The 144,179-nt window shown below is 32.8% G+C and overlaps 11 protein-coding genes across 14 annotated transcripts; 8 read left to right on the top strand and 3 right to left on the bottom strand.

The window, feature by feature from the left end:
* The first annotated feature begins 17,110 nt into the window (after window positions 1-17,110).
* On the top strand, window positions 17,111-18,301 carry ZFP8 (zinc finger protein 8). The gene has a single exon (XM_078301883.1). It carries the CDS (start codon window positions 17,380-17,382, stop codon window positions 18,151-18,153), a length of 774 nt encoding a protein of 257 aa, XP_078158009.1. The 5' UTR covers window positions 17,111-17,379; the 3' UTR covers window positions 18,154-18,301.
* A 46,721-nt stretch (window positions 18,302-65,022) lies between these two features.
* Window positions 65,023-71,992, top strand: LOC144553352 (P-loop containing nucleoside triphosphate hydrolases superfamily protein). 2 transcript variants are annotated; one of them, XM_078301475.1, is made up of 22 exons: window positions 65,023-65,555; window positions 65,873-65,970; window positions 66,149-66,238; window positions 66,358-66,410; window positions 66,500-66,565; window positions 66,668-66,781; window positions 66,885-66,963; window positions 67,071-67,138; window positions 67,229-67,288; window positions 67,377-67,481; window positions 67,578-67,682; window positions 67,801-67,908; window positions 68,018-68,164; window positions 68,250-68,432; window positions 68,517-68,672; window positions 69,004-69,228; window positions 69,403-69,543; window positions 69,625-69,750; window positions 69,842-69,892; window positions 70,752-70,799; window positions 70,894-71,064; window positions 71,201-71,992. In XM_078301475.1, the coding sequence occupies exons 1-22, from the start codon at window positions 65,302-65,304 to the stop codon at window positions 71,723-71,725; spliced, it is 2,973 nt and encodes a 990-aa protein (XP_078157601.1). In that variant the 5' UTR covers window positions 65,023-65,301; the 3' UTR covers window positions 71,726-71,992. The 2 variants fall into 2 exon arrangements, with proteins under 2 accessions (XP_078157601.1, XP_078157598.1); XM_078301472.1 differs by having other exon boundaries at window positions 69,004-69,231.
* A 5,604-nt stretch (window positions 71,993-77,596) lies between these two features.
* On the top strand, window positions 77,597-78,373 carry LOC144552580 (uncharacterized). Its single transcript, XM_078300561.1, has one exon. It carries the CDS (start codon window positions 77,669-77,671, stop codon window positions 78,068-78,070), a length of 402 nt encoding a protein of 133 aa, XP_078156687.1. The 5' UTR covers window positions 77,597-77,668; the 3' UTR covers window positions 78,071-78,373.
* Window positions 78,374-86,739: 8,366 nt separating this feature from the next.
* LOC144553351 (replication factor C subunit 3) lies at window positions 86,740-91,103 on the top strand. The gene is made up of 9 exons (XM_078301471.1): window positions 86,740-87,001; window positions 87,300-87,516; window positions 88,065-88,144; window positions 88,696-88,855; window positions 89,248-89,329; window positions 89,450-89,579; window positions 89,668-89,731; window positions 89,907-89,975; window positions 90,704-91,103. Exons 1-9 carry the CDS (start codon window positions 86,830-86,832, stop codon window positions 90,801-90,803), a joined length of 1,074 nt encoding a protein of 357 aa, XP_078157597.1. The 5' UTR covers window positions 86,740-86,829; the 3' UTR covers window positions 90,804-91,103.
* A 3,348-nt stretch (window positions 91,104-94,451) lies between these two features.
* Window positions 94,452-99,475, top strand: LOC144553348 (pantothenate kinase 1-like). The gene is made up of 18 exons (XM_078301468.1): window positions 94,452-94,538; window positions 94,617-94,773; window positions 94,866-95,024; window positions 95,299-95,336; window positions 95,431-95,547; window positions 95,669-95,788; window positions 96,242-96,336; window positions 96,576-96,669; window positions 96,769-96,900; window positions 97,020-97,132; window positions 97,227-97,353; window positions 97,864-97,980; window positions 98,093-98,187; window positions 98,291-98,384; window positions 98,466-98,591; window positions 98,690-98,802; window positions 98,888-99,080; window positions 99,175-99,475. Exons 2-18 carry the CDS (start codon window positions 94,644-94,646, stop codon window positions 99,322-99,324), a joined length of 2,013 nt encoding a protein of 670 aa, XP_078157594.1. The 5' UTR covers window positions 94,452-94,538; window positions 94,617-94,643; the 3' UTR covers window positions 99,325-99,475.
* A 361-nt stretch (window positions 99,476-99,836) lies between these two features.
* Window positions 99,837-104,056, bottom strand: LOC144553347 (metal tolerance protein 3-like). 2 transcript variants are annotated; one of them, XM_078301467.1, is made up of 8 exons: window positions 103,823-103,958; window positions 102,915-102,996; window positions 102,324-102,505; window positions 102,039-102,237; window positions 101,774-101,952; window positions 100,893-101,043; window positions 100,669-100,802; window positions 99,837-100,308 (listed from the first exon to the last, which is right to left on the bottom strand). In XM_078301467.1, the coding sequence occupies exons 2-8, from the start codon at window positions 102,919-102,921 to the stop codon at window positions 100,132-100,134; spliced, it is 1,029 nt and encodes a 342-aa protein (XP_078157593.1). In that variant the 5' UTR covers window positions 102,922-102,996; window positions 103,823-103,958; the 3' UTR covers window positions 99,837-100,131. The 2 variants fall into 2 exon arrangements, with proteins under 2 accessions (XP_078157593.1, XP_078157592.1); XM_078301466.1 differs by lacking the exon at window positions 102,915-102,996 and having other exon boundaries at window positions 103,823-104,056.
* Window positions 104,057-108,658: 4,602 nt separating this feature from the next.
* On the top strand, window positions 108,659-110,273 carry LOC144553346 (pantothenate kinase 1-like). The gene is made up of 7 exons (XM_078301465.1): window positions 108,659-108,789; window positions 108,902-108,996; window positions 109,089-109,182; window positions 109,264-109,389; window positions 109,488-109,600; window positions 109,686-109,878; window positions 109,973-110,273. The coding sequence occupies exons 1-7, from the start codon at window positions 108,781-108,783 to the stop codon at window positions 110,120-110,122; spliced, it is 780 nt and encodes a 259-aa protein (XP_078157591.1). The 5' UTR covers window positions 108,659-108,780; the 3' UTR covers window positions 110,123-110,273.
* A 361-nt stretch (window positions 110,274-110,634) lies between these two features.
* LOC144553345 (metal tolerance protein 3-like) lies at window positions 110,635-114,885 on the bottom strand. Of its 2 annotated transcripts, XM_078301464.1 has the most exons (8): window positions 114,631-114,772; window positions 113,699-113,780; window positions 113,108-113,289; window positions 112,823-113,021; window positions 112,558-112,736; window positions 111,677-111,827; window positions 111,466-111,599; window positions 110,635-111,106 (listed from the first exon to the last, which is right to left on the bottom strand). In XM_078301464.1, exons 2-8 carry the CDS (start codon window positions 113,703-113,705, stop codon window positions 110,930-110,932), a joined length of 1,029 nt encoding a protein of 342 aa, XP_078157590.1. In that variant the 5' UTR covers window positions 113,706-113,780; window positions 114,631-114,772; the 3' UTR covers window positions 110,635-110,929. The 2 variants fall into 2 exon arrangements, with proteins under 2 accessions (XP_078157590.1, XP_078157589.1); XM_078301463.1 differs by lacking the exon at window positions 113,699-113,780 and having other exon boundaries at window positions 114,631-114,885.
* Window positions 114,886-120,995: 6,110 nt separating this feature from the next.
* On the top strand, window positions 120,996-121,343 carry LOC144553246 (uncharacterized). The gene has a single exon (XM_078301342.1). It carries the CDS (start codon window positions 120,996-120,998, stop codon window positions 121,341-121,343), a length of 348 nt encoding a protein of 115 aa, XP_078157468.1.
* Window positions 121,344-123,746: 2,403 nt separating this feature from the next.
* On the bottom strand, window positions 123,747-129,073 carry LOC144553344 (uncharacterized). Its single transcript, XM_078301462.1, has 5 exons — window positions 128,741-129,073; window positions 125,049-127,282; window positions 124,650-124,790; window positions 124,170-124,263; window positions 123,747-124,040 (listed from the first exon to the last, which is right to left on the bottom strand). Exon 2 carries the CDS (start codon window positions 127,268-127,270, stop codon window positions 125,144-125,146), a length of 2,127 nt encoding a protein of 708 aa, XP_078157588.1. The 5' UTR covers window positions 127,271-127,282; window positions 128,741-129,073; the 3' UTR covers window positions 123,747-124,040; window positions 124,170-124,263; window positions 124,650-124,790; window positions 125,049-125,143.
* A 4,403-nt stretch (window positions 129,074-133,476) lies between these two features.
* On the top strand, window positions 133,477-135,936 carry LOC144552553 (DNA-3-methyladenine glycosylase (MAG)). The gene is made up of 6 exons (XM_078300518.1): window positions 133,477-133,892; window positions 134,294-134,365; window positions 134,443-134,566; window positions 134,668-134,738; window positions 135,254-135,311; window positions 135,667-135,936. The coding sequence occupies exons 1-6, from the start codon at window positions 133,617-133,619 to the stop codon at window positions 135,846-135,848; spliced, it is 783 nt and encodes a 260-aa protein (XP_078156644.1). The 5' UTR covers window positions 133,477-133,616; the 3' UTR covers window positions 135,849-135,936.
* Window positions 135,937-144,179: the final 8,243 nt, after the last annotated feature.

Below are 144,179 nucleotides of genomic sequence, written 5' to 3'. Positions count from 1 at the left end.
TCAGTTGGTAATTTTGAGCGTATAATTTATCTAGAGTAGGATTAAATGTTTTATTATTTTTATGTCTCAGTCATGCATTACAACTTTATCTCTATTTTTAAAGTTCAAACATTTAATTTAAATTAGTTAGATAGATATAAAATCAAAGTTTTTTAGAAGATTTTGGACCATTCAAAAATAGTGATTTTGTACCTATTTAAAAAAAATAGTAAAATAGTTCCAAAAATGATAAAATCTTATTTCCAAGCACACCTTTTTTTTAGATTATAGGTTGGAGGTCAAGTCACCCAACACACTTTCATACCTCTATTTATATTAGATAAAAAAATTTACTTTGTAGATTTCGAACTCATAATCGACCTTCCACATAGGAGCTATATATGTATTTTTACCACTGAATTAAAAGCTAGTTCTCAAACATACTTTAATGTAAAGATCATGTTATTGAGCGATTCATATTGACTAATTAAGCTTTAAAAATAAAAATACAAAGACATGATTGTTATGGAAACAATGAACCATTTAAACCCTACTCATTTATCCAAGTGAAGCTGATAAACATGTTACAATTTTCATAAAAGTTAAGATTTTAACTATTCACACAGATCTAATATTGCTTTACATGAAAGAATGAGTGAATTAAATTGCCTGACATTGTTTCAGCAAAAATTATTGACTCATTAAACTATTAAATGCTTCAATCTTGAGAAACATGTGCATCAATAAATAAATAAATAACTTTAATGAAGTAATTTACATATTTAGAAGGCAGTACGATAAATAGCAGAATACAGAATACATAAAATCATATTTACATTGAAGCATTCAATCAATATTAAATGGATGGCATAAATATATTATATTGTAAAATCATTGAGTAAAATAATTAAAAAGGGATGTCACTTGATACTTATTTATTTTTACAATCTTAATAATAAAAAAAATAGAAATTTATATGATTTATATTATCCATGAATAATATTCTATAAAGTATGATGAAACCTTTTTTTTATTAAGAAAGATGGAGGTCTAGTCTATTAATTTTTATTTAATGTTTATAAAGAATTTTTTATTCATGTTTCAAATCCACGACCTCCTACTTAGAGGGTATTGACTTTTACCACTATACTAAAAGCTAATTTTTAAAATATGATGAAATTTGATATGTATTTATAGATGATTTTAAATTTTAATATCAAATTTTACATATTTTTTGAATTTTTTTTGCTATTTATTATGTATTTTACAAAACTGTTGTTTATAGATAATTCTGGACTATTGAAAAATAACAGTTTTGTAAATACTTAATAAATAGTAAAAAAATCAGAAAAATATAAAATTTGATTTTCAAGCACAATTTTTTTTTTGATAAAAATGGTAAAAAACTACCTGTTTCATTAGAAACATAGATGTCCATACAAACACAAGTCAAACAGTAGTTCAGATATTACAACAGATCTCTAGTTGTGAAGCAACTTAGAAATATCTAAATCAACAAGACATAAGCACATGGTTTGCTAAGGGAAAAAAATACAAAATTATTTGAGAATATATGTAATAGAAAGATCTAAGGGTCTGCAGAGAACTAGCATGTGAAGAACTGAATTGAGTAATAGGATCTAAAGCAAGAAGAGCAGTATCTATCACATCATACTATGAATCAATTGTTTAGACTTTGAAAATTACAAAAAATCGAATTGTTGTAAGATGTTATAACTTTCAAATATTGTAAGTAGATCCCTCTCATTATATATTGGGGAGGAGATCGAGGTCCTTTTTTTGCGGGGTCATTAGTGGTTATTATTTAGAACTTGTACGCGGTAAGATTAAATCATCATAGAAATTAAAGATTAAAAAACCAAATAGAACCAACTAAGAAGATAGCAACAAAAATAGACTAACCAAAACCCAAATTTCTATTAACTATTATGAACAAAAAAGACATCAGTTATTAATTAATGAATTGGGAGACGATTAGCACCGTCAAGTTATTGATCTACGCCAAAATTAATTTGTATATACTTGATTAATACGAATTTTAATTAGGGGTGTCAACGGGTACGATATCGGTCGGGTGAAGGTATTTTTATATCCATATCCGTTATGATAACGAAAAAAAAAACTTTACTCTTATCTGTCTTTTCAAATACGGCACGGATTAGATAAACGGATAAAAAAGTACCATTGACATTTTAATTTGTGATTTTGATAAAATATATTTCAACACAAGAAAATAATAATAATGAATATAACTAATTTGTATTATTAAAATTTAATAAAATACAAAACTTCATTGTATCATGTACCATCTTTTTCATCTTCATACAAATATATAATTTTATTTTTAAAAATTATCTTATACGAAAACGGATAGGATAACGGTAAAAAATCATTACTTGTACCCGATAAGCTAACAAAAACAAATCTTATTCTTATTCGTTCAGATACGATGCAGACCAGATAAATAGATAAAAGGATGCCATTGACAATCGGACGGCTACCAATACCGTGTGTATCAGTGTATGCCTATATCTCCGCAACTAGGAATTAAGATAGCTTAAAGGACACTTTTTAACATCCTCTAATTGCGCTCCTTCGATTAGACAAACATGCGCACGCTCCACTAAAAAAGCCAACCCTTATTCAGATTATCTAGCACTGAATTGACACATAACCTAATTCTAGTCTGAAACCAGGAACAATCGATTTGAGTCCAAACATTACCGACTTTACAAGAGACCGGTCCATGATTAATAAAAGTCAGTAGCAATAGCAGAGCCAAAAATAAAATAGGATGAGAGAAATTTTCAGATTATGACAAATTATATAATTATTTTAATTACAAGTATATATTTTTAAAAATATATGACAAATGAAAATTATTTATACTTTTTTTTAGTTAAGAGTTGAACAAGTATCTCTCCTAGAAACTCTATTAGCCTTTTTTTCTTTTGAGAAAACAAAAGGGATCAAGCCTCTATTTCATTAACCGCAATTGGTTACATGGGTTGAGTATCCGATAGGAAAAACTCTATTAGGGCATGTTCGGCCTCCAATTAAGAATGAACATGGGCACAAGAATTGAACTGAAAAATATTGTTTTCGTGAAGAAAAAAAAAATTCAGTTGAACTGAATTTTTCTTTTTTCCACGAAAACAGTAACGCAGCCGAACATGGCCTTAGCTTCACCTTTGTTTAATGCAAAAAGACAGAAGTCGTTATCATACTATGACCTACGATTATAACATTGTCTTTTACAATAAGGATCTAGAAGTCAAATTCTAATAGTAGTGATTGTACTAAGATTTAAGTTTGAAAAGAGTGTGTGAATGTGTGTCGCTTAAACAGTCGTTGAGAAAAAAATGGTTGTTTCTTGCATATACTACAAGTGGCTTTTGACTTTACCGCTCTTAGTCTACAATTTACTAAATTACAACAGAAAAATTAACAAAAACATAAATGTAGTTGTTAATTGCTTGAAAAGCTTAATTTGATTGTAATAAAGACATGCATATCACATGAATTTAAGTAGTCATCGTGGGGAGTTCTGAGTGACAACAGTATTCAAAAACCAAAAACTCCAGAAGTTTAATCGCCGATAGCTTCAAATTATCAAATTCAAATCTAAATTTTCAAGACTTCACCTAATTTAGAGGCATTCCAATTTGACCACTAAATAAAACTTCAACATATTCTTATTTAGAAGAATTAAAATGATCAAATTATTAATTTTCAAGACTCATATTATGCCTAATTTAGAGGCACAATTATTTGATCAATTTCTGAAATTCAACATTCTTTTATTATAGAAGACCAAAATTGATCAAATTACAATTTTTATAATTTCAACACTTCGCCTATTGTTAGAGGCACAATTTTTTTATCATTCCTAAATTCCAATATATCTTAATTTAGAAGACTAAAAATGATCAAATTCAAATCATTCTAATCTCAATATTTTCGTCTATTTTAGAAGCACAACTATTTGACTATAACTAAATTTCAATATATCTTAATGGAAAAGACTAAAACATGATCAAATTCATACAATATAATTTCAATATTTCAGCCTAATTTATAGGCACAATTAATTGATCATTAATAAAAATTCAAAATCCTCTTGATTAGAAGAATCAACAAAATGATCAATTTATAATCCAAAATTTCAATATTCATAAATTTCACACTATAATCTCAATATTTTGCCTAATATAAGAGGCTAATACATTTGATCAATATTATAATCTCAATATTATCTTATTTTAGAATAATAAAATGATCAGGTCAAGTTTCATTTGACATTTGGAAACAAATATATTAACTTCAACAAATTCATGACTAAAAAGAGTCAAATTTTCATATGTTGCACTACATACACTTCAAAATTCAAATTTAGTGCAAATATGCGTGTTTTCATTTCACTTTGTTATTGATATGTTATTTTCATGTCTTAATTTACAATTTTATCAAATTAAAGGGGAGTGTATGAATTGAGAGGGAGCCCTCTCATTTCGTTTTGAGCATAACTGTGTTTTAATACTATATTGGTATTCCATGACACCACATACATAAACACAAGAAAAAAGGGAAAAACAAAAACTTCAAAATTTCAAAAAATTTCAAACTTTGTGAGAATAATCAATTTATGCACTCACTTGATATATATGTTTTGTGGGCATAACTTCAAGAATTCGAGTGACTTGTGAGAGATCTTTATTTGCTACAAACATTTTGTGATCCTTGAGCCCTTTGTTGCTCGAATTGTTACCTTTGAGCCTTTGTTGCTCACCTTGTAATCCTTGAGCCCTTTGTTTCTCGGATTGTTTTCTTTGAGTCTTTAGTTCTCGTGAGTTGATTCCGTGCTCGGACCGTGTGACTTCCCATAAGTTTTGTAAGGGCTCACTGGTTCTATCTTGTACTTCATTTCTCATTGGGTAAAGAAAGGCACGTCATCTCAAAGGTTGCGGGCCCCGAAGACGTAGGTGTTAGTGCCGAACTCCGTAAACAACTCTCGTGTCAAATGTTTCTAAACTCTACTATTTACTTTATTTATTTTGTATTTTAGTTTAGATTCCAATTATTCGAGTTTCTGCTAAGAATAACTTATAGACACACTAGATAATTTAATTTAGATTAAAAGTTTAAAAATAACCTGTCCTTCCCTCCCTCCCTCTAGGTGCCTTTGGGACCAACAACGAGCTACAGAGGAACTAGCATGTGAAGAACTGGACTAAGTAATAGGGTCTGAAGCAAGAAGAGCAGTATCTATCGCGTCATACTATGAATCGATCGTTTAGACTTTGCAAATAAAAAAATTATCAAATTGTTGTAAGATGTTGTAAGTAGATCCCTCCTTATTATATATTGAGGAGGGGATTGAGGTCCTTTTTTGCGGAGTCATTAGTGGTTATTATTTAGAACTTGTACGCGGTAAGGTTAAATCATCGTATATAGAAATTAAAGATTAAAAAACCAAATAGAACCAGCTAAGAACATAGCAACAAAAATAGACTAACCAAAACCCAAATTCCTATTAACTATTATGAACGAAAAAGACATCAGTTATTAATTAATGAATTGGGAGACGATGAGCACCGTCAAGTCAGAGCCGTTTGATATATGACAAAATTTATATATACTTGACTAATACAAATTTTAATTAGGGGTGTCAACGGGTACGATACGGGTCGAGTGAAGGTATTTTCAAATACGGTACGGATCGGATAAATGGATAAAAAAATACTATTGATATTTTAATATGTGATTTTGATAAAATATTTTTCAACACAAGAAGAAGAAAAATAATGAATATAACTAATTTGTATTATAAAAATTTAATAAAATATAAAATTTTATTGTATCATGTATCATCTTTTTTATCTTCATACAAATATATAATTTTATTTTTAAAAATTATCTTATACGAAAACGGGTAGAATAACGGTAAAAAATCATTACCCGTATCTGATAAGCTAACGAAAAAAATTCTTATTCTTATACGTTTGGATACGATACAGATCAAATAGATAGATAGATAGATAGATAGATAGATAGATAGATAGATAATTGACAATCGGACGGCTACCAATAGCGTGTGTATCAGTGTATGCCTATATCTCCGCAACTAGGAATTAACATAGCTTAGAAATTAAGGACACTTTAACACTTTTTAACATCCTCTAATTGCGCTCCTTCGATTAGACAAACGTGCGCACGCTCCACTCAAAAAGCCAACCCTTATTCAGATTATCTGGCACCTGAATTGACACAGAACCTAATTCTAGTCTGAAACCAGGAACAATCGACTTGAGTCCAAACATTACCAACTTTACAAGAGACCTTCTCCTAAAAAAAACAAAAAACTTTACAAGAGACCTGTCCATGATTAAATCCTGCTCAAATCCAATTGTAACCTATAGGTTAAAAGTCAGTAGCAGTAGCAGAGCCAAAAATAAAATAGGATAAGAGAAATTTTCAGATTATGACAAATTATATAATTATTTTAATTGCAAGTATACATTTTTTTAAAAACTTCTAATATATATACATAGAGAGAGTACGGCTAACGCACTTCCTCTAGTATATCAGCAATATGCTTCCGGTCTCTAAAATCTATCGAATCGGCTTCAAATGACAAATCTAAACCGTTTAAACCAATGTCCTTAACGAGAGCTTCGTTTCCATATAAAAAAATTAAGTTTCGAATTTATTTACTATCAAGTCAAGCGGTCAAAAGATGAATGATTTTATGCGCATTTTAATGCACTATTTTGGTCATTTTTTTGACCGCTTGACTTGATAGTAAATGAATTCGAAACTTAAATTTTTTTATATGGAAACGAAGCTCTCATTAAGGACATTGGTTTGAACGGTTTAGATTTGTCATTTGAAGCCGATTCGATAGATTTTAGAGACCGGAAGCATATTGTTGATATACTAGAGGAAGCGCGTTAGCCGTACTCTCTCTCTCTCTCTCTCTCTCTATATATATATATATATATATACTAGTATTATGCCCGTGCGTTGCAATGGGACATATTATAAGAGAAAAAAATTATGAAAAAACATTCAATAAAATTAAGAATTATTCAAAAATTGAGGGACATGATCTTTGAATAGAATTATATGATTTTGTATTTAATTACTTTGAATCGTGATCTCTTATAATAATTTGATGATGTGATGATTATGTATTTCAAGTACCAATGATTTGAAATAAGAGCTTTCTAATTTTAAATTAATTTGTACAAAATAGAATACCTGATACAACTGATTAGATATAATACTCATGCCATAAGCAAACTGAACAAAGAGACTTTAAATTTTTTGTGACCTTTTTAGTACATATGATTTCATATTTTTTGTGACCTTTTCAATTTTGTTTTCTTCTCCTTCTTCATGTCCCACTGATTTGTGCTTCTAAGATTTTCAATTGATTTTCATTGTTATATGTATATAAACAAAATTGATAATATTTATAAAATTCTTACAGCAATAGCTATAGAAATATAGAAGAGAAATAAGGAATGAAAGAAATAAGGAAACATAATTATATCGCTAAATTGGAGAGAGAAATAATGAATGAATGAAATAAGGAAACATATCGCTCAATTTCAGAATTTATTTAATTTTAATTGTAATGCATCGTGTGGCAGTACGTGTGGTGAGTATGTTTTTAGTTTAATTTAGACTTCTAGACATTATTCAGATGCATTTAATCAAAAGAAGACAAATTATGTAATTGGAGGGCTCAGATTAAATTTGAAATTTCATCTTTCAATCATAGTCATTGGCGGATCGGACACCCTACATGCTTAATAATGGAATAGAGATATAGGGATGGGCTACGGTGAGCCATGGAGTAAAATGCATTGGTGCTTCATGGCACTATATTTTTATTTTGAAAATCCCAACGACCGATCCGAACCACTCAACATGATCTCCATATTAAAATGTGCTTGGAGACCAAATTTTACATTTTTTGGAATTTTTTTACTATTTATTAAGCATTTTTTAAAATTGCTGATCCGATGGTCCAGAAAATTTTACTGTTTTACTGTTCATAGCAAAACAACAATTTTCAAAAATGCTTAATAAATAGTAAAAAAAATTCCAAAAAATATAAAATTTAGTCTCCAAGCACATTTTGATATAGAGATCACATCTAACGGTTCGGATCAGTCGTTTGGATTTTCAAAATGAAAATATGGGGTGAAGTACAAACGCGTTTTACTCTATGGTTCACCGTGACCCATCCCATATATTATATATATATATGAGGTGGGATCAAGTTACAACAATTTTTGAGTTACAACAAGTTACCACAACCATTTTTTACATTTTCAAAGTCCAAATCGTCGATCCAAACCGTTAGATGTGATCTCTACAATAAAATGTGCTTAGAGACCAAATTTTACTTTTTTTTTAGAATTTTTTTACTATTTATTAAGATGGGTACAAAAACTAGTCAAATTCAGATCACTGAATTTTGTACCCATCTTAATAAATAGTAAAATAAATTCAAAAAAATATAAAATTTGGTCTCCAAGCACATTTTATTGTAGAGATCACATCTAATGGTTTGGATCGACGATTTGGACTTTGAAAATGTAGAAAATTGTTGTGGTAATTTGGTATATAGATGAGCTACGCTACTCTATGGAGTAAAATGAGTTGTTGCTCCATGGCATTATATTTTTATTTTGAAAATTCAAACGACCGATCCGAAATGCTCTACATGATCTCCATATTGAAATGTGCTTGGAGACCAAATTTTATATTTTTTGGAATTTTTTTACTATTTATTAAGCAATTTTGAAAATCGCTGATCCAATGGTTCAGAAATTTTTACTGTTCACAGCAAAACAGCAATTTTCAAAATTGCTTAATAAATAGTAAAAAAAATCCAAAAAATGTAAAATTTGGTCTTCAAGCACATTTCAATATGGAGATCACATCTAACGGTTCGGATCGGTCATTTGGACTTTCAAAATAAAAATACGGTGTGGAGTACAAACGCATTTTACTCCATGGAGTAGTGTAGCTCATCTCTCTCTCTATATATATCTATATATATATATATATAGAGTTGGGCTGAGTTGCGAAGTAAAAACGCGTTTCTACTTCACGTCGTATTTTCATTGTGAAAGTCCAAACGATCAATCCGAACCGTTAGATGTGATTTTCATATTGAAATGTACTTGGAGACCAAATTTTACATTTTTTAGAATTTTTTTACTATTTATTAAGCAATTTTGAAAATTGCTGTTTTGCTGTGAACAGTAAAAACAGTAAAAATTTCTGGACCATCAAATCAGCGATTTTCAAAATTGCTTAATAAATAATAAAAAAATTCCAAAAAATGTAAAATTTGGTCTCCAAGCACATTTCAATATGGAGATCATGTTGAACGGTTTGGATCGGTCGTTTGGATTTTCAAATCACAAAATATGAGCGTGAAGTAAAATAGTCGCTTTACTTCGCAACTCACCGTAGCCCAACTCTATATATATATATAATTTTTTTTTAATTAGAGATAGACAAGTATCTCTCCGAGAAACTCTATTAGCTCCGCCTTTGTTTAATGCAAAAAGATTGAAGTCGTTATCGTACTATGACCTATGATAATAACATTGTCTTTTACAATATCTAGAAGTCAAATTTTAATAGTAGTGAATGTACTAAGATTAATTTAAGTTTGAAAAGAGTGTGTGAATACTGTGTGTCGCTTATTAAACAATCATTGAGAAAAAAATGGTTGTTTCTGGCATATACTATAAGTGGCTTTTGACTTTACCATTTTTAATCTACAATTTACTAAATTACAGCAGAAAAAATAATAAGAACAGAAATTGCTTGAAAAAACTTAATTTGATTGTAATAAAGACATGCATATCACATGAATTTGAGTAGTTATTGTGGGAGGCTCCGAGTGACAACAGCATCCCTTGGAGGGCCGAAATATTTAATTATACCATTTTCAGAAAAATAATAAACCAAAAAATCTTTATTTCTGAAAAATTTCAAACTTACCATAGCCGCACTATAAGGATGCAGACTCTTTTACTGAAGACCGCACTATGGAGATGCGGTCCACATAGACATAGGCGTTCTCATTATCAGTGTGGCTCCTTTAATTTTTTTTTTCAAACTTTGATGCGATAATGTGAATTCAAAAATTTGTCTAATCGCCGATGAATCAAACTTTGATATTATATATTATTTTTATTTTTTTGTTATTTTTCACCGAAAACTCTAGAAATTTAATCGCCAATAGCTCCAAATTAATTTTTATTATAAAGAAGTCCAATTAGATATATATTATTTTATTTTATTGTTATTTTTCACCGAATACCCTATAAGTTTAATCACCAATAACTCTAAATTAATTTTTATTACAAAGAAGTCCAATTAAATTTATATTATTTTATTTTATGATTATTTTTCATTGAAGACCTTAAAAGTTTATTCGCCGATATCTCTAAATTTATTTTTATTACAAAGAAGTCCAATAACATATATATTATTTTGTGACTATTTTTCCCCAAAAATCCTAAAAGTTTTATTACAAATAAATTTAAAGACCCTAGAATTTTTCTCTGTAATAAAAATAAATTTAAAGATATCGACGAATAAACTTTTAGGGTCTTAGGTACTATAAAATAAAATAATATATATCTAATTAGACTTCTTTGTAATAAAAATTAATTTAAGGCTATCTGCGATTAAACTTCTAGAATCTTTGATAAAAAATAATTAAAAAATAAAATAACCAAAGTTTGATTCATCCTCTGAGATATCGGCGATGATACCAATTTTTGAATTCTCATCAAAGTTTGAAAAAAAAAATTTAATGGGGCCACACTCTGATAATGTGGACTCCTATTTGAGGCCGCATTCTCATAGTGTGTTTTCAGTAAAAAGGTCTGCATCTCCATAGTGCAGTCGTGGTAAGTTTGGAATTTTTCAAAAACGAGGATTTTTTTTGTTTATTTTTTTGAACAAATGGTATATTTAAAAATTTCGGCTTGGAGGGTCTTCCCCCATCTCTGACATCGGCTGATTTGAGAGATCCTTAACATCAAGCGCAATATAAGAGATAATTTTAAATATAAATTATTATTATGGGATTGACATAAAAAAGAAGCTAAAGATAAAATCCTTTAATTTAATAACTTAGCTGGCGTAGAGATAGTACCATTTAAATCTAGTTGGATTTTTTGCTGTGCTAAAATCTGATTCTTTTGAGTCAAGTCATTTTATGTCCTGATTGTCTCGGGTGCATATCAAGGCCAGTTTAGATAGTCGTAGTCTTGGATTTTGAAATGTTTCTCAAGGTTTGGATCGGGTTAATAACTTCTGGTTAATTTCGAGTTATTGATTGCGTTAAATTTTGGATCACCTGATTTTAGACCATCTTAATTGAGTATTAAATTGTTTAGTGTCAAATTGTCAAATTGGGTTGAGGTTGAAATCGGATTCGGATCAGATTGGTTAGAGCGGATTCTTTCTATTGAGTCGGATTTAGCCCGCTCCAATCATAGTGCAAATGATTTTGGGTAAAGATTTTAACAGAGCAGTTTTGGCTTCATACAGTACACTAACTATAGAATCAAAACAACACGATACATGGTTTGTGCGCTGCATGAAGCTAAATGTACTCTGTTAAAATCTTTATCCATGATTTTAGTACAGTAATGGATGTTTACAGTTTTATTAAGAAAAGAGAGAGATTACCAGAAAGAGGTCGACGTCTATCTACATCCGAGATCTAGCGAATCATTTCAGAAATCTAAGAAGTGGGTCATCTTTTGAAAGTTTCTTTCTTTACAAATTGACAAACAATACCCTTAGATTAGTGAACGAAAGTTACATAACAGACTGTGCAACGTCAGTAAATGAAAACCACACGATTGTCTCCCAAAAGACTGTAAAATATATGTGAAATATCATGGAGTTGACTCACTACTGCTCTGGGGACTACTAATTTCGCCACAGAAGATCTTTTACTCTCGCCAAGAGGTGAATCACACGTGGTACAGTGTACGAACAACGCTGTGTGCACCAACCATACAAAGGAATTGTCACCATCCGATGCATGAACTGAGCATTTAACTGTATTTAAGTATCTTTGTGCAAGAGATACAATGTATCTAGGGTCTGGGGGGTTTTGAAAACGGTATGGATAATATCGGATTCGTATTTGATCTTTATTAAAAAATTTAGATGTAGATGTTTGATATCTCAAATATTCATGTGGACAAGGATACTGATAGATTTTATGTTTCAATTATCTGTATCAAAATATTAGATATATATTATATATTTTAATATATATTATGAAAAATTTATGTTATTTATTATTATAATTAGATAAATATTACGAACTTTAATATTTTCTAATATTTTTTATATTATTTTTATAAATATCCAATTTAATCCAGATCTGTATCTGTATCCGTCTAATATCCGCTCCGTATCTGTATCCGGAAAATAAAAAAAAATAGATATGGATATAGTTTTACCACTATTCGCTCGGTATTCACTCCGCTAGCTTTCACCCCTAAATGTAGCACAACAATTGTATTACACATTTCTGAATTTATTTAAATAGGATTTTTTTTTTTTTTAATTATTGTGAGGTATGAGACAAGGGATATGAATCCTATATTAATTTATCACTTCATATATATACATCTAATTTTACATTTTCACCGGCATGTCCTACTTCTTGTATACACTTTACTGTTTGGGAAATTTGGTACAGCCGTACAAGGGTATATTAAAATAGGGTACATAAGTTGGTGTGAGTCTGCGTGTGACAAACATCAATGCTCCTTTTAATTTGTAGGGTTCATTTTTTTTTTTTCCTGTTTTCATTCTATCTAGCCCATATATATCCGATAAAACGATTGCATCTCTGCATGCATATAGTTTTATAAAGAACATACCGGCTAGTTGCACAACTAAACTAGGTATATATATATATAGAATATTTGTGGCTTTATTTACCTATGACTAATGTGGATCTAGCTAGCTGTATCCATGAGCATTTTAATGATAAAAAATAGTACAAAAATAATATTATTTTTAAGTTAATGTATGACAACAATTAATACGACAAAAGTGAAGAAAATGTTAATCGGAATGAGAATATGGATAAATGTTCAAGCAACCATTTTTAATGTTGTTGATTTGCTGATATTAGAAATGTGAATTTCTTATTGAAATCCAAAATTAATCAATCCGATCCGACCCGATTTTTATCCAATATTAGATGCATGACCAATTGGGTATGGATCTATTTTTTTTTTTTTTTACCTATCTCTAGTTATAAGGTCGGTGCGGATATAATTCGATGTGATTCAATATTTGTTAGGTATAAATATTTACATATAAGTGTAATAATTGTTGTAAATTTATGTGTGTATATTATTTCACACAATAAATAGAGAAAACAGATAAATAAATATATATGATTAGTACATTGTATGAAGCCAAAGTAGCTTTGTCAATATCTTTACCCTTAATAATAACTGATAATAACTGTAGGCGCATATGAATGTCATGTGTTTTTTTGTCAGAGCAATTGTTGTCACAGAGTGTAGCTCTCTGGAGATTTGAAAAAGAAAAAGAAAAAGAAAATATAGGCAATGAAGATACGAATTAAGTATAGCAAAGCTAGTTAAACGGCATAAGTATTGAGAGACATTTTCTATATTCAGTTGTTAAGATATATCTGTATTTAAAGTAAGAACGCAATAATTATTAAAATGATAGTAAAATGTTAAGATAGGCTAATGGAAACTTTTTTTGTGGTTAATAAGTGGATAAAAATATTGACATAGTTAGTTTGGCTTCATGCAGTACACAATCAATAGAGAAAATAAAAAAGAATATATGATTAGTGCACTGCACAAAGCCAGACCAGCTTTGTCAATATTGTAACCCTTAATAAGCGTTAGCGTGAGAAAGGGAAGGTAGCACAATTGGCTAGAGAAAAAAGTTTTGGAGTTGTTATATCCCAAAGGTCAAGAGTCTGATTCCCCCTCACGACTTCGCAGCTTATATGCGAAGATTTTCAAAAAAAAAAAGCGTTAGCGTATATGAATGTTATGTTTAATTTCTTAGAGCAATTGTTGTCATAGAGTGTAGCTCACTGGAGACTTAAAAGTAAAAAGAAAAAATAGGCAAGGAAGATGCAAAGTATGGGAAAGCTGTAAAAGGGCATAAGTATATCCAGAGACATTTTCTATTCATGTGGTACTGACGCTAATTAAGAGTGCACGAATTAAACATATTAAAGTAATATGAAATGGAAGACCACGTGTATTATATAGACGAAATGAGAAACAAAAATATTTCCGTATCTTAGAGCATCTACATCCCTGAAACTCTTGGAGTTTCTAAATAACTGTTAACTAATTTTTAGAAACTTTATCTCTGAAAGTTTATAAACCCTCACATCCCTGAAACTCAAAATTAGAGTTTCTTAATTGCCACATCAGCAAATAAATTACAAGAGAAAAGAATTTCAGCGAATTATTTGGCCACGTCAGAGTTTATAAACGGTTTCTTATTAAGAAACTTTGGAGCAAAGTTGCTAAATAAGAAACTCATCTGCATCCCTGAAACTGGTTTAGAAACTGCCACATCAGATTAGAAACTCAAAGAGTTTCAGGGATGTAGATGCACTTATTAAGTAAATCATGTACAATAAATTTGTTCGTGGCCCGATCGATCCTACATATATATAAGAGGTCGGATCTGATACATATGACAGAATATATGCATGTTAGTTGTTTTATATATGTACGTCAGATTCAATCATTTTTTTTTCTTGTCAAAAAAAAAAAATGGTTGAATCTGACGTACATATATAAAATAATAATAAAATATTAGTGATTCGATCCGTACTAAATTTATTGATACAATAACTACATATAGATGCTTAAAAATTGGTATATAATTCCAAGCATCTATTATAAGGTTTTCATATTTATTTATAGAGGTGTCAAGTATTTAGGTTTATATTATTTAAAATATTTCAATCCGAATAGTACTGAAGTGTTAGGTTTATATTATTTAAAATAGTAAATTATTTATCTCAAATATGAAATTGAAAATAATAATAATAATAATAATAATAATAATAATAATAATAATAATAATAATAATATATATGAAGAATGCTAATTTTGAATTATTCGTATAAAATATTAAATTAGTAAATAATACCAATATTCAATATATATTTTTAGAAGAGAGAATTACATTTAGAATTTATAAGCGTCATTCTGAATTTTTTTTTGTTAGGTTAACATCATTCTCAAATTGATGATATTCTCATGCATGCAGTAGTGTAATTTTTTTTTTTTTAATAAAGTTGGAGGTCAAGTCATCTAACCATTTTTAATATCTATAATGAATTTCTCATCTGAAATTCCAACATGAGATTTCCCACCTAAAGAGTATTATCTTTATCATTAAATCAAAAATTGATTTTCCATGGTCGTGTAATTGAAGTACGCCATGATCTGATTAAGTTACAGTCAGGACTCATGATTGCATGCATGGTTTCATGCAAAGAAAAATATTTAAATAATATTTTTTTTTTCCAATTGTAAATTCCTTTCTTCTTTTTAAAAATAATATTTTGGCATTAGCTTTTCCGACCTCTCTCATTCATGAAACCTCGTTTTCTCCTAATAAGGTAAAAGTGGCCAAAGCCAAATAATTAGGTTACAAAAGAAGCATCCAAGCTGCACTACTAGTCTACTATGTTTTTTATTTTTTCCTCTCAGACAATTAATATGGTGATTCATTTTCAATACAACAAGTAAAATAATACATATTTGAACGAATATTCAAAATTCTAAAACTTGGAACTAATATATATAAATGCACTAATTATTACAAAAAAAACTAGTACTATTTCCGACAGTTGAATAATAACCTGTGTTGCAATAATGATTTGCAGATATTGTACACTGATCTTGTATTGAATAATCTCACAAAAATATATATCAACTAGCTAGTAGACTAGTACAAAGAACTAATTAACATGACTGATTCTCAGATAATTAATAGTACAACTTACACCAAGTCTATATAGAGTTTGGCTAGTATAACATTAATGTCATTTCAACCTATATAACACCAACTCTAAAACCTATCAAATCAACTTAAAACGGTGAATCCAAACCGTTCAAACCGATCTATTTCATTAGTTGTGCATTTACATGCAAAATTTAAAACTTTTTGAATTTATTGATTTAGTATTAAGTCAAGTGGTCAAATGTGTGAGTTTTAAGTTAATTTTAATACATTCATTTTTCAATATTTTTACCGCTTGATTTGATACTAAAATAACTCGAAAATATAAAAAAAAAAAATTGTATGTAAACGCATCACTCATAATGTAAATCGGTTTGAACGGTTTGAATTAGTCGTTCCAAGTCGATTTGATAGGTTTTAGAGTTGATGTTATATAGGCTAAAATGACACTGATGTTATATTAGCCAAACTTGTCTATATATATATATGAAGTACAAGCTCTCTCATTGATTTATTATCAGTACCTGTGTAGGTTTCTGGTACCTTTGCAGCTGGTACCAGCACTACTGTGTAATACTTTGGTTTTCATTTTAATGAAAATCTTCTTTCAAAAAAAAAAAAATATATATATATATATATATATATGTATGTATTAAGCATCAAATTAAAGAAATCCAATTTAAGAAATCGATAGAGTAAGACCATAGATGTGTAAACAGAAAACAGATCTCTGTTGAGTTATAGTCATGGGACATGCATGCAGGACCACCTACTGTTGTAAAAGCTCCAAGAGCGAAACAAAGATGAGAGAGAGACAGAGAGGACCGGTTCGTAACATATCCATCTCACTTAGAAAGAGAGAGAGAGAGAGGACCGGTTCGTAACATTCCTGTCTCACCACTTGACTGATGCCTACTGATGCATGAAAGAAAAAGAAGCAACCCGTAGCTAGCTAGATGTGAAAAAATAAAACAAAACATAGAAAAAGAAAGGATTGGTAACATAAATAGAGAAAGAAAGGTAATGGTATTATGCAACCAGCTGTTTGCTGCACCAAAAGCCCATTACTCGTACTTTGTGTGGTAGCATTTCAGCCCCACACTCACCTCTTTTCAAACACTTCTCAGCAATAAAAATAACTACAAAATATATATAAGAACCCCCCTCCCAAAAGAAAAAAAGAAAGACAGTAGAATTGATACCAATTACCAAACCAACCTTAGCTAACACAGGGACCATTCACTAGATTAACACCCTTCTCTTCTCTGAGTTCTCTCCTCTCCTCCACAGCCCAATCTTAATTCCAAGCATCTTTTCTCTAACATGATGAGTAAACAAGCAGAGATTGCGCAAGTCGACTCCTTCTCGCAACTCCCCTTCACCCGACCGGGAACCAACAACCCTGCCAAGCCTGCCAATTCAGCTCCAATCCGGCTTTTCGGCATCGATTTCCCTCCTGAAACCGAACATAACGATTCAAACAAGTCTAAATCGTCTGGTGGGGAAGAGATAGCTGCAGTTGCACCTGCAAGTGCAACATCAGTTAACCGCAAGTTTGAGTGCCACTACTGTTGCCGCAAATTTCCAACAAGCCAAGCCTTAGGTGGCCACCAAAATGCACACAAGCGCGAGAGACAGAATGCAAAGCGAGCACACATGTCAGCAGCACACAGCCACCACTACCCAAATTATGTAACCGAAGGACAGGTGTACGGTTTGTTAAATTACCACCGGTTAGGAGCCCCACCTCCAATGCCGTCTCACTACCCATCGTGGACAAGTTCGCGGTTTTATGGTGGTCTCGGTTCAGCTTCACAACCGATTACTGGGAGTCCGGTACCGGGTGTTTGGAGAGTGCCGAGTCATGGCACTACAATTGCAAATTTCGACGCAGTGCAAAGAGAGAAGCGGTTAGAGATGGTGCCTTTGTTTAAGGGAGAAGAATTGAAGGGTATAGGTGTAAATGATATGAAAATTGGATCTGATTTCGGTTCTTCTTCTTCGTCGACTTGTTCGTCAACATCACCTAAGGAGAGAGGCAGGATAGTTTCTTTGGCTGGTGTGAAGGATGGTTTGAGTTTGGATCTACATTTGTGAATTTTTAGTATTTTAGGAGGTAAGAGTACTGTTTTTCCTTTTTTAATTTTTCATCTTCTTTTGCTTTGTTCTTCTGGTTTCTTCCTTGATGGTAGTTTCTATGTGAATTTTCTTGATAAGATTAAGAAACTTGATTCTCATGCATGCATATATGGCTTGTACGTTTCCTTTGAGAATTTAACATTTTCCCATTTTTCCCTTCCTCTTTTTGACAATTATTCTGCATGTAATACACGATATCATTTGCGCGGTAATTAACTATTTTGCAGAGATTTTTTTATAATTAGGTCATGTCCATCAAGCGTGAAAGATGTGTAATTATTACTTAACTTAATTAATAACCCTTCTTGTTAATTTCGTATGAAATGCTGATATGTTTTAGTTGTCCTTTACTTAATTTTTCTGACAAATTGAGATAACAATTTTTACACTACAACGGGTATTTTCTTTTTTCATTACGTAATTAATAGGTCTATCTTTGCAATCACTAAGCAAATCTTCTTTTATATATGTTTCTGCATGTCTTTTAAATTAAATTTCTTTTGAAGAATTCTTCTAGAGTAGCACATAGGTTGGAAATATAAATTTAGCGTAATTTTGCACTAGAATTTGAAAAAAAATAGCTGATTTCTCAGGCATTATATTAATTAAGTGTAACTATTCTAGACTTGTCAGTCAAAGAATGTACAGGTACGCACCTGTACATTCTTTGACTGACAAAATGGAACCGATAATTCAAAATCTTAATTAATACGTAGAGAAAATTTCCTACAAAGTACAAGTTCTCTGGCAAATTAACCATATGAAATGTACATTTCATATGGTTAATTAATTTGCCAAAGAACTTGTACTTTCTGGAAAATTTTCTCTACGTATTAATTAAGATTTTGAAGTATCGGTTCCATTTTGTAAATTTGTTCCTTCTTCACGGTCTCAGAATTAAAATTTTTTTTCCTTTTTTTTCCTTAACCAAAATGGTACGAGATTAGCAAGCACTGTGCTATTAGCACATTTGATCCCTATTCAACTAATGAATGCCTTTCTTTTGTAAATATCATTACATGCTAACTGAAGTTGTGTAATATATGTTCAACTTCTATATTATAAAACTTAGTTGTTTATTTTCGTATTATATTTTAGGAGCAAAAAAAGCTTTCTTTAATTGGGTTAAAACTTTTCTCTCTTGTGCTGGGTAAATTTCTTAACATGTCATGAAACTTTGCATTATGTCAAAAGTTAGTCATTGAACTTTAATTTTTTCTATAGAACATTAATCCAAATCATGATGCATGTCACTATATATCTATGTAGCAACGAATATATTTTTTTATTTACGAAAAGTTAACTGGAAAGGCCCGCTTAATTTATCCAAATTAAAAGTTTAGTCAACCAAACTTCATATATATAAACCAATTTTGTGTTCTAAGGTAAATTTTAGTTACATCCTAAGATAAAATATATACCTTTTTCTTATGTTCTTTCAATGATATGGGAGATATTAGTGTGCTAATGTTGTTGCTAGAAATTGAAGTTAAGAGAAAAAATTAAGGCTTCAAGTTATCTATGGGTTGGAAAGGGAAAAACTTTCTAAATGTTATAAGATAAATTTTTGCTCGAATAAGATTTGTTGTCAACATTTTTAATTAATGATCTATATGATAGATCAAACTTAACACCCCACAAAAACTTGTATAAAAGAAATGTACATCTAAATTTATCATTACTTTGTTATAAGATTAATGTTAGTTGGGCTATAACTATATATATATATGTGTATATATATAGTAATAATTAACAATATAACAATATTGGTTCCAAATTACAACAAGGACTTAGTAATTGCAATGTTTGTTTTGTAAATTTTGGATAACTTGTGTGCTTCATTAGTTTATCCCATTATTGTGATATGTTGCTTTGTAGATTGAGACAGACTTTTCTCAGATTTCAAGTACACATAGTCTCTAACTAACTGGCTTTCAGTTCTCAGAATAATTATTTTAAAAATAATATATTATACATAGGAAAAACAAGATCATGCAATGATTGCAGGTGGCACTTTCTACACATAGTAAGGACAAAATGAATCAATAAATTATTATAAGTTTGTGAACTATGAATAAAATTAATGTTGTATTTTAATAATGTACATGCATGAAAGTCTTTTAAGGTTTCTCGAATCCTAGTGGAAGATGCTTCCTACATGACATCAATATTACACACAAACTTCCTCTCCATTTCCAAGAGAAATTAAGACTATCTTTCCAAATTTACTAAATATAGGTTTACCTCATTGATTAATTTTCTTCATGTTATAATTAATATATGCAGAATGTTGTTTTTATTAAGTTAAAAAAATGATATATTGGGAGAAATATATGAGGGCCGTCTTCTCCATTTTGTGCTGTAAATGGAGACTTGTATATTGGGAGAACAAAAAAAATCAAAGATATAATAATTGCAATAGCAAAGTGATAGATAGTTACAGGTCACTGAATGGCTCCTTAACACCTCTAAATTCGGGCTACTAGTCTCCGTACCGCACCATATGTGTTTGTCAATGATACTGCTAGTACTCTCCATTTCGTACTGTACATTGGATCGATCTGTTCCCCATTTTCTCAACTTCACATGTTGCATGTGCCAGACTTATATCGTTATATATACATACAGAATCTGAGAAAACCTCCAGCTGTTGTACCTGACATGCCCAATGAGGCCGATCTAAACCACTGTTACCGGTACATATTGTGAACTGATATGTGGGACCTGGGGGACGGAGTCAACAGGTATGAAACGGGTCGGATGAAGTATTTTCTTGCCTTTATCCGCTAAGTTAACGAAATGAATTTTACCTTCACCTGTACATGTACTCAAAGAACTTTACTTTTACCTTCACCTTTCCGTATTCACTAAATTAGGGCGTGTTCGGCGTTTAAATGGGAATGAAAATTGAACTAATTTTTACTATGCTCGTGGGAAAAAAAAAATTCAGTCTAAGTGAATTTTTTTTTTCCCACGCGCACAGTAGTGCACCGAACAAGCCCTTATTGTGCACCAATTTTATTTATAAGATTAATGAGAATGTATTTGAATTTTTTTTGAAAAAATTCATATTGTTATTAATTTATAAAATATATTGGTCCCAAAGATTACCTTAGAGTTATTAAATAATTGTTCTCTTATTTGAACGCATCCCATCCTGAAAACTTCGTCCATTTTCTTTTAAAGAAAGAGAGAATTAAAAGAAAATTGCCTAAGGTCTCTATCATCATGTATGAGCAAAACCATTAAAGATCGGTATATTTACGCATCCGCCTAACGATGTGTCACTTCAGAACTGTAAGATTTAAATTTGTTTGTTTTTTTTTTAATTTATGAATTCTGGATTGTTTGTATTGTAATTGCAAAACATGTTACGATTTTATAATATCTATCACGCAATTTTTAGAGTCTCAATTTTTTGTTAACTTTAATGTAAGTATGAATGCATGTCATTGATGTGCCACGCGATAGGCCGTATGAGTATATGGTCACATAGAATCCGCATTCAGTCCAGAAAGTAACAGATCGTCATTTTGCACTAAATAGTACTAAATGGGTACAAATCTGATTTATACACTTTAAACATAGAAATATATATGCACCTGATTTACTTTTGTCAACAAAGACTCAAGTTAAATATGCCACTTCATTCAGTGTTTTTAGGTTCTAACTGTGTACAATTTGTGCATCAGTTCTGACAAGATTGTTGTTTCGACTGTAACAGTATTCCAGTCATGTATTTCAAATATACGAGGCAAATCCATGCCAGCTATTTAAAGATTCATAGGCACTGACACCATACCAGTAAGTATACCAAAACAAATAGTAACCGAGTCAAATTACTGTTTGATATTATACCTCAACTTAAAAAACAACAAAGAAAGACAAGAAGAAACAAGTTATAAGGTATGAAATAATGTAAAAGTATCTAAAAGTATAAATTTTGCACAGTGGCTTTATAGTCCAGTCAAGCTATATTGCATCAGGGTCATGTTGTATAATATTACATTTCCTGTTTAGACATTTTTATAATTTTAGTAGGTTATTATGTCTGAAATCTAGGGGTGAAAACGGTATGGATAATATCTGATCCGTATTCGAAAACTTAGATGTGGATATCCGATATTTGAATATCCGTGTGGATAAGGATACTGATATGATTTTACGTTTCAATTATCCATATCTGAATAGTAGATATATACCATATATTTTAATATATATTATGAAAAAAAAAAATAGTTTACCTTAGCCCCATCACGAGTGGCTTAGTATTAGCTAATCTGAAATAATTTTGGACTTTAGCTCTAGTTTTATTATGGTTGTTGTATGAACTACTTGCTGTTTTTGTGGCTACTATCTACCTTCAGTCGAGGTGTTCCCTGTTGGAGGGTACACTAAGACTACTTTTGTAATTATTCAATTTCAGTAATATGAAATGGGCTTCTGTCTTTTTTAAATATATATATATTATAAAAAAATTATATTATTTACCATTATAATTAGATAAATATTACGAACTTTAATAGATATCCAATCTGATTCGGACCCGTATTCGTATCCATCTGATATCCACTCTGTATCTGCATCCAAAAAAAAAAAAAAGGAATATGGATAGAATTTTAACACTATTCGCTCCATATCCGCTCCGTTTTCACCCCTACTGAAATCTGTTAAATTTTATTTTTGTTCTAATTTCCTTCTTAGTCAGATGTTACAACTTACAAATGGAGCTTGAATTTCTCAGTAGTTCAATCCAATAGAATGCAATTTAAATTCTCCTTCTCTACTATTATTTTCTCAGGACAGATACTAACTGTCAAAACTAAACAGAGATTGATACAGTAGAAATTAAAGGGAAAATTTTGAGAAATCAAAATATGGTCCGGGAACATGGTCAAGTCAAACACAAGAAAAGTTAAGAGGAAACAAGAAATTAAATGCCACTACATACATGTCATAGCTGATTTTGCATCTAGGTCCCACTATCACATAAAAACAAGTTTGACACTAGTTTGATCCATTATTATACTGTATAATTTACCACTATGGTCTATACTTTTCGAAACAAAAAATGTGACGAGACAAACTAGCTATAACAGCTTATAATGAGCAGTTGTCAGTAAATACATGAATGGTCCTTTCCTTGATTTTTCGAAATGCAAATCCCGTTACCATTAAGGGACGGATCCAGGATTTCTGTTAGGAGGGCAAAAAAATATTAAATCAGATTTAAATTCATTAACTAATTGGGTACTCGATAAAAAAATAATACTTTGACTTATATTTTTCAATGCTCTGATTTGTAATTTCTGATCTTTTAACTTATAATTCTAATTACCAATTATAATTCAAAAAAATTATTTTGATTTTAACACTAAATTTAATCCGAATTACAAATCAAACATTAAGAGGGGAGACAAAAATTTCCGGAGACAAAGTCGATATAACCGATAGATCATCACTAAAACTCAAAATCAAGGATACCCCCTGTTACATATTGTGTCCGCCCCTGACCATTCTTATGTCGCAACTCATAAGCATTTGCTTCTACATGTAGAAAGCTCGCACCTACTACCGGCAATAGTGGTCTGACATCTCCCCACCTCCACTTCTCTCCACTGTACTTCCACTACAAGGATCAAACCACATAGGCATTTCAGCAAACACTTTGTGCTCATTGCATCGCGCACAGCACATAAATAAAGTGTAAATACCAAAAATTGAAAGGGTAAGGAACGCAATTGAGCTGAAGAGAAGATGAGAGCTGCCAAAAGAAAGAATGTAAATTGTAACCTTATTTGTTGCTACTTTTGGCGCGGCATCTATTGAATCGCACTGTCTAGAATCTTAAATAACACCCAATTAACAAAGATATTCCCATTTTAGTGAGAATTCGGCCCATTACCAAATAAGCCCAGTGAGAATCCAGCCCATTGTAATATATGCATATAAGCTAATAAAGGCCCCCATTGCTAGCGATGTTCATTAAAACCTTGCTACTGCCCAACTATGGAATTCACATCTAGCTAGGGTTTTTGTGATCGGTTTCTGATTAGGGTTTTCAAAAATATAATCGAACCGAACCAGTTAAACTTATCAACCAATTAAGAATCAAACCGAACAAATAGAAGTAATGTCAGTTTGTTCGGTTCAAACCAAAGTACATCTATTGGTACCATACACAAGTTGTTCAATTCCATACAAAATATGTATGTGTTCTAAAATATTTAAACCAAAATAAAAAAAAATTAAGCGATGATTGAACCAAATAAAATATAAATCATATTTGAACCATTATAAGTCAGTCGGTTCTATTTAGTCGGTTTTGAAAAGTCTAAACCGAACCAATCCATGTAACATCTAATTCATTTAAATCAAAATTTTTAGGTTCGGTTGAAAACCGAACAAACAGAACTGTTTGAACAACCCTATTTCTGATAAATATTCATGGGCTACAAAAATCCTTTTTCCAAAAAAAAAAAAGAAGAAGCTAATAAGGGCCTGAATTTCAATTAAAATATAATTCGCCCCATAATAAAAGAAGCATTGTAAGGAATTTTAAAAATTAATTAAAATCTTGCCCAACGGGCAACAGTATACATGTGAATTGCGGTTGGTTCATGCGCGACTTTTTGCGCATAGCAAAGAAAAAGATAGGAAGGAAATAAGCTCTCTATAGGCAGGGAATGCTAATCAATTTTGTCTGGTTCAAAATTTAATTGGACAAATATAGCACAACTGAAAGCAATATATTTAGTTTAGTGGGCTACTGGAATCTTATCTGTGACGTTTAGCTAGATAAATATATGTAATAATTTAGATTAATATTTGAAATATTTAATTGTACTGTCCGTGATACTGCTACTGATGTTTGCTTCTAACCAGCAATGAAGGTGCTTCATACATAACTTGTATTAAGGATAATTAAATTAATATTTCTAATTCATAAAATGTACAGAGTGAGTCTATGGTACTATGCATATCATGGGTTGGTTCGTAATACGGATCAATATTTTCGTTTTCAAAATCCTAACTGTCGATCCGAACTGTTGAACATGATCCCCATATAAATATGTACTTAAAGATTGAATTTTATATTTTTTTAAAAAAAATTTAATATTTTTTAAGATAGGTAGAAAATCATATGATCTGAAAATTCTGGACCATAAAAAAACAGTGATTTTCTACCTATCTTAAAAAATAATAAAAAAATTTTGAAAAATATAAAATGTGATATGCAAGTACATATTCATATGAAAAATACTTTGAACTATTTAGATCGATCATTAGAATTTTGAAAACAAAAATATTGATCCGTATTATAAATCAAATCGTGATATGCACGGTACTGTAGACTCACTCAAATGTACAATTTGTTCATAATGTATTAGAGTATCAAGTATCAACTATGAACAGTTTTTGGATTTGGTCCCTGGAGTTTTAGAACCTCAGTTAGATCCCTCAAATACTTGAAATTTGCATCCGATTTTTTTTTCTTTTGTACTTGACGATCTTTTGTTATCTTATTTAGCTAACAAATAAAGGGAACAAGACTTCAGTGAAAAGAAATTAAATAACAAAAATGAAAGATTTAATTCATTTATTTGTAACTGATATTTTAATTGCAAGTATATTAATACTCAGTTTTTCCCGCTTAATTTATAGTGCAAATTTCTTTTGAGGTCAATAGTTTCATATAAGATCTGTTTTTATCAGTAAATTTTTATGTTATTTTTTTAGATGAAGATTAAGTCAAACTAATTAACTTTAAGTATCTAGAGAAGTTCTTCAAAATTTCAAACCTGCGATCAGGGGCAGAGACAGACATTAAAGTAATAGGGTAAAAAAACACACAAGAATAAAATGCTACAAGAACTCAAGTTGTACACATTGTACAATAGTCTAGTTTTTCTTTAAAAAAGAATGATGATCAACCAATCAAGCATATAACATTTTTATATAAAGTATGGAGGTCAATTTATAGTATCCATAGCATTTTATCAAGGTTCTAAATAGCACGCTATAGCACTACTATAGCATTTTCAGTCCATAAAGGCTATGGCGCTATCAGCGCTATAGCGCGCTATTTGGAAATAGCGTTGTTTTTTTAACCAGTCCGCTATGACGCGATAAACGCTATTTAAACATTTGCTTTTTACTATAAAATATATAACAAAATCATATAATCATCATTAGTTTTTGAAAAAAATGTGGAGGTCAATTGACTCCATTTGCTCCATATCCCTCCGCCTCTGCCTGCGACCTCCACATGCACGAAGCGTATTTTCAGTCACCAAATGTTATATATGCCTATAATATAAATTTATATTACAGTAAATTAATTTAACATATTAACTGCTTAAGCAATATTGATCTAATCTGAATTTATATTATTCAATTAAATTTTGTCTCAAATAATATGAATTTGTTTTCGAATGCACTTCTAACACCTATTGCTACTACACTAAATTATTTTCTAAAATTAACAGCCCATTAATTGCTCTTAAAAAAACACATGAAATGAAAATGATGGACTAACTACTTCTAGATATCTTAAATTAAATAAGAAACAAATACAACTCGTAATAGAATAGTTACACTTCTAAAAATAGCACGAGAATTAAACAACTCACCTTCTAGATGACTATTCTTGACCGACTTATTGAATAAAAGTTCATTACAAACAGACATGGACTTAAGTCATAAGCTCTATTTTTATTCATATATGATTATTTATATAATTTAGAGTAAAATGTTATAGATATTAATTGTAAATAGACTTTCATTTTTAACATGATTTTTTTATGACCGACTCCCAATGTGTTTGACAATAGCATAGTATAAAAAAAAATTATGACTTTCTTCTGAGTACCAGTGTTGTAGAAAACATCCATTTAGATCGATTAATCAGTCTTTTAGTCGTTGACGGTAACTAAACTGTCATGGATTTTTTTAATTAATCGTTCGATTATTTCTGATTAATTGCTTGATGATATCTTGTCCGTTAGATAACCGCATACCGATATTTACAACACTGTGGGCACAAATAAATTTCATATAGACTTCAAATCACAAAAAGTGCAAAATATAAATTTGAAGAAAACATCAAGTTTAGTTAATTATTCCAAGTTCAATGACTAAAAAAGTGTACAGTGTACTGACTTATTACTTATACTTGAATGTATCTATTCTAGGCACTAGAATTAACACATTGGAAGTTGAAGTTGAAGTTGAAGTTCATGTTTAAATGGATTACATTAATAATATATATGTTTCAAATCAGCACTAAAATTATTACAACGGTTAATTTGTCTATAATTAAAAATTGGACAACATTATAAAATGTCATTAATTTACTGACTCCTTATAAAAAATAGTCAAGACTTGACTTGAATATGAATAGTATGTTAAAAAAATATTAATAGTACATAATTACACTTGTAAAAGTTTTTCACAGATGGGGCTGATATTAACATAATATCTACTTTTTATTTGTAAACAATTTTAATATTTATTAATTGTTCCTATAAAAAAACTTCTTCTCACTCGTACTCTTTTTTTTAGTAAAATTGGAGGTCAAGTTATCCAATTATTTAATATTCTTGTTATTGCAACAAAAGATTTCCTCCATCTGAATTTCGAACTCATAACCTCTCATATAGAGACCATGTGCATTTGCCACGAGATCAAATGCCAATTTTTTTCTCGCTCATACTTTAATGTCACTCTCTATTTCTTTACAAAATGGTTTATACAAAATATCTTTTATAATTACTTATTAGGGTTTTTTTTGGTTGAAGGCTTGAGTTTGAGTTAGTGAGAACAGTGAATTAACTCAAACACATTCAAACATAAAATAGTAGTTCAAAATAGTCGCTAATTCGGATAGCACTATTCTTTGCCTCATCCAAACGTTACAAATCATCATTAAAATATCAGGTCTTTAAATATTTAAACAATTAAAAGAGCTTTTGATGGTCCCACGATTGTCCATGTTATGATTTTTTTTTTATTTCACGAGAGTAATTCATAAAAAATAATTTGCAGATAAGTTGGCAATATTGAGGCAGAAAAAAGTAGTTAATCGAGAACAACCATTTTATTAAAATGAAATCATTTTACCTATGTGTACTTAAATAAATGTATCTTTTTTGTTGCGTTCAATCATTAACAATCATTTTTACATCTGTTAAACAACGGAAAATTATCTTTTTTTTATATATATATTATTTATGAAAAAAGTGGTTTAGAAAGACAATTTATTTATGAAAATAAAAATGAATGATATATAAATAACTATTAATATAAAAATATATATATATATATTTGGCGGAAACCACATTTAAATCCGGACAAAATTATTACTGTAATCGTAATATTTAAAGTTGCTGTGTTAATAATAAGAACAATTATGTTATTATCATCACCACTGTATCAGTCTACGCGGCCGCATATTCTTATTCGGTTACAATTTGAATAGAAAATTTGTATTTGTTCAAATATGCAGTTTTGCATTTCGATTGCATATTCGGTCGCATATTACCGCATACTTATTGTATGATACCACATATTATCGCATATTTGTTGTTGTGTGTGTGTGAATTCTTATTTAAATTCCGCATATATAAGTCAGTATATACGGTCGTATATACAACATACTGTATATACGTATATACGTTATGTGGCGGCTTTTTCACATACTAATTTTATTTGTTGAACAATACATTGAAATATCTCACTATACAACAGACTATACATTGAAATAACTAACTTTGCATAGTGACTATACAGCACAATCTTTTAATAATAAGAAGAAGAAGAAGAAAAAATCAAGTAAAAAAGGGGGAAAATATTGACAGGTTTGTTTTGATTTCACACTGGTGCACTGCGTGAAGTCAAAACATCTCTGTCAATATCCTTACCAAAATAGAAAGAACTTTCTTGCTTAATTAAGCTACAGCTAACCATGCAAGAACGACACTCAACCAACCTAACTGGGCGATGATTTCTTGCTTAATTAATTAATCTCATCATTAATAAATTAATTTGAAGGCTTTTCTTAATTAATCAAGTAGTTGTGAGTATACCGTCAAGTAAGATCTTACCTAACTAATATTAAAACTTGAGAAATAAATCATCACTTCTTGAGCGGTATTATCTGATAATAATTAAATCTCTGACCCTTAAAGCTGAGATCTTATATGGCGCAAATGACCCACAGCTGGTGTAAGTTTTGGATAATTGGTCATGATATTTGTTTTATCTGTCAAAGATTATAAATCCTCCAATTAATTCACTATTAAATATTCCGATAGAATCAATACATCTGGAGCAATGACTGCGTTTCTAATATTTTAAGTTCAACACATATTTATTCAAATTTTATATATGTATAAAAAAAAATCAATAAAAAAAATTTAGGAAAGGAACGGGTCAAATCTCTCTTTATTTATAAAAATCCACAATGTTAGTTTTCAACTTGACTTCTCACACAAAATAAATAAAATTAATTGCATGTTTCAACGGTGATTTAAATAAACACATATACTTTTTCAGAGATGGAAACAAAATAGTCAAATATAGTTATTAATTCTTATATTATAGTTTATTATTTTATATTTCGAACAATGCAGAAGTAGGGGTGGTAAAAAAGCTCGTAACTCGTGGCTCGATTGTGATTCGTAGTTGACTCGTTTTCTAATAGCTCACTCGACTGGATCGAGCTGTTAATTAGCCAGCTCGTCATTAGTTTGATCCATAATTAACGAATTCAAGCTGAGACCTAGCTTGGCTAGACATTAATTTGTAAATTTGTATGAAATTGTGTGCATTTTATACTATTCAACTCGGTTCAGCTCGGTCCAAAAAGTTTGTACAACTTATTTTCTTTTTAAAACAAGATACAGTCAGACTCAGCAATAAGCCAACTCGTCAGCTAGCTCGATCCAGCTCGTGACAATTTCAAACTGAGATTTCAGCTCGAACTCCTAAAGTCAGCTCGCTCGTAACGAGTTCAAACTAGACCCAGCTCGTTACCACCCCTATGCAGAAGTAACAATGCATGGATATATGTGTTTTTTTCCTTGCCTACAAGATTTTTGCCAATATCACTTAAATTGGCACAGAGGCTGGCGCCACAGAAGAACTAATATTTTCAATTGATCTGGCGGCCTTGACGTATGCTTGGATTTTAAGTAAGAGAGAGGACATGGCAATAATTAGCAATTAGTATGACAAAAATGAATTTATCCTTTTTGCCCTTTTTGAGTGGTGTCGGTAGTGACTAGTGTTTGGGCGTGGAGGTTAAAAGCGAGAAATCTCTCAAGTGCTTTTGGCAAAATTTGTGTTTTAATTGGAGCATCCTCGGTTATTGTTAATCGTATGATTGCTTGGGGACTTTAACATTCATGAAGAATCACTTATTTGCTTGAGGTATATTTGTATGGAGAAAATATGGTGCATGCTAAATAATAAATATTGAATCAAGAATTATGCAAACAATTATTGAACTTCATCTGCAGCATGTCATAATTCCTATGTGGAACTTTTTATTATGGAGAGCTTTTTATTAGTTTGGAAACCTAAAAGCAAGTCAATAAAAAAATTAATAAATATCCTTTGATTTCATAAAATATATCCACAACTGCTATTTCATGCTAACTGTTGCAAATTGGTCCATAAACATTAATTAAGTGGGATTGGGGCAATTTTCAACACTTGCAACTATTATCAGAAGGGGAGATATAATTTTAAATTATGATCTTGAGGCTCAAACACATATAAAGAAAAAAAATGAATAAGATTTTCTTATTAAGTATTAATAATTTTAGTATTTATATACTTGAATTAGAAAAGTGTCAATTGTATTTCTCCATTGGAAGCCCTCCTTTCGAAATGAAAGCAATACCCGCGCTATAGTGTTCGCACTATACCCACAGAGGGGATCACCGAAAATTAAATGTGAAAAATTAATTTTTTATGGAGATCGCAAAAACTCCACAATTCAAATTTTTTCCTAAAGTATTAATATCTATGTCCGGACATATTTATAGCTATGAGGTGAATAATTATTTATTGTGCAGGTACTGTAGCGCGAAGATAATAGTACCCGTAGCACTGTACCCACGGGGCGGCCACCAAAATGCAGAAATATAACTTTCCGCAGGACTGCAAAATCTCCACAATTTTTTTCCATATTATTAATACCTACGTAAATTTTTATTTCAAATGAGATCCATAATGACGTACTTTCAGACTCGTCGTTGTGCAAATATTTATACCTCTTCGTACAAGTATTTATACTTATATTGCAAGTATTTTTTTACATATGACACCGAAAGTATTAATATCTAAGTATTGAAAGTATTTATACTTATACATTAAAGTATTTATACGTATGAGGTCAACTATTTTTGTTAGAGGCTGACGCGGGGATGATTGGAGAACTCAAAAAGTGATAATCATAACAAGTCATGCATCAAAGTATTAATATTTTTTTAAGTGTTAATATCTTATCTTCTAAATATTTATAACTACGAAGGTATACATATCTAAGTATTTTTTACATATAACACTGAAAATATTTATATCTATGCATTGAAGTATTTATTCCTATGAAATCAACTATTTTTTATTTTCAAAATTGATTAATAAATAGTAAAAAAATTCCAAAAAATGTAAAATTTGGTCTCCAAGCACATTTCAATATGGAGATCATGTTGAGCAGTTCGGATCGGTCGTTTAGATTTTTAAAATAAAAATATAATGCAATGGAGCACCAACTCATTTTACTCCATAGCTCACCGTAGCCCATCTCTCTCTCTCTCTCTATATATATATATATATAAATGAAAATCAATTAATTTTCATTCAATGAATGTAGATCCACCTCTAACTATCATGGGTCTGTAGGCCGAAGAGTGTACGATGGACAACAAATCAAAAATTTGATTCAATATACGATCTAAACCGTTCAATATGTGTTGAGATTCATACATTTATTTAAATTCTCAAACAATAGTTTAATTTTCCGCAAGAATCTTGACATAAATCAAACAATTCCCATGGAACACCAGACATAATTTGATATGATGACCGTCGGATATCTTACTCCCAAAAGTGAGAACTCAAATTGAAGGAAATACCTTACATTCGGATAATAAAACCGGGTTCGGTACAATGATATATCATATATTGGATGCATTAGAGAATACGCCATGGGTAAATGAAAAGGACCAGCCCTCGTTGGCACTTTGGATCTGTTTCCCACGCCTTGCAATTTGCAAATCCATTCAAAAACCGATACTAACAAAACTAAACGGAGGGTCCACGTCTGGCATAAATCGTTCATTAAAAGCTACCGTCGGCTAGCTGTAACCATCTTCCCGAAAGAAGGGGAAACCAAAATAATAAAAGAGAAAAAATTAGTAGCTGCTCATTGCCTCTATGAAACGTCCACTTCAGCAAATAACCGAGAATGGCTAGTTTATTTTTTGTTTAAAAAAAAATAGTTTTTGTACTACCAATTGTGTAAACTAAATTTTATATTTCAATTCATAATTAAAATATTAATTCGAGATGAGCTATGGTGAGTTGTGGAGTAAGAATTTTGTTTTCCTTTACAACTATATATTTGTTTTTAGGAGCTTGATAATTGTACCTCAAACAAAATTCCCGAATGTGTCCCCCAAGTATAGGGGTATCAATGGTACCTTTTTAGCCGTTTACCTGACCCGTATCGTATTCGATAAAGCGGGTATGGGTAAGGTTTTTATTTCGTTAGCTTATTGGGTATGGGTATAGATAAGATTTTTTTTTCGTTAATCAAATGGATAAGGGTATGGGTAATGACTATTTCGTACCCGTTACCCTATAGGATAATTATAAAATATAAATATATTTTCAATTTAGTTTCCTACCCACATAAATATATATTCGTGGTTTTCAATTTTCTTCTTTTATAAAATACAATTTAGTTAGAATTAATTGTACATTTACTTTTATTTTTTTTATAAGAAATACAATTAGATATGTGTGAAATAAATGAGTTTTTGATGTTTAATTTGTAAAATATAATAAAACTAATTATTATAATAGTATTATCTGTTATTCACCCACTACCGTTTCGTTACCCGATAATATTAACGAGTAAGGGTAGATTAGGGTAAAGTCAATTTTTAATGGGTATGGGTAGGGTATGGGTAAAACCAATTTTAATGGGTATGGGTATGAAAATGCCTCCACCCGACCCGTACCATACCCATTGACACCCCTACCCAAGTAGTTTAACAAGAAAAACTTCTAATATTATATAACTTCCATTTCCAGCGCTAATATTCAAACATTTAAAGCTCTGTTTATAACATTTTACAATGTTACTCGCAGACATTTAAACCTCTGTCTTCAAGTATTAAAATTCTAAATCTGTATAGTTTTAACTCCTAACTACTTTTATTTTCAAGCCAAAAATGGAAAAATTTCTTTCACCCACTTTTTTTTATTTTTTCTCTAATCATTCTCATCTATTTTCTCGACGATCTGTGATGAATTTTGCGAATATAAAAATATGAATATTTTTTACCCGATTTTCTCTTTCAAATGAGATCCATGAAGAATAACTTTCGAGTTATATTTGTGTCGTAATTTTTTTTACCATTTTAAATCTTTGTGACTTTTAGTTTTTTTTTTTAAATTTACTTCAAAATAATTTAAACCTCTGTTTACAAGCATATAAACCTCATGTACAAGTATATAAACCTCATTAATAACACTTTAAATCTCTAGAATAAAACATGTAAACCTCATGTACAAAGAATGTAAACCTCAACAATAACACTGCATTTACAAATCACATAAACCTTATGTACAAAGTCTTGAAAATTTTAATAGCTGTAGACTCAGATTTAAAAACTTGAAAATTTAAAGTGCTCATGTTAGTTTGTAATAATCTAGAAGTCAATAATACGATAATTTATCATAAAGCTTTGTTCATGAATTGGATGATTAATATCATTTTGTTGCCTTGAGTATTATTGAATTTATGGATCATTTCGAGTTTGTTACATCTGCAAAAAAAAAAAAAAAAAAAATTGTAAAACGTTATAACGTTATGTAACGTTTTTCACTGAAAAACTTGATAAAAATAGCAATTTTATGAAGGCTGGATTCAATTAAAACGTCATAACGTTTTCAGAAAATGTTATAACGTTTTATACACCAAATTATGTGTTTTATACACTATTTCCTACGTTTTTCACCAGCTGAATCGTTATAACGATTTACCAAAACGTTATAACGTTTTATGCGAAAATGTGAGAGTCTATTTAGCAAAATTCTGTCTCTTTCTCTCTCACTCCGTCCCTTCTCCCTGCCTGGTGTGTGTTCCGCCCCAAAGAGAAAAGAGAGAGAGAGAGAGCTCCATTATTTCACGAAAGTTCGGGAAATCGAAGGTAGGAACGAGAAATTGGACGTGGATCTCATCTAGCTCTCCCATTTGGTATTCCCTTCTCTCCTCTTCTCCCTCAAAATCCGAATTTCACCATTGTTAGGGTTTTTCATTTTAAACCCGAGATTTGTGTTTGAATTACTTGTAGACTAGCTCCTTGAGCCTCCTTGGTTGTTTATGTGTCGATTCTTTTCCCGATTTCACCTCGATTTTGGATTCCCATTTCTAGGGTTTTTGGTACCAAATCCGAAATTTGGAAATGTTGTTGATCGGTTAGGCTAATCCGACCAAATAGATTTGTAATTGGTAAACCTCTCTCTCAACCTTGACATAGAGCGATTAATTCAATTTTCGACCAAATTAGGGTTTAATTAATCGGCAAATTGAATTGTTACGAGAACCAAAATAGTGAGACGGTAAAGGAATTGTTACCAAATTGGAATTGTGTATGGTCTAGAGGACCCAAATGTGAATATGAGAATTGATAAGAGATGTTAAGTAATTAAGACCAATAAAGAAAAGGTTGACACTAAAATATATGAATTTCGTTAGGAAAAGTATAAAGAGATTAGTACAACTCAAGCAAGCACTCGAACAAAGGTTAAACAAGGGTACATGTAATATAGGTGTAGGCTTGGTCGAGCAAGACTTTGCGGAACATTTCGAGACGTCTGATCCATAACTAAGCGGTACGCTCGTCGTAATCAGGTGCGGGATTCTTGGACTTGTTTGATACTTTATTTTCAGGAATTAAACTGTTTATTCGTTTGTCATGTTGAATGCTTAATTGTTGCATACTTTGAAATTCATGTTGTAGATTGATTCTTGCATAACTGAGAATGATTTGAATTGTTCGGTTAAGATTATTTGGCATGTTGTATGGTTATTATTTGATTAGTTCTATTAATTGTTCTTGATGTGAATGAATCTGCCAGGCCGACCTGTTTAGGTGGCTGGATAAGGTGACGGTGACCTATCCGTTGACCTGTGTTTATGAATTTGCCAGGCCGACCTGTTTAGGTGGCTGGATCAGGTGACGGTGACCTATCCGTTGATCTGTTTCTGAATTTGCCAGGCCGACCTGTTTAGGTGGCTGGATTCAGGTGACGGTGACCTATCCGTTGATCTGTTTACTGAATTTTGCAAGGCTGATAGCCGACTTTGGTTCTATTTGAATGAAATTGCAAAGTTGAGCAGTATGGCTGACTTTGATTCCGCGTGATTGCATTTTTGTCAAGTTGACCTGTATAGGTGACTTGTAACCAGACCTTAGGAAATGGTTAAGCCAAACAGCTACAGATGAGTGTCAGATAAAGGGTCCAGCTTGGTTGGCCATCTGTAGGCGCCTGTAACCCTACAGATGTGGGTTTGATAACGGTCCAGCTCGAAAGAACATCTGTAGTTGTTACAAGCCCTAATGAGTCGAGTTAAGCCAACTACGTGTTTATTTTGAAATTCATCTTGGAAATTCCGGGAACCGTGATCCGGTTTTATTATTTGTTGTCGAGCATATGCATTCCTTTTTTTATTATGAATATGTATTTGTTTGAATTGCTATTGAATGGGTTTCATTTTTGAATATGGAGTTTGATTGCAAGTCCAATAATCTAACTGTGGCAAATTCGCACTGAGAATTTATTCTCACCCCCTCCCTTTGGGTCATTTTCAGGTTTATTACAGGGATACAGCAGATGAGGATATTGGTAATGCATATAAAAGATCCACTGCCTTGCGTGTATATATGACACTCGATAGATACACGCGGCAGGCTGTCAGACCCCGGGGATTTGGGGTGTGACAGAGTTCATGACTGAAATTGTGAAACTCCATAATATAGATAATATATACTCTTAAAAAGTCACTGACCAAGGTAATTAGCAGGAACACTAATTACCGCGATAATGTTAGTATGTGGATTAAAAGATGGTTAAGTTTTACAAACCACCTGACACGAGATGTCATTTTAATCACATAGATACATGTTCTAGGAACATGGTATTTGACAGACCCCGAATGAAACATTAAATAGAATTGTGTTCGTGTCATTTATGTTTTCATTCAGTGTCAAGTTATACAGTATGAGGTATTCTCTATACGAGCTATAGCATCACTGGGCCCCTTGATAGAGTAAGATTATCTGCTAGCGATATAATTACAAGAGTAATTATATTTGATAATCTGCTCAAGATCAAGAAAAGATTCAGTTAGCAAGGATGACACACATCTACCTTGAAACTAATCTGATAGCTATGAGACAGAAGAACAGACACAAGTAAATTGTTTACTGGATCGTGATATTGTACTGTACAGCATCATCTGTGTAATTGGATGGTCATGATGTGTTGCCAGATGCCGCTCATGATTATAGAAGTTAAAACAGTTTTAACTCTGTTTACCAACATAACACAGATCCTATTGGGTCACACCATATAGGAGTTAATCGGAGAATCTTATTGTGATTGATTATAAATTGGTTATGATCAATAGTAAGATGGTTATAATTAATTATACGTGTTATAATTAAATTATAAATGTTATGTAAAAATAACAAGCAAAAACATTGGCTAATTTATAAACGTGTGTGACACGTTGTATAAAAGTTAACCGGTTAATTTATAAATGTGCAGGACACATTGTATAAATTACCGAAACAACAACCGCAAGAAAAATATATATAATTGTTCAGAATAATTATACGAATATTATTTGTATTCGGGCCGAGGGCATTCGGGTCTTTTCAGATTCGTCCTTATCCGCATGACATGTCATCGATCCTATCCAGATGACACGTCATCGATACCGAAACGAACAACCGAAGAAAAATATATATAATTGTTCAAAATAATTATACGAATATTATTTGTATTCGGGCCGAGGGCATTCGGGTCTTTTCAGATTCGTGCTTATCCGCATGACATGTCATCGATCCTATCCAGATGACACGTCATCGATCTTATCCACATGACATGTCATCCTTATCCATTCAATGACATCCTTATCCATTCAATGGCATATCTTGTAAATAGGCCGAACTTGGAGGACATTTTGGTCTTTTGGCAACCGACCCTAAACCCTATAAATAGGGGTGGAGGGGTAGAGAGAAATTCGCTAATTCACTCATACCGTTTCGTGTCAAAACGGATCGGTATTCTCTCTTTCTCGGTTTCTCTCCCAAATAGTGTTTCGGTTGAGAAAAGAAAGTTATACGTAGTTGACGTATAATCTTGCGGGTTGTTGTGGAGTATATTTACGGGATCGATGAATAGTGTTTTACCGAATTTCGTGGTATGTCAGTTTTGCATATTGATGAAACTGAGCAACCGAAAATTCGTGTTTACGGGTTTTCATCTTTTCCCTGTGAATAGTGTTTTTGCAGAATTCTGCGGTTTACGGTATTTCTGGCAGAAGAAATAAACCGCTCTCCGGTTAGTCCTGGTGGATAACCGATAGAGGTATCACACGTGTGATACTCCGAGTTGATTCCTTCCCTGGTGAGGCTCTACTCGCTCGGTCTGCATTCCAACTGTGATTTGGAAACAAGGTATAAATATGTTATATTAATCTATTTAATTTGTAAGTAGATTAAAGTTTTAGAAATCAATCATAGAGTAGATCTGTAAAATGATTAAATTGGGTTTTGATGCCAAAGGAATACTGAAGGTGGACCGCCTTGGAAAGTTTTCTAACATACCCAGTTTAATCCTGAGCTTAAGTTGGCCATAGAAATTTTTGTTCTACGGTCATTCCGCACCTTAAGCCTAAAAGGAGTTTTGGTTAGCACCGCGAAACCCCAACAGCTCATGAGTTTTACTTAAAAAAAACCAAATGACTTTAAAATTACTCAAAAATATTTCTTCATGGATCTTATTTGAAAGATAAAATCGAATAGAAAACGTTTGTATTTTTAGATTCGTAAAATTCATCACGGATCGTCGTGAAAATAAATTATAATGATCAGAGAAAAAAATAAAAAAGAGTGGGTGAAAAGAATATTTTCATTTTTAGCTTGAAGACAAAAGTAGTTAGAAGTTAAAACTATACAGATTTAGAATTTTAATGCTTTCATACATAGGTTTATATGCCTGCGAGTAGCATTGTAAAATGTTATAAATATAGCTTTAAATGTTTGAATATTAGCGCTGGAAATGGAAGTTAGACAATATTTAAAGTTTTTTCTGTTAAACTACTTGGGTGATGCACTCGGGTATGATGGCTCGGGGTACCAAAACATTTCTCTTGTTTTTAAAGCCTATATAGTCGATCCGAACTGTTCAACATGATTTCATGTTAAAATGTGTTTAGAGACTAACCTTTACAAATTTTAGAATTTTATGTAGAAAACCACGTAGAAGATTTTAGATCATTTAAAAACAAAGATTTTCTACTTATTAAAAAAAAACTTCTAATATATATAAAATATGATTTCGGAGGATATTTTCATATGAAAATCATGTGAAGTTTTAAACAGTCCTTCTCATGAATTAGGGGTGAAAACGAATTAGATACGGAGCGGATAGTTGTAAAACCATTTATGTATTCGTTTTTATTTTCGGATATGAATATGGATCATATATTTACATACACAGATACGGATCGGATCGGATTGGTTATTTATTAAAAAATATATAAAAATATTAAAAATATCAAAGTTTACAATATTTATCTAATTATAATGGTGAGTAACAAAAAAAAATCATAATCTAGATTAAACTATATAGTATATATCTACTATTTCAATACGGATTATTAAAATTTATCACTATATTGGTATCTATATTTGTATCTGCACAAATATTCAAATACCGGATATCCGTATCTAATTTTTAAAATTTGGATCGAATATTATTTGCTTCATTTTCACCTCTAATCGTTGGTTGAGTGTAATAGTACGAGCCTGTTTCTTTTTTGAGAAATACATATTTAATTTTTGAAAATAAAATTAAATAAATCGGGCCTAAGTCGTCCGGTCGGAAATTGAGGGATGCAATTATGGAGAGGCATAGCATTGCGACAATTTGACCACAATCTGACAAGCATAACAGCTGATAACGGCGGAATCAAATCTGCTGAAATCCCAAAAGGATTTCAGGAACCTGAAATACTAAATTCAGTCGTCTAAATTTTGTATACACGAATCTCAAAGCAGAAAGTTTTTATGCACAAATCTCAAAATATATATTGAAACATATAGACCGTTGAAATGAGAAATTCAGGTTTCTGAAATCCTCGGGAATTTCAGCAGATTTGTTTCCGATAACGGCACCGAGAAAAGAAAACCTGTACGGAAAAAAGAGTAACATTAGACGGGGAAAACCAAACTCCAGCGCTGTTGGATAACGACAGTTCCATAAATTATTCCTTTCTTGCCTCTCTCCACGATTCGATCATTCCTTCTAAACAGTATTTTTTTCTGCTCTCTCCAAACAAATTTCAGAAGGAAGTTCATTATTGTTTTAGATTCGTCTTGACATGATAAATTGAATTATCTTAGTTCTTGCTGTCTATTGATGTATGGCTGAGAACGAGAACGGTATTTTTGTTCTTGTTAGTGCATATGCTACATGTACAAATGTACTTTTGTTGGTGATATATAGGTGTTAATTAATTGTACTTGTGCATTATTTGTGTCTCCGTCCTTTTTTTTGGGCCAGTGAAAACAAAGAATAGAAGGGCGAGGAACACAAAGCAATATTAATTATTTGTGTCTCCGTCCTTTTTTTTCGGCCAGTGAATTCAAAGAATAGAGGGTCGAGAGGAACACAAAACAATATTAAAGTTACTATTATTGTTTATATTTTTGTACCGGATATCTCTATTCGATTATTAAGCACGTTGGGTATCCGATCCGCCAACGACTACGATTGAAAAATGAAATTTCGGATTTATTCTGAGCCCTCTAATCACATAATATGTCTTATTTTGATTAAATGCATCCGAATAATGTGTAGAAGTCTAAATTTAACCAGTGTTGCAAAATACGGTATGCGGAAAGGCACCGCATACCGCATATGCGGATTTTTATGCGGACTAATATATGCGGATTTTAAAATAAGAATTCATATATAATTTGTATAATTATATGCATAATCTCACAACAAAAATAAAAATACAAACATAAATGTGAAATAGTGAATAGCTGTAGCCAACATATCAGTTATCACAGCAAACATAAATGCCACAGCTCACAAGTCAGTTATCACAGCATAATACAAACATAAATTTCATAGCATACAAACAACATAATACAAACATATCAAAGAACATAAAATAACATAATACAGACATATCACAAGTCAGTTATCACAACATAATACATAAATTTCATAGCATACAAACAGCATAATACAAACATAATGCGGTTCTATGCGGCCGCATATGCGGAACCGCATATTAGACCGCATATGTTTTTTCCTATGCGGTTTCCAACTGCATACGCATATGCGGCCGCATAGAACCGCATTTTGCAACACTGAATTTAACTAAAACCATATGCACCACCACATGTATCGCCACACAATGCATTACAATTAAAATTAAACAGACTATGAAATTTAGCGATATAATTATTTATTTTCTTGTTTCTTTCTTTCCCTATTTCCCTCTCTCCAATTTTACCAACTCCACCTTCCGTTTCTATACGGCGGATCACAATGAAAATCAATTTTTTTCTTCACTTCCTTATTTCTATTTTTTTTCTATAGATATTACCATGAGAAATGTAGAATATATATGCATAGACCCACTTCAATTTTGCAATTAAACTAAAAATCTAGCTTCTGTTTTTCAAGTTAATTGGACCAGTGAGACAAAAAAAAAATCTTGAGCAAAATTGCCAGAATACCCTTACACTGATGAATCAAATAATGAATAAAATAAATTAATAATATATATTTTCTGATTCAAGATTTCAGAAGCACGTACGTCTGTTGCTTTTGCTACTAAAATAATTACTTTTGGACTTTATTACATCCATATGACATGATTTAAAATTGTCTTATTTTAGGTAACAAACGATACCACTCAAATTTTTTTCCATTGTGGCGCTTGGGATTTAGAAAATTTGTAATTTTCATTGTGGCGCCATGTGCACTTATCTAATTTGTGAATTTTATTTTCTTTGAACATTAAAAAAAACTGACGGTAAAACTAAAAAGTTGTTTTGTTATTTCTATTTTACTCCTTTTTTTGCACTGGAACACAAAATGATTTTCGAAACTCTTATATCAATTTTTGTTGCTTATGCCTTAGATGAGAACCAATCATTATTCAATTATCTTAGCTCCATTCCATATTGATGTTAGTTTGTAATAATCTAGCAGTCAATAATACGATAATTTATCATAAAGCTTTGTTCATGAATTGGATGATTAATATCATTTTGTTGCCTTGAGTATTATTGAATTTATGGATCATTTCGAGTTCATGACTGAAATTGTGAAACTCCATAATATAGATGATATATACTCTTAATCTTAAAAGGTCACTAACCAAGGTAATTAGCAGGAACACTGATTACCGCTATAAGGTTAGTATGTGGATTAAAAGATGGTTAAGTTTTACAAACCATTTGACACGAGATGTCATTTTAATCACATAGATACATGTTCTAGGAACATGGTATTTGACAGACCCCGAATGAAAACATTAAATAGAATTGTGTTCGTGTCATTTATGTTTTTCATTCAGTGTCAAAGTTCTAAAGTATGAGGTATTTATCGTTCCCACTAAGAAATATATATGTGTGATTGCTATCTAACACTGTCCGTAAAAAGCAGTCATAACGGTAGCTTTTTGATATATATAGCTTAGCTGAGGAAGTGATAGTCTACCAAAAGTACTACTTGTCCCTCGTATCTCTATACGAGTTATAGCATCACTGGGCCCCTTGATAGAGTAAGATTATCAGCGCGCGGTATGATTACAAGAGTAATCATATTTGATAATCTGCTCAAGATCAAGAAAAGATTCAGTTAGCAAGGATGACACACATCTACCTTGAAACTGATCTGATAGCTATGAGACAGAAGAACAGACACAAGTAAATTGTTTACTGGATCGTGATATTGTACAGTACAGCATCATCTGTGTAATTGGATGGTCATGATGTGTTGCCAGACGCCACCCATGACTAACAGAAGTTAAAACAGTTTTAACTCTGTTTACCAACATAACACAGATCCTATTGGGTCACACCATATAGGAGTTAATCGGAGAATCTTATTTTGATTGATTATAAATTGGTTATGATCAATGATAAGATGGTTATAATTAATTATACGTGTTATAATTAAATTATAAATGTTATGTAAAAATAACAAGCAAAAACATTGGTTAATTTATAAACGTGTTTGACACGTTGTATAAAAGTTAACCGGTTAATTTATAAATGTGCAGGACACATTGTATAAATTGCCGAAACAACAACCGCAAGAAAAATATATATAATTATTCAGAATAATTATACGAATATTATTTGTGTTCGGGCCGAGGGCATTCGGATCTTTTCAGATTCGAGCTTATCCGCATGACACGTCATTGATTCTATCCAGATGACATGTCATCGATACCGAAACAAATAACCGAAAGAAAAATATATATATAATTGTTCAGAATAATTATACGAATATTATTTGTGTTCGGGCCGAGGGCATTCGGGTCTTTTCAGATTCGTGCTTATCCGCATGACATGTCATCGATCCTATCCAGATGACACGTCATCGATCTTATCCACATGACATGTCATCCTTATCCATTCAATGGCATATCCTGTAAATAGGCTGAACTTGGAGGGCATTTTGGTCCTTTGGCAACCGACCCTAAACCCTATAAATAGGGGTGGAGGGGTAGAGAGAAATTCACCAATTCACACATACCGTTTCGTGCAGAATCGGATCGGTATTTTCTCTATTTCTCGGTTTCTCTCCCAAATAGTGTTTCGGTTGAGAAAAGAAAGTTATACGTAGTTAACGTATAATCTTGCGGGTTGTTGTGGAGAATATTTACGGGATCGATGAATAGTGTTTTACCGAATTTCGCGGTATGTCAGTTTTGCATATTGATGAAACTGAGCAACCGAAAATTCGTGTTTACGGGTTTTCGTCTTTTCCCCGTGAATAGTGTTTTTGCAGAATTCCGCGGTTTACGGTACTTCTGGCAGAAGAAATAAACCGCTCTCCGGTTATTCCTGGTGGACAACCGATAGAGGCATCAGACGTCTGATGCTCCGTTTCGAGTCGATTCCTTCCCTGGTGAGGCTCTACTCGCTCGGTCTGCATTCCAACTGTGATTTGGAAACAAGGTATAAATATGTTATATTAATCTATTTAATTTGTAAGTAGATTAAAGTTTTAGAAATCAATCATGGAGTAGATCTGTAAAAGGATTAAATTGGGTTTTGATGCCAAAGGAATACTGAAGGTGGACCGCCTTGGAAAGTTTCCTGACATACCCCGTTTAATCCTGAGCTTAAGTTGGCTGTAGAAATTTTTGTTCTACGGTCATTCCGCACCTTAAGCTTAAACGGGTTTTGGTTACCGCGAAACCCCAAAAGTGGTATCCGAAAACCCTATAGTGGTATCAGAGCACAAGGCTCTCCCGCTGATTGATTTTCTAAAAGTTATAACTTATGCAAATTAGGTGCATATACCGTATATCAGTTTAATTCTTACATTTGCAGCTTAAGTCCAAAACCGATTAGAAATGAGATTTTCTTGGATCGGTTCTACCGACTAAGAAAGTTAAATTAGATTTAAGCTTTCTTTATGCTTTCTTATGAAATGTAAACTTTTACATTTCTTGGATCGGTTTTCCGACCGAGAAAGATAAAATAGGATTTTATGCTTTCTTTATGTTTTCGTTTTCAAAACTTTCAACTTCGGATAAGTAAAGTTCATCGAAGAATGTGATGAAGCAATAAAGTACCTGAGTAAGAGCTGTCATTTCCACACAAGAAAGAGATGGTTCTGTCTAGGAAAGATTGAGTCTTAGCGGTCCTTGTGACCCCGATCTTTCCTGGGAGCCCCTTTCACGTGTCCTAATGGCTGGCCCAAAAGGAACTTTGTCACATTACCAAATTGCTTTATGGACCGAAAAGAATATCTGATTTTAAAACATATAAATTGTTTATGTGCTTTAAATGGTATAAATAAGAACTGAGCATAGCTGCAAAACAAAGAATTGGTAACTGATATATTATATACCCGACTTGGTCCTGTATATAAGTAAATTAGATTTACAGCTTAGAGTAAATTAGATTTACTGCTTTAAAATGAAAATGGGTAAAACTAGATTTACCATCTTTCCAGGGAACCGTGAAAGAAAATTTTCTTTGAAGAAAAATATGAATGTGAGATCACATTTGACATTGTTTCTTTCTGACTTCCTTTCCACGACTGCTTACTGAAGCATATGAAAGAGGTCTTTTAGGAAAATGTAAATGAGATCGTATTCACTATTCTTTCTGTCTGACTTCCTTTCCACGACTGCTTACTGAAGCATATGAAAGAGGTCTTTGAGGAAGATAGGAAGTGGATCACAATCGGTATTTTTTCTGACAAGCAACTTTCACGTGTCCGTAACGCTGACCAAGGTCAACATTACGAACTGAAAGAAATATACGTGACTCGGTCACATATATAGGTAAATTAGATTTACTGCTATCATATAAAAACGTATAGATTAGATCTATCATTTTTATAAGAAACCATAAAAACTACCTCTACAAGATAGACGGTAGCTAAAGTTAGTTACAAGAACTGACTGCTTAATCAAGTCAAAGCATATGGAAAAGGTACTGCTAAGAATAGAAAGTAATGGGGATCATATTCAGTATTCTTTCTAGACTTCCTTTCCACGACTGCTTAATGAAGCATATGAAAGAGGTCTCTTTAAATACGAATAGAATCACATTAGTCGTTCTTTCTGGCGAAATGGTATTGCTAAGGATAGAAAGTAATGGGGATCACATTCGGTATTCTTTCTAGACTTCCTTTCCACGACTGCTTAATGAAGCATATGAAAGAGGTCTCTTTAGATATGAATAAAATCACATTAGTCGTTCTTTCTGGCAAACCTCCTTTTAAATATTGCTGGCACTGTTAAGCATAAACACCAACCCATTAAATATTAAGTAGTATGCCCTTCCCACTCTATCCTCCTCAAACTATTGTTCATTGGTTGATGATTAACCTGCTCAGTGGGCATCGCCTTTTACCTTTGGTGGTCGAGGGTTATGTGAGACATAACAAAACAAAATAGAGTGAGGTTACTTACCGATGATTTCTAAAAGAGTTTTAGGCTCGGGGCAAAGTCTTCGTTAAATACACGTGATGTTTTAACGAAACTAAGAATCACAAAGAGATGTGATTAGCATGTTTGCTTACCTAAGATAACTGATAGCCATGATATGCATACACTGCCTTGGTTATTGGTGAAAACATGGATCTTGGTCCTACTGCAAACGGGAATAGAACAAATTTGCAGTGGGAGTTTTATTCATTGAATAAAACATTACATGAACAAAGCTAAAATCTTTACTTTAAACGTTGTAGAAATATGGCTAAAGAAACGTCTTTTTCTTTACGCTCCTTACTCGAAAAAGTAGACATGCGTGAGAAAAGGGAATATATCCTAAATACACTGGTCCCTGCTGAAATAGTAGAGAGCAGCTCTGTCAGTACTCACACGCTTCGTATGACAAGCGATGATGAGAAACTGGAGAAGCTTAACTGTCCGTGGAGCCACGAGTTGGCCACGGAAGTTATCCTGAACTCATTTCCTCCCAGCTATTCGGAGTTCATTGTGAACTCCCATAAGCAAGAGTTGGATAAGAGCTTGCAGGAGCTCCAAGGGATGCTGAGGATCACTGATAAAGACATTGAGAATAGCTCTCATGTCCTCATGATCCAAGAAGGTGGGAGGAAGATCAAGAAAGCAAAAGGGAAAAACGGCGATTAAGTACAAAGGCAAAGGGAAGTTGGTTCCAGGAACGAACTCTCCCAAGATAAATGTTTCTGCTAACTCTGACTGCTATTTTAGCAATAGCAAATGTCACTGGAAGAGAAACTGCCCGGAGTGTCTTGGAGATATGAATTTTGAGAATGTCTCAAAAGTCTCAGTCTCAAGTATTTATGTTATTGAAATTAATGTTGCGACCTCTGTTAATGATTGGGTACTGGCTACTGGATCATGTGCTCATATTTGCACGAATATGCACGCACTAAGAGGAAGTTACGCAATAAGGAAGTACAACTCCGAGTTGGAAACGGAGCACAAGTTGCAGCCGTTACAGTCGGTAGGATAGAATTGTACTTGCTTAGCGGGTTTATTCTGGAACTAGAAAATGTCTATTTTGTTCCTACCATTTCTAGAAATATCATATCAATCTCGTGTTTAGAGATGAATGGTTTCTCGTTTGTTATAAAAGGACAATAGATGTTCTATTTATAAAAATGAGACATATTATGGACCATCTTACTTGTTAAATGGTCTTTATATGCTAGAAATGGAAAACCCCGTGTTTAACATCAATAACAAAAGACTCAAAACGTTTCATGAAAGTATTGACTTACATGAGACATAAGTCTGAATTCTTTGACGAGTTCAAGGAATTTAAGACTAAAGTAGAAAATCAACTGAACAAAAGTATTAAGGCATTACGGTAGGACCGTGGAGGCGAATACTTGAGTTATGGTTTTCAAAATGTACTTAAAGGAATGTGAGATAGTCTCATAACTCACACCTCTAGGAACACTGCAATGTTACAGTGTTGCCAAGAAAATGAAACAAACCATGCTGGACATGATTCGTTCCATGATGAGTGACGCCACCCTTCCAAAATCATTTTGGGGACACGCACTAGATACTGCCGCACTAACTATAAATATGGTTCCATCCAAGTCAGTTGAAAAGACTCCATACGAGTTATGGTTTGGGAAATCCCAAATATGTCTTATCTTAAAAATGGGGTTGCGAAGTATTTGTCAAACGCCTGACGTCTGACAAACTTGATCCCAAATCTGACAAGTGCTTTTTCGTAGAGTATCCTAAGGAAACGAAAGGATATTACTTCTATTACCAGTCCGAGAACAAATTAGTTGTTGCTCGTCATGGTATACTTTTGGAGAACGAGTTTCTCGCAAAAGGAAGTAGTGGGAGTAATGTAATACTTGAAAAAATTCAAGATACATCACACAATACAATATCTGAACTAGATCAGATTAACCCACCTCTTGATTTTTTGGCTGATGAGCATCTGGAAGTACCAAGTCCACAAGTAGCTGTGGATAAGGTTCTAGTCTCGAGCTCAAGTGCTTCAACGCAAGTTGAAGTAGAACTGGATCCGCAGACAGTTGTGGATCAAGTTCGACAGCCTGAAGAACAAGTGCTACGTAGGTCAATAAGAACAGTCCATGCACCCGAGAGGTACTTGGGACTGCACGAGATCTCAGTTTTTGAAACTGAAGATCCTCTGACCTATGCGGAAGCAATGGATAGGCCTAACTCTGATAAATGGCTGGAGGCCATGAGATCCGAAATACAGTCCATGTATGACAACACGGTTTGGAACCTAGTTGTACCACTTGATGGGTGAAGCCCATAGCTAACAAGTGGGTTTTCAAAGGAAAACAGACATGGATGACAATATGACTATTTACAAAGCACGGCTAGTAGCGAAAAGGTTTCAAACAAATTCTGAGAATTGATGAAACTTTTTCCACCCGTGGCTATGTTTAAGTCAATTCGGATATTCCTAGCAATTGCTGCATTTCATGATGATGAAATATGGCAAATGGATGTCAAAACCGCCTTCTTAAATGGAAATTTAAGAAGAGGATGTGTACATGACACAGCCTACGGGTTTTGAAGATCCAGAGAATGCTGGGAAGGTATGCAAGCTTCTTGAATCCATTTATGGATTGAAGCATGCATCACGGAGTTGGAATCTTCGATTTGGCGAAGAAGTCAAAAGCTTGACTTCATCAAATGCGAAGAAGAATCTTATGTGTAAAGAAAAACTAGTGGGAGTGTCATCGCCTTTCTTAATCTTATATGTAGATAACATACTCTTAATAGGAAACGATATTCCTCTATTGCAATTAGCCAAGTCTTCATTAAAGAAAAGTTTTCTCGATGAAGGACTTGGGCGAGGATGTCTATATACTAGGCATAAAGATCTACCGAGGTAGATCAAAGAGACTTATAGGATTAAGTCAAAGCACGTACATTGACAAAGTGCTGAATCGGTTCAGCATGCAGGATTCTAAGAGAGAATTCCTGCCAATGAATCATGGTGCACAGCTTAGCAAGACTCAGTGTCTTTCGACAACTGATGAGCAAAGCACTATGAGTAGAGTACCATACGCTTCGGCTATTGGCTCTATCATAAACACCATGTTGTGCACTCACCCTGATGTCTCGTACGCTTTGAGTGTGACGAGTAGATATCAGGCTAATCCAGGCATAAAGCACTGGAATGCAGTAAAGAATGTCCTTAAGTTCTTGAGAAGAACTAAGGATATGTTTCTCGTCTACAACGTTATCACCTAATACGAAAGATCATAAACATCATAAGATGTTTATAATTAATTATAAAAGATATAATTAATATAAAGGTGATGTAAAGATAAGTAGAATTGACACAGTCAGCAACACAGCTGATCCACTCACAAAATCTCTTCCTCAAGCCAAGCACTAGATGCTTAATGCTTCTATGAGTTTGGAACACATAGAAGATTGGCTGTGAGATTTTCTCAGGATCTGCGAGATCTTAGAGAATATAGAGTTTTGTATATAAGTAGGGTCTACGATGATTGACTCCTAGCTTAAGTGGGAGATTGTTAGTTTGTAATAATCTAGCAGTCAATAATACGATAATTTATCATAAAGCTTTGTTCATGAATTGGATGATTAATATCATTTTGTTGCCTTGAGTATTATTGAATTTATGGATCATTTCGAGTTCATGACTGAAATTGTGAAACTCCATAATATAGATGATATATACTCTTAATCTTAAAAGGTCACTAACCAAGGTAATTAGCAGGAACACTGATTACCGCTATAAGGTTAGTATGTGGATTAAAAGATGGTTAAGTTTTACAAACCATTTGACACGAGATGTCATTTTAATCACATAGATACATGTTCTAGGAACATGGTATTTGACAGACCCCGAATGAAAACATTAAATAGAATTGTGTTCGTGTCATTTATGTTTTTCATTCAGTGTCAAAGTTCTAAAGTATGAGGTATTTATCGTTCCCACTAAGAAATATATATGTGTGATTGCTATCTAACACTGTCCGTAAAAAGCAGTCATAACGGTAGCTTTTTGATATATATAGCTTAGCTGAGGAAGTGATAGTCTACCAAAAGTACTACTTGTCCCTCGTATCTCTATACGAGTTATAGCATCACTGGGCCCCTTGATAGAGTAAGATTATCAGCGCGCGGTATGATTACAAGAGTAATCATATTTGATAATCTGCTCAAGATCAAGAAAAGATTCAGTTAGCAAGGATGACACACATCTACCTTGAAACTGATCTGATAGCTATGAGACAGAAGAACAGACACAAGTAAATTGTTTACTGGATCGTGATATTGTACAGTACAGCATCATCTGTGTAATTGGATGGTCATGATGTGTTGCCAGACGCCACCCATGACTAACAGAAGTTAAAACAGTTTTAACTCTGTTTACCAACATAACACAGATCCTATTGGGTCACACCATATAGGAGTTAATCGGAGAATCTTATTTTGATTGATTATAAATTGGTTATGATCAATGATAAGATGGTTATAATTAATTATACGTGTTATAATTAAATTATAAATGTTATGTAAAAATAACAAGCAAAAACATTGGTTAATTTATAAACGTGTTTGACACGTTGTATAAAAGTTAACCGGTTAATTTATAAATGTGCAGGACACATTGTATAAATTGCCGAAACAACAACCGCAAGAAAAATATATATAATTATTCAGAATAATTATACGAATATTATTTGTGTTCGGGCCGAGGGCATTCGGATCTTTTCAGATTCGAGCTTATCCGCATGACACGTCATTGATTCTATCCAGATGACATGTCATCGATACCGAAACAAATAACCGAAAGAAAAATATATATATAATTGTTCAGAATAATTATACGAATATTATTTGTGTTCGGGCCGAGGGCATTCGGGTCTTTTCAGATTCGTGCTTATCCGCATGACATGTCATCGATCCTATCCAGATGACACGTCATCGATCTTATCCACATGACATGTCATCCTTATCCATTCAATGGCATATCCTGTAAATAGGCTGAACTTGGAGGGCATTTTGGTCCTTTGGCAACCGACCCTAAACCCTATAAATAGGGGTGGAGGGGTAGAGAGAAATTCACCAATTCACACATACCGTTTCGTGCAGAATCGGATCGGTATTTTCTCTATTTCTCGGTTTCTCTCCCAAATAGTGTTTCGGTTGAGAAAAGAAAGTTATACGTAGTTAACGTATAATCTTGCGGGTTGTTGTGGAGAATATTTACGGGATCGATGAATAGTGTTTTACCGAATTTCGCGGTATGTCAGTTTTGCATATTGATGAAACTGAGCAACCGAAAATTCGTGTTTACGGGTTTTCGTCTTTTCCCCGTGAATAGTGTTTTTGCAGAATTCCGCGGTTTACGGTACTTCTGGCAGAAGAAATAAACCGCTCTCCGGTTATTCCTGGTGGACAACCGATAGAGGCATCAGACGTCTGATGCTCCGTTTCGAGTCGATTCCTTCCCTGGTGAGGCTCTACTCGCTCGGTCTGCATTCCAACTGTGATTTGGAAACAAGGTATAAATATGTTATATTAATCTATTTAATTTGTAAGTAGATTAAAGTTTTAGAAATCAATCATGGAGTAGATCTGTAAAAGGATTAAATTGGGTTTTGATGCCAAAGGAATACTGAAGGTGGACCGCCTTGGAAAGTTTCCTGACATACCCCGTTTAATCCTGAGCTTAAGTTGGCTGTAGAAATTTTTGTTCTACGGTCATTCCGCACCTTAAGCTTAAACGGGTTTTGGTTACCGCGAAACCCCAAAAGTGGTATCCGAAAACCCTACAATTGAGACATCACACAGGAAAACAAGTTCAAAAAAGTATCCTAATGGAAATGAGGATTCTTATTCAACCACTCCAAGAACATCAGGTTTTTAGGAAATGTATTTTTTTGCACTATTACTAATTGATGTACATTTCTCAAGAAAGCAAACTTATATTATTATTTTATTTGAAAAAAACAGAAATAAGAGAAAATGAAAAGAGAAGGTTGTAGCTACCGTGCTACGAAACCAACGCTCGACTCAACCTTTTAAATATGATTTAAATTTTATTCGGAGTCGCCACCCGTAATGCAACGGGAAATACACAATATAATTTCTTTCATGCCCACGGATAAGCTAGGTTCGTGTCTTGGTTATGAATGCGGAAGGTGTTAGGCACCACACTCACCCGATCAATTGGTCTCTACTAATTCTAGCTTTCAAAAATTTATTTCAACGATAATGTATATTACAAAATGAGATAAGCAAGCTTGACAAACAAAAATTAAAAAGTAGGAAGAAAGAAGAAAAAAAACAGAAATAAAGCAACTAAGAGAGAATCAAAAAAAATTTCAAGCCATAATGGTCTTCATTCTCGTTATTAGCACGTCATGATAATTTCTTCGATGGCTTGGATGGATGGTTTAAGTATTTTGAGAACTTGGTTAATGGAATAACATAACAAGGATGTCACTCATGATTTTTGAGGGTCATTATGTTAGGGTTTCATGAGGACATTTGTGGAAAAACTGTTTTTCTTCCTTGCTATTTTTTTTTTCTGTGGGCTGAATTATGGACGTTTTGCTCTCTTTTTATGCTTTGGATGCTCTAACCAACCATGAAGATGCAGTGGAGATGTAGGGGACTATTTATAGGTGAACTTTGAAGGTTTTTGAAGCTTAAAATCATGCTTAATCTGCTGCAAAATGTCATGTCCCACTGCTGCACCTGTTTTGAACAAAATTGAACAGGTTTGACTAGAATTAGAAAAAGGCTGTGAAAAACACTGAAATATAATGATTATAATGCAGGAGAAGAATCCAAACTGTGCCTACAGGTACTTAGAAGGTTTTTCTTAATTTTAATGATCATTATACACATCTTAATGATGTTTATCACTAAGAACAAGAGGAAACATAGCAGCAGGATTCTTGCTGCTGAAATTCAGAAATTTGCCTTGTTCTTTGATCAATTTCAAGAGGATAAAAAGCTGAAAATTTGCAGCAAGGATATGACTAGACCATATGCATAAATGAGTTAATTTTATTGCTTTAAATCTCAATTTTTGTTGTTGAATTTGCTGCTGAAAAAAATGGCGCTGTTGCTGAATTTTTTGCTGCTGATTTTTCTAGCTGCTGGAATTTTTCCTATAGTTGAAATGAAGTCATAAAACATTCTTAATATATGTAAATACAAGTGAATAATTTAGGATTTTAAATTTTAGGTCCCAAATGATGATTTTTTATATGTTTTTGGTGTTTTGATTTGCAATTATCTAATTTATTAGGAGCATATGATCAACAACTTCATTCTTGTGAAATAAAATTTTTGGGCAGATGGATAGCATGTTTTACACCCACAAAATTAAGTAGGTATGTTCCCCTTCAAGGAAGATTAATTCAATTAATATCTAAGAACAACATCATGTGAAATAGGCAAAGATTGTGCTGAAATTTCAGGTGCAACTTGATCTTTTGATTTGAAATGACATGAAGAGCTAGAATCTAGCTGAAAATGAGTTACAACTTGTTCCTTGGCTGGTCCTACCATTTGGAAAGGTAATTTTAACATATATTTTATAATCACAACTTGTCATATTCATTCATGAGACTTCATTGAATTTGTCTAAGCTTTAAAACATGGTATAATCATGCACGAAGCTTCATGAAATGTAATTTTTCTGAATTTTTGTGACATTATAAAATATATTTGCTAATTCTAGAACACTTAAGTAAAATGACTTGTACACCAAATACTATCATTTTCATATTAAAAAGTTTCATTTTGGTGATGAAAATAACATATGCTTGATAGAAATAATAATGTCTTGCAAAGTAAAGAATTGACTCTAAAATTATTCTAATGGTTCGTAATATTTTCTAAACTAATTTTGATATTATAAAATCATTCATATTTTTCTTGGAAGATATGTTTGTGATTTATCCAGTATAGCTAGATGTTGACAGAAAAACCGTAACACACTTCTTTGTGTGCAACTTAACATTAATCTTACATGGCAAAAAAAAACTTGGTTCCTAGAATAGATATAAATAAGACTATCATTCAGAACACATTGATGGTATGGCTATTTCCTTTGGAGTTCAGTTGCGTAAACAAGAGTTAAGTTCAATCTTTGTCCTAACCATCATTTGTATTTCATATTGCACCTGATATATAGTCAGTCATCATTGGATTTTCTTATATGGAAAAGTATGTGCATCGATTAATTTATGAAAGAATCTAACGATGAGCGCTTCAGCTTTCCATTCTTTTATAAGTTATCATATTATTTATTTATATATATATATATATATATATTTTTTTTTTAAGTAAAGACTTTGGATTAAACTTATCACTGCTGATAGGGTTCTACATCTACCGAATAGTAATCCTTATAATTACCTATGCAGGGTGTACTGGAGAAAAGAACAAATTTTAGTCATAAGGCTTCATCTGAAAAATGCAATTCTAATAAGTTATTGGATGTTGGTGTAGGATGGCACCATCCATAATTTAAATTAAAGATATTACCATAATTTAATTCGCGTCTTAATAGAATAACATGTTAAAACCAGTATTTTGTTGTATATTGAAAATTTGACGTTCTTCTTTAATCAGGGCTAAATTAGCCACTTTAAAACAACTGGTTTTTGTCATATTTCTAGATTTTATCTTAATTTTGCGAGATAATCTATCTGAGAAGTATATCTTTTCTCGTCATATGTTTGGATTTTATTTTAATTTTGTGAGATTATACTAATAAAATTTATTTCAAAATCGTAGATAAATGAATGACTAATGTCATTAATAAGTCGACAAAATTAAGTACCCATGAATATGATACCGTCAGTAATAATTTTTTTTTATCGTGGATATAATTATATAATATTCTCGTGCTGCATTAATTTTCACCTTATAGTGCACATATATATTCAACTCAAAAATAGACAATAAATGACACTAACCATAAAAAAATCAATTACACAGCATACCTCTTTTGCAGATACCTCGAGATTGCATTCTTCATTCGTCATTAATTTCACTACTCAGAGTTTTATGTAAGCATATATTTTTTTCCAAGACTACACAATTTGGGGTGTCTACAAGGTACAATAAGAGGGCTGCATATCAAGAAATGAGTTGAAAAAAATAAGCAAACTCTTCTCATGAAAAACTGTGCAGATAAGCAATTCAAAACAAGAGACAGTAGCAATAATCCAATACCAAATGCTTTTGCGAGGTCAAATATTTTATTAGTTTCAGAGACTCCACTGCAAATAGATGTAGCTTCATCAGCTCCGCATGATGCTACTCAGTCGTTGCACAATAATATAATTTTAAAGACAAATTTTTATAATTTTTTTATTTGTATGTACATTTTAGAATAGTAGTTACAGCAAATTTGTTTTTGTGTTGGATTTTCTTTTAGGTGTACAAACAAGTCGTAAGAGGAGATATAACAATGCTAATGCAGTGCCAACTGTGAGTATGTGACCACACAAAATGACACATTTGAAGATTTTTTTTTTCATGTTATATTTGATCCATTTTTTTTATTTGTTGTTATTTCTTATACTGTTATTTATTATTTATCTCTCTATTTTTTATTTGTGTTTTTTTTCATTTATATATTGTTGCTTAATTCTAGGTGAAAATGTCAATAAAATAAAAGTCTTTTCATATTATATTCAATCTTGTAATTTTTTGTTGCAATGTATGGACACGATACTAGTAAATATTAAATGAATGTCAAAATTTAAGACTATATAAACGATGCTTGTACGAAAAAACTAATGGAATGATAATACTATAAAATCGCTAAAAAACAATTAGAACTAGAGTGTTCTTAAGTTAACGAAACTTCTTTGTGAACTAAATTCTAAAACCTATCGGATTAGCTTCAAACGATGAATTCAAACTATTCGAATTCGTCTACCTTATGAGTGATGCTAAATGCAAAATTTTTAAAATTTCAAATTAATTTATTATAAAGTCAAGCAGTCAAAATTAGAAAGTTTATAAATTAATTTTATGCATTATTTTTTTGAACGTATTTTGACCACTTGACTCTATAAAAAATTAGTTCAAAATTTAAAATTTTCTAGACGCATTCCTCGTAAGGTAGATGGATTTCAATGGTTTGAATTCGTTGTTTAAAGCCAATCTGATAGATTTTAAAGTTAAGTTCACAAAGAGACTTGGTGAACTTAAGAACACCCTGGTTCTACCCTTTATTCCTTGGCAATTATGTTTTTGATCTTGCTAATAATTCATCCATAAATTATATGAACATGGTTCAATTCTCTTACCATCATTTTCAAAATCTAAATTGCTCAATATAATCTTCATATTAAAATGTGTTTAGCAATCAAATTTTATATTTCTTTTAGAACTTGTTTACTTCTTTCTTATATAGGTTAATAATCATTAATTGTGTTTGAATGGTCCAAAATCTTTTGAAAATTAGCGATTTTGTACATATCTAAAAAAAGTATATTTAAAAAAAAAATACAATATTAAGTTTTCAAGTACATTTTAATATTAAATTATGTTGAGCAGTTTGAATGGACTGTTTGGCCTGTAGAAACGAATATGAGAATATGTACTATCAGTGAGACATGGAATTAATGAAATATTATGAACCCTTTCAAATTACATATATATTTGTGCGAATATAAGAATACAAAATATGAGTAAGACATGAAATTCATAGTTCTCACATAGACGAACAATGAATTGCACTTTTTTTTAAACAAAAGTAGGACTTATCGACTGATTTGATTAACAAGAAAACTTGTCTAACTAAACCAACTACGTAACAGTCAACAATAAAAAACAAATTGTGTATACAATTTATTACAGCAGAATAAAAATAAAAATTATTAGTGCAGTCGATAATAATATAAGTCCTAAAAAAAGAAATTTTGAAATTTGTATGTACAATTAAAGAATGTATGAATAAGTGAGTGGATGGAGCCTGCATCCTATCATCAAAGAAAGGAAAAAAAAAAAACCAAAAGATTGGAAAAAAAATTATTGGTAGAAATTATTAAATCCAGACACAGAGAAATGATATTCTTCAAAATAATATTATAAAAGAAATCTGTAATAGTTAAGTAGGAACTCTGACAACATAATTCAATTTGGTAATGAATGAATTAATGATAATCCAATCAGAACAAAATCTTCTCGTGGCACAATTCCCAAAACGGGAACGGCCACGTGGACGCCAACGCAGGTGGTCTTTGACCTCGTCCGTGCCACGTGGATTGTCAGCAACAGTAGATCCTCTCTCATGATGCCACGGTTGCACGGAGTGCGTATCCTCTGAGGTATCTCAACTTTTGCGTGACCGACATGTCGGTCTTATTTTTGCTTTGAGATTCGTGCAGAACGTATTTAAACGGTTGGGATATTCCATAAAGTCACGCAGATTTTGAGGTATCTGAGAGGATACGAATTCGGGTGCACGGGTGACTTGACCTCTCCGGTTCCTACCAAACACAGCAACCTCTCAGTTACCTGTTTTTGTGCGTTTGTTGAATATCGACCGTTCGTTTGTTGAAACAAATTTCAGAAAGAAGTTCATTGTTGTTTTAGATTCGTCTGACATGATAAATTGAATTATCGTAGTTCTTGCTGTCCACTGATGTATGGCTGAGAACGAGAACTGGTATTTTTGTTTTTGTTAGTGCAGATGCTACATATACAGATGTACTTTTGTTGGTGATAGGTGTTAAATGTACTTGTGCTTTTTTTCTCTCTCCATCTTTTTTTCTTGTCATTGTCTCATTGGGGGAGCAAATATTTGTAAGGAAAAACAATTCTATAATATTGCAAGAAAATACGTTAGGCGAGCAATCTATAAAACTAGGAGGGGAGATCTATAAAACTTAAAACATGCCTATGATATTAATATTAATTTAGATTTTTTTAAAATTTAATTTGAAGAGTAAATTTCAAATGATCACTCCCACTAAAAATAATTTGACAACTTAGTTATATACTTAATTATACAGTTGTATGTAAGAACAACCTTACACCGTTTCACTGCATGTATATAGGCTGGCAAATTAATATTTTTTTCCTTGGCAATTTATGTTTTCGATTTTGCAAATAATTCATTCATAAATTACATGAACATGGTTCAATTGTATTAACTTTATTTTCAAAGTTCAAACAATCAATTCGGACCGCTCAGCATGATCTCCGTATTAAAACATACTTGGAGACCAATTTTTTTTTATTTTTTGAGAACATTTTTACTATTTTTTTTAGATAAATACATAATCATAATTTTTTTTTGAATGATCCATAATCTTACGAAAATTAGCAATTTCGTACCTATCTAAGACACTAGTATTTTTTTTTTGAAGAAATATAATATTTACTCTCAAAGCACATCTAATATGGAGTTATGTTGAGCAATTTGAATCGATTGTTTGGACTTTAAAGCGAATATAAGAATACAAGGTATGAGTGAGACATGGAATTAATGAGATATTTGAACTCTGCTCAAATTATATATACATACACAATGTAAGAATGAAATATAGTAAGACATACATACCCGATTTTTTTAAAAATACCCAAAAAAAAAAAAAATAATTTAAAATACCCAGGTTTCGGACAAAATTTTAAAAATGCCCAAACCGCCTCAAAATTCGGCGGTCCGGAATTTTAATTCCTAACCGCCCCAAAATTCGGCGGTCCGAAATTTTTTTTTTTTTTTTTTTTGCAAATCAAATTGTTTTATATATTCAGATTTTTTGCAATAAAATGTACCTCTGATTTTCTTAGCAAAACAGCTTGAAAAATCATGAAAATGTACCGACATGTAGTCTCGACATCCTAGAACAGCACTGCCAAGTTTCATGTAGAATCTTTGAACAGAACATGAGATATAAGCTCGTAAAAATAGCCCCAACTGATTAATGTTTCATCCGGGGTCCAACTTTGCACTTCTGGTTTCCTTGGTAAAAAATCTCCAAAAATCATGAAAATTTACCGACATATAATCTCGACATCCTAGAACAGCACTGCCAAGTTTCATACAGAATTTCTGAACAAAACGTGAGATATAAACTCGCAAAAATAGCCCCAACCGATGAATGTTTCTTCCAGGGTCCAACTTTGCACCTCTTGTTTTCTTAGTAAAACATCTCCACAAATCATGAAAATTTACCGACATACAGTCTCGACATCCTAGAACAGCACTGCCAAATATAAAACATAATAAAACATAATAAGCTAACCATAATAAGCTAACTAAAATATAAAACATAATAAGCTAACTAAAATATAAAACATAATAAGCTAACTAAAAACACAAACATAAAACATAATAAAATATAAAACACTACATAATAAAACTATAAAAAAAACCCACGAGCTCTAAAACATAATAAAACTAACTAAAAATAAAACAAAAAAAACTAAGTGCTCAACGATACTGCGAAGGTGTATATCGGTCAGCTGGTTGGCCCCTGTTCTCTCTGGTGAAAACCCGAGCCTGATGCCAATCATTTCACTGTACTTCTCCTTCCTGCGCCACGCGAGCTGATGTGATCTCCTCCGTGGGCTCAGCCTCTTTGCTCATCATGAGTGCTGTACCCCATGGATCATCGGCGGTGTGGGTAGCTGGCGGTGGCGGGGGGGTATGGAACAAGGATGCCGCAAGCTGGGAACCATAGTCAGGCTGAGTCCCGCTACCAGAGGCCTCCCAATCATGAGACCTCTCCGGATACGGCTGACGCGGTGTCAGGGAGGCGGCTGTGTCCAACTGATACTCTGGAACAAAATCTGCAAGGCTGAAAGTCAAGCTCTTATCCTGCGTAGGGTGGATCTCCGGAGACTCCCGCATCGGCTGGATCTCTGGAGACCCAGCCTGGTGCTCAGCCGGTGTCGGCATGTAGGTAGGACCCTGCAAAGATACCAATAATTTAATAAATTTTACCTAACTTACTTTACCGAAGGAGAAAAGTGTAACTATTTTGACATAAAATATAAAATGCCATACCTGGGGAAGAACTGCACGTCCATGCTCATCCCAGAAGTCGTGCCAACCGGACATGCTCAATATCCAACGATGGTAGTCCCACTCTGGCTGAGATGTGGGCTCCGGTGGCATCTGACTAGCATGAACAGCGGGCTCATCGGGCTCATCCCTCTGTACTCTGCGCCAATCGATGTCCTCTCCGGCGTCTCTGAGCATCGTGACTAGCTTGGCCTCATGGCCATGGCCCTCAATGCAAGGGGCAACCAAGTTCAACATCGTGTGCCCAAAAGCCCTATAGCCACGCCTTCCAAGACAAACGATTGAATGCCCGGCACCTTTAATTGCCAGTAGTAGCTAAAAAAAATAAAACTAAAGTTAGACGAAAAAAATACATTAGGGAAAAAATGAATTGTTTGAGGTGCATTACTTACATCGCGAGCAACTTTTCGGCCTGTAGGGGTATAACCATCATCCTCGAAGATCTTCGCGCGAAGATAATCGCCGTAATCTCCCTCAAGATACACAGATGCCATGCCGACCCGCATGTACCAAGCCTGATATCGCAGTAGGGGAGGCCCCTGCAACTGCATCTCACCAACCTCCGACATCTGCCACAAGTTCTCACTCATGCTCGCTGCTCTGTTGTAGTGGTCCAGGTAATACGTACTCCAATCTCTATCGTTATGATTACCGTGGGTCACCCTGTAATTATTATTTTAGATTCAATTTAAAGGCAACAACTAATATTAAGTACAAAATGCAAGAAAAACATAACTTGTACGTACCCGTGTAGTCCCATGATGATAGATCTCGGGATGTCTGGATCTGCGGGGATGAGTGGAGGAAGTCCAAACCGACGGAGCACCCGGTCTGGATAGTGGTGCTCCACTATCCAGAAGCAAACCAACGGACCCCTGTAGAGCCACATCTCCTCATCATCCGATACAATCTGCGGCAGCCTCCCCTCATCGTATAACTCACTGTACGAAGAGTCACTCACATCCTGGAGAGTCACTGTCATCTCTCCAAACTGGAAGTGGAACGTGTGCGTCTCGGAGCACCATCGCTCCACTAGTGCCTGGATGAGGGATGCATTGGTAGCCTTACTCTTCGTCTCCAAAATATCGACCAAATGGTACAACCCCAAATTTCGTAGATACGGGTCCATCAGAGAGTAGTACTGCATGCCGTATGCCCGATTCTTACATTCTAGGGGGTCCTGACTCTGTGTTGAAAAAAAAAAGAAAACAACATAAAAACCTAAAAAAATGAGCAATTAGCAAAAATTTAAACTTTCAAAAAAGAAAGGAAAAAGTAATCAAGTACCTCTCGGGATGCCAGTGAGACTCGATGCTCACTATGAGGTATCCATAATAATGGACTAAAATGGTCCGTGCTGTCCACGGAAATGGGATCATCAGTATGGTCGGGTGGTGGTGGTCTCCTAGGCCGTCTCCTAGCCATCCTACGTTTGGAAAAAAATTAGACATGCTACAATTGATTAAATTACGTTAATATGAAAAGAAATTGTTATTTGGGCAAAATAGGATCATCACTAATTATAAATATTTTGGTACCATAATTATCACTAAAACTAACTTTGGTACCATAATTATCACTAATTATAAATATTTTGGTACCTACATTGACACTAATTACTACTAAATTGGTACCGTAATTAATTAACCCTAATTATAACTAATTAACACTAATTGCGATCAAATTTTGGACTAAATAATCCAAAATACAATTAAAACTAACTTTGGTACCATAATTATCACTAATTATAAATATTTTGGTACCTACATTGACACTAATTACTACTAAATTGGTACCATAATTAATTAACCCTAATTATAACTAATTAGCACTAATTACGATCAAATTTTGGACTAAATAATCCAAAATACAATTAAAACTAACTTTGGTACCATAATTATCACTAATTATAAATATTTTGGTACCTACATTGACACTAATTACCACTAAATTGGTACCATAATTAATTAACCCTAATTATAACTAATTAGCACTAATTACGATCAAATTTTGGACTAAATAATCCAAAATAAAATTAAAACTAACTTTGGTACCATAATTATCACTAATTATAAATATTTTGGTACCTACATTGACACTAATTACCACTAAATTGGTACCGTAATTAATTAATTATAATTATAACTAATTATAACTAATTACACTACAAATGAAATTTAAAAAAAATATAGGGACTTACTTGCAAATTGGGAGAAGAGAGAAGAAGAGAGGAGAAAAGAGAGGAGAAATTCGGATGGGGAGGAGAGAGAGTGAGATTTTGAGAAAATGAATTGTGAGGAGAGAGAAGATTGCAGTGTGGGGTATATAAAGGCCCGGACCGCCGAATTTTGGGGCGGTTAGGAATTAAAATTCCGGACCGCCGAATTTTGAGGCGGTTTGGGCATTTTTAAAATTTTGTCCGAAACCTGAGTATTTTAAATTATTTATTTTTTGTTTTGGGTATTTTTAAAAAAATCGGCATACATACACACTGTAGAAGAGCAAAACTAGTGTGTGATGTGCTCACCAAGAGGAGTTGGTGAGCACACCTCTAAAAGGCAATTGAATTGACTACAAACTACGAATTCAAATCGTTGAAATTCATGTTCTTCGTGAGTGTTGCATTTTTAAAGTTTCGTATTCATTTTATAAGTTATTTTTTAAATTATTTTATGTATTCATTTTTTATCATTTTTTTGACCGCTTGACCACATGCTAAATTAATTCGAAACTTTAAAATTTTTGCATGTACATCCATCACTCACGAAGTACATTGATTTCAACGGTTTGAATTCGTAGTCAATCCGATAGTTTTTTGAAAATGTGCTCACCAACCTCTCTTGATAAGCACATCAGACCTTAATTTTGCTCAAATTTCTTCTGCATAATGTATCAATCTATCCTAAACAAATAGTCTAATTAAAGTATTAAACCAACTACGTAACAGTCAACCAAAAAACCAAATTGTGCATACAATTTATAACAACAAAGTAAAAAAATAACAGTTATTAGTGCAATTGATAATGATATAAGTGCTACCACAAAAGAATAAGAATTTGAATTTTATATGTACAGTAACATAATATATAAAAAAATTATCATACTGAAAAATTGTAGTATTGCACGGTTGTTTAAAAAAGGAAAAGAAAATAAAAGTGGATAAGGGGAAGCCACATGAGAGAATTTTTTTATAAATTATAATTAGAAAAAAGATTTTTATGAAATCAACATGATTACTTTTTTTTTTTTTAACAAAAGCTATAAGAACCGAAATGTCACTTTAGTCCCGAAATGACAATTCGGTCTCATATATCTTCACAATTTTTCAATGTATTTTTTTCTCGAAATATATGAAAACAGCTGTGATCAAAATGACAATCCGTTAAAAAAAAAGGACCGAAATGATATCTCGATTCTTATGATTTTTGTAAAAAATAAAAATAATCAAGTTGGTTTGATAATTTTTTTTTTATTTATGGTTTTTTAAAAAAAAAATCCACACGAGATCTGTAATCCAGACGCCAACAATTTCTCAGTAATGGAGCCGCACGCCAGAACAAGCATCTTTTAGTATCTTACTTCACAGACATTATTTCATAAACTTGCGGATTAATCTATCAGTATCGTACATTAGTATACGATGTCAAATAAAATTAATCGTTAAGTAGGAACTCTGACAACATAATTCAATTTGGTAATGAATGAATTAATGATAATCCAATCAGGACAAAATCTTCTCGCGGCACTATTCCCAAAACGGGATCGGCCACGTGGACGCCAACGCAGGTGGTCTTTGACCTCGACCGTGCCACGTGGATTGTTAGCAACAGTAGGGACCTCTCTTGCCGCGGGTGCACGGTTGTCATGTGACTTTACCTCTCCGGTCCCTACCAAACACAGCAACCTTTCAGTTAACTGTTTTTGTGCGTTTGTTGAATATCGACCGTTCGTTTTATCATCCGATCAATCCTGACTGTCGAAGTCAGTGGCGAGTGGCGACGTTGATGGTACGTAAAAAGATATCCATGTGGATGTAACAAAGGTGGACTAAATACGCTCCGCAAAGAGTCCGGATTCTCTGAAGTCGAATTTTGCGTTTATATCTGAAGTTCTGAACCGTCCGATTAGAATTAAATCAATCCGGTCCGAGAAACAATGCACAAGGCTCCTTCGATATCGTGCCAGAACATATCCGACGGTCCGGATTGAAACTCAAAAGTTGATTTACTTTAGGATATGAATTCCTTGCTTTACCCAGTTTGTCACCTCTCCCGTTGGTGGGAAAAGCCGAAAGCATACGCATAATGTAGCTTATGTTATCATATTTTGCACATAAGCCCTTGTTATTTTGTACAAGTTACTTCAAGCTTTATTTCTTTTAGACCACTAGAGGAAAAAGCCTACTAAAATTCTTTAACTATTCCGGATGGTGCAAGGATTAGTGCAAGAATAGCAATTTTTGGATTAGTGATTGAGAATAGTGCTAACCCAAGGGATTCAAGAATAACACTAACTTTGACTATTCCGGATTAGTAGAAATGTTGTTTGGATTGTATGTTAGGAATAGCACTAATTTTTAATTGATATCGCTAACCCCGTTTCTTCTATTTTCCGCTAACCCATGGTTTTGATGGAATAACAGAATAGAACTTTTCCTCCGCTATTCTTATTTCCTATATGTCGTTTGGATGGCAGGGTTCTAGGAATAGCTCTGCTATTCTGAGAATAGCTCTATTCTCACCGCAGCCAAATGCACCCTAATTATTATTATTGTCCTATTTAGAATTTAATAGTTTGGTTGGAACCTGTATCAATAACAATGAGAAAATGCCTAAATATAGTTGAATTGAATGTGACTTGGATATTTTATGTCATCTGTATCAGATTGACTGAGCAGTATGGAAATTATTATTTGAAATTTTAATGCATAAAGATCTTCTTTTAAATTGGCTTTTGACGAGGCAATTATGCTAAAACTTTAAATATAAAAATAGAAAATAGGTGGGATGAAAAAGAAAGTTGGAGAAAGTGTGCTTTCTGCTAGATCCCTCTCTCTCTCTTCTATTCTCTCTCTAGCATCGCATCCCACTCGCTCGCATCGCTTCCAAGGCAAGAAAAAATAAACGACTTTACAACACACACTCAGAAGCTCACAGGTAGAGAGAAGAAAGAAAAAAAAAATAATAATAAGAGAAACTGATGCGAGAAACCCTAGAAACAAACCCTGAGCGTTAGATCTCCCAATGCAGCTACGACACAACCCGATCCAATAATTGGAAACCTCTTTCTCAGTTTCTCTCATTTGTTTTGATCTTCAATGTCGTCTACACGAACAGGGTCGAAGCAGAGGAGAAACTCGCTGACGTCAGCTGGGAGGCCGGCGAACTCACCGACGTCATCGACAGCATCGGTCAGCGCGGCGGCATTAGACAGCCAGTTCTCGCCCGTTTCTTCGCTCGGGAAAAATAGAACTCAGGATTTTTTTGCGCTTGAGAGTGGCCACGTGGGTGAATTAGATTCGGACGGGTGTAAAGAGAATGTCACTGTCACTGTTCGCTTCCGACCTCTCAGGTTTTTTTTATTTTTTAAAGGATTAGTTATCTTTTCCATTTGTGTAATGGTGGAAATTGTTGCTGGCCTGAGCCAAGAAAGCTGAACTTAATTGATTGATTTTAGATCCAATTTTATTTACCAACTTTCGTGCCAACATTTTCAATCTGAAAATTGTTGCAAATCAGCTCCAGTAGCCAAAATTAATGTCAAATGCCCGTAACATTACTGATTGATAATTGCATGAACCGAAGTGAAATTTGGCTCATAGCTTAGGGATGCTTCTCACGGAGATGCCTTCTCTGTTTTTGTTCTTACTGTTTTTTTAACAAATGAAGCCCGAGGGAGATACGTCAGGGAGAAGAAATAGCATGGTACGCAGATGGAGAGACCATTGTGCGAAGTGAGAACAATCCATCAGTGGCATATGCATATGGTACAGTACAATTTCTATAATTTGTAAATAGTCTGATTTCTGTAGCTGATTAAGCAACACAGCTGTTTTCTTTTTGCGGCTTAAGCGCACAACTATTTCTACTTAGAAAAGAAATAACTTGGAGGAAATATTGAGATGATTTGAACCGATAATATGTAGTTATCTTTTGATTTTACAGATAGAGTGTTTGGACCTACAACCACAACACGTCATGTGTATGATGTGGCTGCTCAGCATGTCATCAGTGGTGCCATGGAGGGAGTAAATGGTAATTTACTTATTTCAATGTGGTTTGATCATACTTGCGTTTCACGTCATAAACTTAGCATTGGCAAACAATTTACAATTATGCCCCTTACAGATATCATGGTTGTTCCTTTTTCATAGGTACAATATTTGCATATGGAGTGACTAGCAGTGGCAAGACTCATACAATGCATGTAAAGTTTCTCACTGAAATTGCTGCTGTTAATCTGCTTCCCCAATTTAATATTTCTTGTACTGCTTCTAAATATTACTTTTTTCTCAGGGGGATCAAAGGTCACCTGGTATAATTCCTCTGGCTGTGAAGGATGCATTCAGCATTATACAAGAGGTACGGTAAAGTTCCTTCTCTATCTCTCTCTCTCTCTCACACACACTTGTTCTAGTGAAATTAATATGTCAAAATGTGCTAATTCTGCACTTACCAATTTAGACTCCAAATCGTGAATTTCTACTTCGGGTGTCATACTTGGAAATCTACAATGAGGTTGTGAACGATCTACTAAATCCAGCTGGGCAAAATTTAAGAATCAGGGAAGATTTGCAGGTGCGACCTTTATAAGATATTGGAATTATCAACAATTTATCATCTTAGTTTTTTAGTACAATGTTCTGAAATTAATTTGTTTATCTTTCATAAATGCTTGTAGGGAACATTCGTGGAAGGAATAAAGGAAGAGGTGGTGCTGTCTCCTGCTCATGCATTATCTCTTATTGCTGCTGGAGAAGGTAAATTTTCCTTTTTTGCATTTCTTTTTTTTGGAAACAATTTACAATTAATTAGATAGCTTAATTGCACGGACTCATTTATACCGGTTGTTACTTTTACTAAATAGAGCATAGGCATGTGGGCTCCACAAACTTTAACCTTCTCAGCAGTAGAAGCCACACCATTTTCACATTGGTAATAAGAAAGCATGTCTTAAATTCTTATTCTAGCTAGGTATTTTTAATTTTGGAAAGAAAAAAATAAATTCGAGTTCATCTTCTTCAGACAATCGAAAGCAGCCCATGTGGAGAATCTAACGATGGAGCAGTTACATTTTCACAGTTGGTGAGTTCTTATCTTTGAATCTTGAACTAAGTTGATCTTTTGCAAATTTGTTTTGTTGTGTATTTTAAATTTTTACCCCCCTGTGCAGAACCTGATTGATCTGGCGGGGTCAGAGAGCTCGAGAGCTGAGACAACTGGAGTCCGTAGAAAAGAAGGCTCTTATATTAATAAAAGCCTTTTAACACTAGGAACCGTTAGTCCCTGATCTCCAATTCACCTAAAAGATGTAATTGAACTTGTATTTTGCCTGCAGTCCCTGTAAAGTATTGTTTTTTAATATGTTTTTCAGGTAATATCAAAACTGACTGACGAGAAAGCTACACACATACCGTACAGAGATTCAAAGTTAACTCGGTTACTACAATCCTCCTTGAGCGGCCAAGGCCGAGTATCTGTAAGCATTATCTTCTCTTTTCTTGATAAACAGAGTCAATCATGTTGTAATCTTTCTATTTTTCAAGTACTTCAAAAGTTATATTATCTACCTGTTGAATTATGTCTCTGTAATGCAGCTGATTTGCACACTCACTCCATCTTCAAGTAATGCAGAAGAGACACACAATACATTAAAATTTGCACATCGCGCAAAATGCATTGAAATCCAAGCATCTCAAAACAAAGTTAGTGCAAGTTATTTTTTATAATGTGTCAAATATATGCTCCATATAGTTTTTTAAACATGTTTTTTTCCTACTATTTTAGTTTCGCTAACATATTTTACTGATGCAGATTATTGATGAGAAATCATTGATAAAGAAGTATCAAAATGAGATTCGGAGATTGAAGGACGAGCTAGATCAGCTTAAGAGGGGTATAGTTTCTGGAACTCCTCTAAAGGACTCCGGGGGAGACGACATTGTTCTTTTAAAACAAAAGGTTGGAAATTTACTTCTGTTTTTTGGTATTTAAATTAAAAACCAATCTTGAATGAGACTAATAGAAAATCGTGGTGCTCATGTAGCTAGAAGACGGTAATGTGAAGTTGCAGTCAAGGTTAGAGCAAGAAGAAGACGCAAAAGCAGCTCTTCTGGCCAGAATACAGAGGCTAACAAAACTGATACTTGTTTCCACAAAATCCACCCAAACGACCCGCTTCTCTCAGAGGCCAGGACCCAGGCGCAGACATTCTTTTGGTGAAGAAGAGGTTCAACTCCATATATATATATATAATATTTGCATCTGGTATTTATTTGTTCTAATTTTCTTTGTCAATTTGGATTGCTTTCAGCTTGCATATTTACCATACAAAAGGAGAGACATGATAGTAGAAAATGAGAGCAGTGAGTTTACTGTACCAATAGAAGGATGTGAAACCGGAGAAGATTCTTCCAAGGAGGAAAAACGGAATCGCAAACCGAGCCTCCTTAATTGGTTCAAGCTTCGGGTAATCTTAAAGTACAATTCAGTAGAGTAATTTGCACTAAAACCCTAATATATTAAAATTTTCAGTCCTGGCCCTGAAAATTTCAAAATTGAAATTTTGGTTCCTACACATTCCCTTTCATTTTGAAGGGGAATAAATAAACATAACTATTCCCTTTCTATCGAAGTATATAACCAAAACTACTCACATTACATGTTTTGTTAGATTTGGTACACATTAGAATGCTCGGAACTCAGTGGTAAGTTTTGATCTTTGGCTACCAAGGTGTAAATTACCAAGCCTCCTATTCCTCATAAAAGTTTGAAACTGTTTGTGTTAATTCTAAATTTAGAAAAGAGATAGTGGTGCGACAACACTGACAAGTTCAGATGGCGACAAATCGAGTGTGAGCAAATCATTTACTGCCCCTTCAACGCCTCAAGCTGAGAGTATCCATTTCCCAGTTGATGCAAGAATTTCAAATTCCGTAGTAGGAGAGAGTATAACTGCTGATCTCCTAGATGTCAGGCCAGATACAGAGCTTCCTTCATACCACCACTCCAGTGAAGAAACTCCAGCAGTATTTTGTTTCTCTTATTTCATTTTATTCTTGTTTATCTTTATGTTCAATGACTTGTATATGAAATGCTCGATTGCTGTCTAATCTTTTTACTGGAACCTTTTTTTCTTTTTACTTTGTCAGTGTCAAGCTAATCCTATAAATTTGGTGTTTTTTCTTTGTGCTGTGCAGACAAGCATAAAAACCATGGATCAAGTAGATTTGATGAGAGAACAACTAAAGATTCTATCTGGAGAGGTTGCTCTTCAGACAAGTGTACTGAAGCGTCTCACTGAGGAGGCATTAAATAGCCCCAATAAGGAACAGATTCAGGTCCACACTGGTCTACTCTTTTATTTTACATTTTACAATGGGTACCAGTAATCAGTCTAACAATATGGTGTCCAATTGAAGGTTGAAATGAGAAAGATAAGCAATGAAATAAAGGCAAAGAGGCAACAGATGTCTTCACTAGAAAGACAGATGGCCGAATCCATGTCTGATACTCATAGCAAGGCAGATAAATTAGATCTTTCGCCGGTACATGATTTACTGACAGTTTTTAGTTGTTTCTTTTACCTTGTAATGTTTAAACTCATTGTTTTGCTAATTTATGTGTGTTCTTTTGTAGTCTCACTCTCTACTTGTGGATCAATTAAATGAGAAATCGTTTGAACTTGAGGTAATAATTTATATTTTTGTTATGTATAATTGCGGTCATTTACTGTATACTAATTAGCGTTATTTATAAGTCACCCGTGATTATGCAACATGCATGAACAATAGTTCTATAGTAAGAAACAAAATAACCAAATGGCCATTGACTATGTCAGTTGTACTCAGTCAAATGCTTCCTATCTAACATGCAAACTGGGAAATTCCCTTTGTTTGATTTTTAGTTTTGGAGTAGAATTAGGGCGTTCCTAAGTTTACCAAGTTTCGTTGTGAACTCAACTCTAAAATCTATCGGATCGACTTCAAATGACGAATCCGAACTGTTGAAACTTGTCTACCTTACGAACGATTTTGTAAAATACTTAATAAATGGTAAAAAAATTCAAAAAAAATGTAAAAAAGAGTGTAAGTGGATCCCCCTTCTCATGCATTAAAATTAATTTATAAACCTTCTAATTTTGACGGCTTGACTTTATACTAAATTAATTTGAAAGTTTTAAATTTTTGCATGTAAGCGCATCACTAGTAAGATAGATGAGTTTCACCGGTTCAGATTCATCATTTGAAGTCAATCCGATAGGTTTTAGAGTTGAGTTCACAAAGAGGCTTGGCAGACTTAGGAACACCCTAGTTCTACTCTAAAGCTTAATCTCGATTTAGAAAAACAAAAGGAAAAAAAAATGCTATTTTTTAAGTAGGGCCTTGCAGTTCCTTTCATTACACTTACATAAAGGTAGATAGATTTAAAAATTAAAAAATGTTATCTGCAAGTATTGCAAAATGTTGGTTACTACTAACATTCACACTATATAATTAAATGCACCTGTCATTAACTCCATGGTTTTTACCGGTGCAAAACCTTCTAGGTAAAATCTGCAGATAACAGAGTAATTCAAGACCAGCTTCAGCAGAAGGTTTGCACCCTCTCCTATCTCTTTTCTCACAAACACACTGCACAGACACAAAAAGAAATGAAAAAGAATAATCGATGTTCCACTCTTTTAATAGACAAAAGAATGTGAAGAATTACAAGAAATGGTGATGTTGTTGAAAGAACAGCTCGCTCAAGCACTAGTTGAGGCTCCTTGTCATAATCCCATTCAAGAGGAAAAGCATCTTCACAATGCAAAATCACCAACAAAATCTGGCGGTGTTGATTTCCTTCAAGAATCCAATCTGGTATAATCTGAAACAATTTTATTCTCTTATGTAATTGCATAGTTTGTTTACCGCCATGACGTTACTAAATAAACCTGGCAGATATACACAGACATTATGGTAATTTATTAACTCAAAATTCTTTTGACATGGCTAGGTGTCCGAGGTAGAGGAGCTAAAACGGAAAGTAAAAGAGCTAACTGATGTGAGATCACAACTTGAAACCAGAAACCAGAAACTGTCAGAAGAAAGCGCATATGCAAAAGGTCTCGCCTCAGCTGCTGGTGTAGAATTGAAGGCATTATCAGAGGAGGTCACAAAACTAATGCATCAAAATGAAAAACTCACTACTGAGCTGGCATCACTTAAAAGCACACCTCAGAGGCGATTAAGCAACGGGCCCACCAAGGGCAGAAGAGAGAATTCCAACAACCACCACACGAGGCGTCATGAACCGACGAATAGCAGGAGAGATCATAGTGTTAACCATGAGAGGGAGATGTTGCTCGAAAATACAATTGCCGAAAAGGAGATGCGAGAAATGCAGCTGCACAAAAAGGTGGAGGAGTCGAAGCAGAGAGAGGCATTTTTGGAGAATGAGCTGGCGAATATGTGGGTCCAAGTTGCAAAATTGAAGAAGAATCAAGCGGTTGGTGAAAATGAATTGGAGACTAAGTTATGACAATGAAACAATTAATCATGACCATAACTATTTGTAGATTGATTTTAGTTGGTTTGGGATTGGGGTTTGTATGTATGTAATTTATTGAGGGATGTGGTTTGTGTAGGGATTGCACTTGGGTTGTGCTTCTCAATCTTGCTTTTTCTCAATTATTTTTCCCAGTTGGCGTGTAACTGCCAGTTCCTAACTAAATAAGGTCTGGTGGTTTGTGTGTACATTTTCAGTGAATGTGAAACAAAAACGAAAAAGAAAAAAAGAAATCAGCAATTTGTGCAAGTATTCCATGTTTGGTGATGTGAATATAATAACGTAATCTTGCTGATATTTTGTTTTGCTTTCTTTTACTTTGTTCTGCAGCGTTTTGTTCTTTTGCTTTGAAATTTCAAAGAGTGAGGCTATGGTACTTTGCAAAGCACGGGCCGGTTTGCGTTAAGAATTTATATCTTTGTTTTTAGTCCAAGTAGTCAATATGATCTTTACGTAAAAAAATATTTAAAAATCAAATTTTATGTTTTTAATTTTTTTTGTTTATTAAGTAGAAAACCACTTGATCTAAAAATTTCAAGACCATCCAAAAGTAGTACTTTTTCACCTACCTAAAAAAATAGTAAAAAAGTTCCAATAAATATAGAATTTGGTTTTATATGAAGACTACGTTGAATGAATGGTTCTCATCAAACTATTTTAGATTTCAAAAATGAAATATGAATACATAACAGGCTGATTCACACTTTGCAAATTACCATTCTGTGTAATTATTGATTTCTCCCCTTTGAGATGGTAATTTTGGAAGAAGTTGGTGAAAGATCCCAAGTAAGCGTGCATGAATAGTTAAGTGTTGATTTGAGATTTGTGACAGTAGGGCGGCATTAGGCAAGCTAAGCTATTGTTGTCTCATCTTGTCTGGTCACGTGCACTGCCCCACAGGGCCACAGGGATATCTTTGGCGCCGAGTGCCGAGATCATCCAATGTACATCTTATTATTATACCAGACTAAAAATAAATGTTTTATAAGCTGCTGTCTGGCGAATGCGTATCCTCTGCATTAACTCAAAAACGAATCTTTTGAGTTAATGAATCTCAACCGTCTGATTTTAAACGGAGCCAATCCGGCCTCTGCTTATGATATAGGGGGCTTTAATATTAGTGCGGATTTAGTCTGAACGAATCTTAAAACAGATCGAATGGTCAATATTCATTAACTCAAAAGATTCCTTTTGAGTTAATGCAGAGGATACGAATGCCAGTGTGGTCCTTGGTTCCTTGCACCGTTCTATAATATCCAAATGGTTTTCTCGAACTCTGACAGCAATTTTTTAATTTGTTAATATTTTTTTTCCTGCCAATGTAGAAATGCTGCTTTGCGACGTGTATTTCCGCTACAATAACTAATTTGCTTGTTTCCACGGAATTGAAATTAATTAAGACGGAAGATATATGTTGAGAAGGAAGCGATACAAGTTTCATTTGTGATGCGGATTATGTTGTTCAAGTCTTCAAGACCTTTTGGATCGAGTTGATAAAAAGAAAAAGGAAAATAGCTCAAAGAATTCTAATAAAAAGTGTAGATGAAATTAAGGATTTTAAACAGACGTAGTTTTATATGGAAAATTGGATTTCCTTTTATGATCCTATTTCCAAAATTTGCAAAAAGAATTATATTTTTTACATGACGTAAACGATCATTTTTCAACCTAAAAGAAATTGATTGCAGCTCTATAAAATTTTTGTTATTTTTGTTATTTTTTGGAAGTTATGCATATTTATTTTATTTAAAACATAAACAAAATCAAAGTTGATTTCTTTTCGTGCGTTCTTGCGAAAGAAAATAACATGACTTGATGACGGGGTGCAAACGGATCGGATAGTGACAAAACCATATATGTATTAAGAGGAGGGTTCAAATGCTTTCATTTTTTGTGTCTTCATCATGCCTTCATTTTTAAAAACTTAAATAACTCAAAGTTTAAAACTTAAACGTCAAAATAAAACCGTTAGATGTGATCTACATTATTTTCTCTATATGTCCATAAAAAATTATCACATTTTGATTTTGTTTTTATATGAATCAATAAGTTGAAAAATCAACGTTTAGAAATTATCCACATCTGTATACATTTTTATAAGCTAAGATGACAGCCAAAACAAAATTAAAATGCCATAATTTTTTACACGTGAATAGATAAGATGATATAGTTCATATCCAACGGTTTTATTTTGAATTTTAAGATTTAAATTTTGAGTTATTAAAATTTTAAAAAATAAAGACACGATGGAGGCACAAAAAATAGAGACATTTGAACCCTCACGTATTAAACTTTATTTTTTCTAATACAGATACAGATTGAATATTAGATGGATACAAATCGGATATTAACTTTTCAATACTATTATTTATTTTAATGTAACAGTGTTCATAATATTTATCTATTGTGAATAACATAAAGTTTTTCGTAGTATATATATTAAACTTTATGTATATATCTACAATTCAGAGATAGATGATTAAATTTCAAATCATATTTGTATTCATATCAGCATAGAGATTGAATATTTATATTTAATTTTTGAATACGGATCCGGATTCAAACTGATAATATCCGATCCGTTTGCAACTTAGCACCCCTACTTGATGTGATGTGCGTTCTTGGGAAAGATAACAAGTCCACCTGTGAGGCTGTGACAACGTTAATACATAGAACTCTATCACGGAAACAAAGAATTGATTTTTTGTGTACCGCGAGCAATTTGATGGAGATGATTGTTTACGACTGATTGAAACTTCACGTTTGACAAGCGGAAATGACCAATACTTAATTATCTTCCTAAAAGATTTTTTGTTTCTGTGAAAATCTTTTCCGTAAAGAAAAACCCGGGTTGGTGAGGGAATTTTTTATTGGTAGCAATTAACAGAAAAGAAAAGAGAGAAACAGAAAGAGCACAGCTGTTTTTATATGGATAGTAAGATCGGTATTGTTTATATCGATCTTAACTTTTAAAAAAAGAAGAAGTTTAGATCGGTATGAACAGTACCGATCTTAACTTAAAAAAGAAGAAGTTAAAATCGATATGAACAGTATCGATCTTACTATCCATAAAAAAACAGTTGTACTATTTCTGTTTTTCTCTCTTCTTTTCTATCAATTACTACCAATAAAAAATCCCCAGTTGGTGATATGGGTTACGCGTATATATAATTTAAAGCAAAAGTAGCTCATGTATATATTCTTTTATGTTATTTGCACGCATAAAAAAACAAATTATATTGCTTTTCAAATCAATAAAGTCTGAGTGTGTAGAGATTGGCTAAATTCAAAACATTTTTTTTCTAGCCTTCAGAACAAACGACTTGGTTTTTCGATTTTCAAAGTCCAAATAGTCGATCCAAACCGTTAGATGTTCAATCTATATTAAAATGAGTTTGGAGACCAAATTTTATATTTTTTGAAACTTTTTTACTATTTATTAAGATGGTTTGAAAATCACTATTTTTCAATGGTGTAGAAGCTTAATAAAATCAACTATTTTCAAACCATCTTAATAAATAGTAAAAAAATTCTAAAAAAATATAAAATTTGGTCTCTAAGCTCATTTTAATATAGATTGGACATCTAATGGTTTGGATCGACTGTTTAGACTTTGAAAATTGAAAAACCGAGTCGTTTATTCCAGAGGCTAAGAAAAAATATTTTGAACTTAACTAACCTCTATACACACACACACATGTATCCTAAAATGCTTTACAAATATGCCTACTTTTGTTATTTTTTTTTGGACAAAAAATAATTAATTTACTTACAATTCAAAATAATCTTAAATTATATCACATCCACAAATTTCATTTCAACTTTTGATATATTCTGACTTCGTCCTTAATATATCAATTATTGAAAAAAAACATATATAACGTCTTTTTGAAATAATTTGTCAATTTCAACTTTCAATCACCGGCGCTTATCTCTTTACAAAAAAAGTAGATAGAGATATACTAAAATATTACATCACTCTTTTGTAATCATTAGAAAAAGGAACAATTTTTAAGGAATTGAGCAATCAATACTGTACGTACAGAATTAGATGAATTTCTTTTAGAGCAATAATGGGAACGGCTCTGAGTTTATGAATTATGACACCTTTTCGTACTATCACACAATGAAATATCTAATCATTCATATCTTAATAAATATTTTTTGCTGACGGAGGCGGATCTATGACTCGAAAAGAACCTTTCCAAGTAAGCATCACCTCACACACACACACACACTGACCTTTTGCCTCATGGGCTCATTTCACCGACTCCAGGTTCTCTGTTTCCAGAACCCTGCAACAATAATGTCACAATATTACTGACAGATGTATCTACAGGCATTTTAGGAATTCATATCACGTAAGGTAATAGATTATTTTGGTTTAGATTCGAATTGTTCGATCAAAATCTGCACAAATATTAAAGGATCCATTGCATTTTACTTTGGAGCGAATTAGTTTGAATTTTGATTAAATGGTCTAATGTCTATATCTAGAGATAAAAATTGTGTTTTGATCTGGAATGTCCGATCATAATCCGCACAAATATTAAAACGTAGTTAATTTTAATATGAACTGGATTGACCTAAATTTTGATCAAACAGTCCAAATTAAAATTGAAAGTTTGAGTTTTCTTCTGAGAATCCGGACCTACGAATAATAGAATATCCTATCCTTTGAGGTAATATAGTATTTTGTTTATCTAGGGGGGCAATCTGAACCGATGTGGAATGCACTGGATTTCGTTAATTTTCGTGTGGCTTCCGATCGGACGGCCCAAATCTAAACAGAAATATCATGTATAAATTCCGAATAATGGGCCAGTTTTGAAATGTGGTGGGGCCTACTAGCCAGTAACATGGCAGTAGTCTCTGTTTCAGAAAAATATTCAGAGGATTCGGATCCTATTTCTACTCAAAAGTCGAGCTTGGTCGGCGCTACGTCTACGTGTCATGCTATTATTAGTTGGTTATCGGATCTCCCAAGCGTGGGACCCGCGAAACACTCCGCCATTTTGTCCGTTGCCTTTCCTTTCCTTAGCTCACAGCCTCAGAGGAATCCCTCCTGCTCAAGTAAAGCTAACATGTCTTTTTCATACTTTGCTCTGTTTTTAAATCATTATTATTTCCCTCTTCAAAAATTAACAACCAAGTTTCTGCGGAATTTTACTGAAACATATTTATTATTTATATAATTATTACTGATAGTCTAATAAAGCTGGGAAGTCATATTTGTTATTTAAATGTGCAGGGAACATAATTTTAATTAATTGCGTGATTAAATTTGCTCAATATTTATGTTTAGTGGTAGGCACCACGTAACAGTGGTAGATAATTGTTTATCTCTGAAATTTTTAAATTGAATATGAAGTAGTATAAATATGTTGGTTTGTCTACTTTTGAAAATTATATTACTTGCCTCTATCATTTGACAATTCAATCGAATGAATTAAATTACAAATTGTGATTGATAATTGATTAAAATTATTGAGGGTTAATGTTTTTCTTAATTTTTGTGTAAATCTGATTTAGAATTTGATGAGATTGATTAAAATGATTCAAGTATATAAGTTAATTTTATTTACTAATCTAATAACTCGGTAATCCAAAACTTTTTTTCCACTCCTGATTCAAATTCTGACTACGCAATTATTTATGCTGGATCTTCTTTGAAGTATGGTGAATAATACAAATGTCACATGCGACATTTTGACAAACAATGCAAGTAAAATCTGACAATGGGTACACATAATAAAAAAGTAGTACCAGAAAAATAAAGAATAGATAACCTTTTTAAAATGCACTATCACCTAAAATCCTCTATAAAAAGGCACCGTTCCCATTTATAGCAGAAATCATCTCTACACTTCCAAACCCTCCTCCAAAGCTTAACACAAGAGATCAAAACCAACAACAATGTCAAGCTACAATTACGAAAATAGCCCCTACAACAACACTTATTCACACAGAGAGGCTCCTCCTCTGCCTCTCCATCTATGTTTCTTTCTCCTCACTCTCCTTATCTTCATCAGCTTCTCTTGGTACATGAGCTACGAGTCGGTTTTCGTAACACTTGCGAGCCAGATCAGGCTGCTTATCTTGATGTCGCCTCTCGTTTTGCTTCTAGCGGTACATTTGATGTCGACCAATGAGAGGCAACACGTACCATTTTTAATACCGTTGCCTGATCAGAGGGACTCGCTTCACCATGCCGGCGGTTCGCCATGGGGTGTCGGTCTAGTGCTGGTGTTTTTATTGTTCATGGTTTCGTACCAGTCGTACTTTCATGAGAGATGGTTCCCTCTTCTTAGTCGCTAGAGAGAGAGAGAGCGAGGGAGGGGTAGAGAAAAAATTTAGAAGTTTGTTACTAATTCTCTAAGACAATTTCTTATTACAAGTTAATAATGTATGAATAAACAAAGTAATAAGATTTGTGTCAGAAAATTTGTAACAGAGAAGGGATGCTTTTAGAACATTTTAGAGATCCATGAGAGATTAAGGAAAGCTAATTTATATTTCTAGCTTTTACTTGAGCTACTCTATGTAACAAATTTTCTAGCTAAGTTTATATTTGTATTTAAGTGTACCTAAGTCAAATATTTACCTTATTTTTGTCATCTACTTTTATTTTTTTATTATTTATAGCCAACAAAATGTACCATAAATGATATTGATATCTCCATTTTCAATAAGATTTAATCTTAAAAAAAAAATTCAGAAAACCTTATAATAAATTACTTCTAACGACAATAAGCCTTGTACTTATATTTGCCAACTTGTTCTATAAGGATTGAATATATATACATTTATGCCCATCCAGTATTATTGCAGCACAATTAATGCTAGTAGTTCTTCAAATAATTGGTTCTCTCATATAAGTTTTTGGCCTGGATTGATGTGTTATGCTTTTGTTGCCGTTACTTTTAGTATTAATTTTTTTTTTAAATCATGGATTGGAGGTCAAGCCACCCAATATATTTTCAAACTTCTATGTATATTATAGAAGATTTTTTCACTTGTGGGTTTCGAAATCATTACCTCCCACGTGGGAGCCATGTGTCTTTGCCACTAGACCAAAGACGTTCTTATTTTAGCATTAAAATTGAATGTTACAATCATGTTATGATGTTCTTATTTTAGCATTAAAAGTGTTGAATATTTTCTCCTTACTAGTTTTTAATTAACAACTGCTAAATTATAAACTTTTCGAATTTTTTTAGATGAAGTTCAACTTTAAATATTTATAAAAAAAATCTTGTAGTCAGATTTCAAACTTGACTCCTCAGTTTTCACACAAAGGACATTCAAAACTTAATTCTCACTTAACCTTTTACATTAATTAATTTAATTATATGACTTCATTAGTTGGTATTCTTTTTTTGAATGAAAGGCTATACAATTACTATAATAATCTACTACCGTCGGTAATAGCAATACTCTTGAGAATAATATTTCCTATTAATATACCCTCGGCAATAGTAACTTTTTACCCTCATAGATAGTAGTATAGTCTTGTAATTTAACCCAGAATTATATTACTACTAAAACGTCATTACAAGTCTAGAAACGTTACTGCTACCCTTCCCTCAAAACCCTATTTTTTTTTTTTAATCATGGATTGGAGATTAAGTCATCTAACATAATTAATTTCAAATCCTCGTGTATATTACAGAGAATTTCTCCACTTTGTGGATTTCGAACTCATGATCTCCCACATGAGAACCATGTGTCTTTACCGCTATACCAAAAACAAGTTCTTCCCTATTGATATTATAATGCTCTTTTAGGGCCTATTCAGCATCCTTGTTGGGAATAGGAATAGGAACTGAAAATTACTGTTCACGTGGGAAAAATAAATTCAGTCCGAGTAAATTTTTTTTTTTTTTCCCACGTGAACAATAACATGCCGAACAGGAGCTTATTGTCTTTAGCCACACATATCCCAGCTTTATCAACTAGCTACTGAGTTTGGGGCAGTAGCAAGATATCATGATCAGCTAGCTACCCAAGTTTGCAACATTAGCCCAGACAACCAGCAAAAACTTAAAAACCCTAAGTTTGTTCACATAAACAACAAAAATTGGAACAGTCAGATTTGTACCAAAACAGCGATACACCACAACCTGAGGCAAACATACCAACACTATTAGTCATTATTCATATATGCGTCCGAATCTGCTGAAATTTCAAATAGGATTTCAGGGACTTGCAATCACATCCTCTGTCTATCTCTCTCCTCTCTCTTCTTTCTCTCACATCAAAGATTTCAGCCCATGTGAATTCTTCATATATAACCAATCAACTATTACATAACTAATATATATATGAGCTAATTAAATTACTATGAAATTTTTAGGGGGTAATTAATTGAACTATGAAAAAAATTAGGGACTGAATTGAACTGTGCACAATAGCCAAGTAGCTTAGTTGAAGACTTGAAGTACATAATATATATTCTAGAATTTGATTAAACCAGTGTAATCAAATTTTACTCTATTATGTTATGTTACTGTTGTCCCCCACATTAGAACAGAACAGGGGAGAGACACGAGGCCTCACCTGTCTTTTGCTCTGTTCTGTTCCTTATTCTTTCAAACAGTTTTTCACCTCTGCCATGACCAGATCACCTGACCCCGGTTTGATATTCAAATAGTTGAAATTAGAGGTGTGTCAGGAATCTATCTGCTTGATTCGTGCATGGTGTCTTGTGAAAAGTGAAAACCCAAGCGCAGCGTTACATGTGGAGTCAAGATTATATGTTTTATTTGACAGTTCCTTACTGGTGCCACCAACTGTAACAGTAGGTGATTTTAGAAGGAAATAAATCTGCTGCGATTCCAAAGAATCGCAGGTCCCTGTAGTTTCAGATCTCACCATTCATTTTTTGAAATGAACGAATCTCAAGAGCAGTTATTTTTCTCTGCACGAATCTCAAAATAAATGAAGGGGTGGATATGAAATCGCAGCAGATTTATTTCTATTTTAGAAAGCTCTAGGAAAATGCCCACTTTAATTTAAGGTAAATAAGATTATACTGATGAGTGAGGCTACGATACTCTATACAGTGCATATTGATCCGTATTATAATTTTATGTATTCGTTTTGGAAATTTAAATAGTTAATTTTTATATATTCATTTTCAAAGTTTATAGAATTAACTGGAATTGTTCAATACAATTTCTATATAAAAATGTATTAGGTGACTAAATTTTGTATCTTTTATATTCTTTTTGACAGAGTTAGTGTCCTAGAGCAAATTAATGGTTTTGATTCTATGATTTGAGTTCATATGATGATTGAAGCAATTCAACTTGTTCCTAGAGTGTGACACAATTTAGTTCACTTGCTGGAATTAAAGTGGTATCCTCTAAACATACATAATCTAAACAATTAGCAAAAAACACTAGTTGTACGAGATTAGCATGGGAATTAGTACAGTGGACAAGTCTTCGCTATAATATCATGTGGATGCATATAAAAGTTTATATGGCATTGGAAGTGACCATATGCAAACATCAGATGGATTCTGTGTTTTTGTGTCATTGATGGTTTGCATGTGTCGGATCTTAAGCCTAAGATATTCAATGACTTCATACTCTAACGCTCTCTGTAAAAGGGGGCTATAATGGTGTCTTCTCGGCAGGTATAGACTCGTGGAATGAAGCACGTGGAATCAAGAAGGAAATATCCCTCATACAAATCAGGGAGAATGTGTATGAGTGATGATATCTATTGGGTCCCTTTATAGAATCAGATTATACATCATGCATTGTGATACTAGATGATCACAAGTATATGATGATTCACAAATCAAGAAACATAATAGATAAGTGTACAAGAATGACACAATCCTATCCTGAGCTTATCAAAAGATATCATGTGATATTGGATACGACACAAGCAGTGTTATGCACTGTCTATATATTGGATCAACGATACTGTTCGGTTACATATTGTCTGTACTTTTGGGTAGTTAAGGTGTGTTGCTAGACGCTAATCTTAATCAATGAGACTGAAAGTTTATTGCCAACATGATACAGATCCAAGTGGGTCACACCTCCAAGGGCTCTAGTCGTTACATCATACGAGTTTATGATGCCATTGATGCACAAATACTTGTTGCACATCATATCACAAGAATACTTATCATACTGGCTGATGGATAAGTATTGAATACCATTACACACATTAAGAAGTAATGATAGGCTTGATTAAATCTAACTGTGCAAGTGTTTGTACACTAGATGATTTAATCAGATGAGGAATTAGTCGAATCATGTTTGTACACCTGCTGGTACAATGATCTGATTTGACTGAATAAGGATATATGTTTAACTAGAGTAAACATATTATGGGGATTACCAATTCTACTATTTAGTACAATTAAGTTGTACTATAAGATAGAGAATTGAGAGACGAGCGCGTGGATATGTGATATGCGTGATTTGGACTCACGGTTAAGAAGTTATGATCATTTAAGTAAAGAGGTAAGAAAGTTGACCAAAGTCAAAGACGGGTCAAACCTTGGTCAAACACGTTTTTGATCAAAGGTGAGGTGTCATATGTTTGACCAGTCAAACATATGAGAGGGATGAGGTTGCTTGAAAAGGAAGCAATGGATGGATATATTTTTAAATAGACCAATGGTCCAATGGACCATTAATTATGGAAATTACCAAATTAGCCTTCATGATTCAACACGAGATGAGATATTTTGAAGGGCATTTAAGTAATTGTTAAACTCTATTAAGAAGAGGTATCCCTCCATTCTATTCAAATGAATTCATTTGTCAAGATCAATCTAGAAACTTCTCCCTTCTTCTATGAATTCATTTGTCAAGATCAATCAAGCTAAGGAGCAAGTGAGCAAGGGTGCGATCCAAGTAGAGACCGCCACCCCTCTTCTTCCTTGGCCGAGCCTAGGGGTGAGTAAATCGCTCATAACTCGTGAGCCGCTCATAACTCGCTCATTAAAAGCTCGCCTAAACTCGCTCATTTATCCGCTCATTTAAACTCGCTCATTAACAACTCGCTCATTTACTTAATGAGACCCAACTCGCTCATAACTCGCTCACTAAGAATTTGCCACATCTAATCCCTGCCACATTTAATCCTATGTAATTATGTGTAACATCAACCTTGCCTCATTAAGATTGATAGATAGTGAGCATAGTTTCATATTTAATCCTGTGTAATATAGTGAGCACAATGTAACATTTAATCCTGTGTAATATACTAATATTCATAGTTTCATATTCATTTTTTTTTGTAAATCGGCAGAACCAAAACCTCCGCCTAAAGCCCAAAACAAGTAATAGTCATAACAATTCATTTAAATGAATTATGACAATTGGTTGGATTTTGTTATGATGACTTTTAACAAATTTTGTTATCCGTGGGCACACTATATAATTTTGTTTTAAGTCATAAGTCATAACTCGTGAGCCGCTCATAACTCGCTCATTAAAAGCTCGCTCATTTACAACTCGCTCATCTATCCGCTCATTTAAACTCGCTCATTAACAACTCGCTTATTTACTTAATGAGCGAGCATGAGCATACCCTAACTCGCTCATGCTCGCTCATTAATCACCCCAGCCCGGGCCGCATTACCACGGGCCGCCGCTGGCCATCTCCACCGCGCCTCACCTGAGCCACCTTGGCTCAGCCCTACGCCGGCCCCCGTTGCACCCGAGCCCCACCTTGGCTCGCCGTGCGCCTCCACCTCTTGGCCGATCGACTTGGAGCCGATCCAAGCCTTGGAGGCCGCCGCCGCCTCTCCTTCGCCTAGATCCACCTGGTGTCAGTTCTAGGCTGAGCTCCTCCTTGCCGCCGCCTTTCCCTTGGCTGGCCACCACCTCTCTCACCTCTTTGTAGGCCAATCGGCTTTGTGATCCGATTGTACCGCTTGATCTTGATCTACTTGTTGAGATCTAGATCGATCGGTTGAGGTTAGTACTTCTTGTTCTTGATTCGGATTCTTTGATCTCTCCATTTTTCCTTATTTCTTGCTTGATTGATTGAGACGCAAGATCACCAGTTTGATCTTGCACGGGAATTGAGAATAAGATTCATTGGGTGTGTTGATTGGGGATTCGGTGTTGGTGATCTATCCAAACCTGCGGTTGGAGATCGATCAAGCCGTGCGTGATATTAATTGGGGCTGGCACGCTGATCTAGCAATCAAGCGAGCTGGTTATTCGACTACCCCCTGGTGTACACCCACTCAGCTTCCCTACTTTGGGAAGATGAGAAGAAGCGAGCGGATCACGAAGATGCAGCTTGTGCACCCAAGCCCGTCACCTCGCGAGAAGACAAGGTATGAGCAGAAAATTTTAAATTGTACCTTCTGGTATGCACTATACCGTAACACTTTTACTATTTCTTTAAAATATGTAGCTATTTATTAGTTTTGAATTCAGAATCTTTAGATTCAGTACTTTTCCACCTATAAAAAATTAGTAAAAAATATGAAAAATATAAGATTTGATATCAGAATATATTTTCATATAAATATTATATTGAGCTATTTGAATTGACTAATTGTGCTAGAAAACGCCGGTGCTTGTCGAATTACTTGCATGTCGAGGACTTTTAAAACGAATATATGAAACCATAGTATGGACTGGTGTGTGCACTATACATAGTATTGTAACCTCACTCGATGTATATTTAGGATGTTTTTTTGTGCACTTGGATATTTTTCTATCAAATTATATTTTCTATTTTTGAAAGTAATAAATAAAGTGAGAATTTACTAAACCAAAATTAAAATGTGTATAAGTTTCAACAAACCAAATTACCCTTCTTTTCATAGTAAATATTTTATATTTCGGTTCCCTGTACAACTACGGATTTAAAACAATCAGGATTTGGATGTTGCTCGGATTCAAATTTGAGTCATGAGTTCATCCGTCACCGATCCGTTTTAGGATGCATGGCACAAATTTTGAAATAAAGAGGCACGTTTATTGAAGCCATTTGTACGGATCTTAAAGTAGATCAAGAATCTATCAAATTCAAATTTGTGTTCGATAGACGTCAATAATTCATAGATTATTAATTATCAACACGTACACATAATTGAAATGTATATATATTTTAGCAGAATTTATGCAGAATATTTGATGTATCTATTTCATTTAGCACAAAAATTTACTCCTACGTAAAACTATGAATTATGAGAATATTTGACAAATTTTTCCATTGGGTAAAAAAATATTATTTGCATTTTTGACTGAAATATAAAATCTTGAAATACTATCAAAGACGTTAATCTCTCATTTCAATCGGAATACCCTGTTTTTCATTTGATTAATTCTCATTAACTTTTTGAGCAATGACATCGGTAATTTTATTTTAAATTTAAATATTAGGTAGCAATTTCATTTGCAATTTCAGGAAAATGTGTGATAATTTTATAAATAGTTTGATTTCTTTTTAATGAAATTGCTTTCCATACATCATGTTGACAAAATAATTAATTTCCAGAATGCATAAAAAATTCTTTTCAAACTTAATTAAATGAGTGAATTGTTTTTGAAATTGGCTTGAAATTAATTTATATTATTTCTATTCTAATTTCAATATAATTTTACGAATGCAGATGCTAAACTTCTTACCAATAATATGATTATTCTTTAAGATGCAAATAATTGTTCTTTTCAGCAAATTTTTGTTGGTCAAGAATACTTTACGTTCTCATTTTTTTTTTGCGCTTTAAAATATAAAGATTAATTGATAAATGGAGTCACTATGTCCAACTTTTTTCGAAATTTTTATTAATTCCATTTCAAAAAATAAAATAAATTAAAACACTTCTGAAATTGGAAAATTCTAAAAATACTAGGGCTGCCAATTCAATCTGCGACTCCATTCTTAGAGGGTCGTAGATTGAATTGGAGCCCCCAAAAATCTAAATATCAGTATATTAAATTTGCACTCTCTAAGAATGAGGCTGCAAATTTAATTGGCGGTTCCGGTATTTGTAAAATTCTCCAAAAAATATTGGGTTTTTTTTTTGGAATATGGTATAAATAACATGTCGGCCTAAAAAGATTTGTTTAGCGAAAAGATAAGGAAACATAATTATCTTTTCTCTCATTGCTTTCGGCTGGGACCGCGACTCCTTTTAAGGTGATTTGTTGCTCTTTTTGAAGTTTGGAACTATTTTATACCCATCGCAATCGAATAACTAAAAATTTAGCTTGAAATGTTAGTATTCTATTGAGAGATTTAAGTCTTCAAATTTTAATCATGTCAGATATATTTATTTTGATTGAATATTTCTTATATTTTTGTATTTTAAAATAATATAACTCTGTTATATGACAAATTGGTACGAAAAGTAATTCATACGAAATCACGAGGTGCCAATCATAGAAATTGGAAGAGATATATTAATAATCAAATTTATGTGGTAAGCGTGATAACTGATTAATTAAATAATAATTAGATTAAAATAAATAAAATCGTAGATATATTCAATATAGTTATAATTAAGGAGGAATTTCATGTATACCTTCAAAAACTTTAAAATTACACACCCCCCTCTAAAATTCATAATATCATATAGAGCCTTCTAAATTTCAAAATTTCAAGAACTCACAAATATATATATATTTCTAGTTACAAACTTTAGGCATTAGCAGTCTTCTTCATCTGGTCCTAATTTAAAGGCGAATCTTTACAGCTGTTCATCCTAATTTAAAGGCGGATCATCTTTAACAGCTGTTCGAACAGGAATTATAACCTAAAATAAGTGGCTCAATCAAATTCCATACAATTGAACATCTTGAACTGGACCTTGATTGGGACGTCTTGTCTGATTCGTATCTACAATGGGCCCTTTACTCTGTGGCCTGGATTCTGGGTTTTAATGGGCTTTCTCGAGCAGTATAAGAAATTTGGGCTTGAACCGATTTATATTACTTGGGCCTCCGTTCAGGAAACAAATTAAGTTACGCTATATTTTGACTATTCATGGGCTATTTGTAAAATAAAAACCTTCTTCTTCATTGTCGGAGAGAGAAAACCCCAAGTCGAGGGTTTTGGCGCCAAGAAAGACTTCCCAATAAATGGCGGAGACGAGTTCACCAATGGAGATCGACTTGGCGGTGGCGCAGTTTGCACCAGCTCCAGAGAAGGTAAACAAGGGTGTCTCCGGTGGAAAATCGGCTCCGTGGGTCGAAAAGTACAGACCACAGTCGCTCGCTGACGTGGCAGCTCATCGTGACATCGTCGACACGAGTACGTGCGCACTTCTTCTTTATTAGTTGTACTACTATTTTTCCATCCAGGGAAATTAGGTTTTGCTAGCAACTCTATCTATAATAGCTTTGCTTGCAATTGAACTCAATTATAGGAGTTAAAGGGCAGTTAGAAACTTGTAATACTGAATTTGGAAAGAAACAGTTAGACACTGGATCTGTGCCTGTTCGTACTAGTTGTGAGGAGTTTATTATTATAGTAATTTTTGTTCAATATAATCAGTAACCTTGCATCGTACCAATAAGAATTCCTCTTACCAGTATTTTAATCATTGCAGTTGATAAATTGACGAGTGAGAATAGACTGCCTCACTTGCTGCTGTATGGGCCACCTGGCACTGGAAAGACATCTACAATTCTAGCAGTAGCGAGGAAGCTCTACGGTTCTCAGTATAAAAACATGATTTTGGAGCTCAATGCTTCTGACGACAGAGGAATTGATGTTGTCAGACAGCAGATTCAAGATTTTGCCGGTGCCAGAAGTCTCTGTTTCGGGTATGTTATTAACTGGGAGTCAGGGATCCATTTTGAAGTTGCAATTTTGACCCTGCATTTTTGTTTTTTTGCAGAATATACTTTTTCTTATATTTGCATGATGCAACTCCCCTTTTTGGTGAGATAATTGCAACTGGCACTTCGACCTTTTAGACAAATTTGATAAGAAAAAGTATATTCTGCAAAATGTTTATAACTTTGTTCTTAGTTAAATGATTTGTACGTTAAATTCCACTTTTGTACAGATATTTTGGAAGTGTTTGCTTGATTCAGAGTTACAGTTTATTTAATCAACTTTTTAGTAAATTCTGTTTCAATTATTGAACTTCATTTGAAAAGAAGGTATGTATTACTAGCAAATGTGAGAAATGTTGGTCTCTTGTATAAAACTAACTGCCGGTATAATTTGCAAAAGGCCCTTAAGCATTTTAATTTGTACAGGTACGCAACAACAGGCAATTGTTTTTTTCACCAGCCTGCTTGCTGCATTCAAATAAATTCTAAGAATCTAAATATTTATTTTTGTACTTGCATTTAAATAAATTCAGGGCAAGACCTTCAGTTAAACTAGTATTGCTTGATGAGGCTGATGCAATGACCAAGGATGCGCAATTTGCTTTGCGTAGAGGTTTGTCTTTTAATGAATATTGCAACTTATTTTCCTTGATCACTCTCTTTTGGTTTTCTGATGTTATTATTGACTGCGCAGCACACTGCTAACAAGTCTGCAATTTTCGAATACTTTTGCGAGATTGAAATATTGATTATTCAGCAGAAGTCTGAAAATTTTTGTCAAAAAATCAATGAAATGTTATTAATTGCAGAACAACTTGTAAAAAAGTTCCTCAAAGCACCTGGTTTGTATGTTGTAACACTCCCTGTCTCTCTCTCTCTCTCCTTCATTATTAAGGTTATTTGAATACTCGACCTCAAAAGTGGAGAGAGAAAGGCCACATGAACCCTGAACTGCAACTTCAGAATTTTTCCCTTTTTCATCTGTACCCAATAAATGCACTTAAAGTTGCAGTTTAGACAATAAATTGATTACTTGTTCTAAAAATTGCAAATGCTGACACTAAAAGAATTCACAATTTCTGGGAATAATGCTACCATAATCTGTACAGGCACTTGGTTCTAAAGATTGCAATGCTTGACACTTGAAATTATTTTGATGTGCAGTGATTGAGAAGCACACAAAGAGCACCAGGTTTGCATTAATATGTAACAACGTTAACAAAATCATACCAGCTCTGCAATCTAGGTGTACCAGATTTCGGTTTGCTCCACTTGATGCTGCCCATGTTAAAGAACGCCTCCAACATGTTATACAGTCTGAAGGGTATGGTAACCGCAACCTTTTTCCATTTTTTTTTATCTAATGGTTTTTCTGATTAGAAGGCATCGTTGATTCCTCAGAACAAGTGTAATCAGTGATGCACATATGAAAATAAGGAATATAGCATATGCCCTCACAAGTCATATGTGCATCTCTCCTTATGTCGGCATTACGTATTTTCATACGTGCATCAGTGATAAATGAGGAAGATGGTCATTTTATACTAAAAGAGGAAAATATGAGGAGGGTAAAGTTTCTGTATTTTAGATGGGCATATGAAGAGTTTCTCATTTGGCGAGATTAGCGATATTATTTTAATGTTGCCTAGGGGTGTTATGAATTATCTACTGATGTTAGCTGATTGATTTAATGTACCGATTGAATAAAATATTTAGGCTGGATGTCGATGAGAGTGGGTTAACTGCACTGGTTCGTTTAAGTAATGGCGACATGAGAAAGGCTCTTAACATCTTGCAGGTTAGTTTCTTGTTGCTTTTTCAAAGAGGATCTCTATCAGTTTTTTTTTTTTTTTTTTTTTTTTAATTTCTTTTTAAATCACTTCTTCTTGAATGCTTATTTTGGAACGAATTTTTCCAGTCGACACACATGGCTTCACAACATATAGATGAAGAAGCAGTGTATCTTTGCACTGGAAATCCAATGCCAAAAGACATCGAGCAGATCACTTACTGGCTACTAAATGATTCATTTTCTGATGGTTTCAGATGTATCCTTTGCATAATGTATTTTATGATCTTCATACAGTATAATTTAAATATATGTATCTTGTGCATTCAACTTGACTTATCTTTTAGATATATCTGATATGAGAGTGAGAAAAGGATTGGCTTTAGTTGATATCATTAGAGAGGTCACCATGTAAGGCCCACTCTATTGCCCCCCCCCCCCCCCTCAACACACACGCACACAAAAGAATAAATATATGAGAAATAATGTATAAAAAAAGAAGAAGAAGATAAAGACTCTCTCCCAGACATAACATAACAGTATATGCAGCACCTGTAAATCCTGTATTAATGTTTTCTGAATTCAGGTTTGTCTTCAAGATAGAAATGCCGTCAGTTGTCAGGGTAAAGCTGATCAATGATTTGGCAGATATTGAGTATGTCTATTTCTTTTCCCTAATCATGCTCATTTATTACCTGTTTTAGAAAAATGTCTTTCTGGCAATTGTAGCTCCCATGATCTATTAATGATTGCATTCATATATCTCAATAATGACACCCGAGTACCAGTATGGTACCTGGTACAGTAATTTGCACTAAATCTGATCCTATAAGAGATCTTCTCATTTAGTTTAATTGCTGATTCTGGGTCATCTTGTTGGTCTGCAGATGAATGGTTGGCCAAAATTAGTCGAGTAGCACTAGGGTGTTTTAAGTCACCAAGAGCTTAACTCCAAAACATGTCATATTGGTTCCAAACAACAAATCCAACCATTGAAACTGATCTATTTCATGAGTGACGCATTTACATGTCAAATTCATAAATTTTCAAATTAATGTAGTATAAAGTCAAGCTGTCAAAAAACGTTGAAAAAGTGAATGCATTGAAATTAACTTTTAACATTCCTTTTTTGACTGCTTGGTTTTATATTAAATTAATTCTAATAATAATAAATTTGGCATGCAAACGCATCATTCGTGAAGTAGATCGGTTTCAACGGTTTGGATTCGTCATCTGAAGTCACTCCAATAGCTTTTTGAGTTAATCTCACCAAAAAATTGGTGAGCTTAAGAACACCCTAATTCTACTCAAATCAGTCATCAGTCTGGCACGCAATCCATGCATTTGTTCATGAAAATAATAAAATTAGTACACTTAATGCAGGTATAGGTTGAGCTTTGCAAGTAATGATAAGCTGCAGCTGGGAGCTCTCATCTCTACTTTCACAAATGCTCGCTCTGCTTTAGTTGCTGCTGCTTGCTAACTTTCTTTAGAAAGTCTCCCATGTGGCTCGATTCAAGTTCACTATCCGTTAATTGTCTCTGCAGCTTAGTTTTTTTAACCCTTGATCATTTTGCTATAGATAGTGATGGTAAGTTTGTATTGTAGTCTATATACTCATTTTACCTACAGTATCTAGTAATTTGCTCGCGAGGATAATTTTTTGAGTTTTTTTCAAGTTTGGTCGATTGTTTCGTTTGAATTTTGAACTGCCAAAGCCTAAGCCTAAGCCTGCTTGGGAAAGATACTTTGTTAGTTGCCACTCGTAGCGATTGATCTTAAAGCTTTTTGTGCAAATTAGGTTTAAGTATTTTCTAAGAGTAACTAAAGTATTGTGGAACTTTTTTGTCTTGGTTGCTTGCTATCATATCTTCTTGTATGGTACAGCAAGTCACACGTTTACTGGCGCAAAATTCATTAAATTTAAAGATGAGTAAAATAATATAACCAAGGAGGAATTGAAGGGGATGATAGTACCAGACATAATGCTATTTTATTACTAGCCTATTGTTTTGTACAGGAACCAAATGAAGTCATGTATAATGACAAACGCTCCAAACCTTATTGAAAGCAGAGAGGGGTCTATAGTGTATCGCCATTCCACACAGATGGGAGTCAGCAAGGCTGCCTTGGCGTGCCTTTACGCGTGGTGATACTGATACGCCAACTGAAACGTATCACTGATCGTATCTGCCAACTAAATAAATTATTTAAATATATCCGTTGGCGTATGTGCTTAATAGGAATACCCTGGCTCCAGATCACACAACACACTATTTATATAATTAAATAATTAGAAGCGGAGTTAGACTTTCAAACTACATAAATTAAAAATCAATCATATAAAATGGAGATTCTCTTTTAAAAAAATCATATAAAATTTTCATGTTGAGAATGAAACTTCATTTACATTATTTATGATATTTTATTCTAAATTATATAAAAATTATAAATAAATATGTATTTTTTTAAAAGAAAGTGAAGATACTCTATTTACAACATTTAACTCCTTTTATTATTATTTTTTTAAAAATTGAGTTTGTGGAGTAATTTAATTGAAGTTTGACAAATTAGTTATTCCTCCCCCACTCCGCACTTCCTTTTTTTTTGTCATTTTCTAAAGTAGGTTTCCAAGTCAACTATATGTCTATATCAATGCAAATTCTAGTTGGCATTCATTTACGTGAGGTGTGGGTTGCTGTGTAGAATAATTTAGGAAAGAAAATGCAGCTCCCTTGCACATGTCGTTGAATAATAAATAGAAAATCTTCTTTTCTTTTAGAAACTGAGAATTTGTACAATTTTCCAACATAATGCTAACAGTAAAGTGGGTTGGTTATTGGTGCTGTGCTGATGTCATTGCTGACGTTAATGTAACCTAACAATTAATTTGAATGTTGACGACTATTTTTTCAAACTTGCCGTCCGAATATTATCATAATGTACCCGTATATATCACCACATTTTTTTAATCAATGCATAAAATAAGGATTAGACTTTTATTTTTCCTAAAAAAACCAAAAATATATATCAATTAGACTCATTTAATACTAATAATGATTGATGGTCTGCTCAATTTGACTCATTTATCAATTACGTGGTCATGCTGTTATGTTGCGTCAACTCATATTTGTATTAAATGCGAACAAGGTATTTATTTTAAAAAAATCATCAAAAATTTTCTAGTATAACAAATTGTTTAGTTCTAATATCATTAGTTTATCACCTCTATATCTAATTTTATAGCAAGTGTTTATTTTACTAATTAGGTTGGCAAAATATTATTTATGCAACGGAAAGGTTATTGCTCGCGCCATTATAATTATAAGTAAGTAAAATATATATATATATATATATATATATATAGAGTACGGCTAACGCGCTTCCTCTAGCATATGGGCCAAAATGCTTCCGGTGAAAATTTGAAATTTCAAAATCCAAAAAGTCGATCTGAACCGTTCATCTCCTTCTCCATATTAATATCTGCTTGGAGACCAAATTTTACATTTTTCTGATTTTTTTTACTATTTATTAAGCCACTTTGAAAATCGCTGATCCAACGGTGCCTTAACAAAACAGTAAAACCATTGGATCAGCGATTTTCAAAGTGGCTTAATAAATAGTAAAAAAATTCGGAAAAATGTAAAATTTGGTCTCCAAGCAGATATTAATATGGAGAAGAAGATGAACGGTTCAGATCGACTTTTTGGATTTTGAAATTTCAACTTTCCACCGGAAGCATTTCGGCCCATATGCTAGAGGAAGCGCGTTAGCCGTACTCTATATATATATATATATATATATATATATATATATATATATATATATAATTTAGGTACATAAGTATATTTACAAAGATCACACAAATTGAATATCAGTTTTGATCTAAAAACAAAGACAATGTTCTGTAAAAAATATAGTAGGTTTGAAATTCAAATAAGATCCTCTGACCTCTGTAGATATTAAATAATTGAATAATTATTTTTTCAATCTTTACACAAAAAAAAGATTTCATAAATTTGTCAGCTATAAGTTATGAAATAAATTATCACGTATCTAACCAAACAACCAAATCATGACAATAAAATTATAAAATCCTTGAAAAAAATGTATTAATTATATTTGGCAACATTACTAAAATGTAGTCCGTAGGACATGGCCTACTATGATAATACCCAAGCAATCGTATTGCATAAAATATTAAGTGAATAAATTGGTGGAATGTTAAGGTTCATCTGTCAATGAAAGAAAACATAGAATTTAACGAAATAAGAAAAACTATAATTGTATGTTTTTAGACACGGCTCCTCTCTAATTATATGAATGATTGATGCTTTAGACGGATTAGTTCATTAATTTTATGTTTGGCAAATAAATTTGATTTGACAAAGTAGATTGTCTCATACTTGATTTTCTCTGATTTGAACGACATATAACGGGATCAAATTTGAATTATTCAGTCTAAAATAGACAGGCCAAATTTAATAACAATCATCTAATAGTTCATTAAGTAGAGCATTTTCATTCAAATTTTAAATTAATTGTAAATACTAATTGTAGTTATTATAGTTATTTATGCAAGCTTTCCTTAATTAACATTTTGGTTAAATATCAAATCAGCATTTGTAATTATTTTGTATGTGCTAAATCCAAAATTATAAATAAATAAATTAAAACGATGTAAAATAATAAATTAAAAATATTCAATAAATCTTATAAATTTAAAATTAGAAAGAATTATAAAGATAGAATAATTTAAAGTAATTAAAAAATCATTAAAGTTGACGACGTGCAAGAAAAACGTACAATGATTCAATGAAGGTGCCGTTATAGTGGGAAGGGCACCAAACTGGATTTCTAGTGTACATCTCTGGGTCCCCCAAGCAGTACTTAAACCCCAACCCGCAAACTTCCAACTACCCCCGTGCTACTCTAAGGTAACATAATACTTATGTATAGATATAAACCGTCCGATCAGAATCCGGGCCACATCCGCCTCTCCCAAAATATTACTACGAATTCTGATCGGATGGTCAGGATCTAAAAATAATTATTCTGTTACCTTAGGTGATATAAATTTCCTGTATTTAAAACTGCTACTGCAAGATTGCAACGCAACGCACACCCCTTTCCAGGCTTTTTGCTGGTACTCTCTTTTTCTTCGTCCCGCTCGCCTCGACACCTCCCTTCGGTCCCTCCTTATCACCTCGGGAAATCCGTAAAACACTGAAACCTGTAACGCCTTCTTTCTTTCCTTGTGTAATTGTCTTTAATGGTGTCACTTTTTCGGGCTTAGGGTTTTCTTGTGTTTTCCTCGATCGGGATGAATTCTCTTCCCGCCAAGCTTGATTTAACTGGAGCGGAGATTTGTGGCGAACTGGATGAACAGAACCCGCCAATTCATCTCCCCAACCAGGCCTCTGATGCATCTCTTCTCGCGCTCGATATTGGGGGTATTTTTTATTTTTTTAATTACTCATGTTTGCTATGTTTTGTATGCTAATTGTGGCTGATTATGGATTTCTATTGGGTTTTGTGTAATTAGGCACCTTGATCAAGATAGTATATTTTAAGGAGAACAAAGAGGAGGGTAAGAATGGGAATTGTGCAGTTGGTGGGAAGCTTCGTTTTGTCAAATTTGAAAGAAGGCGGCTTGATGAATGCTTGGAGTTTATACAATCTAAAAAGCTTATTTACCGTAATGGTATGATTTCTTCACCTTATTTTATACTTTAGTAACAAGTAGTAGTTGCTGAGCATAATATGAAAGCTTCTATAGTGATACCTTTGAGTAAGATCGTTGTATTATACAATGTCTAAAGAAAGCATTAAAAAAAGCTGCATGCTTGAGAAACCCTTTCCTTTTTTTAATCCGTATCACAAAGGCTATCTCGATTATTTTTTTCTTTGTTTTGTTCTTTCCATTTAATTTAATATGTCACTGGTTGAGTGTTGACGTAACTTATTTGATTATTTAGGAGCTACAGGATTGCATAAAGGGCATGTTACAATTAAGGTACTGTTCTTGTCAGATGCAATACACCTGAAATCTGGTATATGCTTAAATCACAAACTAATGATGAATTCATGAATATGTGGTTTTTTGATAGGCATCAGGTGGAGGGGCATATAAATTTGCCGACATATTCAGGGATAAATTAGGTGTTTATCTTGACAAATTGGATGAGATGGAAAGTGTAGTTGCTGGGGCAAATTTCTTATTACAGGTTTAAATCTGAATTAAATTTTGTTAATCATGTCGAAATTATTAATTATATAACAATGTCCGTACTTTTGAACTATTGAGTTTCTATGTAAATTTAATTACTGGTTACTGCACTGTTCCAGAGAATTAAGGATGCAGCTTTCACACATTTAAATGGAAAGCGGGCCCCCATTGATATCAACCCGAAAAATTTATTTCCCTATCTCTTAGTTAACATTGGCTCTGGAGTTAGCATAATAAAGGTATTCTGCACCTCTCTCATAAAAAATGCTATGGTACTATGCATAGCGCACAGGTTGGTCTGTACTATGGATCAATATCTCCGTTTTCAAAGTCCAAACAGTTGATTTGAACTAGTTCAACATGATATCCACATGAAAATGCACTTGTTAATCAATTTTTTTTAAATCACCTGATCTAAAAATTCTAGACCAGTCAAAAGTAAGGATTTTCTACCTATCTAAAATATTAAACAAATTCTAAAAAATGTAAAATATAGTATGCAAGTATGTTTTCATATGGAGATCACGTTGAACAATTTAGATCAACTATTTGAACTTTGAAAATAAAAATATTGATCCATAATAGGACCAATCCGCGCCATGCATAATATCATAGCCTCACTCAAAATGGAAATTATGAACTTCTCCTAATTTTTACTTCAAAAACTTTTTGTAACGGCTTGTGTGCTATAGGTCACTGGAAATAGAAAATTTGAAAGAGTTACAGGGACTCAAATCGGCGGTGGTACTATGTTTGGATTGGCGAAACTTTTGACCGGCTGTATGAGGTACTTCTTGTTTTGCCAGTAAATAAGTGTGCAATCACCTGGCCAAACTGGTTGGTATCAGATTATCCATACAGTAAAAACATAAAATGAGGTAACTGGTACGGTTTGTAGTACTGGTTAGTTGAAATTACCCTGTACTAGTAAATTCAGTTACTATTTACAGTATTGCAATTTCTTTTTCGGTCAAAATCACCTAATTGAATGCATGATTTAATGTTTTTCTGTATCTTATTTGTCAGTTACAACGAGTTCTTGAAATTGAGTCAAAAGGGTGACAATGTAGTTCTAGACCTAATTGTCAGAGATATCTGTGGTGAACTCGTTTGTCAAAAAGTACCCCTCTCTCTCTCTCTCTCAAATTATTTTTTGAAAGAATATTTAGGGCACAAACTTTATCTGATATTTTTTTGTTAATTTTCTTAAATGTGCCAGCAAGGCCTCTCTGCATCAACTCTCGCTTCTAGTTTTGGGAAAGTTATAACTTCTAAAAAGACACTTGCTGATTTCAAAAAGGAGGATATTGCGGCTACATTGTTGAGTGCTTTCACTTACAACATTGCACAAGTATGCTCTCAGCTTTCCTTCCTAATTTTTTTTCCTTTTTTGCTAAGATTTTCTATAACGAATCACTTGAAAATCTCTAAGTACTGCTACTCAATATTTGTTTGTACTACTTCATTTAGATCTCCTTTCTTGTGGCATCACTCTTGGGGCTAAGGAGAGTCTTTTTTGGGGGTTCATACATTCGCGGTCATATGAGCACCATGGACAACATTGCCTATGCTCTTGATTTTTGGTAAATATTATTCTTTCAATTATTAGTTCTGAAGTATATGAATTGTCAGGTGCATTTTACTGACAGATTTATCTTCTTATGTTTATGTCTTCAGGTCAAAAGGTCAAATGCAAGCCGTTTTCTTACAGCACGAAGGCTTCTTAGGTGCAGTTGGTGCACTTACGAGCTATGAGAAGTTAGAATCCAACAATTTTACATCATCAGAAGAGCTATTTGAACAAGTGAGATGATCCCTTCCCTCTTAAAAAGAAAAGAAAGAGAAAAAAAGAAGATGAAATATTCTATTAAATCTAAAGAGTAAGGCTATGGTACTATGCATAGTGCACATCGGTCTGTACTTTGGATCAATATTTTCATATCTAAAGTCCAAACTGTTGATCTGAACCGTTTAACATGTCTCCCCATGAAAATGTACTTGCAGACTAAATTTTACATTTTTTAGAATTTTGTTTTAATATTTTATAGATAGTAGAAAATTAATAATTTTTGAACAGTCTAAGAATCTTTAGATCAAATGATTTTCTTCCGATCTAAAAAGATAGTAAAAAGATTCTTAAAAAATGTAAAAGTTAGTTACAAGTACATTTTCATATGGAGATCATGTTCAACAGTTTAGATCGATTGTTTGAAGTTTGTGAACAAAAATATCGATCCAAAGTATGGACCAATGTGCGCTATGCATAGTAGCATAAGCTCACTCAAAACTAAAAGAAATTATATATTTCATACAGGTCAGCTCACAAGAACCTTCGGTACCTGTTGATGGGAAGGTGACAGCTGAAAACGGAGATCATAATATTTTCCCGTACCTCCTTGTAAATATTGGCTCTGGTGTGAGCATGATTGAGGTTTGTTTTTCATTTTTAAATTTTCGGTAGCCTTAGACTTTGATTAATTATTGCTTATTCTAGTTTGAACTATGAAAACCATTTTCTATGAGCTATATCTCTTTTGAAGTAGGTAATTGGGAAAGGAAAATTTGAGCGGATTATTGGGTCTCACTTAGGTGGTGGTACTATCCTTGGTCTTGCAAGGCTCCTCACAGGGGTATCAAGGTAGCAATTTATAGATTATTATTTTTATTATTGGTTTATTTCTAAACAGGCTTACTGTGCTTCGTGGAAACAGTGATATAATTTTTATATAATTTTCCTCTAGTTATGAGCAGTTTCTGGAGTTGAGCCAGAGAGGCAACAATTTATCAGTTGATCTGACAGTCGGGGACATTTATGGCGAACACGGTTATCCAAAGGTAACTCAGATATTTAAATAATGATTTAAAGATATGTTAAAACATTTATTATTTTATTTATTTGATTTTGTGTTTTCCTAGATTGGTCTCCCAGCTACAACAACAGCATCTAGCTTTGGTAAAGTAAATTCCAACAAGCTTTCGGAATATCGACCAGAGGATCTAGCTGCAGCGCTCTTGAACCTTTTCACTTATAATGTTGGTCAAGTAAGTAATTTTAATACAATTATATATAATCTGCAAACACAATCCAGTTTTGACTGTGCCTCAAATGTGGACATGATCATGTAAATATTTATTTCCAGATAGCATACTTCGTAGCAAACCTATCTGGTCTGAAGAGAATATTCTTTAGGGGAGCTTATGTTTGCGGACACGAAAAGACCATGGAAAAGATTTCAAAATCACTTAAATATTGGTAAGCACTTGCTTATTGCTTTTTGTCGTTACCTCTAAATGTAACAAGTTCATGTAAAGTTACATCTGGCTTGTTTCTAATATAGGTCAAAAGGCCAAGTTCAGACTACCTTCCTTTGTCACGAGGGCTTTTTGGGAACTTTGGGTGCATTTTGGAGCTACGAAAACATGGGTATTGATGGTTTGGCGGAACACGAGGTTATAAGGGAGGTTTTGCTTGGTGCTCCTTATACCGGGGGTCAATTTCCATCAATTCCTCCTACTGAGCAATGCGACAGTGTAAGTACCTTGATAAATAAAGAAGGAATGGTAATATATCCTTGACAATCTTTGACCTTATATTTATATTTTTTTTTCTTGTTTAATTTTACAGGATAACAACTCTGACCTCAAATTAGAAGCAGAGAAATTGAGAAAGGAAAATACACTACTCAAGGAAGAAATAGAAAGGTTAAGAAGTGAAAACGAGCAGCTTACAATCAAATTGACATCACAAAGCAACGGCAATTTAAAGTTACATTAGAGAAAGAGAATCATGATAGGGAGTTATTGTGTGTTAATTTATCAATAATTTAAACACAAATCAGAGAATGAAATATTTTGTAATTGGTATTGCCTGATTTATCATGTAAATGCGCATGTTATAATAGTTCGGTATTTTGTGTTCTCTTCAAGTACAAATTCAGATATATTGGACCTATAACTTCACTCCTGATGACAAACTTTTATTAAGTTGAATTTTAAAATCAGGAACTTGAAAATGTAATGATTCTGATTACAGTGAGCTATTATTTTTGCAAAAATTTAAATTATGGAAAACAGACTGGCGGATCACAAGTCGTGCCAATGCTTTATAGCCACTTTCGTGATTTAAAACTTTTAAATAATTTTTAAATTATGAATATTGAAATTAAATTTTATAATTTTAAATGACATATATTGAAATTTAATTAAAATTTCTTGTATATTGAAAGTTAAATTAAAAGAAATAACTTTTATATCGTTCTCCTCGTAAAAAATGAAATGTGTGTGCTCGTAACCTTGTAGTTAGAATTTTATTTTGTAGTTGTAAATACTTGAGTTCAAATCTCAGTGATCACATATTCAGATTATGCATTTTACATTTTAACCCCTTTAATCTAAATTTTCTAGTTCTGCATCAAAACTGAAAGAAACCTTTTACACAATCAGATAAAAGAATAAACATCCAAAACACCAACAGAATTTCCCTAGAACCACTACATTATTAATGTTTTCCAAGCATGTAAAGAGAAATAAGAGATTTTATGTTGATAGCGTGTGCACAAGTAGGGATAACACTGCTCCAGGCTCAGTCACTGGCTGGAATCCGGGTGCGAATTTTATGTTCTGGCTTGTGTTCAAATTCAACATCTACATGTACAAATGCTCTCTCGACTTCCGGAAGCTTCTCTAACTTCGTCTGAAGAGACTCCCCGATTGCATGTGCTTCTTTCAGTGGCATTTCTTCGGCTAGTACAATGTCAACCTGCATTTTCACTTCAGTTCATTTGATCAATTCACTCAAAAGTCAAGGCCCCAAAAAGATTTAGGGGCAGAACTAAAAAAATCCAGATAGCGGGGGCTGAAACATAAAATGCATAGTATGTGAAAATACAAAATGTATGGTCGCTGAGATTTGAACTCAAGTCTCCACAACTACAGAATGAAATTTTAACCACTAGACAACAAGCGCACGTTTAACATTTCAGGAGGACTAAACTATATAAAAACTTACAAAAAAAAAAAACAGATTCAATTAAATATTTCAATTTCAATATACATGATTAAATTTTTTGAAAGACTATTCCTAGATCTGCCCCTGAAAAGAGTTGAAACTGTGACTAACCTCGACAAAGTAAAGGACCCCAAAAGTGTAAGATCGAACTGTATCAACATGCTTTACTTTTGAGTCATGCTTCATTACAAGATATGTCAATTTTTGCAGCATTTCAGGTGGTGCGGATCTTCCAACTAGCGACACTGCCATTAAAATAAAAAATGGTAATCACATCAGGTAAACGGTCCATGGTGGGTGCGGGGAGGGGGGGGGTTGAATTTTTTTAAAATTACCTGCATTTTCCATGACAGTCCCCGACCAATTTATAATGGTATAAACAGCAAGGATAATAGCACCAACAGGGTCAATCCACCAGTAAAATTTATCACCAAGAACAGCCGCCGCCAGACCAACAACATTAGTTACTACATCAAAGTAGTGGTCCTATTTGTTTAAAAAAAATTATAATATATAAACTCCAGCTTAAAAAGCATTTTTAAAGTGAAACAAAAAATAAATAACAATAATACTATAAAAACTTGCAGTATGAATAAGATGGGAATCAGACTGATAACTCAGCTGGAGGATCTCTATGGGATAAAGATGGAACGATCTGAGCTATGGATCAATATCTCTATTTAAGAAATTCAAACATTCGGTCTGAACCATTCAAAATGATCTCCATATAAAAATGTACCTGGAGACCAAATTTTACATTTTTTACTATTTTTTTAGATAGGTAGAAATCACCCTGATCTAGAAATTTTGAACCATCCAAAATGAGTGATTTTCAACATATTTTAAAAAGTAGTAAAAAAATTCTAATAAATGTAAAATTTGGTCTCCAAGTACACATTCATATGGAGATCGTGTTGAGCGGTTCGGATCGAATGTATAAACTTAGAAAACAGAGATATGGATCCATAGCACGGACCGATCCGCGCTTTGCAAAGTACCATAGCCTCACTCTAGATTCATTATTCTTTGCAGTGATCCAATCTCCCTATTCTAGTTGAAAATGGTTGGGGGAATTACAGTTCTTGATTTGAACTTATGACTGCTGACTGTTATTTCAGAATCTTGTTAAAAAATAAATGCATGATAAATTAATTTTTTGGAGTGCTATTCTACACATTCTTAACCAAAGTGACTTTTAAAAGAAAAGATAAATTACCTTAGCATATGCTTTTACAATGTCATTACCAGAGCTCTTACAGTAAAACCAAAGGCACAATTTTACTGCAGTTGCTGTTAGCATGATGGAATACAACCATATTAATTGGTTATTGGTCATTTTCTCTGGGGGCTCATTTGATACCAACTGTTCAATGGCAGTGATCAAAATTTGGAAACCTGAAAATTAATAGTTGAGACTGTTACTATTGCCCAAAAGAAAAGAAATAAAAAAAAAAGATTAAAAAAACATTGTGGATCATTACCAAGAGTAGCCATGATAGCAGCAAAAATAATAATTCCCACTGGTTGTACCCGTAGTTTTCCAATAGGGTACTTATAGATATTTGACCTTTTCATGTAAAGATGGGTGAAATAGAGGATGCCTCCCGCCATGAGATCCAACAAGGAATCAAGTGTCGATGCAGCAATGGCCATAGATCCCGTTTTAATCGTAGCATACACCTAAGAAAACATTGTAGAATTAATAAAGCTTTGAGATTCTAGTAGAAATGCACATGGTAACATATAATGAGGCGGCCTTTAATTACCTTGAAGACCAAGAGTATAATATTCGCATAATTGGAGATTTTCATTAAAAGCTCACTACGTGCCTCCTGTGTATTTTCAAACAGTTCTTCTTCTTCATCGATTTCACCAGCTGCTGTAGAAGCATCGGCCTCTGCAAACGATTGCAGAGTCTCAAACTGCTTCTCATAGTACTCTTTTTCCCCTGGCCAAGAAAAAAAAGAGAGAGAAATTTGGCAACTCCTTGAGTGAAAAATGTAATGAAGCACCAGAAATTTGGGTTTTATTTCTCTTATAAACAGTTTTAGTAACTCCATCAGCTAGATAAGTTACGTACTTGTTATAAATTATTTGCATATAACATTTTACAAAAAATAAATTGATGGGTTTCGAGATGCTTTGGTTTTTTACATAGGGGGACTGCAATGCAAGGATACAATAAATTTAAAATTTAACTTTATGCTTGAAAACAAACTGTATGATGTTAAATCATATATTATTCGGTAAGAACTTCTAGTAGAACCTTTTTTAAACTTCAATTATTTGAGAACTTTAACTGACAAGTAACCAATCCTAACGTCCAAAATATAATGTACAAACTCTTAACAGAATACCTGTCATTGGTTTTTAAGATGAACAAAATCAAAAGAGAAACCGTAGAACAGAAATCCATGCGCAGGGCGTCAAGTGCCAGCTCTGAATAAGAGTATGAACTGCTGGAGTTATCCTAGTTGATGAGGAAATAAATGAATTCTGCCTCAAAAAACTTATGGTGGGTGCATCTTTCTAGCATTTTTGGCTAAATCAGATACAAGTTGATCACCACGATTACACAAACTAATTACTTGTATAACTTTCGTCAGGGCACACGGCTGACTCACCTGATCATGCTGATGTTTATAATTTAGACTAAATTTACTGGTATTTCTTAAATAATAAAAACTAATTTCTTACTCCTAGAGAATTGAAGTTATTGAGTAAATAACATAAAAAATACATGAACTAATTAGACAAACGGTGAGGGACTGGATTAGAGACAGGGGCAGAGCCAAGTGGAGTGATGGTAGGCACTTGCCCGGCTCACAAAAATTTCAAGAATATACTTCTATTCTGTGCCTTTTTCAAATGAGAAATATAAAAGTATACTTAACCTTCAAAACATTATAAAAAATTTCATACCTCTGAATTTTTTTCTCCAAAATATGCTTCTATTTCTATGATTTTCTCAAAAAATTATAAAAATATACTTGATATTTAAAATAATGATAAAATTAGGCCTCATCCAAAAATTTTGCCTGATAATTGCTAATTATCCTGGCTACGCCCCTGGTCATCAGAGAGAAACAAAAATCTTAGTGGTTTAATCTCTCTAAACCTCTGAATTAACATTGGTGTCAAAATCTCTTGTAGCTAATTAATCCAAAACCAAATGGAGATATCACTAACGAGATTAATTGAGCTACTAAACATATATAACAAATTGCAAAAGTCAAGAGAAATCGGCGAGGTAATGATTGGTAACCTTTTGTTAGGCCTTTGGTGCGGGAGAGGTCAACGGAGAAAGGCTTCTCTGGATCAAGCCCGAGGCGGACCTTATCGGGTAGGCGGGAGACAAAGTCGCTACGAAGCGAGGCAACTGATCTGCTCCGGCGTGGCGGACCAGAAACCGATGCTCTGCCATCTTTTAAAAGCGGGTCGCTTATTTCTCCCTCTCTGTTCATTTCTGTGACTCTGTCTGTCTAAATTGAGTGGATCGAGTGTGTATCGCTTCTTTTGTTTTGTTTTGTTTTGTTTTTCGCGCAGAATTCGTATCCTCTGTGATATCTCAAACTTTAAGCGACTCATGGCAAATCCCAACCGTTTAAATACGTTCTGCACGAATCTCAAAGCACACATTATACTGAACCCCCTATATCACCCCCGAATAGGCACCGGACACGTCGGTCACGCAATACGCACTCGCGCCGAATTTTTTATTAATAGAAAAAAAAAATATATATATCGAAATACGGGATTGTTTTTGGAATTTGTCGAGATATAAGTAGAACGGGTTCAAATAACCCGTCCCACGGGATGGGACTAATTAAGTCGTCCGGATTTCTTAATCTAATTAACGCTAACATCAGCTTAGTCGCGTGGAAGAAAAAGAAAAAGAAAAAGAGAATCCGGACGGGATAGAAAGACCTGTCCAGAACAGAACAAAAAAAAAAAAAAAAAATCGGACGGAGTTATAAAACCCGTCCAAGATTTTCATTTATATTATTATTATATTATATAATATTATATAATGGATTTGGCTAATATGCTATGGGTAGCTAAGAGGCCTCCCGTGCTACGGCTCAATATTAGACTTTTCAAAATCCTAACGGTCAATCTGAACCGTTCATCTTGTTCTCCATATTAATATGTGTTTGGAGACCAAATTTTACATTTTTTGGAAATTTTTTACTATTTTTCTAGATTTATTGAATATCGCTGTTTTTTATGGTCCAGATTTGTCTGAAAAACAACAAATTTCAATAAATCTAAAAAATTAGTAAAAAATTTCTAAAAAATGTAAAATTTGGTCTTCAAGCACATATTAATATGGAGAATAAGATGAACGGTTCGGATCGACCGTTAGGATTTTGAAAAGTCGAATATTGAGCCGTAGCACGGGAGGCCTCTTAGCTACCCATAGCACCGTAGCCAAGTCCATTATATAATATTATATAATATTATATTATATTATTATTATATTATATAATATTATTATTATATTATATAATATAATATTATATTATTATTATATTATATATTATGAGAGGGTTCAAATGCATCTAAATTTTTGTGCACCCAAATGCACCATATCTTTCAAATTCTTTTTCTCTGTTTTCAAAGTCCGAATAGTCAATCCGAACCGTTAGATGCGATCTATATATTAAGATGTGCTTGGAGACCAAATTTTACATTTTTTGAAATTTTTTACTATTTATTAAGCCACTTTGAAAATCGCTGATTTTACATTTTCTGGACCATTGGATCAGCGATTTTCAAAGTGACTTAATAAATAGTAAAAAAATTCCAAAAAATGTAAAATTTGGTCTCCAAGCACATCTTAATATGTAGATCGCATCTAACAGTTCGGATTTACTATTCGGACTTTGAAAACGAAGAAAAAGGATAGGGTGCATTTGGGTGCATTTGAATCCCCCTCTATATTTTTTTATATTATATTATATATATATTTTTAGAGATGAGCTACGGTGAGTTGCGAAGTAAAACGCGTTTCTACTTCACGCCGTATTTTTATTTTGAAAGTCCAAACGACCGATCCGAACCGTTAGATGTTTAATCCATATTGACATGTGCTTGGAGACCAAATTTTATATTTTTTGGAATTTTTTTACTATTTATTAAGCATTTTTTAAAATTGTTGTTTTGCTGTGAACAGTAAAAAACAGTAAAATTTTCTGGACCATCAGATTAGTGACTTTCAAAATTGCTTAATAAATAGTAAACAAATTCCAAAAAATATAAAATTTGGTCTCCAACCACATTTCAATATGGAGAACAAGATGAATGGTTCGGATCGACGTTTTGAACTTTAAAATCGCAAAATATGAGCGTGAAGTAAAATAGTCACTTTACTTCGCAACTCACCGTAGCCCATCTCATATTTTTATATTATATTATTATATTAATATATTTATAATATTATTATATTATATAATATAATTTTTTTATATTATATTATTATATTATGAGTAGAACTAGGGTGTTCTTAAGCTCACCAAAGTGTTTAGTGAGCTTAACTTCAAAATCCATCAAATCGGTTTTAAATGCCGAATTTGAACCGTTAGAACCCGCCTATCTTACGAATGATGCATCTACATGTGAAAATTTTAAACATTTGAATTAATTTAGTATAAAGTCAATCGGTCAAAATTAAAAGGTTAATAAATTAATTTTAGTGCATTCATTTTTTAACCTTTTTTGACCGCTTGACTTTATACTAAATTAATTCGAACGTTTAAAATTTTCACATGTAGATGCATCACTCGTAAAGTAGGCGGGTTTCAACAGTTCGAATTCGTCATTTGAAACTGATTTGATAGATTTTGGAGTTAAGCTCACCAAACACTTCGGTGAGCTTAAGAACACCACGCATCATTCGTAAGATAGGCGGGTTCTAACGGTTCAAATTCGTCATTTGAAACCAATTTGATGGATTTTGAAGTTAAGCTCACCAAACACTTTGGTGAGCTTAAGAACACCCTAGTTCTACTCATAATATAATATAATATAAAAAATATTATATTATATAATATAATAATATTATAAATATATTAATATAATATAAAAATATATATATAATATAATATAAAAAATATAATATAATATTATATAGAGATGGGCTATGGTGCATTGCAATGCATGGAGAGGTTTGTGCATTGGACCATAAATCTAAAATTCAAAATCCAAATGACCGATCCAAACCGTTCATCTTGTTCTCTATATTAATATGTGCTTGGAGACCAAATTTTACATTTTTCTGAATTTTTTTACTATTTATTAAGTATTTTACAAAATTGTTGATCCAACGGTGGCTTAACAAAACAGTAAAATCAGCAGCCACCGTTGGATCAACAATTTTGTAAAATACTTAATAAATAGTAAAAAAATTCAGAAAAATGTAAAATTTGGTCTCCAAGCACATATTAATATGGAGAACAAGATGAACGGTTTGGATCGGCCATTTGGATTTTGAATTTTAGATTTATGGTCCAATGCACAAACCCCTCCATGCATTGCAATGCACCATAGCCCATCTCATATTATATAATATAATAATAATATAAATGAAAATCTCGGACGGATTTTATAACTCCGTCCGAGCTATTTTGTTTTTTTTTTGTTCTGTTCTGTTCTGGACGGGTCTTTCAATCCCGTCCGGATTCTCTCTTTTTTTTTTTTTTTTCCACGCGACTAAGCTGCTGTTAGCGTTAATTAGATTAAGAAACCCGGACGGGTTAATTAGTCCCGTCCCATGGGACGGCTTATTTGAACCCGTTCTACTTATATCTCGAAAAATTTCAAAAACAATCCCGTATTTCGATATTTTATTTATTGTTTTTCTATTAATAAAAAATTCGGCGCACTCGCGCAGTCCCGTCCCGCTCAATAAATTATTATTTTATTATAATAAAAATTAAAATAATCAAATTATGATAAACAAGGGTCACGCCCTCGTTTGATTGATAAAAGTCTGTTACAAGAGTTTTGTACCAGAAGCGGTATCGAAATACAATTAGCTCAAGATAATTGAGCTAGATACCCTGACCTAATTTGTAAAAAGAAATAAGAGCAAGCTAAAAAGAGAGTCCCGTCCCCCAAAAAGAAAAATAAGAAGAAAAAGGAAATAGAAAGAAAAGGAAATACAGAGAAAAGATTAAAGTAAAATCAAATGAGCCAAGTGAAGTTGACTCAGTAAAAACAGAAAGAAAGTAATGCCAGTATATAAACTGATTTTTATTAATGAGATATAATTAATAATTCAGTCTATTGATTTTTTTCCATTATGTAGTCAACGGATCAAATCATTGATTCAGTTTTATTAGATTGCTTCTCTGTCCCATCTAGTTTAGAAATAAAAAAAATCAATATATTTTTTCCTGATAACTTTTAATTTTTCTAAAAATTAAAAGTTCTCAATATAAAAATGGATTTATTTTTACCTTTTTACCGCGTGAGTAAAAACCAAAGAAACTGAGAAGTGTTTTTTAATAAGATGATAATTTCGAATATAGCTTTCTTAAGATAAGATAATATTAAATTATTAGAACAAGTTTCTGTGCTTTGCTTCAAACTTAATGTCATCTAATAATAAAAAAAATTATATGTGGTACTGTTTAAAGTGATTTTCTATTTCATATTAGAAACCAAAAAAAAAAAAAATACTATACAGAATTATGCACTAAGCCACTAACATTGTTAATAGTAAGTTGCATGCAAATTTGTTTTAGCAACAGTTCATTAATAATATGAAACAGCATAAAAATTTCAATTAGTTTGAAACTTTCAATTTTTTAAGAAGAAGGATAAACAGTAGGTAGAGAATTCACTATGATGTAAGATAATACTAAAATTTTGAATGGTCTAAGAATCTTTAGATCAAATGATTTTCTCCCTATCTAAAAAGATAGTAAAAAAATTCTAAAAATGTAAAAGTTAGTTACAAGTACATTTTCATACAGAGATCATGTTCAACAGTTCAGATCGACTATTTGAAGTTTGTGAACAAAAATATTGATCCAAAGTATGGACCAATGTGCGCTATGCATAGTAGCATAAGCTCACTCAAAACTAAAAGAAATTATATATTTCATACAGGTCAGCTCACAAGAACCTTCGGTACCTGTTGATGGGAAGGTGACAGCTGAAAACGGAGATCATAATATTTTCCCGTACCTCCTTGTAAATATTGGCTCTGGTGTGAGCATGATTGAGGTTTGTTTTTCATTTTTAAATTTTCGGTAGCCTTAGACTTTGATTAGTTATTGCTTATTCTAGTTTGAACTATGAAAACCATTTTCTATGAGCTATATCTCTTTTGAAGTAGGTAATTGGGAAAGGAAAATTTGAGCGGATTATTGGGTCTCACTTAGGTGGTGGTACTATCCTTGGTCTTGCAAGGCTCCTCACAGGGGTATCAAGGTAGCAATTTATATATTATTATTTTTATTATTGGTTTATTTCTAAACAGGCTTACTGTGCTTCGTGGAAACAGTGATATAATTTTCCTCTAGTTATGAGCAGTTTCTGGAGTTGAGCCAGAGAGGCAACAATTTATCAGTTGATCTGACAGTTGGGGACATTTATGGCGAACACGGTTATCCAAAGGTAACTCAGATATTTAAATAATGATTTAAAGATATGTTAAAACATTTATTATTTTATTTATTTGATTTTGTGTTTTCCTAGATTGGTCTCCCAGCTACAACAACAGCATCTAGCTTTGGTAAAGTAAATTCCAACAAGCTTTCGGAATATCGACCAGAGGATCTAGCTGCAGCGCTCTTGAACCTTTTCACTTATAATGTTGGTCAAGTAAGTAATTTTAATACAATTATATATAATCTGCAAACACAATCCAGTTTTGACTGTGCCTCAAATGTGGACATGATCATGTAAATATTTATTTCCAGATAGCATACTTCGTAGCAAACCTATCTGGTCTGAAGAGAATATTCTTTAGGGGAGCTTATGTTTGCGGACACGAAAAGACCATGGAAAAGATTTCAAAATCACTTAAATATTGGTAAGCACTTGCTTATTGCTTTTTGTCGTTACCTCTAAATGTAACAAGTTCATGTAAAGTTACATCTGGCTTGTTTCTAATATAGGTCAAAAGGCCAAGTTCAGACTACCTTCCTTTGTCACGAGGGCTTTTTGGGAACTTTGGGTGCATTTTGGAGCTACGAAAACATGGGTATTGATGGTTTGGCGGAACACGAGGTTATAAGGGAGGTTTTGCTTGGTGCTCCTTATACCGGGGGTCAATTTCCATCAATTCCTCCTACTGAGCAATGCGACAGTGTAAGTACCTTGATAAATAAAGAAGGAATGGTAATATATCCTTGACAATCTTTGACCTTATATTTATATTTTTTTTTCTTGTTTAATTTTACAGGATAACAACTCTGACCTCAAATTAGAAGCAGAGAAATTGAGAAAGGAAAATACACTACTCAAGGAAGAAATAGAAAGGTTAAGAAGTGAAAACGAGCAGCTTACAATCAAATTGACATCACAAAGCAACGGCAATTTAAAGTTACATTAGAGAAAGAGAATCATGATAGGGAGTTATTGTGTGTTAATTTATCAATAATTTAAACACAAATCAGAGAATGAAATATTTTGTAATTGGTATTGCCTGATTTATCATGTAAATGCGCATGTTATAATAGTTCGGTATTTTGTGTTCTCTTCAAGTACAAATTCAGATATATTGGACCTATAACTTCACTCCTGATGACAAACTTTTATTAAGTTGAATTTTAAAATCAGGAACTTGAAAATGTAATGATTCTGATTACAGTGAGCTATTCTTTTTGCAAAAATTTAAATTATGGAAAACAGACTGGCGGATCACAAGTCGTGCCAATGCTTTATAGCCACTTTCGTGATTTAAAACTTTTAAATAATTTTTAAATTATGAATATTGAAATTAAATTTTATAATTTTAAATGACATATATTGAAATTTAATTAAAATTTCTTGTATATTGAAAGTTAAATTAAAAGAAATAACTTTTATATCGTTCTCCTCGTAAAAAATGAAATGTGTGTGCTCGTAACCTTGTAGTTAGAATTTTATTTTGTAGTTGTAAATACTTGAGTTCAAATCTCAGTGATCACATATTCAGATTATGCATTTTACATTTTAACCCCTTTAATCTAAATTTTCTAGTTCTGCATCAAAACTGAAAGAAACCTTTTACACAATCAGATAAAAGAATAAACATCCAAAACACCAACAGAATTTCCCTAGAACCACTACATTATTAATGTTTTCCAAGCATGTAAAGAGAAATAAGAGATTTTATGTTGATAGCGTGTGCACAAGTAGGGATAACACTGCTCCAGGCTCAGTCACTGGCCGGAATCCGGGTGCGAATTTTATGTTCTGGCTTGTGTTCAAATTCAACATCTACATGTACAAATGCTCTCTCGACTTCCGGAAGCTTCTCTAACTTCGTCTGAAGAGACTCCCCGATTGCATGTGCTTCTTTCAGTGGCATTTCTTCGGCTAGTACAATGTCAACCTGCATTTTCACTTCAGTTCATTTGATCAATTCACTCAAAAGTCAAGGCCCCAAAAAGATTTAGGGGCAGAACTAAAAAAATCCAGATAGCGGGGGCTGAAACATAAAATGCATAGTATGTGAAAATACAAAATGTATGGTCGCTGAGATTTGAACTCAAGTCTCCACAACTACTGAATGAAATTTTAACCACTAGACAACAAGCGCACGTTTAACATTTCAGGAGGACTAAACTATATAAAAACTTACAAAAAAAAAAAAAGATTCAATTAAATATTTCAATTTCAATATACATGATTAAATTTTTTGAAAGACTATTCCTAGATCTGCCCCTGAAAAGAGTTGAAACTGTGACTAACCTCGACAAAGTAAAGGACCCCAAAAGTGTAAGATCGAACTGTATCAACATGCTTTACTTTTGAGTCATGCTTCATTACAAGATATGTCAATTTTTGCAGCATTTCAGGTGGTGCCGATCTTCCAACTAGCGACCCTGCCATTAAAATAAAGAATGGTAATCACATCAGGTAAACGGTCCGGGGGGGGAGTTTAATTTTTTTTTAATATTACCTGCATTTTCCATGACAGTCCCCGACCAATTTATAATGGTATAAACAGCAAGGATAATAGCACCAACAGGGTCAATCCACCAGTAAAATTTATCACCAAGAACAGCCGCCGCCAGACCAACAACATTAGTTACTACATCAAAGTAGTGGTCCTATTTGTTTAAAAAAAATTATAATATATAAACTCCAGCTTAAAAAGCATTTTTAAAGTGAAACAAAAAATAAATAACAATAATACTATAAAAACTTGCAGTATGAATAAGATGGGAATCAGACTGATAACTCAGCTGGAGGATCTCTATGGGATAAAGATGGAACGATCTGAGCTATGGATCAATATCTCTATTTAAGAAATTCAAACATTCGGTCTGAACCATTCAAAATGATCTCCATATAAAAATGTACCTGGAGACCAAATTTTACATTTTTTACTATTTTTTTAGATAGGTAGAAATCACCCTGATCTAGAAATTTTGAACCATCCAAAATGAGTGATTTTCAACATATTTTAAAAAGTAGTAAAAAAATTCTAATAAATGTAAAATTTGGTCTCCAAGTACACATTCATATGGAGATCGTGTTGAGCGGTTCGGATCGAATGTATAAACTTAGAAAACAGAGATATGGATCCATAGCACGGACCGATCCGCGCTTTGCAAAGTACCATAGCCTCACTCTAGATTCATTATTCTTTGCAGTGATCCAATCTCCCTATTCTAGTTGAAAATGGTTGGGGGAATTACAGTTCTTGATTTGAACTTATGACTGCTGACTGTTATTTCAGAATCTTGTTAAAAAATAAATGCATGATAAATTAATTTTTTGGAGTGCTATTCTACACATTCTTAACCAAAGTGACTTTTAAAAGAAAAGATAAATTACCTTAGCATATGCTTTTACAATGTCATTACCAGAGCTCTTACAGTAAAACCAAAGGCACAATTTTACTGCAGTTGCTGTTAGCATGATGGAATACAACCATATTAATTGGTTATTGGTCATTTTCTCTGGGGGCTCATTTGATACCAACTGTTCAATGGCAGTGATCAAAATTTGGAAACCTGAAAATTAATAGTTGAGACTGTTACTATTGCCCAAAAGAAAAGAAATAAAAAAAAAAGATTAAAAAAACATTGTGGATCATTACCAAGAGTAGCCATGATAGCAGCAAAAATAATAATTCCCACTGGTTGTACCCGTAGTTTTCCAATAGGGTACTTATAGATATTTGACCTTTTCATGTAAAGATGGGTGAAATAGAGGATGCCTCCCGCCATGAGATCCAACAAGGAATCAAGTGTCGATGCAGCAATGGCCATAGATCCCGTTTTAATCGTAGCATACACCTAAGAAAACATTGTAGAATTAATAAAGCTTTGAGATTCTAGTAGAAATGCACATGGTAACATATAATGAGGCGGCCTTTAATTACCTTGAAGACCAAGAGTATAATATTCGCATAATTGGAGATTTTCATTAAAAGCTCACTACGTGCCTCCTGTGTATTTTCAAACAGTTCTTCTTCTTCATCGATTTCACCAGCTGCTGTAGAAGCATCGGCCTCTGCAAACGATTGGAGAGTCTCAAACTGCTTCTCATAGTACTCTTTTTCCCCTGGCCAAGAAAAAAAAGAGAGAGAAATTTGGCAACTCCTTGAGTGAAAAATGTAATGAAGCACAAGAAATTTGGGTTTTATTTCTCTTATAAACAGTTTTAGTAACTCCATCAGCTAGATAAGTTACGTACTTGTTATAAATTATTTGCATATAACATTTTACAAAAAATAAATTGATGGGTTTCGAGATGCTTTGGTTTTTTACATAGGGGGACTGCAATGCAAGGATACAATAAATTTAAAATTTAACTTTATGCTTGAAAACAAACTGTATGATGTTAAATCATATATTATTCGGTAAGAACTTCTAGTAGAACCTTTTTTAAACTTCAATTATTTGAGAACTTTAACTGACAAGTAACCAATCCTAACGTCCAAAATATAATGTACAAACTCTTAACAGAATACCTGTCATTGGTTTTTAAGATGAACAAAATCAAAAGAGAAACCGTAGAACAGAAATCCATGCGCAGGGCGTCAAGTGCCAGCTCTGAATAAGAGTATGAACTGCTCGAGTTATCCTAGTTGATGAGGAAATAAATGAATTCTGCCTCAAAAAACTTATGGTGGGTGCATCTTTCTAGCATTTTTGGTTAAATCAGATACAAGTTGATCACCACGATTACACAAACTAATTACTTGTATAACTTTCGTCAGGGCACACGGCTGACTCACCTGATCATGCTGATGCTTATAATTTAGACTAAATTTACTGGTATTTCTTAAATAATAAAAACTAATTTCTTACTCCTAGAGAATTCAAGTTATTGAGTAAATAACATAAAAAATACATGAACTAATTAGACAAACGGTGAGGGACTGGATAAGAGACAGGGGCAGAGCCAAGTGGAGTGATGGTAGGCACTTGCCCGGCTCACAAAAATTTCAAGAATATACTTCTATTTTGTGCCTTTTTCAAATGAGAAATATAGAAGTATACTTAACCTTCATACCTCTGAATTTTTTTCTCCAAAATATGCTTCTATTTCTATGATTTTCTCAAAAAATTATAAAAATATACTTGATATTTAAAATAATGATAAAATTAGGCCTCATCCAAAATTTTTGCCTGATAATTGCTAATTATCCTGGCTACGCGCCTACGCCCCTGGTCATCAGAGAGAAACAAAAATCTTAGTGGTTTAATCTCTCTAAACCTCTGAATTAACATTGGTGTCAAAATCTCTTGTAGCTAATTAATCCAAAACCAAATGGAGATATCACTAACGAGATTAATTGAGCTACTAAACATAGCTGAACCAATAGAGAACTTTCATTCAGTAAATATATATAACAAATTGCAAAAGTCAAGAGAAATCGGCGAGGTAATGATTGGCGACCTTTTGTTAGGCCTTTGGTGCGGGAGAGGTCAACGGAGAAAGGCTTCTCTGGATCAAGCCCGAGGAGGACCTTATCGGGTAGGCGGGAGACAAATTCGCTCCGAAGCGAGGCAACTGATCTGCTCCGGCGTGGCGGACCTGAAACCGATGCTCTGCCATCTTTTAAAAGCGGGTCGCTTATTTCTCCCTCTCTGTTCATTTCTGTGACTCTGTCTAAATTGAGTGGATGGAGGAATCGAGTGTGTATCGCTTGTTTTACCGAAATTTTTATATATAAGAAAATAAATAAATAAAATATTAAAAATAAGAAAGGAACGGTGAAAATTTGAAAAATAAGGAGGTTGTCATGGCGTTCCAGCCATACCCAGCTCAAGAATTTCAGCTAAAAAAAAAATTAATTAAATTCTAGAGACGTCATGGCATACTCAGTCTCATATATAAATTTTACAAAAGCTCTTTTTTCGGCTAAAAAACGCTAAGTAAAGTTTCGTTTTCAGCTTTTGTATATGGGACTGGGTATGCCATGGCGTCCCTAGAATTTAATTATATTTTTTTTAGCTGAAATTCTTGGACTGGGGTATGACATGGCGTCCCAGCGGAAAGATTCATTTCACTCAAATCTCAAAAAAGCATGTAAACATCTGACTGAAAGTATTAAAATTATAAATCTGCATAATTTTAACTCCTAACTACTTTTGTCTTCAAGCCAAAAACGGAAAGATTTCTTTCACTCACTCTTTTTTTATTTTTTCTCTGAATATTATAATTTATTTTCCCAATGATCCGTAATGAATTTTACGAATCTAAAAATACGAACGTTTTATATTCGATTTTATCTTTCAAATAACATCCATGAAAAAATACTTTTGAGTAATTTTAAAGTCATTTGTTTTTTTTTTTTTAAACTAAAACTCATTAGCACTTTAAATTTTCAAGCTTTTAAATCTCAGTCTACAACCATTAAAATTTTCAAGGCTTTGTACATGAGGTTTATATATGCTTTTAAATGTTATTGTTGAGGTTTTAATTCTTTGTACATGAGGTTTATATGTTTTGTAAATTAGCTTTGTAAATGCAGTGTTATTGTTGAGGTTTATATGCTTTGAAATGTTATTGTTGAGGTTTTAATTATTTATACATGAGGTTTATATGCTTTGTAAATGCAGTGTTATTGTTGAGGTTTATATGATTTGAAATGTTTTTGTTGAGGTTTTAATTCTTTGGACATGAGGTTTATATGTTTTGTAAATGCAGTGTTATTGTTGAGGTTTATATGCTTTGAAATGTTATTGTTGAGGTTTTAATTCTTTGTACATGAGGTTTATATGTTTTATTCTAGAGATTTAAAGTGTCATTAATGAGGTTTATATACTTGTAAACAGAAGTTTAAATTATTTTGAAGTAAAATTTTAAAAAAAACTGAAAGTCACAAAGATTTAAAGTAGTAAAAAAAATTACGACACAAATATAACTCGAAAGTTATTCTTCATGGATCTTATTTGAAAGAGAAAATCAGATAAAAAACGTTTATATTTTTAGATTCGCAAAATTCATCACGGATCGTCGAGAAAATGGATGAGAATAATCAGAGAAAAATAAAAAAAAAGTGGGTGAAAGAAATTTTTTCGTTTTTTTCTTAAAAACAAAAGTAGTTAGGAGTTAACACTATACAGATTTAGAATTTTAATACTTACAGACAGAGGTTTAAATATTTGTGAGTAGCATTGTAAAATGTTATAAACAACGCTTTAAATACTTGGATATTAGCGCTGGAAATGAAAGTTAGATAACATTGGAATTTTTTTTTCTGTTAAACTACTCGGGGAACACGCTCGGAGATTTTGTTTGGAGTATAATAATCAGGCTCCTAATTAATAATTCAGTCTATTGATTTTTTCCATTATGTAGTCAACGGATCAAATAATTGATTCAGTTTTATTAGATTGCTTCTCTGTCTCATCTAGTTTAGAAATAAAAAAATATTTTTTTTTTTTTCTGATAACTTTTAATTAATTAAAAGTTCTCAATATAAAAATGGATTTATTTTTACCTTTTTACCGCGTGAGTAAAAACCAAAGAAACTGAAAAGTGTTTTTTAATAAGATGATAATTTCGAATATAGCTTTCTTCAGATAAGATAATATTAAATTATTAGAACAAGTTTATGTGCTTTGCTGCAAACTTAATGTCATCTAATAATAAAAAAATTATATGTGGTACTGTTTAAAGTAATTTTCTATTTCATATTAGAAACCAAAATAAAAAATAACTATACGGAATTATGCACTAAGCCACTAACACTGTTAATAGTAAGTTGCATGCAAATTTGTTTTAGCAACACTTCATTAATAATATGAAACAGCATAAAAAATTTCAATTAGTTTGAAACTTTCAATCTTTTAAGAAGAAGGATAAACAGTAAGTAGAGACTTCACTATGATGTAAGATAATACTAAAATGCAAATAATATGTCACTAAAAAAATTAGATTTTGTAGAGCTAATATTTTCTTTCTTAAGGATTCTAAGAATTATTGAAATAAAAAAGTTGGGGATCATTTTTTTTGTTTTGTTTAAGAGTTATTATGTTTTATTTCAAGATTGATTAAAAAAAGAGGACAGAGAATTCAACCAAAAATGCTATTATTTTTTGGTAATCAAATGAACACCCAATTACTATTTTGAAAATTCAGCAATGGCACATTTTCTTTAAAGCATGCAAAATATTAAAACATGCAATTTGAAGTTTTGACAACTTGTGTATGGATCAAAGTATTTATACATAAATTTTCTGCTCTTTATAGTTATTTTAAAAGTATTAATATGCGCTTTCCAAAGTCATAATATTTCTTCTCTAAATGTATACATATACTTAGAATGAACTATTTACCAAAGTCATAATATTTTTATCATTATGATTATTTACGATCAATGTATACATATTACTTAGAATTTAGAATGAACTATGCATTTTAGTAACTAAACATGTTTAAATCAACCAGAAATTTAGTGTTGCTAATTATTCCTATGATACATTATTGGGCACGTAAACTAAATAAAATCTCAAAGATGGTATCTCTAATTGGATGCCCGATGATGTAGAATGTAGACGAAGTCAGACTTTCGAACTATAGAAGTCAAATACATATAGGGATTAATTATATAAAAAAAATTATAGAGAATGAGAATTAATTTTACAATACCATACTATTTTACTCTAAATTATATAAAAAAAAATACACAAATAAAAATTGGAAGTCAAGCCTTCTAAATATTTAATATCTTGTGATCTACTATTCGGATTTCGAACATGCGACCTCATAATTTCTTAATGAAACATTTTGATTTTTTTTTGTTATAGTAGAAATAAAAATTTTGGTTATTCGAATAGGACTGAGTTTACTGGGATGACCTTTGATGGGTAATATTGGATTTTTGTACCGATTTTTGGTACATACTGAATTAGAAGTTGTCTTTTTATTTTGTCAAGAACCGGGTGTGTGAGTTCTGAAGTCATAAATCCAATTGAATTTGTCTTTTAGGGGAGGTTTAGATTAGAGTACTTCAGTTTAAATTATTTTCTAGTTTTCTCAATGATTTCTTAATGAAACGGACAAGTTATTAGCGAAGTACTGGAGGCATCCAGTGCAAGCACAACTGCTGATGATTCTAAGAATTAGAAGCATCCTTTTCTGTTGTGATAACAATATCTTTACTGTAGTTAGATTGCCTTTTACCATAGCCAATTATAGTTACATGTATAGAAGGCTATATATACACAGCATTGTAAGCATCTGAATAATGAGAAAGAATCTTTTCAAATCAATTTCTTCTTCTCTTATCTGATACAAGTTCATGCCTTTGTCAGGAAAAAAAGAAAGAACTAATGAGTTGTTTAACGTGGGCAGGTCCATGCCATCCACAGTGCAGCCATTGAATCAATCTCATCAAGAAACGAATTACTAGTAAATTTAACATGTCACGTGTTTTCAATCTTAGTTGTCGTTTCCATCAAAATATATAATTCTTTAACAGCGTTTCAGATCGTAATCTCAATTTATAATCAATTAATTTGGTCTAATCCAGAACTTTCTAGGTTTAGATGTTTTTTTTTTTAGGAAGGGTTTAGATGTTTTTAAATTTCTAATTATTTTAATCTATTGTTTTGGTCTAAAACATTTTTTTTCTAGTATTAGCTCACCGGAGCGAATCATTCATGATACCACTTACCGCCTCTACCAAGATAAATTGTGTTCAAAGTACGAAGTAGAGGTAGACAAATATAATTTTCAGGCGAGTTAATGTTGACAAAAATACTAGAGCTAATATGCATAATTTCATACAACAAAAATTATTATCTACACAGCGCATTGTAAATACAGGATTCACTTGTAAATAAAAAAAAAAATGCAATAATGATATAAAAACAAGTAGAGTATTGTATGTGCTATTTCCCGGCCATTTTTTTTAATACCGTTAAAAAAAAGAAAATTTTAAAAATGCCCCGAACGTTGGGCTTACGGGCGGCCCAAAAACCAAGCGGACAGCCCCTGAAGGGGACGGGTCACTCCTCTAGCAGACCCCCCCCCCCCCCCCGGGCGGTCCGCTTTTTTTTTTCCTAGTATTTAATTTAAATAATTTTGTGAATAAAAAGTCCTATTGTTTAGAGTGTATGCTAAAAAAATAAGACATTTGATATATTTATGAAGTGATGTTGTAACTCTTTAAAACTTTGATTTTTTTTTGTCGGTTGGATATCACAACCCTAAATATAACACATATATACATATACATATCTACACATATACACATATACATACATATACACATATACATACATATATACATATACACATATACACATATAAACATATACACAGATACACATATACACATATACATATATAAACATATACACATATACATACATATATACATATACACATATACATACATATATACATATATACATATACATACATATATATATATACACATAGAGATGGGCTACGGTGAGTTGTGAAGTAAAACGCGTTTCTACTTCACGCCGTATTTTTATTTTGAAAGTCCAAACGACCGATCCGAACCGTTAGATGTTTAATCCATATTGAAATGTGCTTGGAGACCAAATTTTACATTTTTTGGAATTTTTTTACTATTTATTAAGCATTTTTTAAAATTGCTGTTTTGTTGTGAACAGTAAAAACAGTAAAATTTTCTGGACCATCAGATCAGCGACATTCAAAATTGCTTAATAAATAGTAAAAAAATTCCAAAAAATGTAAAATTTGGTCTCCAAGCACATTTCAATATGGAGAACAAGATGAACGGTTTGGATCGATGTTTTAAACTTTAAAATCAAAAAATATGAGCGTGAAGTAAAATAGTCACTTTACTTCGCAACTCACCGTAGCCCACCTCTATACACATATACACATATACACATATGAACATATACACACAGTAGCGGAGCCAGCTCTTTGCAGGGGTGGGCAGTTGCCTACCCCTGGAAATTGAATTTTTTTGGACCGGATATAGTATTTTCAACCTTTGCCTACCTCTAAATTATTTGTTGCCTCCCTCTGGCCTCTGCAGCCCACAACCCTTGGCGTGGCCCAATTAATTCCTACCTTTAATTTAGGAATATAATAATTGCAATCAGCCAATCAAGTGCAAGAAGCCCAATTAATTCCTTGGCGTGGCCCGTTCAAAGAAAGAAGCAGAGCTGCAGAGGTGAGATTCCCTATCAATAGAAAGAAGCAGAGGCGCGCCCTGTTCAACCCTTCGCTGATTCAAAAGAAAGAAGCAGGACTGCAGCGGTGATTCAAAGCAAAGGGTTTACGGAGGCTATTCAAAGCGAAGCACGGAGGCGATTCAGAGCGAAGCATTCAACCCTGCTCGCTGATTCACGGAGGCAGACCCTGCTCTAGCGACAGATTGACAGTTTGAAACCTAACTCTATTTATTTTCTGTTTATAAATTGATAAAATCAGTTGCGACTAGTGAGTTGGATAAAATTGAGTACAAATATGTTTTCATTCTACTCAAATTGGATAAAATTGAGTAGAAATTTCTGTTTATACCCAAATTTTAGAAATTTCTGTTTATACCCAAATTTTTGTTTCATGCTACTCAAATTGCATAATTTATACCCTAAATTTCTGTTTATACCCACTTTAGGTTGATTTTGTAAAATTGAGCTGAACCCTAAATTTTTGTTTATACCCTAAATTTCTGTCTATTAGAGTATCAAAGATGGACAAGTACTATAAGAGGACATCTAAATCTCCAATTAGCTCAATTTTATCCCTCTGATTTCAATCAGTGGGAGCTCACTATCTTAGAAAATCAATTGGTGAATTACCACATGGATTTGCAAAGTGATAGTGATTTTTTGGAGGTAAAGAGCTTAGTTGAACTTTCTCAAAAGATGGTGGAAAAGAATAAACACACTGCTTATCCCTTGGTTTACAAATTAGTGAAATTAGCTTTAATATTGCCGGTGGCTACCGCAAGTGTTGAGAGGGTATTTTCGGCAATGAATGTGGTGAAAAGTCGCTTAAGGAATACAATGGGAGATCAATGGATGAATGATTGTTTGATTATTTATATTGAAAAGGATGTGTTTGCCCATGTGGATAATGAGAAAATTATGCAAAGATTTCAGAAGATGAAGAATCGTAGAGGATTGCTCGCTTCAATGTCATTGGCTTGAAAATTTCGTACTTATTGTTGGATTGTTAAAGTTATTAAATCAATAGATGAATTCTTGAATTGTTGAATTTTTTGGAAATTTTCATATTTCTTGGTGAATTGTTGGACTTATCAGATCATTGTATAAATCGTTGAATTTGTTGAAAATTTTGTATCTATTGTTGGATTATTCTGCCCACCCCTGGCTCAAATCCTGGCTACGCCACTGTATACACATATACACATATACATATACACATATAAACATATACACATATACAATTTTTTTATAAACTTATTTTTTTTATAATATATGTATATATAAATAGAGTAGAACTAGGGTGCTCTTAAGCTCGCCAAAGTTTTGGTGAGCTTAACTCTAAAACTTATCAAATCGATTTCAAATAACGAATCCGAACCGTTGAAACCTGCCTACCTTACGTGTGATGCATCTACATGTGAAATTTTTAAATATTCGAATTAATTTAGTATAAAGTTAAGCGGTCAAAATTAGAAGGTTAATAAATTAATTTTAGTGCATTCATTTTTTGAACGTTTTTGACCGCTTGACTTTATACTAAATTAATTTGAATGTTTAAAAATTTCACATGTAGATGCATCACACGTAAGGTAGGCGGATTTCAACGGTTTGGATTTGTTATTTGAAATCGATTTGATGAGTTTTAGAGTTAAGCTCACCAAAATTTTGGTGAGCTTAAGAGCACCCTAGTTTTACTCTATATAAATATATACATATACATATATTATATATATTATATGAGGAGGGATCAAGTTACAACAATTTTTGAGTTACAACAAGTTACCACAATCATTTTCTACATTTTCAAAGTCCAAATCGTCGATCCAAACCGTTAGATGTGATCTCTACAATAATATGTGCTTGGAGACCAAATTTTACATTTTTTGGAATTTTTTTTACTATTTATTAAGATGGGTACAAAATTCAATGGTCTGAATTTGACTAGTTTTTGTACCCATCTTAATAAATAGTAAACAAAATTCCAAAAAAATGTAAAATTTGGTCTCCAAGCACATATTATTGTAAATATCACATCTAACGGTTTGAATCGACGATTTGGACTTTGAAAATGTAAAAAATGGTTGTAGTAACTTGTTGTAACTCAAAAATTATTGTAACTTGATCCCTCCTCATATTATATATAATATACATATATATACATGTATTATATTATATATACATATATATACATGTATTATATTATATATACATATATATACATGTAGAGCAAGGCTACGCAACTTCGCAAATTAAACATGGTGTTTTAATTCGTGCTCATATCTCTAGTTTCGAAGTCCAAATAGCCGATCCAAACCGTTAGATGTTTAATCTATATTAAAATGTGCTTGGAGACTAAATTTTACATTTTTTTGAATTTTTTTACTATTTATTAAGATGGTTTGAAAATCGCTATTTTTTAATGCTTACCGTTGAACGAAACTTAAACTGCATTTTTGAGGCACTAAACGACTTTTTTTTTTAAATTCTGATACTTCCAATACGACGATGCTCGGTGTATCACCAGGCAAAATCGGATCCGTCTCGTCCTCCCCTTTCCGAAAAGTGCTCATACGTGCGAATCTGACTCTTGTAGCCAAAGTTATGGCTGTTTAAAGTTTTTCCGAAAACTAAACTTTGAAAATTCATAACTAACTGTAGAAAAATCCAAATAAATTGAAATTTGTGTCAATTTTGTGTATTTTTGAATGCTCTACATGCTAATGTAATCACTTTTGTAGCTTGGTTCTTGTATTAATCTAAACTTGCTAATTTACTAGTAGAGGTCAAATTTGATGTTTTTAGTGCATTGCACTATACCGGTGGCCTTTGCCTAGTGCTTAGCTGCAGAGTTTGGACTTCGTACCATACCAGAAATCAGTCTAGGGTGTTTTGCGCATGGACAAATATCTAATTTGAGATTTGAACATATTTTAGTAGTTCTAAACTACTGTTTTAGTACCATAAATAAAGAGAAGAAGATCAACAAGTTGTCAGAGCTTGAAATTTTTTGAATAAATGTCAAGTCCTTAATTACTGTTACATTTAGACTTGTGATATCTAAACAAAAAAAAATCAAAATTTTAAAGAGTTACGACACCACTTCATAAATATATCAAATGTCTTATTTTTTTGGCATGCACTCTAAACAATAAAACTTTTTTTTCACAAAATTATTTAAATCAAATACTAGGATCTCTAAAAAAAAAAAAACAGACCGCCCCAGCCCTTGCAGGGGCAGTCCGCTTGGTTTTTGGGCCGCTCGTAAGCCCAACGGTCGGGGCATTTTAAAAAAAAAAACAAATTGGAGGGCATTTTTAAAAAAAAAAATTTTAGGGGTATTAAAAAAAATGGCCGGCTATTTCCCTGTATTGGAAATTTTATTTATAGACTCTTCGTACATGCTTTCACTTTCCAATCAGCTCTTTATGCAGTATAAAAAAAATGTTTCTTATTTGAATCATTAGCTTCAACTACACAAATATTCAATTAAATAATTATCTACTTCAAGTACAGAAAAATATTTTCATCTGTTCATCCTTTCTTTTTCAGAGGAAAGAGGTGCCCCCACTTGTTCTCGTGGCTCTTCAGAGGATGCAAAATTGTGGTTAACATGCCAAGTACAACGAAGAAGTCCTCGTAGTGCAAGAAAACAGTTTGCAGTCATTTTGACCTTTAAACCTAAACACATAAAGATCAGAAATTAATCAGAAAATTGAACATGAAAAAACAATGAACTGACAAAAATGAATGGGTGGATATACATTGTAAAGTAATGATTGAAAAAAGTTATCAATATCATCATATTACCAAAAGCCACTAGCATAGACAATGTTGTTCATGGTGTTCATATGGCTGGGAATATACAACGCCTCCCCAAGAATGAAACACCGAGAGAAGGGATCTAAAATAAAGCAGAAACATTGAGGAGTGCTCAGGGAATTAAAGATGATTCGATATTGAAAATCTTATGAAATAGGAAAATTGGAATAAAAAAGGCACAGTTTGTGCAGTAATGCAAGTAAAAGCATGCAGCAAAGTATGTACTGGCCAAACTAAAAATCCTCAATTAAAGGGGTTGTTTTTTCTTATGGACATTTTCTTATAGAACCTCAAACCTCAAAACCTTTCATCCTCATTTAAGAGGCACACCAACTGATGAGTCCATTTTCTTTGAAGGACAGCCATTTTTATTTTTAAAATGAGGAAGAAAGGCTAATTGTGTGCCCTTATGTATAAGGAACTACTTGCAGTGCTGCATGAAATAATAATTACAGACACAACTCAAACCTCTGGAGGAAAGAAGTGCTGTTGACCGTCTCTTTTCTCTTCTTTTCTTGCTTCCCTTGGCAAACCAGCAGCTTTTGCATTGATTTTTCACTTGTGTCGGCACTAACAATTATTCACCCTTGCCTTCTCACTTCAAATAACCTAAATATAACACCAAGAAGTCAGTGATAGTGCTAAAAAAAAAAAAATACAAAGTCAGAAAATTTTAGGTTCATTTGCCATATTGTGTCATGCCACTAAGCGGGTAGAGAAACAATCCAGTGCATTAATAACTCAATTAAGTTCAGCAATTACAAATCAGAAGCCAGCATAAAACACAGAAGTAATATTAGCATCACATATTTTAAACCAGCTTCCAGTCAATAAAAGTACTGTAACAATATCAGAATAGAAAAATACCTTGCTTAGTCAACCAAAGATGAAGTAATCTATTTTAATCAGATATTAGAAGTCAAGATTTCATTCTTTCCAGTACCAGTTCATTGGTTTTGGTACTATTCTTGGGAAGTATATAGCTTGAGCCTCATTTTGCGAAATGTACAACTCTTAGGATACTGACATTTCCTAATACTATTTAACTTCCACATAACATTTTTAAACATAGTACGCAAACTTTTTGAGTTCTTCTCCAGAGAAACCAACCCCCTCTTTGCCAGATCTCTCAAAATTTCTTCCCCTTCCAAAAACCTACTTTCCAAACAAATTGTGTCAATTAACACGCTATACGTCGTGACATTTGGCCAGAGCCCCGCAATTTTCATCTCTTCATACAACTTGAACCCATCAGAAAACTTACCATTCACACACAAACCTGTTATTAGTATATTGTATACTACCGTATCTGGTTTTAAGCCACATTCATGTAACGATTCCTTCAAGTATAAAGCATCCTCCAGCCTACCCTCTTTGCATAGCCCATGCATAAGAGTCGCGAATGTACCAATAGTTGGTATGATACCTTCGCGAATTAGGTTATTAAAAACAGGTATCGATTCTTCAAGCTTCCCACATTTACAAAGACCTCTGATTATGGTGCTTTCGGCCACATTTTGGGGCACGAGTCCTAAGGCTATCATCTCATCTTTCAATTCAAAAGCGTCTTTGACATGACCAACTCGGCATTTCGCATTTATCAATGAAATATAATGTGTGTGAAGTGGCTCAAACCTCATATGCACCATTTCTTGCAAAACAAGATAGCTCTCATTAAAATAATTTTTCCTGTTCAACCCATATATTATGGCATCATAGGCCTCTCTATTTGGCAACACATCTAGAAGTCTCATGTGATTTAGAAGAGTCAAAGCGTGAGCCATCTGGTTTTTCTCGCTAATTTCAACAAGAAGCAAATTAAAGGTCAAATTATTGGGTAAAATTCTTTTCATGACCAATTTCTCTAGAAATTTTAAAGCAATATCCACCATATTCCCCTTGCAGAGTCCGAGAATTAGAACATGATATGTTACCCGATCTGGTTTGATACCTCTTCTTAGCATGACCTTATACAGCCCTAAAGATTTCAACACCTCTTGCTTCTTGATGTATAACTTCATGAGAGTAGTATAAGTAACTACATTCGGGTGGATTCTTCTCTTTTCCATCATTTGTATAATACTCTCCGCTTTCTCTACCTTTCCAGCCTTTGCATAAGACTCAATCACCGCATTAAATGCAATAATGTCCGGATATATCTCCTTGCGGTCCATCATTTCACAAAAGAAATATGATGCAGCTTTAAACAAACCTTCCTTCACAAATCCATTGATTAAACAAGTGTAAGTGACATGATCAGGAGGCAACTTGTGCTGCTCCATTTGATGAAACAACATAATAGCACTGGCAAGTTTACCTTGTCTCACTAGCCCACTAATAATTGTAGTATACGTATGTGAATTGGGTTTTAAATTATTTTCTGCCATCAAATCACATAGCCTACTAGCTCCGTCCAAATCTCCAATTTTACAAATCTTCGCTAGTAGGATGTTATATGCACTAGTGTAATCTTTGATTGCCGAAGGAATTAACCCGGGTTCATTCAAAAAATCATTTGCTTGCATCAAGCTATTGCCTCCACATAACCCCTTCAACAAAGACAAGTATGTGGGGCCACCCGGTAAATGGCCACATGTCACCATCTCATCATAATACGAGAAAGATTTCAAAGTATCCCCTCTTTTACAAAAACTATCTATTATGCAATTGAAAGTAGTCCCGTCAATATCAAGACCCAATTTATACATCCGTTGCATCAAAACCTCTGCCTCTGTCAACAAATCCAGTTTACAAAGCATGCAGATTAATGCATTACAAGAAACTTGGTTTGTTATTTTCACTGGACCTCTCTTTTGCAATAGCTTGTCAGCTGTACTCTTTTTAAAACTCTCTGACTTCATCGAAGAATGTTTTGGTTTTTTCTTTGTTTTGAGGTACCGATAGAGTACGGGGTCAAATGTAACAAAATTTCGGTAGTAACTTATTTCTTTAGTACTTTTGAGAACATATCCAGTCTTCTCGGGTTTTAGAAAAGGGTAAAAAGAGCCTACTGCGACATCAGAAGGGATTATATGAAGCGACAATTTTCTTGCTAGACTTGGTCTTGAGAAAAAAAGAACTGATTCCATTTTAATGTGGACCTGAAAAGAGAATGGATCAAAATTTAGTAAAAAATATACTCGAATTAAGCCAAGGGAAGTATGACTGCCAGTAAGGGGCAATTGCACAGGTACGACACAACGTTTGCAAGTTTGGAGTATGTATAAGCGAACGAACAATTTCTAACCAAAAAAATAAAAAACCATGGAAATAAAATGCCATCGTAGAGGTTTAACAGCAGCAGGATTATGTGCATGACCAAAAAGAACCACAACAAAAGCATTGAAATAGTTGCTAGAAATACAGGTAATTAGTAGGGACTTGGATAACTAGGGAGATGCAATTATACAGAGAAACACCCAACCCAAAACAAAAGAACAAATAAAATAAGAAGATAGATATTCCACAAAATTTACTCGATCTCGTGAGCCATGAGCAATGACATGAAAGTGTACAACCAGACCTATGGAAGTAAAATAAAATTACAAGGTGGTCATCCTATAGTCACTGCATAAGAACAGAGAGAGAAGCCAGGTAAACTGTTCTTCCTGCAAAAAACATTCAAGTGCTCTGTAATTAAGTAACAGAATATGCCTTTTAATCAATGTCCAAACTGAGCCAGAAACAAACATGGGTAAACTTGGGGTCACCAGGTCATCAGTTGTGACTGTGGGGCCAATTCGTGATATATTTCTAATATATCAAGACCATATGTAAAATATAAGCTTGCACATAACATCAGTATAAAGCCACATACAAGCACATGAAACAAGTTACTGGTACTAAAAGATAACTACTAATGAAGATTTGGTATAATACCTAAAACTAATACTTGTTAGATAAATTTAAAAAACAAATAATTCAAATTAATATATTAATGTCAGAAATTATGCTGCTGACACGACTTTTACCGAAATTAAAATGGCTTATTAAACTCCAAAATATTATACCTTCCATAACCTTTTTAACTGGGGAATAATCATAAATCATCATGAAGATTACATTTAGATCTGTCTAGCATCTACAGCCTAGAAAATACAAGTCAAACTGGGTTCAAGCATTTCATCAAACACCTTAAGGGCATTCAATGACGTAATGAACGTGGCTTAATTATAAACCTGTAAATTCTACCATATTCAATTTCAAAGTGAAGCAACAAATTAGGCAACATATGGTGAAGCTCTAGCCTTAAAAAAACACAATGTACATACTTTTATATAGGAAAATCAAATAGTATAATCAGGGAATAGCACAAGGTAAGTAGTGACTAGTGACATTACAATTTTATTTGTTAATTAGCAAGACCAGCCCACAAAGAGAGTAAGATCAAATCAATAAACAATTAAATTCTTAGTATATAATCTAACTACTATAGCCCCACTGTCCCAGTTTCAAGCTAATATCAATTGCTCAGAATCTTAAGACTCCATTTACAAAATTCTAAATAATAGAGGTAGGAAAGGTTATTTACAGAATTAAACTACATAAAGAAATCTTACAGGTAGAAAAACGGAGCTTCAATCCGATTAGCTTGCGCTCTTGATGTTGCTACAAGTTCTCGTTGGGTGCTTGTACAGAGAATTGGGGGATTTGAAAACGTGCCGTGCCATGGTCCGACGTGCTCGGAGCCAATTCCGTGCCCTTCTCACTAACACCAGGACCGAGTACAACACAGCTGCGGAAACGACACGGGTAAGCACGCCGTGCCGGACCGTGCTTCCGCGTGCCCACCCCCTTCTGCGCTCGGCGGCTCCGCCACGTCCCCGCCTGCCTCACCCCAACCCCCGCCCTTGAACTCTCTTGTTTTGCCCCTTTTCGCTGCCTTTTTCTGTCTCTTCTGGTTTCGTGAGATATCCAGAAACACGCGGAGAAAGAAGAGGACTTGGGGGCTGAAGTAGGGGTGTTAATGGCCTAATGGATACGATGAAGTTCGGATCCTACGAAGCAACTCAAATTTTGAGTTTTAGATTTGGACCGTACGATCAGACCAATCCAATCCGATCATTTGACCAATAGGAGGGCTCCATTTAGTTGAGGAAAATGAGAAACATGATCAGTTACGTTTGGACATGACACGCGAGTCACGATTACTTCTTAACATTTTGGTCACGACACGACACGTGTCACTGTTCACTTGGTCACAGCACGACACAGAACCAAAGTCACGGCGTGTTAGTCATGGCACGGTACATTTTTTTCCACTCTAGCTCCATTGCTTCATATTTCAATCATACTTCAATATTTTTATTTTCAATTTTAAAGTCCAAATCTAAACTGTTCAATGTAATATCCACATTAAAATATGATTAGAAATCAAATTTTATATTTTTTACTATCTTTTAAAATAGATACAAAATTATTGTTTTTTATAAAATTGTGTACCAACTAAAAACAATAATTTTGTAAACAATAGTACTAAAATTTTGTCTCCAATCATATATTAATGTGGATATCATATTGAGCAGTTTGGAACTTTAAAATTAGAGATAAAAATATTAAACATTTGAGTCCTCCTCTTTGACCAATTTTATCTGTAGTAAAATTAACGGAACCTTTTAATATCCATGTCAAAATAGATAGGTCCGATCTAGACTCAAAATTTGAGTTATTTAGGTGATATGAATTTGGAATGGTACAAGTCGATGGAGACAATTTTATGTCATATTCTTATAAATTTAATTTTATTCATACTCTACTCTTATTTATTAAATTTTATTTTTACTCATACTTTATTTTTAATTATTAAAATAACAGATAATGAAACAAATAATTATTGAATAAATTAATATCTTGTAATTTTTAATCTACATGATATAATAAACACACACACATATATAATATTGAAAACCCATTGTACATATAATACTATTAAATATAAAAAGTAGATTTTGTATTTATTGTTTAAAAATTGTAAAGGACGTGATAACAGTTCTCCAACTATAATTTTTCAACAGTATCTCAATTCTAAGAGTAAAAAACTTTGACAGTAATAATTTCTATCGCCTACTATATTAAAAAAAATCAGCGCCCACCAAATTAAAAACAATCAACAAGTCTTAATAGTGCTTCAATTACTAGAGTTTTAATAGTGTTTTAAGTAAGTTTTAAATATTTCTTCTAACAAATTTTAACAGTGATAACTTTTTTTTTTCGATCATTCTCGTCTATTTTACTGACGATCTGTGAGAAATTTTGTAAATCTAAAAATATGAACGTATATTGTATCTTTCAAATGAAATTCATAATAAAATATTTTTGAATTATATTTTGTGTAGCTATTTTTTTTATACCTCACATTATAATTCTTAATAGTATTTCTCACAAGTTTTAAAAGTATTTTTAGAATGACAATTTAAAGAGAATGTTTTGAATGACAATTGAAAAGTTCTCTCATTGTTGAACCTGAATTAAATGGCTACAATGTTGTTTGAGCTCTAGATGTGGTCTTATTTTGTCATCAGTTTATTTTATTTTCCATGAGGTCAAAATGAGAATTAATGAGAGTTAATTTTAATAAAAAAGACAATGAATTGCGTAAATATAAGAGTAATTTATTAGATAAATATGACATTTTGAATTTTATGACGGGTACACATGAAAAATTGTTTTTGGCTTTAATCATAGTTAGTAGACAATTAGATTAATTTTTTTTATAAATAGGATCATATTTGACTGTAGAATAAGAGGCGGAGTAAAATTAACACTTCATATAAACTGTCAAACAAAAAGTATAATAAAAGAAATAAGATAAAATAAAAAGTGAATTAATTCGGAGTAATTTATCACATCTTCAAATGGATTACCTCTGTATTTAAGACTCAATATCACAAACAGATATTTATATTCCAATTTTTTACTCCTCTAGACATATTATTATAAATCATGATTTAAGCTATCAAATAAGATATACAATAAGAATAAGATGAAATAAGCAACTTACGCCTTCTTATATTTTAAGTAACAATCAAACACAAACATTACGTACAAGATTACAATAAAAATAAAATGAAACAAGCAACTTATGCCTTCTTAAAATTTAAGTAACGGTCAAACATTACATACAAGATTACAATAAAACAATAAAATATTTATATATAGCTTTAAAATTGTATCAACATCTTATCATAATTAGACTTTAAAATTCGATCCTTGATGCGATATGTCTCATTGATCAGCAATACGATTGAATATTTTTTTAGTTATTTCCTTTGTACGAGCAACTTCTCAACTGCCATCGAACTTATTTATTTGAATTATACTCAGCAACCAGTACATTTTTCTTCAAATTATACTCAATATGACAGCATTCAAACGCTTTGGTTTTGTAATTGTTGGTAAATACGGACCCTACTGGTCTCTGAGAAAAATAATATTTATCAGCACTCTTTTTCGTTTTTTACATGCGTACCAAACAAAAACTTGAAGTTAAAAGTATGCAAAATAAACCCAATTTTTGTATTCATAATATTAAAAAAGAAGAAGTAAAATTCATTGCATTATTTATCTAAAAAAAATCAACACTAATAAAGTCGTCATAATTCATTGCAGTTGTAAAATTGGAGTATATGACTGTATAATGAATAATGATTCATGTCAGTCCATGAGTTGTTAACATTTATTGCAGTTCATGAACTGCAACGAATCATTAGTCATATAAACATAGTAGTTTTGAACATTTTGCAAAATAATGCTATTTATTTATTTTATTTTTTTAATGCTATCAATAAAGAAATCAGCCTACGGGCATTACGCTAAAAAATATATATATAAAAGAAATCGAAAAATAAACTCAAATCAATAATAGAATTATTGAGAAAACTAATTGAGACATATTAAACAGCAATATGTTGAGAGACTGCCAACTTGTTGTAAATGATATTATATTAAATAATTATAACCATCTCCACATCTCTATCTCCTCATTTATTTCTGCATTTTCATTAAAAGAAAATTGTACTATGTTCCCACTAATTTTATGGTTCCCCTTTTTCGGTTGTCACACTAGTCCTGCGTTAGCTTTCATAAGTATAAATACTAAAATATAAAATATTAATACTTGCATGCATAACTTGATATGACCACCTCTTTTCCAGCCCTCGATAGTCCCTTCGTCAATCTTCATCAAATCAAGTAGTGGGGACCCTGCATCTCCGTATCAACATTCTCTAATCGTCCCTGTGTAACTGCGTTAACATTTCTCTAACAAAAATAATTGACCATATAGGTATAATATTCCAGTGCGTAGGTATAAATAATTGTAATACTTGATATTAATATTTTCATATGTCAGCTAGTGTCATATGTAAAAAGTACGTGCAAGTATACGTATAAATACTTGCACGATGAGGTATAAATATTTGTGTGATGACGAACCTAAAATTTTGTCACCATGGATCTCATTTGAAAAAAAAAATTGCTTAGAAGACGTTCGTGGTTTTAGATTCACAAAATTTCTCATATATCATTAGAAATGCGAACGAGATTGAATAAAGAAAAAATCCACATCTAAAAATGTGTATGGTCCTCGATATAGTTTGAGATTTGGTTGGAGAGATAATTATTTATATAAAAGTTATTCATCTTATAGATATAAATATTTCTATTCCTAAGTATAAATACTTCGGTATATAAAAATTAATATTTTAGAAAAAAAGAATTAGTGCTAAAGCTTTTGTAATTCCAAAACAATTATAAAAGTTAAGTCCACGGATAAACAGAGAGACAGAGTTCCTGGACAATTAGCAGAATCATATTATATTTCGTCAAAGCGTGCATAATTCATACATCTATATAAATAAGAGTGAGTCTATGGTACTATGCATATTACGATTTGGCACCGTGCTATGGCTCTATATTCGAGTTTTCAAATCCTAACGGTCGATCCGAACCGTTCATCTTGTTCTCCATATTAATATGTGTTTGGAGACCAAATTGTACATTTTTTGAAATTTTTTTACTATTTTTTTAGATATTTAGAAAATCACTTGATCTGAAAATTCTGGACCATCCAAAAACAGTGATTTTCAATAAATTTAAAAAAATAGTAAAAAAATTTCAAAAAATGTAAAATTTGGTCTCCAAACACATATTAATATGGAGAACAAGATGAACGGTTCGAATTGACTGTTAGAATTTGAAAACTTGAATATAGAACCGTAGCACGGTGCCAAATCGTAATATGCATACTCGCTCTATAAATAAAGTCCACTCTATCTCCAAGTCCACCCTACTCGTATGATACGTTCACCGACCCATTCAACTTTCCCGCTGAAGTACCAATCGATCTCCGCCGTCCATTTCCCTCCTGTCGTTCCTCCCAAGCCAAAACACGCCATCAGATCAATCCCCCTCCCACCTCGTCCCGACTTCCTTCTGATGACTGGCGGTGCTCGCACCAGCACTAGCACAACTTCGCCTCGGTTCAAGCGAACCGCTACTAGAAAGTGCTCCAAGAAGGCCACCAAAGCAGTCCAAACAAAACCCGCCGTAGAAGAGTCTGCTGGTGTGGGGTCCGTTTCCAGGCGGTTACTGTTGCCTCAACTAGGTTCGATTTTGCCCCGGGATTTCTTTGAAATTGACTCACTTGACCTCGCACCTCGCCTCCTTGGGAAGTATCTAAGGAGAGATGATGTTGTTCTTCAGATCACTGAGGTTTTGTGTGTATTTCGGTTTACTTCTAACTTCAATGCAGTAGTGCTGTAGTGACCCAAATTAGCATAATTTTCTCAGTAATTAGGCCTCTTTTTTTCTTTTGGAACTTTTCATGAATTAGGGTTGACTAAAATTATATTCAAGCTTATTGTTTATTGTAAGTCTTGAATGCATAGTGCTTTAGTGACCCAAATTAGCATAATTTTCTCAGTAATTAAGGCCTCTTTTTTTCTTTGACTAAAATTTTATCCAAGCTTATCTATTGTTTATTGTAAGTCGAACATTTTTGTGCTGTTAAGCCATCACTCATACTATGACGTCTTATTGTCATAGTCACAGCTCACAATAATTTACAAATTGAAATCAACAATTTATGGTAGATACAATCTGTTCTATTACAGGTGGAAGCATACAGACCGAACGATTCAGCATGCCATGGTCGAGTTGGCGTAACTCCACGTACTGCTCCACTCGTGAGTGCCATTGTCTTTGTATTTGACAGTATTATTATATTACTAATGCATCAGCAAATTATACATTCGTTTAACAGTTCGGGCCTGGAGGGCATGCATATGTGTACCTGTGTTATGGCATGCACATGATGCTTAATGTGGTTGCTGACAAGGAGGGAGTCGGCGCAGCTGTTTTGATTCGGTCGTGTGCGCCTATAAGCGGTACAGCTATTTATGTGTTCAATTAATCTAATGTTTTTTTTATTGTTTCATCCTGTTTATTTTAGTCCCTTGTTCTTCTAAATTTTTTTAGATCCATACAGGTCTGGAGGCCATTCAGGAAAGGAGAGGCCAGAAGACTGATAAGCCCATTTTATTAACAGGCCCAGGAAAGGTTAGATTGAAAGTTCTTCTCTATATTTTTTTTTTATACTTATAATTTTCGAGTGAATCTATGGTAATATGCATATTACGGATCGATCTGTGCTATGGATCCATATCTCTGTTTTCAATTCCATATGAAAATATACTTGGAGACCAAATTTTATATATCTTAGATTTTTTTACTATATTTTAGATAGGCAGAATATCACTTGATCTAAGAATTATGGACCATCTGAGAGCAGTGATTTTCTACCTATTTAAAAAGAATAGTAAAAAAAATTATAAATATGTAAAATTTGGTCTCCAAGTATATTTTCATATGGAGATTATGTTTAATGGATTGGATCGACTGTTTAAACTTTGAAAATAGAGATATGGATCCATGATATGCATATTATCATCATTTAAATGATCTCGTTGGAATTCTGTGTCTTGAGCATCATCACTTACAGTGTGCACTTTTAGCTTCATATTTAAGTGTTGTTTTAGTGTATGCTATCTGATGGGACCCTTTCTTATTATCAGGTTGGACAGGCTTTAGGGATTTCTACTGATTGGTCGCACCATCCTCTTTATACGTCAGGTTGATATACGTTTGGATGAGAAAATGTGTAACTGTTACATTTGTGTCCAGTCGGACTCATAGTCACTTGCCAGCACAACAATTTACAGTTTGAATTGTGTGGTGGGTAACCGCTGTTTATATGTCATACTGTTCTTGGAAAATCTATTTTGAAACAGGGATCACTTGGTTGCAGTACTAGCATCTATACCAACTGTGGTCTTGTAGATGTTGTGAACTAATAATTCCTTGTACCAGGTACAGTTGGTACTGCTTAATTATCTGATAACTGTACATATGCTGTAACTGTTTTGATACACTCTTATTTATCTTTATTTACTAGATAGTCAATATAATTTTTCCTTGTTTACTATAGGTGGACTAGAAATACTAGATGGACCTGAACCGGAGAATGTATTAGCTGGGCCGCGTGTAGGGATCGACTATGCATTGCCGGAGCATGTCACCGCACCTTGGCGGTTTGCCATTGCGGATACACCATGGATAAGTACCCCAAAAAACACACTTAGGCCTCGAGAAGATATTAAAAAACAATGATCAATTAAAGTTTAAAGGCTTTGTTTGCTTCAAGCATTTTGTGCCCATTGTTTGTTAATATATTTTGTGCCCATTGTTTGTTAAATAAAGCAACGTAAAATAGTCTAAAAATTGTGATTATCAAATACAAATGTTGGTGACTCACATCTTTTTCAGAGTTTAAAATTTTCACAATTTTCACACTAATTTAGTTGACACATATCATTGAATTTATTGGGCCTTTTGTCGCTACCTTTACAAAGCCCAATGTACAGTCCACTTGTAGGATTTTCCTGCAAATAAGGATCAAGCTTATTGCTTATAGCAAGGGATAAAGATTTTTCTAGAGCAGTTTTAACTTCATGCAGCGTACAAACTATATAACTAAAACAACATTGTATATATTTCATGCGCTGCATAAAATCAAAACTGCTCTGTTAAAATATTTACCCATAGAAAAGGAATCAAAGCAATTCAATTCAATGCATCCTGATTTTGATACTAGATATGTAGTTCAATCTCTTGACAACACTCCAAGTGCATTTTTAGGAATGTGGATTGTGACGCCACGTGTAGACAGGCGTGTAAGTTATATGATTTTTCTTTGCTTGACTTGAAAGTCAGTCTCCCTAAACTGCGTCTAAATTTGGGCTTTCTAATTCTGCCTCTGTCATGCTCTGGTGTTAGTAATATTTTGAGTACCTTGCCAAGCAATCTCAGAAACTTCGCAGAGATGTCAAAAATTTTGGCATATCCACAGGTTCAAAATTTCTGGAAGCACAGGTTCAAAATTTTGACATATGATTATGCTTTAAAATATGACGACAATTTTCGGTTCAAAATTTTTGACATATGATTATGCTAATTTTCTAGTTATGTCCCTGTCTAGAATGAAATATGACATCTTTCTTTTGATGTTTTTGATTTGTGATGGGTTCATGATCAATTTTCACAAGGGACATTTAACAAATTTAAAAATAAATGTCCCCACTAATGGAAGCCTTTATGTGGAAAAAAGTACTTTAACACGGAAAAAAATATACTTCCCATTGCATGGAAAAGCTGAATACATATGTATTCACATAATTTTTATCAGAGGTTAACAATTTTTGCACTATCATTTAAATTAGGTTCATTTTGTTTCTTCACTTAAGACGTTCTTTTTATTTTTTCAAATTCAAAAATTTCACAAGTTCTTATTCTGATCGGCCACACAATAGCTTCACTTACATATATTCAAAAATATTTATGGGAAGATTTTTATTTTTCTGAAAAGTATTTTATTTTTCTAAAACGAGTTAAACTACTTATTAAAAATTGTATAATATACAAATTAATTAGGAGGGTTCCAATGCTGGTATGGTGTCAATAAAATTAACACGACGGATCCAATGTCAATGATCAAATCGGTAACAAATGGTGCTAATTTTTTTATTCGTACTTAAATTAACAAATATAAACCGTTAGATATATTTAAATCATCTTAATTATATGTATATAAAAAAATATATATGAGATTTTGGTTTGAGAACGCTTAAATCTGATTATTTTAGCTCTGTTAATTTTATCAAGCTGGGAATTAATGATGTAGTTTTTATGTACGCATATCAAATTAAAATATTTGGTTATTTAAGTGTTTTAAAAATACTTATTTGAACAATTGATTAATGAACTCCATCTATGGAGTAATTGGTTCATAGCTTTCGATAACTTAAAATATAGATGATCTTTATTCGGATACATGTAAGTATGAGGTATAGATGAATGAATTTTGGAACAACTAATAATATCTGATTTGCAAATTGTAAAACAATTAAACAAGCACGTGAAGGTTATTAATTTATTTATCAGTCAATTGTTACCTGTCAAAGTCAGAATCAACCAAGGAAAAGTTAATATATTATGTACCATGTTTACCATGTCAAACAATCAAATCGGGTCAGACTTGTTAATTAAGAGTTGCTTTCTCAGTTTATACAGTAACGACCAAGCACTGTTTAGAATATATGAGTCACTGTACCATGCATCATCCCTCTTGTATATAAATCAGATTCATTGAATTTCAAATGCCACCGAATCGTGTGGCTTGTTACTAACAGACCAAGCCAAAGAATTATTAATAATAAAAAATATTAAAGATATTGACAGTACTATTTTGGCTTCATGCAAAGTAGAAATCATAAAATTTTCATTTTAATTCTACTGTCTATGCACTACGTACAACAAAAACAATACTGTCAATACATGTCATAATCAATCATATGTTCTATCCGACAATCATACCATATAAACAATTATTTGTGGAATATAAGAAAGGGGCAAAGCTATATAAAATACGCGGTTAACCGTATAGTACAAAGGAAAAGGTCTTCTACACTCTTGTGCGGACAAGGAAAGGAAGTTTCTTACAAGGGATCTTTTGTCACAGAGGATTGGTCCTCTAATGGTGTTGCATTAATTAGATATTCACTTTTTTAATTTTTTACAAGTACAAGTCTTATAATTATACAATGTCTCTAACAAATTTTAAATTAAATCTCTAATTCAGTCTTTATTGCAGCAAAAATTATGCCACTCATTATACTGTCTTTTTTTAATGGTAATAAATATGATAATTAATGATAGTGTGGATTTCACATAAATAAAGTGCATGCATAAGCAACAACAAAAATTGTAAGGTATTAATTAATATGGATTCCCATAAATATATCATTTCTATAATATCAAGTATTAAAACGATTTTTTATCAAGGATAGGGGTGTCAATGGGTACGGTACGGGTCGGGTGGAGACATTTTCATACCCATACCCTACCCATACCCATTAAAAATTGATCTTACCCTACCCTACCCTTACCCGTTAATATTATCGGGTAACGAAACGGTAGCGGGTGAATAACGGATAATACTAGTATAATAATTAGTTTTATTATATTTTACAAATTAAACATAAAAAACTCATTCATTTTAACACATATATAATTGCATTTCTAATAAAAAAATAAAATAAATGTGCAATCAATTCCAACTAAATTATTTTTTATAAAGAATAAAAATTTAAAAACACGAATATACATTTAAGTGGGTTGAAAATTGAATTGAGTATACATTTAAGTGGGTTGGAAATTGAATTTAATATATATTTGGATTTTATAATTACCCTATAGGGTAACGGGTACGAAATAGTCATTACCCATACCCTTATCCATTTATTTAACGAAAAAAAATTCTTACCCATACCCATACCCAATAAGCTAACGAAAAAAAAACCTTACTCATACCCGCCTTATCGAATACGATACGGGTCGGGTAAACGGCTAAAAAGGTACCATTGACACCCCTAATCAAGGATACATGCATTCACATGATGAGTCATGCAAAATCTGATATTAATATCCATCTTTATGTGTTTTCTTTTCGGTTGATTTCTTCAGAATTAAAAAAAAAATTCTCATGCTGGGATGTTCCGCTATTAATTAATGACTCGCCACATGATCTTGCATGTTTGTACCTGCCACAGGGAATCTTGAATTCAACAAAACGTGAAGATTTCTCTGATCTCCTTGCAAACCAAGAAACACAAAATCTTTGCCTATTGCGTGTATCTTATTAGATAAGTCTATCCCATGGTTCTACATCTCACACCTTTATATATATATTTAGAACAAACCAAATCAAACTAAATCAAATACAACACACACTCTCTCTCTCTTTCTCTGCACAAACAGAAGCTAAAGATCCTCTTCAAACAAACAAGCAAAGTTCAAGTTAATCATGGCCATGGAAAGCATGATATCTCCCGAGATGACCGACATTCTGAGGAAGATCGCAGTTTTTCTGCTGGTACAAGCGCTTGTTTATTTGATACTCGCCAAATCGTCGAACATTTTCTCGGAGAATTCACCGATGAGGTCTCTCAGCTTTCGGCCAGCGCGCTCGGCTAGTATGAGGCGGTTGTTAGCGTACTTATCTGATGTTCCCATGGACGGCGACGATGGGTTGTCGGCTTCATCTCCAACTTATTATCAGCTAGACAAAGCCGCAAGCCCAAAAACTATGTAGATTAAAATTTTGATTGGTTGATTTAGAATTTTAGTTTGTAAATACTGGTTTGGCTAAAAAGAGGTTGTAATTAATTTTTATTGGTTTGGCTAGAGGTTTGTATTATTTGTTTAATTCGATTGTTATTATATCATTCAGATTTAGGTCTATATGTTTGATTTTTCGGATTTGAAGTCAAAATTTCAAATGAGACCACAATTGTTGTTCCTAGGTACTATCCGCTGATCAACATTTGAATTACTTTTTTGTTCTTTGTTATTTTGTTTCTTTTATTTCCTTAATTTTTTTTTTAGCCAATGTTTAGTTGAGGCTTTTGATTTTTTATTTAATTTGTGAGATTTCAATTATTAATTGGTTAGAATTGAAAATCTACTTTGCTCTGGGATATCGGCAAAAGAATCAGTTTGAAACCACAAGAGAAGAGAAGAGAAGAAAGAGAGAGAGAGCAGAAGGGAAAAAAAAAAAAAAATCATCTCCCAATCTTTCGAATTCTCAAAACTGTCGCTTTTTCTACTTTTCTCCTCTTCTTATCTCCTCTTCTCTCCTTCTCTCCTTCTCTCCTTCTCTCCTTCTCTCATGACAAAAGAAACACTTTACTGTTAAATATAGTTAAATTTTTGTTTTAAAATTTGATATTCGCAGTTAAAAGAAAGTTAAAAACATGTTATGATCATCCTTATTTATGTTTGAGAAGACTATGTACCGACAGCGAACAAAACATGGAAAAGGAACATTGCGTGGGAAGCCATGGTAATGTTTCCTCGTAAATTGAGCATCGTACACCATTTTAAAAGGTGGGAAATAAGCCCTTTGCCGAATTTTATATTAAATTTAAAAAAATATCCGATTTTGTTGTTTTCGAAATATACCCATTCTGAAAAAAAAATTTCCTGAATTAAACTCTAAATCCGGAAAATTTTTTTTCCGGAAACTCGGTTCTAACTCCGGAAATTTTTTTTCCGGATTTAGAATTTTTTTTTTTTGCTAAATCCGGAAAATTTTTTTCCGGATTTAGGAATTTTTTTTTTTAGGAATTTTTTTTTTTAGGAAATTTTTTTTCCGAAATTTTTTTTTTTCAGTTTTTATTTATAATTTATTTATTTTTTGTATTGAAGTATTACAAATATTTAATATATTTTTTAAAAAATAGATGGAATACTATATAATTTGGAGTAAAGCTAGGGTGTGACATGCTCACCAAGAAAGTTTGGTGAGCATAACTCCAAAAGTATATCGGATCCATGTCAAATGTCGAATCCAAACCGTTGAAATCCATGTACTTCATGAGTGATGCTTATACATGCAAAATTTTGAAAGTTTCGAGTTTATTTGCTACACAGTCAAGTGGTCAAAGAAACGAACATTTTATTATAAGTTATTTTATATATTCAATTTTTATTATTTCTTTGACCACTTGACCGTATAGTAAATAAACTCGAAACATTCAAAAATTTTCATGTATATGCATCACTCATGAATTACATGGATTTCAACGGTTTGGATTCGACATTTAACATGGATCCGATATACTTTTGGAGTTATGCTCACCAAACTTTCTTGGTGAGCATGTCACACCCTAGCTTTAATTTATTCGAAAGACTGCTACAAATAATCCGGATCAACATTTTTCATGCCGGATTTTTTACGGCCGCAAAAAAAAATAATATAATATAATATATGTATATGTTGATCCGGATTTTTTTTTTACGGTTCTAACTCTACATATACATATATTATATTATATTATTTTTTTTTACGGCCGTAAAAAATCCGGCATGAAAAATGTTGATCCGGATTATTTGTAGCAGTCTTTCGAATAAATCAAATTATATAGTATTCCATCTATTTTTTAAAAAAATATATTAAATATTTGTAATACTTCAATACAAAAAATAAATAAATTATAAATAAAAACTGAAAAAAAAAATTTCCTAAAAAAAAAAAAAAAAAATTCCTAAATCCGGAATTTTTTTTTCCGGATTTAGAAAAAAAAAAAATCCTATATCCGGAAACTTTTTTTCCGGAATTAGCAAAAAAAAAAAAAAAAAAAATTCTAAATCCGGAAATTTTTTTTCCGGAGTTAGAACCGAGTTTCCGGAAATTTTTTTTCCGGATTTAGAGTTTAATTCCGGAAATTTTTTTTCCGGAATGGGTAGATTTCGAAAACAACAATCGATTCGGATATTTTTTTAAATTTAATATAAAATTTGAATATTAATAAAAAATTCGGAGCCCTTTGCGTATCAATTTATATCTTTTATCAATTTCAAATCTCTTTTTAGGAAAAACAGGAGTCAAGCATTAGTCTGAGAATTCATAAGCCACGAGATGGTTATTCCTAATCAAACGAAGAAAACCATAGTGTGCATGGGTGGTTCGGATCCCCTGAAGTAACTCAATTTTTGGGTTTTGGATCTAGATCGTCTGATTCGAATTCGTCGTTTGAGATTGCTTCGCGATTCAAATTTAACGCTCCACTTTAGATAGATTATCATGGATTCGAATCGGGCGGTCCCGATTTAAAACTCAAAACTTGGGTTACTTTATTGGATCGGAACTCTGGATGCGGGCCCATAAGAGTTCATCCAACAAGGCCACTATAACATTGTAATTGGCAATTAAAAATAACACTAATATTCTTTGATTATACAATCAAAATTTATTTCACTTCTATTTCCTATTATTTCTTTGTTGAACTTTTATGTGTACTCCAAATATTGAAATCAGCGCTAAAACGAAGCTAAATAGATTGTGACTGAAAAGAAGTTTAAAGGACAATAAAGAAATTTGTATTATGATACGTGCCCCCTTTTTGTTGTATTCTCTCTGTTATCTGAATCTCATTAGCCCATTTACATAATTTGATCAAGTGGTGGCCCATATTTTTTCATGGGTTCTTTTGGGTAGTTTTGTGGGCTTCTATTATGATGATTCATGAATTGTAGTTTGCTTTATTGCAAATATGCGTGACATTCGTAAAAAGGTAAAGATATTGGCAGAGCTGGTATGACTTCTATACAACGCATGATTAATAGAAATAAAATAAAGAAGTATATGCTTAATGCGCTGTATGAAGTCAAACTAGCTCTGTCAATATTTTTACCCTTCGTAAAACATAATCATCAATTAACCAAACGTCATATTTATTATAACATTCAAGCAATTAGAAGTGTTGTTTTCTATGACCCAGCTACAGTAGCACCACTTTACGGCAGCAAAAATGCAGACAGCAACAGCATTTTATATACCATGTTTACCATGTCAAAAAATCAAACCGGGTCAGACTTGTTAAGAGTTGCTTTCTCAGTTTATACAGTAACGACCAAGCATTGTTTAGAATAACTGAGTCAGTGTACCATGCATCATCCCCTCTTGTATATAAATCAGATTCATTGAACTTCAAATGCCACCGAATCGTGTGGCTTGTTTCTAACAGACCAAGTCAAAGAATTATTAATAATAAAAAATACTAAAGATATTGACAGTACTATTTTGGCTTCATGCAAAGCAGAAATCATATATTTTTCATTTTAACTCTACTGTCTATGTTACTACCTACAACAAAAACAACACTGTCAATATTTGTATCCGTCTTTCCTACCGTTTTGTAGTCTATACATGTCATAATCAATCATATATTCTATCCGACAATCATATCATTTAAACAATTATTTGTGGAATATAAGAAATAAAGGTCAAAGCTATATAAAATACGCGGTTAACCGTATAGTACAAAGGAAAAGGTCTTCTACACTTGTGTGCGTACAAGGTGAAGGAAATTTCTTACAAGGGATCTTTTGTCAAACAGGATTGGTCCTCTAATGGTGTTGCATTAATTAGATATTCACTTTTTTAATTTTTTAAAAGTACAAGTCTTATAATTATACAATGTCTCTAACAAATTTTAAATTAAATATCTAATTCAGTCTTTATTGTAGAAAATTATGCCACTCATTAGACCGTCTTTTCTTAATAGTAAGTAATATGATAATTAATGATAGTGTGGATTTCACATAAATAAAGTGCATGCATAAGTAACAACAAAAATTGTAAGGTATTAATTAATATGGATTCTCATAAATGTATCATTTCTATAATATTAAGTATTAAGACGATTTTTATCAAGGATTTATGCATTCACATGATAAGTCATGAAAAATTTGATATTGTTATGAATAAATTATTAATGTGGATGTTCACAACTTCCAACATTCATTCTCCAATACCCCCACTACTATTGGAATTCATTTTCTCATTTATTCTTGTAATTAATTTAGATGGTTTTTTATTCA

Source organism: Carex rostrata, chromosome 4, assembly GCF_964058835.1.
Source record: "Carex rostrata chromosome 4, lpCarRost1.2, whole genome shotgun sequence".
Classification (NCBI taxonomy): domain Eukaryota; kingdom Viridiplantae; phylum Streptophyta; class Magnoliopsida; order Poales; family Cyperaceae; genus Carex; species Carex rostrata.
Note: the sequence above shows the minus strand (reverse complement) of the source record. Positions and strands in the feature narration are given on the sequence as shown.

Coding starts and splice junctions, on each gene's coding strand:
- ZFP8 (XM_078301883.1), top strand. CDS start 17,380: ATGATGAGTAAACAAGCAGAGATTGCGCAAGTCGACTCCTTCTCGCAA.
- LOC144553352 (XM_078301472.1), top strand. CDS start 65,302: ATGTCGTCTACACGAACAGGGTCGAAGCAGAGGAGAAACTCGCTGACG. Junction 66,411..66,499: donor GCAAGACTCATACAATGCAT/GTAAAGTTTCTC, acceptor CTTTTTTCTCAG/GGGGATCAAAGGTCACCTGG. Junction 66,566..66,667: donor CATTCAGCATTATACAAGAG/GTACGGTAAAGT, acceptor TTACCAATTTAG/ACTCCAAATCGTGAATTTCT.
- LOC144552580 (XM_078300561.1), top strand. CDS start 77,669: ATGTCAAGCTACAATTACGAAAATAGCCCCTACAACAACACTTATTCA.
- LOC144553351 (XM_078301471.1), top strand. CDS start 86,830: ATGGCGGAGACGAGTTCACCAATGGAGATCGACTTGGCGGTGGCGCAG. Junction 87,002..87,299: donor TCGTGACATCGTCGACACGA/GTACGTGCGCAC, acceptor TAATCATTGCAG/TTGATAAATTGACGAGTGAG. Junction 89,330..89,449: donor AGGCTCTTAACATCTTGCAG/GTTAGTTTCTTG, acceptor GAATTTTTCCAG/TCGACACACATGGCTTCACA.
- LOC144553348 (XM_078301468.1), top strand. CDS start 94,644: ATGAATTCTCTTCCCGCCAAGCTTGATTTAACTGGAGCGGAGATTTGT. Junction 96,337..96,575: donor CTTTTGACCGGCTGTATGAG/GTACTTCTTGTT, acceptor CTTATTTGTCAG/TTACAACGAGTTCTTGAAAT. Junction 96,670..96,768: donor GTGAACTCGTTTGTCAAAAA/GTACCCCTCTCT, acceptor TAAATGTGCCAG/CAAGGCCTCTCTGCATCAAC.
- LOC144553347 (XM_078301466.1), bottom strand. CDS start 104,021: ATGAACAGAGAGGGAGAAATAAGCGACCCGCTTTTAAAAGATGGCAGA. Junction 102,506..103,822: donor CACCAAAGGCCTAACAAAAG/GTTACCAATCAT, acceptor TTTCTTGGCCAG/GGGAAAAAGAGTACTATGAG. Junction 100,309..100,668: donor GGGTCCTTTACTTTGTCGAG/GTTAGTCACAGT, acceptor GTGAAAATGCAG/GTTGACATTGTACTAGCCGA.
- LOC144553346 (XM_078301465.1), top strand. Junction 109,601..109,685: donor TCAAAATCACTTAAATATTG/GTAAGCACTTGC, acceptor TTTCTAATATAG/GTCAAAAGGCCAAGTTCAGA. Junction 109,879..109,972: donor CTACTGAGCAATGCGACAGT/GTAAGTACCTTG, acceptor TTAATTTTACAG/GATAACAACTCTGACCTCAA.
- LOC144553345 (XM_078301463.1), bottom strand. CDS start 114,829: ATGAACAGAGAGGGAGAAATAAGCGACCCGCTTTTAAAAGATGGCAGA. Junction 113,022..113,107: donor TTATACTCTTGGTCTTCAAG/GTAATTAAAGGC, acceptor ATGTTTTCTTAG/GTGTATGCTACGATTAAAAC. Junction 111,828..112,557: donor TTGTAAAAGCATATGCTAAG/GTAATTTATCTT, acceptor TTAAACAAATAG/GACCACTACTTTGATGTAGT.
- LOC144553246 (XM_078301342.1), top strand. CDS start 120,996: ATGGATTTGCAAAGTGATAGTGATTTTTTGGAGGTAAAGAGCTTAGTT.
- LOC144553344 (XM_078301462.1), bottom strand. CDS start 127,270: ATGGAATCAGTTCTTTTTTTCTCAAGACCAAGTCTAGCAAGAAAATTG.
- LOC144552553 (XM_078300518.1), top strand. CDS start 133,617: ATGACTGGCGGTGCTCGCACCAGCACTAGCACAACTTCGCCTCGGTTC. Junction 134,739..135,253: donor TATTAACAGGCCCAGGAAAG/GTTAGATTGAAA, acceptor TCTTATTATCAG/GTTGGACAGGCTTTAGGGAT. Junction 135,312..135,666: donor CCATCCTCTTTATACGTCAG/GTTGATATACGT, acceptor TGTTTACTATAG/GTGGACTAGAAATACTAGAT.